This window comes from Natrix helvetica (assembly GCF_964273705.1).
Source record: "Natrix helvetica genome assembly, chromosome: Z".
Taxonomy (NCBI): Eukaryota; Metazoa; Chordata; class Lepidosauria; order Squamata; family Natricidae; genus Natrix; species Natrix helvetica.
The window spans coordinates 114337332-114481510 of NC_138554.1; the positions used below are offsets into that span (position 1 = coordinate 114337332).

General features: G+C 41.1%; 2 protein-coding genes across 2 annotated transcripts in view; both read right to left on the minus strand.

Moving 5' to 3' along the window:
* Nucleotides 1–10306: 10306 nt before the first annotated feature.
* On the minus strand, nucleotides 10307–74662 carry LOC309401602 (macrophage mannose receptor 1-like; the record flags this gene model as incomplete). Its single annotated transcript, XM_081970668.1, has 29 exons — nucleotides 10307–10533; nucleotides 12133–12171; nucleotides 15608–15808; nucleotides 29460–29570; nucleotides 30831–30983; nucleotides 31291–31456; nucleotides 32525–32754; nucleotides 34450–34552; nucleotides 36827–36972; nucleotides 41502–41616; nucleotides 43080–43222; nucleotides 44288–44388; nucleotides 46085–46152; nucleotides 47200–47369; nucleotides 55440–55534; nucleotides 56181–56528; nucleotides 60159–60280; nucleotides 64140–64339; nucleotides 64446–64594; nucleotides 65371–65486; nucleotides 65989–66102; nucleotides 67679–67836; nucleotides 69272–69454; nucleotides 70663–70802; nucleotides 71259–71376; nucleotides 72136–72300; nucleotides 73275–73448; nucleotides 73815–74216; nucleotides 74599–74662. The coding sequence occupies 29 exons, from the start codon at nucleotides 74660–74662 to the stop codon at nucleotides 10307–10309; spliced, it is 4521 nt and encodes a 1506-aa protein (XP_081826794.1).
* Nucleotides 74663–109921: 35259 nt separating this feature from the next.
* LOC309401937 (macrophage mannose receptor 1-like) overlaps nucleotides 109922–144179 on the minus strand; it is a 55150-nt gene continuing 20892 nt past the window's right edge. Inside the window, exons 11-30 of the mRNA XM_081971316.1 lie at nucleotides 144104–144179; nucleotides 143794–143993; nucleotides 140071–140192; nucleotides 139411–139489; nucleotides 134597–134738; nucleotides 133913–133951; nucleotides 132952–133121; nucleotides 132466–132533; nucleotides 130625–130725; nucleotides 129454–129596; nucleotides 126813–126927; nucleotides 124125–124270; nucleotides 122894–122996; nucleotides 121438–121667; nucleotides 116649–116814; nucleotides 116194–116346; nucleotides 114545–114655; nucleotides 112844–113035; nucleotides 111381–111419; nucleotides 109922–110255 (exon numbers count right to left, since the gene is read on the minus strand). The exon at nucleotides 144104–144179 is cut by the window's right edge and continues 73 nt beyond it. Coding sequence (XP_081827442.1) covers nucleotides 110029–110255; nucleotides 111381–111419; nucleotides 112844–113035; nucleotides 114545–114655; nucleotides 116194–116346; nucleotides 116649–116814; nucleotides 121438–121667; nucleotides 122894–122996; nucleotides 124125–124270; nucleotides 126813–126927; nucleotides 129454–129596; nucleotides 130625–130725; nucleotides 132466–132533; nucleotides 132952–133121; nucleotides 133913–133951; nucleotides 134597–134738; nucleotides 139411–139489; nucleotides 140071–140192; nucleotides 143794–143993; nucleotides 144104–144179 — 2622 coding nt within the window. The 3' untranslated portion in view covers nucleotides 109922–110028. The remainder of the gene's footprint in view (nucleotides 110256–111380; nucleotides 111420–112843; nucleotides 113036–114544; nucleotides 114656–116193; nucleotides 116347–116648; nucleotides 116815–121437; nucleotides 121668–122893; nucleotides 122997–124124; nucleotides 124271–126812; nucleotides 126928–129453; nucleotides 129597–130624; nucleotides 130726–132465; nucleotides 132534–132951; nucleotides 133122–133912; nucleotides 133952–134596; nucleotides 134739–139410; nucleotides 139490–140070; nucleotides 140193–143793; nucleotides 143994–144103) is intronic.

Genomic DNA, 144179 nt, shown 5'->3' on the forward strand with positions numbered 1-144179 from the left:
ACTGCCAGTTTGACACCCCTGTGCTAGGAGAAAATTTGCAAGGAAAGAATATATTCTTTAATTGGAAAATAACAGTTTGATTTCTACTGTTTATAATTAATTTCCATTTTGCTGAGATACTGAGGAATTATTATTTCTCCAGTTTTTCTTGTCAACAAATTGACATCTTAGTTTTGGAGAACTGAATGTATCAGGAGTCCTTGATGCAATACGAAATGTAGTGTTGCAACTATCAAAGTACTTTTCAAAGAGACTATTGCATGTACATTATTTGTCCAGTCCAGATGACCAAGGAGCATCTGCTACATATCCATTGTCTTTCAAGGTTTAATTCAAGGAGGCCAATGGCAAGTGTCCTGTGTGTGGACTCCCCTCCTTTGATGCAGGCTACCTTTCAACAAGGCTATCTCCCATTCTCTTGGCCTTCTAAAGATTGATAGAAGTTTGTGGTTTTCAAAAGGACTTTGGAAATTATGTGGCTATTTTAATCAGAAGGATTATTAAATGTTTTTCTAAAATAATTTGTTGTTTAAGACTGATACGCTGCTTAGAGTCACTATGGATCGAAGCAGTCAATATATTCTACAAGTAAATATATAGTGTACATCTACTTCTAACAAACTTGAAGCAACAGCTTTGGGAATTTGCAGTCCATGACTAGCTCCATGATCCTTTTTTTTTTTTTTTGCTGTTGCTATGTTTAACATTCAGTTTGAAGATGTTTTGAGAGACTCTGAAGGTTTGCTTGTGCTTTTGTTCATTATAGTACGCTAATAAAATATATTTATACATTAATAAAAATAATTTATTAAACTTACATGTCTCTCAGTTCTCAAGAACAAATATTCTTGGCCACTGTGACTTTTAGAGTTTTTTTATTTTCCTTTCTAAAACAGTTTTGTTGACAATTTTGATTACAGTAGTAAAAGCAAATACAAACTAAAATCAGAGAGAGAGAAATAGAAAGAGTAAAAAGTGCCAAGAAAGAAAAGGAAAAAAGTAAGATAATGGAAAAGAACAATATTTTAAAAATGACTTTCTATTTTCATTACAATAAGTATAAACAAAGTTAGTAACACTTCAGCCCTGTATAAGTTTACAAATCTCTTCTTCCTACAACCTATTCCTAATCTCTATGCATCTCTATAAATCATCAATATTTCCTGGTGTCGGCATAAACTCTGTAAAGGTTTGCTAGAGCTTTATGGATTAAAAAAAAATGGTCACACAAACCAACTTTATATTTCTTCCTTTGTCTCTAACACATTCAAAGATGACTTAAAGCCTTATTCAGGCTTAAACAACAAACAGCGCCTCCCACCTCCTTTGGGAGTCACAATTGTAACACTCCTGTGAATCCTGGAGTTAGTTTTGTGCTTCCAAAACAGATGAGATGGTAACACCCCACAAAGTATTTTTGATACATCTTTAGTTGGACAACTGTATAGGCCTAGATAATGAATGGATCAAACTTGTAGTTTTATTCTCTATGCCTAATTATTATCTGCGTTGAGAACCAGTCTTCAGTTTAAGATCAGATCTTTGCCTCAAACTTTGGTATCAAATCTTTGTCTCAACTTGGTCATGAGTGGTCATTCAAGATTGGAATGCCAAGGCATAGAAAATAAGAATTTTTTAATTATTGGAATATGATCTAACCAGAGGTGGGTTGCTTCTGGTTCGGCCCGGATAGGGCGAACCGGTAGTAGTGGCGGCAGTTGGCTCTACCCACCCGCCCGGACGCTTCTGTACATGCGTAGAAGTGTTGTGCGCGAGTGCGCGAGCGAACCTGTAGTAAAAAATTTGAAAACCCACCACTGGATCTAACCAATGAAAAACAAAAACATTGTCACAGTTTTGAAAATGAAATGAAATGTTGGTAAGTATACATGTATCAAATAAACAAAGATGATTCATGAGTTTAGCACAATGCTTTTTTTTTTTTTTTTTTTTGCAGCCTCACACTTCTGTTTGTTAAAAAGGACATGCAGCCATGAATAAGCCTGAATTTCTCTATTGGATATTTCTTATTTTATTATTTGTTTCTGAAACTCTTCTCTTTGCTGAGAATAAAAAGCATTCCCTATGTGCCATCAACCCAGCAAAATAGTTTTGCTTTATTTATTAGCAGCGTTGAAGATTATTTTTTTAACGATATCCCTCCATAACATGCAGCTTTTTGATAGACCCATGATTACTTTGCCAGTGCCACTGAGAAACCAGAGGACAAATCATTTTGTTGAACTTAGGATATGAGGTCTGAGCTTTCTTACTAAGCAATTATGATGAACAAAAGGGAAATTGCCCTCTTCAAATTTCCCACTATGTTATCAGTGCTGTGTGCATATATTTCATAATAGATCCATGGGGGTGCATTCCTCTGGATTTATTTGTCTGGAACAGTGTAGGGTTTCCTGCCTAAGCAGGGGGTTGGACTAGAAGACCTCCAAGGTCTTCTTACAACTCTGCTATTGTGTTGTATTATATTCCTTGCAACAGGATCTTATTTATTGGAGAAAAGAAAATGATGGTGAAGTATAGATTGAAAAGTTTGCCAACTCCAATGATGCTATTAAAAGAAAATCCAGTTCTTTCCAAGTCAGGACAAGAATGGAGATCATAGGCAGTTGCCTGAAGAAGAAATGAAGTTTATTTCTGACAGCAGGATACAGGCAGGATATCAGGTCAGCAATCCAAAGTCACCATCCTGAAAGATGGACCATCTTTCCCCAGAAGCCACTTATATAGGAAAATCTTGCCTTTGTTCTCTGAAGGTGCACCCTTTAGGAATGCTTAGAAGATGTCATCGAGCAATTCTCCAAAAGGGAGCACTCTGGAGCCAACTACTGAGCTATTGTTTCCCACTTATTTCCTGTTCAATTAATATTATACATAGAAGTCTCATGGAGGAAAGTATCTTTTGTTTATTTAATGGGTGAAATCTCTGGCAACCTGAAAGGAATATTTACCCAAATGGGCTGCCACTTTTGCCCAATTTTAGCCTCTTGGTCAAGTTTACTACCTTGTTACTTTTTTAAAAAAGCATAATTTGTCAGCTTTTGCCTAGAAAATGGTTATAAGGTTGAGATTGAAGAACAGGGAAAGATTGAATCGCAGGGGAGGTTTGAGTTCATTCCCACAATGCCAAAAAAAATAAAAATAAAACTCAGTTTTTAAAGAAGTCTGTGCAGAGCATAACATTGAATTGGTCAATATTTTTCAATCCAGACCATCCTGTAAGAATGTAATGCAAGTTTTCCATTTTCCTTGTTAATGCTTTTCTCCCTATATCTTTTCTCCCTAATTAAGAATGAAAAGGCATAATATTCAAATGGGATTTATCAACCTGATGAGCAACATGCATTCCTGATTTTTCCTACCGCATTTATACCTTTTCGTTTAGGGTGGGTTTTTTGGATGGGAGTATATGTGCCCCTTTTAAATTTAGAGTATTTGCCTCCTTTCAGAGGATCTTTTGATTGAGGAATCTTGCCATGCATTTAACATACTAAACAATCACAGAGACAGTATAACGGTGCAGTTAAAGCTATGCCTAATTTTATGTGTAATGCAGGTAAAAAACCATATGGAGCTTTAATTGCATTGCCACAGCCATCATGTTTATTTTTTTTCTACCATACTTTACAGATATCTCCTTAGCTTTTTCCCCCCTTATTTATTCCCATCTATTAATTGTGTGTCTCATTACCATTACCTGAAGGAAATATTGATTATTTTCTACTGATTGGAAATACCTACAGGTGCCTTATTGCTTGTGTGGGTTTGTTTTAATGTCTCTCAAGTAGGAAAACAAAAAAGAACAATCCTGATTTTTCTTTACTTTTTAATTGATTAAACCAAATGCTCTAAATTTTCAGTAAGTAATGTAAACTCAACTTATTTCCCCCATATCTTAATCGTTTCCCAATGAGCACTGTTTTCCTTACTGAGTAAAGGTTTAATGGCATATTATGCCTTCTGCCAAGCAAAATCAATGGGGAAGCCAGAGTCACTTAACAACCGTGCTACTAACTTAACACCTGCAGTGGTTCACTGAACAATTCTGACAAGAAGGTCATAAAGTGAGACAAAATTAACTTTCTTGCTTAGCTACAGAAATTTTGGCTCAATTGTGGTCATACCACAAGGACTACTTATACCTGATACAATATTGTGAATATTTGTTATTAGTGAACAATGCAGTGACTTTCAAGGTTCATATTGGATGTTCTCAAATGTCTATGTTTTTGGTTCTGATGGAAAGGTGGACTGACCAAACTTCAGTAAATAGAAGATAACTGGTAGCCTTTTAGCCCCTAGTTTTTCTGAATGGAGATCATATTATACATTCAAATGCAAGGGTTACTCTATCATATTAAACTAAACTAACCTTTGGCTATCCAAATAAATGATTTGTGTAGCTTCCACCATTTATAGCTTTATTTTTCTGGAACTCTGTTTATGGCTTCAATAAATTACAAACCAGTTGTCAGTCACAAGGTTATTTGTTGTGGAATGAAAGAAAGATGAAAGAAGAGCCTCTGATCTTGTCAGAGATTGTTGATACTCTTTCAACTCATTTTAATCTCTGATTTGTATCTTGAACATACATCAACAAACAAATACAGGCCGGTTGAAAATAAATAGGTTGAAAATAAATGCAGATTATTGTGTCAGCTAACAGGTAATCTAAATATTTTCATAATAAAACATCACCATTCAGCATCCATTTGGTTTAGTCAGGTAGTGCATCCCTTATTTTAAGCAACAAAAATTTATACTGGCTAGTTTCGTCATTTCCTCAAATTGGAATATGTTTCATTGTATTTAATATATTGTGATAACTGTCTATTGCAGGCTGTAAACTGTTGCTTAAGGCTCAAAAGTTTGTGCCAGGCAAAAAATGATGGTTTACCCAATATATTTAAATCATGCCTTTGCACAGATAATTTGATGATCATGAAGAACGCATATGTCCATTCAAGTCTTAGTTTTGAGTGCACACTGGTTAAAAAGAAATGATAGTGAATAAATCTGTTTGTTCCAGACAATAACATGTAGAAGCAGAGGAGGAATAGAAATGGAGTTGGTCCAGAAACAGTTTTTTTTTAAATTGTGGGACTAACAAAGAGGTGACATTTGCATAAATATACCATTTACAGCATCTGTTGAATGATCTTGCAATGCCTTTTTGTCACTACATTTAAGGAACAAAAACGAAATGCACAGGTACAGTATAGATGGTATCTTGCTCAATAGTAGTAACTGTGAAAGGGATCTTGGCGTCGTAGTGGACAACCATTTAAATATGAGCCAGCAGGGTGCAGCAGCTGCCAAAAAAGCCAACACAGTTCTAGGCTGCATAAACAGAGTGATAGAATCAAGATCACATGAAGTGTTAATACCACTTTATAATGCCTTGGTAAGGCCGTACTTGGATTACTGCATTCAGTTTTGGTCACCACGATGTAGAAAAGATGTTGAGACTCTAGAAAGAGTGCAGAGAAGAGCAACAAAGATGATTAGGGGACTGGAGGCTAAAACATATGAAGAACGGTTGCAGGAACTGGGTATGTCTAGTTTACTAGAAAGAAGGACTAGGAGAGACATGATAGCAGTGTTCCAACATCTCAGGGGTTGCCACAAAGAAGAGGGAGTCAAGCTATTCTCCAAGGCACCTGAGGGTATAACAAGAAGCAATGGGTAAAAACTAATCAAGGAGAGAAGCAACTTAGAACTGAGGAGAAATTTCCTGACAGAACAATTAATCAGTGGAACAGCTTGCCTCCAGAAGTTGTGAATGCCCCAACATTGGAAGTCTTTAAGAAGATATTGGATATCCATTTGTGTGAAATGGTATAGGGTTTCCTGCCTAGGCAAGGGGTTGGGCTAGAAGACCTCCAAGGTCCCTTCCAACTCTGCAATTGTATTGTATTGTATTATACTAGCCTCCCTCTCCCCAATGGCAATGGCCTTGGCCTGACCCTATCATGATTTATGCTGCCTTGAGTACTTTTCTTCTGCATCCAAAAGATAAGGGAAATGCAACAAGAGCAAGGGCAACATTGTGTTTCTATTGGAAACTCTTTCTATTACCCCAAGAAGAGCTAAATCCTGAGAAGACCACTCATAAAGAAAGGCTCAGATGTTGACTATCAGCAGAATGTCCTCTAACTTCAAACAGAAGTATTGGAAAATGATGATTTCATGCCATTATTTACTTAATTTATTTGTTTATTTATTTATATTTTGCCTTTATTATTTTTAAAAATAACTCAAGGCAGTGAACCTATCCAACACACTTTCCTCCTATTTTCCCCACACAACAACCCTATGAAGCAGAAGTGGGTTCCGGATCCCGTTGCAACCAGTACGGTGCAATAGGGCCGGGCATCCACCACATGCGTGTGCATAGCACACACATGTGTACTTACTACCCACGATGCTCTGTGATGGGTCCGCAACGCTCCAGCTGCTTGGCGGAGCATCGCGCAGGCTCCGTACGTTTCGTGCACATGCGCGTAAGCCCCGATTGGGTCAAATACAGGTAAGGAGGGTGGGCGAGCGGGCCCTCCAGAGCACCGTACTGGAACAGGGATGCCTGTACTGGGGCGTACCGGTTGTATCCCACCACTGCTGTGAGGTGAGTTGGGCTAAGTCTTAGAAAGCACTAGTTCCAAGACCAGAGTTTGTCTTCCCCAACAATCTGAAAATGTATGGAAATTTTGTGCATACTGAAAATAGGATTGAATGAACTGAAAATTGTAAAACAAAAAAAAACTAAATTGATTTATTTATCTATACAGAAAAGAGAGCTGTGTATCAAAAGAAGACATAACAATTTACACATTTGTTCTCCAGGTTTCTCTGCAATTGTACCATTACATTTCTTATCAGCAGTATATTAATGTGCCCAGTTTCCTGGCTATTCTTCATGCACTGTATTTTATTGTTCAATATCTACAGATTAATTACCAAGGAGTAGAAAGTACCTGGAAATTACTTTTTGACCTGTTTCTCTGTATCTAGATATACAATTGCATGTATAAATGGGCAGATTCAGTTCCCTTAGCACAGTGGTGGGCAACCTTTTTTTTCAACTGAGCCAAATCTCGCCAAAACCACGATTGAAATTTATTTTGAGAGCCACATTTTTAAAACCGAAAATACATAGGATGGTACACTGTTTTTAGTTTCAATAAACTCTGGCATTTGAAGCACGCAAGTCTTAAAGCTGTCAAGTTACAAGATCCTTGCACCCCTAACCCTTTAGAAAAAAAAAACCCAGGGGTCTTCAAACCTGACAGCTTGAAGACTTGTGGACTTCAACTCCCAGAATTCTGAGAATTGAAGTCCACCAAGGGCATCAATCATATTAGCCCAGGGATCTGCAAAATTGGCTCTTAAGACTGGTGGACTTCAATTCCCAGAATTCTGAGAATTGAAGTCCACCAGTCTTAAAACAGCCAACTTTGCAGACCCCTGTGTTAGCCCAAAGCCTGGTGCTGGGCCTTGCTCCCCCATTGGTGGAGCCCCAAGAAGCGAGGAGGGAGAAAAAGAGACGGAGGCCAAGGAGCTTCCCCCCCGCCCCCTCCCAGCAAAAATCTAACCGGGGAGCCGGACAGTAGCAAATTAGCCAATCATGCGAGGAAAGCGAGGTGTGACCGGGTGGGCAGCGAAACTCCAGGGCTCTCTGTTCTAATTCCCCATGAAAACTGTTGCCTCTGAAGCGTTTGCTCTACTGTTTGAACCTTTAAGCGTCCCTTTCCCTTTTTTCTTTTCAACCCACAATGATTAGGGAGGATCCTGAAGTCGGGCGGGGACGAGAAGCGAGGAGGCAGAAAAAGAAACGGAGGCTAAGGAGCTTTCCCCCCTCCCCCTCCCATTGTGGGTTGAAAAGAAAAAAGGAAAGGGACGCTTAAAGGTTCAAACAATAGAGCAAACGCTTCAGAGGCAACAGTTTTCACGGGGAATTAGAACAGAGAGCCCTGGAGTTTCGCTGCCCACCCGGTCACACCTCGCTTTCCTCGCATGATTGGCTAATTTGCTACTGCCCGGCTCCCCGGTTAGATTTTTGCTGGGAGGGAGAATCTCCTTGGCCTCCGTTTCTTTTTCTGCCTCCTCGCTTCTCATCCCCGCCTGACTTCAGGATCCTCCCTAATCATTGTGGGTCGAAAAGAAAAAAGGGAAAGGGGCGCTTGTTATGAAGTGCCCGAGAGGAGGGAGGGGAGCGGGCGCTTCAAAACAAGCGCCCCTTTCCCTTTTTTCTTTTCGATCCACAATGATTAGGGAGGATAATAATCCAGCACACAGAAGAGCCGCATTAAAATGTGTAAAGAGTCGCTTGTGGCTCACGAGCCGCGGCTTGCCGACCACTGCCTTAGCAGATACAATCCTTTTTGATAACTAAACTCATTCTTCTTCTTAGGAACAGCTACTCATTTCCATTTTAGCTTTATGAAAGAGGCTGCAAGCATGAACAGGTTGACCATGAATTCCCTGGCATATGCTTTGTCCAAATGATAACATCCAGGAAGGAATGTTACTTTGAATTGTTTGAGATTTGGTGTATATACAGGGGTGGATATAACATTCACGGTCCAGGACAAAAAAGGAGGAGCTGCTTCTCTTGAATAGTCTCTAAAAAAGGCAGTTACATACACCTGAGCAGTGTATGAAGGTCATGCAGATGGCCAGCAAGAAGATAAATGAGGACACTGCTGGCTGTGAAAATTGGTTTGATAGGGGCAACTAAAGGAATCATATCCGATTGAATGAACCATTTGCAATTCACTGTAGTAAAATATATTTAATAAAGAAACACATTTGCCACAGGAGTACAATTAATTTTCCAAGGGACCATATCAGAAACTAGAACTATTGTGGAGTGCTGAGCCAATAAGCTGAACTTAATTCTGCCACTGGCATCCAAGTGTTGGGAGATGAGGCAGCATGGAGCTTTGCCTCACCTCACTTCACCTCAGCCTGATTGCTGCTCTTCTGGTGCACGCACAAAAATGCTCCCACCAGTCCACTAAAGGAGTGAACTTGGCTTCTTCCCCCATTTCTATTTATGTTTTATATTCTAACTTCAGATTGACCAAACATGACACAGACAAGACAGTCAAAAGATCATCTGTGGCGCAAGGGCGATAAAATTAATGTATAAAAGAAAAACTACTGTTTTTCTTTTAAAAAAACTGACAAAAGGTAAGCTTAAATTTAAACTATCTACTGAAATTTAACTTTTCATAATGTGGATCTGGCCTAGTGGTGGGTTTCAAATTTTTTTAGAATCTCTTCTGTAGGTGTGGCCTGCTTTGTGGGAGTGGCTTGCCGGCCATGTGACCGGGTGAGAGTGGCTTGCCAGCCATGTGACTGAGTGGGAGTGGCTTGGCAGTCATGTGACTGGGTGGGCGTGGCCAACTTGTAAAATGTGGTGAAACTCACTTAACAACGCTTTTGTTTAGCAATCAAAACGTTGGCTCAGAAACTCTGGCATTTGAAGCATGCAAGTCTTAAAAACTGTCAAGTTACAAGACCCTTGCACCCCTAACCCTTTAGGAAAAAACCACCAGGGGTGTTCAAACTTGACAGCTTTAAGACTTGTGGACTTCAACTCCCAGAATTCCTCCTCCAGTCAGTTGGCTCAAGAACTCTAGCATTGAAGTGTGCAAATCTTAAAGCTGTCAAGTTACAAGACCCTTGCACCCCTAGCCCTTTAGAAAAAAAACCCCAGGGATGTTCAAACTTGACAACTTAAAGACTTTAAGGTTTAGATAGGACTCTTAGAGGCGGGCGGGGCGATTGGTGAGTTAGCCAAACAGTGAGCAGGGGGTGGGGCAAGCGTGGTGAGGACAGGTTGGGGGGGAGAGAGCTGGAACCGGTTCTAAATGGCACGGTAGATTTGTGGAACCTCTTCTATAGAAGTGGTTAGAACTGGCAGGAACCCATCCCTGGTCTGGCCTATGCCTGTTGTGATAGGATCTAGACTTTTTCAAATACTGCAAAGTAAAAAATTATAAACAGTGTAATCCAATACATTAAATTTTGAATGTATAGTATCCAATGGGATCTGTCAACAGTATTTCTTAATTTAATTATTTGTTCTGTATAAGAGATTATGAATCATTATGAAGAATAATAATGTTGTCACTTTACAAATCATTGTCAAATCCAGCAGAGACATGTGGTCTATTTCTTCTTTTGTAGAAAATATAGGATGCAAATCCTGTATCGTACCGATGCATATGAAGATAACTGGGATAACTTTCATCACAACTGTGCCATACACCAGTTATATTTGTTAATTTAGTTCTTTGTTGCCTTCAAGAGATTGTGAATCCTTATGAAGAATAACCACATTGTCACTATACAAAGAATGGTCAAATCCAGCAGAGACTTGTTGTGCTCTGTTTCTTCTTCTGTAGAAAATATAGGCTGCGATTCCTGCACCGATGATTATAAAGATAATTGGGATAACTATCATCATAGTTGTGCCATGTGTTGGTAGAGGTGTCACTCCTTTCTGCCCTAAAATACCAAAGAGAAGAAAAAGCACTGAATATATTATGATAAAACTATGATAAAGTGTGAGCTTAAATGGACTCCGGGGAATGGTAGAGGATAGGAAGGCCTGGAGGAACATGGTCCATGTGATCGCGAAGGGTTCGACATGACTTCGCAACTAACAACCACCACAAATGATAAATCTCTGATTTAAGTTTTTTTTCCCAGTGACAAAGAAGCCAAGAGAGATTGCATTCTAGCTAGAAATAGTCTAATAAAGGCAGAGCCAACAAGACAACTATCAGCCCCAAGAATCTGTGAACTGTAACTCAGTAAAAGGAAGTAAATTTAATACTTTTCCTGTCTATTACAGATTCCAAAGGAAATTGATATATGTTGACTGTGGAAGATAAGGACTGAATTGACAGTCTTTTGATGTAAAGCTCAGTGTTAGATATGTGCGTTATTCCATAGCAAAAACAATTGCACATTGCTATGGCTATCACTTCTTGCTAATTATTTCTTTGGGAACTAAAAATAATCATAATTAACCGAAAATAATAATAATTATTCAATCATATTAACTGAAGAAGGTGGACTTTCAAGACTTGGTTTCATAAATATGAGATCATCCAAATGATCATAGATAGCAGGAGAAGTTAGGAATACAGTTCTAGGCTTTGACACTGGGGAATAAAACTTCTTAGAGATTTAATTAGATTTTTATAATATCTCCAGCTGACTTTAAAAAAAATATCTTTTTTCTCTCTCTGTCTCTCTTTAATTTCTCTGCTGCAATAACACAGAACTGTCATTTAATTTTTTTTTACCAAATATAAAAAGGTAAGGTAATTTCATGATATATCCTTAAAAATATAATGGTGTTAACTCTCGAAATGACTCTAGCTGAAGCCATATTTTTCCTCTAATTTGTTTCTTAATTGCCATGCCATGACTTATGGCATGTAGAATGTTTTCCTCCAAAGCTCCAGACATAACAGTGATAAGGCTTGTGAAAACCAAGGCCAGCTGAATGTCCCGTAGCAATGACAAAAGGGAGTGCTGAGAAGTTCATCACCTGTTCGGTTAGTTAATGTGACCTGTGACCCAAGGCTGGTACGTAGTAACTATTCTTTAATTATGCCAAAGTGTGGGAATTATTCAGAGTTGAATTTACATTTGAACGTATGTGATGTATCCAATAAAATGGATCTTTGAGAAAAGCTACAGATTCAGAGTCCTGAATTGATTGGGGCCATTACTCGGAACCATGATAGATGGTTTTTCATTCACAGCTGTGATATTTGGCAGCAGCTACCAACATTTCAAGGTCTGAAGAATATAAAATGCAATAGGTAGCCATCACAATGATCTACATAGCTTCCACTCTATTAATATAGGAAATATTATGTAAAACATGACTATTGTAACAACTGACTGGAGATAAAATAAGTTTTCATAACAACACTGAATATATTTTGTCATCTAAATTTTTTAATCTACAAAATATATATATTCCGCTACATTTGACCTATATTAGAATTTTTAGTTCACAGATATGAAAATTTTATTACTAAATTTTAAAAATAACATTCTTACCTTTAAAAAAAATTACTTTCTTACCTGGTATTGCTGTAGACTTTAGAGTTGATTCTTCAATAACTAGAAAATAATCAAATATGGTTTCAGTATATAATTAATGTAGATGCTTTCTATATCATCAACCATGGTTTTCTCCTGGGGCAGCGTCAGGGGATGGGAGTGGGAGGCCTTGTGCTAACCTGGTTCATTCCTTTCTCTTCAACCGCTCTCAGTCAGTGTTGATAGGAGGGGAGAGATCCAGCCCTCACCCACTACTTTATGGGGTTCCACACGACTCAGGACTCTCTGCTCCTGTTCAACATTTATATGAAGCTGCTGGGCGAGATCATCTGTCACCATGGACTGAGATATCACCAATATGCTGATAATACTCAGCTGTATGTCTCGGCCCGTGGTGAATTAAGTGATGCCGTGTCCTCCCTCTCACAGTGCCTGGAGGCTGTTAGGGGCTGGATGGGGAGCAATGGGTTGAAACTAAAGCCTTGCAAGTTGGAGTGGCTCTGGGTTTGGGGTTCATTGGCTCAGGAGTATTTCCACATTTGGTCTTGGATAGGGTGGCACTACCCCAAACAGATCCTGGGGTTTTCCTGGACTCACGACTCCTGCTCAAAGAGCAGGTGGCAGTCGTGGCCAGGAGTGGCTTTGCACAACTGTGGGTTGTGCACCAGTTATGCCCTTTCGTAGACCAACAGTCCCTACTCACAGTCACTCATCCTAGTCGCTTTCCGTCTTGACTATTGCAACATGCTCTACACGGGGCTGCCCTTGAAGAGCATCCGGAAGCTCCAGTTGGTGCAAAATATAGCAGCCCACATGGTTTTGTGCAGACCCCGGTGTACACACATATCACCTGGTATGCACACATATCACCTCTCCTACGGGAGCTGGATTGGTTGCCGATTTGCTTCTGGGTGCAATTCAAGGTGCTGGTTGTCACCTTTAAAGCCCTTCATGGTTTGGAATCAGGTTATCTGAGGGACCGTCTGTTGCTGGTCACATCTACCTGGCCCATCAGAGCAGGGAGGAAGGGAATGTTGTGCGTCCCATCCCTGAGGGAGATATACCTGGTGAGATCCAGAAGAAGGTGGCTCCCTCTCTCTGAAATATCATTCCCCCAGATATTAGAATGGTCCCCACTCTATATACTCTTCTGGAAGGTGCTGAATACCTGGTTCTGCCAGCAGGCCTGGGGAACCCAGAGCGTGATGGATCCCATTAAATGGCTCATGTGATCAGCTGTCACCGGGACGGGGAGGGGGAGATGGGGAGTGATTTTGTTATACTGTACTATCTTAATTTATTTGATATTTTTTATTAGTTTTTATTGTTTTAAATGTGGTCCTATATTCTGTAAGCTGTCTTGAGTCGCCATGGGTGAATATACAGCAATACAAATTCAATAAACAAATAAAAAACAAATAAATAAATAAATGTGTTACTGCACACCCTTAATTTAACAACAAAGAAGGATATGCAAGGCAATTTTGAAAAATGAATTCTCTGAATCACAGCAGATTTTCATACTGAATGTTAGCAAATTTTATGAATTCAAAAGAGACAGCTATATACTTTAAGACAACATCTTAAAATTTCTTTCATATATATCTGAGTTTCATTAAAGTTTATATTGTTTGATAGGAATCTGAATTCATGGGATATTCATTACAGGAAATATTCTAAACCATGTTTAAAGTATCTATCAGGAATGAATTAAGACACAAAAAGTGACAGCAATATTTGAGTGTATAGACCAGCGATGGCGAACCTTTTTTGGCTCATGTGCCATAAGTGGGGGGAGCGCAGGGGGGTAGTGTGCTGTGCACTGCACCCATAATGCAATGTGTGACCCCCTCCAGTGCGCATGCGTGCACACAGGCCGACCCCCCATTTTTTGCATGCTTTTTTTGCCCTCCCCAAAGGCTTTATAGGAGCCTGGGGAGGGTGTAAACAGCCTTCCCCGCCCCCCGGAAGCCCTCCAGAGGCTTGAGGGACCTTCAGGATGCTTCCCTGAAGCCTCCGGAGCAGTCAAAATGAACCTCTGAGCAAACTGGAAGTCCGTTCCCAAACTTCCGGTTTGCCCATAGGGCTGTTTTTTTGCACTCCGGAGGCTTCAGGGGAGCTCATGAAGCCTCTGGAGGGCCTGCGGGGGGGAGGCTCTTTTGCCCTCCCCAGGTTCCTATAAAGGCTCTGGAGCCTGGGGAGGGCGAAAAATGGCTTTAAAAAAGGGTGAATTCAGCTGGCCATTGCGCACATGCGCGCTGGCAGCTGACAGGGCAGCGCCTCACGTGCCCTGACAAATGGCTCCTCATGCCACGCATGCCATAGGTTCGCCATCACTGGTATAGACAGAATAGGCAGCTAGAAATACAAAATTTCAGAAGTAATAACATTTACAAAGCAATGCAAACCCTCCTACATTAGTCATTTGCCTTAAATGTTATGAAACAAACATTGGTTGTTGACACTGTTTTTATTCGGTTCAGTGAATAATAGATTACTAATGCCATAAAACAGTTGATCTAATACTTAAGGAACAACAACTGATGGAAATGAATCTTTGTTTATTAAAACTATACTGCTAAGAATATATCAACAGCAATAGCATTTAGATTTATATACTTCAGAGTGCTTTACAGCCTTGTCTAAGTTGTTTACAGAGTAAGCATATTGCCCCCAACAATCTCATTCCTCATTTTACTGACTTCAGAATGTTGGAAGACTGAGTCAACCTTGAGCTGCTTAGACGTAGCAGCAGGCAGCAGAATTAGCCTGCAGTAGTACATTCTACCACACCATCAAGTATATTATACAGATCAGGGATGTCAAACTCATGTCGTCGTAGTGGCAGCATGTGATGTATCAGGACTTTTTCCCCCTTTGCTAAACTGGGCATGGTCAGCATGCAATGTATCTGCCCGCAGGCTGGGAGTTTGATAGCCCTGATATAGATAATAAACTTAATTATGTATATTAACATTTGTCATTCAATAACTGGAAGCAAAAATAAATATATTTTGTCATTGATTCTATTTTTTACTTTTATTATATTTCACCTAACACATTATTTGAAAAAGAAATAAACCTAGGATAAAAATGACAATTCAGACAGTTTGATAGAAAAGAAAAGGAAGGGGAAGGGAGAAAAAGAAAGATTATGTACTTACAGCATATAAATTATTATTAGTTGTCTAAAAAGACAAAGAGCACTGATAACAACAGCAAAAGACAGTATATATAGATCAGGATGAGGTCTTTAAAAATAGATAGATAGAAAAACCTGTCCATCAAGGAATTATAAACACAGAAAAACTTTGAATATTTTGGATATATTTAAAAGTGAGCAGATAATAAAATGGTAAGAATAATTCTAAGGAACACCTACCTAGGAAGAAAACAGAGGGGTTAGAATATTATAGGAAACCATATAATTTAATGTCTATTCACTGCACAAATCTCATTTTCAGTCTAATATTGTGATAATGATAATGACACTTACTTTTGTTTCTTTTACAAATAAATGGTCTCACTTCAAAATAATGGCAGTGCCCGGTGAACCATTTCCCAGAATCACTATTCATGTAAATGCACTTGTTAAGATCTGCATTGTCCTCTTCACTATCAGACTGTAGAGATTTTAATTCTGGTTCATTCCAGTTGACAAAAGCAACTTCATTGTTATCTTGCCATAACCATTCTCCTAATAAAACAAAAAACAGCATAATGATTAAAAAGGGAAATAACTGCACGGTGATGAAAAGGTATATGCTATGGAAATACATTAACACTCACATTGATGATTTTACCTAGTTGGGTGATGAAACATTTACAAGGAAACAACAAAGTTCAGAGAGCACCCTTGACTCTGCAGTTCAAACTTGAGCTATAGATACTGACTTCTATAAGAACCACTATGGGAATTAAATGTTTTATAAAGTACATATCATAGGTGGGTTTCTACCAGTTCACACCGGAACTGGCAGTGAAGCCTACGCAAAGTGAACCGGTACCAACGCTGGTAGGAACCCACCCCTGGCACACACAGGAGATCTTTGCAAATAGGAAGGCAAAACTCCACCAAGCAACAACTATTCCTTCTGCATGAATTCCTTTGGCACTATGGTCACCACTACATATTATACTTTATTCTCAATAGAGGTGGAGCAGTGATGGGTTTCAAATTTTTTTAGAACCTATTCTGTAGTTGTGGCCTGTTTTGTGGGAGTGGCTTGGTGGTCATGTGACCAGGCGGGAGTAGCTTGTTGATCATGTGACTGGGTGGGAGTAGCTTGGCAGTCATGAGATTGAGTGGGAGTGGCTTGGCAGTTATGTTTCTGGGTGGGAGTGGCCAAGTCGATGTCACTGAATTATTTGGCCCAAACAATGACCTTCAAAAGAAGATATAAAAAAGGAAATTTGTTATTTTGTGTACTTACTACTTAAATAAGAATAAAATAAGTACACAAAACAATAAAACAGCTACTTACAGAGGAAATATGGCTGTCTTTGCCGGTCTTCAACATTACTGATCACCTTACACTCATACTTCCAGCCCCTCTGCCTCTTCCCTCTTCCTGGATTCACTCAGACATTTTTAAAGCTCACAGCCTGTGCACAACACACACTTTTCCAGCAGACCCTGTGCCTCTTCCCTCTTCCTCAGCATACTCCCCACCCCACCCCAGCCACTCACCAGTTCTTTCTTCTTCTAGTTCTTCTTCTGAGAACTTTTTGGCAGCATGATGAGGATGGGCAGGGTGAGTGAAAGAGTGAAGGAGTGGAGGGAGCATTCTGGTACAGGGCCTCCTGACCAATGGGTACGGGAAGGCACGCTAAATTTCACCATCCAGTACAGCCATACCACTCTGTACCAATTGAAACCCACCCCTGAGGTGGAGATAGCATCCATGCATGGGTTGACATTGTCTGCCTTCAGATTGGACTGAGTTTGATTAAATATAGTTAAGACTCCCCCCCACCCCGTTGCTAGCCTTATCCAGCTTTTTGACTCAGTCCACTTCGAGGATGGTCATGTCATCATTAGCTTCTTGATAGGATTATTAATAATAGTGTAGGTAGAATAATTATTTACATTGATTTGTTTCTATACCTTGCCTGGATTGAGGAAGTAAGCCTGACATTGTTATAACTGTGAGCCAGACTAGAGTGGAAGGGCCTTGTGCCCATTGCTCGCCCTGAGGAAACTCTGATTGTCAGGTGACAAGGTGGATAGAGTGGAGCGCTCTTTGTCTGTGCCATTACATCGGCACAAACTCCTCCTCTATCCAGCTAACAAGATCGTTTCAACGATCTGTGATTGATTCTGCGATTGATTCTTGATTCTGTGATTGCAGGGGCTGCCCCATGAAGTTGAGACTTTGACAGCTTGCTGAGGGTGCCATGGCTGAGACTCGCATGCTGCTGCACTTTCTTTCAAGCTCAACTCTCGCCGCTAGCTCCCGGAGGCAGCAACAAAGAGAAATCACCTGGGCGGCTGGGTCTTTCGCCATTTGAGGAGCGTGCAATTTAAAACACAGCTGCGCCAATTCTAGCTCCAGCCCTTTGATCTCTTGTGGTCAGGCTTCATTGGCAGCGCTTGTGGAGAGTTTTGCAAAGCGCTGCGATCAGGATTATTATGATCAGTGGGAGCGCTTTAAGAGTGGCAGGTGAGAGACAGCCCTGGGCCCTGCACAAAAGTTTGACAGCTACACTGGCCATAAGGGAGAATAATCCCACAAAGCACAAAGTGACAGCGGGCATTAGAAAGGGCGCAAGATGCCATTTTGTTAGTCTAGCGATCACAAGATGGCTGAGCCGGTTGCTGTGGTGGATAATAAGGCCCTATCTACACCCTGAAGGATTAATGAGCCCTGGCATTATAATGGTGGAAGCCTCCACCTCCATGGCTGGGACTCATTCCAGGGGGCGAAAAAAGGCAGAAAAATGCTGGGCAGTCCAAATCTAAGAAAGCTTCAAAATCAGCCTCCAAGGCGGAGAAGGGGCAAGACAAGTCATCCAATAAGCAAGGCCCCATTGCGTCTTCACAGATCCCGTTCATTATCATCTAAAGGGGATCAAATCTCTCACATCAGCAACAGATCTTTCCAGCTATCCCTTATTGGGGTGGGGCAGGGCCCTTTTGTCCACTATTTGCCCACAAAGGCCTGTGGGAATCAGGCTCTGTTCTCCAAAGCAATATATTAGCAGAGCAGCATATAGGCTCTGGGAGTAATAGACCTTCACTCCTACAGCTGTGGGCCTTCACTCAGGCTTTCCAATGAACTCTCTAGCCTTGCTCAATATTCAAGACATTATTGCATTGGCTCATTAGCCAGGGCATGGCAGCTGGGTTGCCACAAAGGGCAGGAGCAGTTCTACCAGTGGTTCCTGTGGCCCCACCTGTGGTCCCTCCTACTGCAGTTCCCAGGTCTTCTACGTAGGGGGGCATATCACCATCTCATTCTCAGTGTAGCCAGTCCCCAGTGTCGGAGGAGGAAGAGCTCAAGGATGCAGAGTTCTCTGAGGACGAAGAGGCAGTGCCTGAAAAGGCCTCATTTTCAGATCTGTTCCAGCCAGCCCATTTCAAAACCCTGCTGACCAAGACCAAAGCTTCAGCCAGTTTCGGGACACAGATGCCACTTCCTGAACCTATTGCAGCTTCCGCTTCAGAGGATTCCTTTTTTGTGGAACAAATGGTGGAGATGGACACCGTTCCAGCTCCTAAGCTGTTCCTCAATGTAATGCAGAGGCAATGGCCGTCCCCAACATCAGCCCCTACACCTTCTTCTGTATACAAAAAATTCTACAATGTGACCAACAACCTGGGACAGTTCCTGCAGGCCCCAACGATCGATGCCCCGATGGCAGCCCTCTACACGGTGACTACTACGTTGGGTTTGCAAGAAGAGGTCCTCAAACCGGAGGACAAGAGAGTCAACCTCACGTTACAGTGTGGTCATCAGAAGGCAGCTTGGGCAGTGCATGCTTCAACAACAGCATCTCTCATCTTGCGGTCGTGTCTCTTCTGGCTTCAACAGCTACAGCAGAGGATCCTGGCAACGGATTTGAGGGCTCATCAGGATCTGAATAAGATAGTTGCTGCAGTCCAGTTTATAGCTGATGCGATGCTTAACGCCACGAGATTTGCGTCCAGGGCCATGGCTTCATTTGTCACATCACGCTGCTTGCTGTGGCTCTGCCAGTGGCAGGCGGACATGAAACAGAAAGGGGGGTCACTCTTTGGGGAGGCTTTAGAGCCATTATTAATAGAAAATAAGGACAAAAGAAAGATTTTGCCCTCAGTTTCCCCAAGAGGGAATTCTCATACAATACCTTTTGCCAGGAGCTAGCCATTTTGGCCCCAGGATTACAATGCCTCCTTTCAGGGCCATGAATATGGTTCCTTAGATTTCAGCTCACACCGGGGGGGGGGGGTATAATCAGAGACAGAGACAGCAGTCTTATAGATACCAGAGAGGCAACCAGGCCAAGAAGCCATTTAGGTGGGGCGGGAGATGTAACTTCCAAAAGTCTTAGGTCACACGAGGCCTCCAGACCCATCGGGGGGCATCTCACATTCTTTGCCAACTGATGGGATGAGATTACCTCTGATGATTGGATACGGCGTACCATTAGATCAGGTCTAGCTCTAGAATTCCTCTCCCCACCCCCAAGGTTCTTTATTCATTGCCTGGTGTCCCACAATCTGGACAGACAAGCCCTCATGAATTCGGCAATATAACACCTCCTGGACATCAGGGCTGTCCAGCTGGTTCTGGGTGACCAATTACATCAGGGTTTCTATTCTATTCTTTTTGTTATTCCCAAAGCCTCGGGGGGTTGGAGAGCAATTCTAGACCTGAAACGTCTCAACCGTCACTTAAAATATCACAGGTTTAAAATGCACTCTTTGCATTCTATTCTAGCAGGGGTGCAGGAATATGACCTCTTCACATCCATTGACTTGATGGAGGCTTACCTGCACATTCCTATTCTACCCAAACACTGCCAATATTTGAGGTTCTGTTACGGCGGTGGCACTATCGGTATAAGCCCTGCCATTTGGCCTTTTCTTCACCCCACAGGCATTCACCAAGGTGCTGGCAGCATTGGCAGCACATCTGAGGGCTTTGCCCATGTGTGTCCAATGCTACCTCGATGATATGTTGTTGCAATCCAGGTCACTATCTGGAGCGAGGCAGTGGTTTCTCTTAGCCTTTCAGAAGGCTCACAGGAACACAACACTGGTGAAGGTCACTGTCCCCATAGATGTCCTCCACTCCCTCCGCTGGTGGAGGTTGACGGCCATCACCAAGGGCTGCCACTTCAGGGTCATTCACAGAGTGATGGTTACCATGGACACCAGTTTATATAGCTGGGGAGCCCATCTGCAGGTGCAGATGGCCTAGGGACAGTGAGGCCAGGTGGACAGGACTCACAACATAAACAGATTGGAACTCAGAGCCATCTACCTGGCCCTCCAGAGGTTTCTCAGCACCATTGCCAGCCAACACGTGCTAGTCTTGATGGACAATGTGGCTGCCAAAGCCCACATGAACCGTCAAGGTGGCACAAAGTCCAAGACACTCATGAAGGAGGCCAAGGGATTGGCCTCTGGGCGGAGAGGCCCTTGGCTTCATTGACAGCAGAGCACATCTCGGAGAATGTTCAGGCCGGCTGGCTCAGTTGAACCAAGATGGACCATGCAGAATGGCACCTCCATCCTCATCTATTCCAACTGATCTTGGAGCACTTCGGCTCGCCAGTTATGGACCTGTTCACCACCCCAGGCAACACACAGCTCCCCCACTTCTATGTGAGGTTTTGGATGCAAGGGGCAGAGGGGATGGACGCTTTCAGGTGTCGATGTCTCCCTGGCCTTCTTTGTGTGTTTCCCCCGCTGATTTCTTGGGTGTTGCACAAGGTGATCACCGAAAGGGCAGAGGTATATGCTATGGAAGGTATATGCTATGGAGAGAAGGTGGCACAATCTGGATGTGCGACAGGCCCTTAAGATCTATATCAGCCACACTTCCGACTTTAGGAGTGTCAGGGGAAAAAAACACCCTGTTAGAGACCGATGGACCGTGGCTGATTCCCTTCAGCATATCTTTTGAGATATTGAGAAAAATAAATCTTTAAAAGTATTCTAATTAATAAACAAACTTTAATAATAAAATAAAACAGAAAATAACTAATTGGTTACATTTTGATAATGAAAAGCTTCGTTAGCCAAAGTTGGCTGCTGAACAAAGAAGAGAGGAATTTTGGAATGTGTTACGCGTGCGCAATAAATCACTTTCAGATAAGAACCTTTTTTTGTTTTATGACCTGCGCAATAAAGCTTTCTTAGTTTAACTCTTGAGTGTCAATTCAGGCAGTTCAGGCCTAGCAAACTTTTTAACATCGTGACACCCCTTCTTTTGCTAGTCTGGGCTGACGTCATCAAATCATCAATTAAGGCACATCTTCTTTCGCAGATACTCGTGTTGATTTGCGGCAAGTGGTTTGTTAAGCATGTCTGCAATCTGATCATGTGTAGAAACATATTGCAATTTAACAAAACCTTGCTTAACTAATTGCTTTGTGTTTTGATAACGAATGTCAATGTGTCTGGACCTAGAACCTGTAAAATGTGACTCAGAAATATAAACAACAGATACATTATCTTCCATCACGGTGATTGGTCGAATCGGACGTGTCCAGATATCTGTGATCAAAGCATCAAACCACGTTAGAGAATTACAAGCATCTGAAACACAAGCATATTCAGCTTCAGTAGATGAACATGAAACAAAACTCTGTTTTCTCACTTGCCAGTAAACAGGACAACCATTTAGGAACATCATGTAACCAGAAGTGCTTTTGCGTGACTTCTTGTCGCTCGCCCAGTCGGCGTCGGCAAAACAAATCAGCTTTGGTTGATCAGTGTGTGTTGGTTCTAGCAATAACTTCATGTGTTTAGTGTGTTTTAGGTATTTCAACAACTTCTTAATGCATGACCAATGAAATTGTGTTGCCTTACCTACTTGTCGTGATAAAAGATTAACACTAAGTGCGATGTCAGGTCTGGTCCAACTACTAATGTATAATAGTGAACCAATGACTGAACGATAGAGTGTTTGATCCTCGAACTCAGGACTTGGTTCATGTGTTAAGTTGTGAAAATCTGTTTGCATGGGTGTCTTTGTTGTGCTAGCATCTTTCATGTTGCAATGATGTAGAATGTGGTCAATTTTCTCCTCTTGTGAAAGACTAAACCCCTTCTGTGTCTTTTCAATTTGAACACCTAAATAAGTGCTAATGTGTCCTAAAGATTTTAGTGTGAAGTATCTCTGCAAACTTTTAGCAAAAATCTCACTCATTTTCTTATTTGGACCAATATAAACAATATCATCAACATAAACAAGAATTATCTCATATGCATTGTTAGATCTTTTTGTGAACACGCATTCATCAGTTTCGGACTTAATAAAGCCCATTGAATTTAGTTTGTCAGTAAGACATAAATACCACATTAAACCTGACTGTTTCAGACCATAAAGACTTTTGTTCAGGAACCAGGTATCCCCTTCTTGCTTTCGGAATCCTGGAGGGCTTCTCACGTAGATCTCTTCATCTAGGTCTGCATGTAGATAAGCTGTGTCCACATCAAATTGGAAAGCTTCTAAACCAAGAATAGTTGCAGTGGTTAAAGCAATTTTTACACTTTCAGTTCTGACTGTTGGTGAGTAAGTGTTTGTGTAGTCCTCAGGATAACGTTGAGCGAAACCCTGAGCTACCAGTCTGGCTTTGTATAAAGACTCACCATTCGGTTTCTTCTTGATTCTGTAGACCCATCGGGTGCCAATGACTTTCTTGTTTGCTGGAGGTTTTGCAGGTGTGAATACATTAAGTTTCTTTAAACTGTCCATTTCATCCTGCATTGCATCATACCATTTGTCTTGTTCTGAATCAGGAAGCTGTTTGATTTGTGTGAATGTCTCTGGAGGAAGAGTAACGTTGCAAATCAAAGGTACTGGTGATTTTGTCAGTTGCCATGAATAACGTTGTGGAGGGATTCCTTTTGTGGCCCTCTTGGAGCGTCTAGGAACATCAGTCCAGTCTTCTTCTTCTTCTTCATCATCATCCTCGTCCTCACGTTCGTCGCTAGCATCAGCATCCGCGGCTTGAGAAGACGGAACATCAGGTTGTGAAGAACTGGTAGAAGGAATATCTGCCTGCGAATTGTCATCAGGCTGCGTGGCATCTGGAACACCATCTCTAGGAAAATAAACTTCAGGATCATTGGAATGAATCCTGGACCAGTCAATGTCTTCCTCAAAATTAGCAGATTGTGAAATGACAATCACATGTTTAGTATCAATGAATTTGTACCATTTTGAATTATCATCAATACCCATAAATCTCAGTCTCTTTGCTACTGCACCTCCCTTTCTTCTTTGACTTAAGGGAGTGTTCACCATAGCATATGAACCAAAAATATGGAGGTTCTTGAGATTAGGCTTGTAGCCATATAGCATGTAGAAAGGAGTTTGATTGATTACACTGCTCCAAGTACGGTTGACAATGTAATTTGCATATTTGATTGCTTCACCCCAGTATGCGTTACTGAGATTGGCATCTTCTAGAAGACAACGCATCATGGTTTGTAGAACCCCTTGTCTTCTTTCTACGACTCCGTTATGAGCCGGTGTATATGGAGCAGATGTCTGATGAAGAATTCCATTCTTACGCATCCAGTCCTGGAAACGCTGAGACATGAATTCTGCACCACGGTCACTCTGGATTCTGGCGATGCGAACTTGGTATTGTGTAGAAACAAACGCTGCAAAGTCTTTAAAGATCTGAAAGGTCTCAGATTTCTCTCTCATAGGATATACAAATCCATATCTAGAATGATTATCTACAATTGTTAAAAAATACTTTCTGCCACCAAGTGTTGGTGGGAAAGGACCCACTATGTCAGTGTGTACCAAATCAAAAATGCGTGTTGACCGGCGTGTAGCGTGTTTGGGAATTGCAGCCGCCTTGGATTTAGCCTTTTTGCAAACCGCACAATCCAAAAACACCTTACACCCCTTTAGATCCAAACCTTTTGCGAACTCCGGCATCTTTCTAAGAACACGGAAACTGGCATGCCCCAATCTTCTGTGCCACTTGTGAATACACCTGGAATGCAAAGGTTTACCAGTTAGTGAATTCTCAACATTAACAGTTTCATGAGGACCCTCAGGCTTACTTTGAGCAATCTGTTTCTGTTTTCTTTGTTTGTTGGCTTTAGGAGCCTTTGGCACAGTAACGCTTTCTCTCTCTGGGACAACTCTCTCTGGGTTTGCGTTGTGCCTTTTTGGAGTTTGCATACTTGCCTGTGCTTGCCCTTTAGGCTTTGGCTTTAAGTAATAAACACCACCAATCAGCATGGTTTCAGCAACAATATCACCATCTTTAACTAAGTAACTTGCTTTTTCGAGGTGGTGAACCTGGAACTTTAACTCTCTAGACAAGTGACTTTGACTAAGCAAATTACTGGTTGCTGAAGGTATGTAATAAACATCAGGGATGTGTGTATCGAGCTCTTCAATGTAAACAGTTCCTTTTCCCATAACCTTGCAAGTGTGGTTGGTGAAGGAATACAGTTCTCGATACTCGGGCTCTGGTTCGCCCATTTCTGTGAAAAGTTCCCTTCTGTGGGTAACGTGCACAGCTGCTCCACTATCTAAAGTCCACAAAAGACGTCTGTCGAACTTTGGATCAGGTTGTGGAACGTTGGTTATGGCCAGTGTTGCAAGTGGAGCTTGTGGATCACGCCTTGGACCACGACGACCTTGTCTTCCGCCTCTACCTCTGCCTCTGGAATCTGTTCCTCTGGGCTGGTACGTGGCGGGAGCTGGAACTCGTTGGGGACAATCCCGGGTGTCATGTCCCACACGGTTGCAGGTGTAGCATTTTGGCATCCTTGGAGCGTAGCCTCTTCCTCGGAAGGGACGTCTGGCTGGAGCCTTCGGTGCTGGAGGCCGTTGCAGATGTGGGGTAGCTAACCTGATAGCTTCGTCTTCCACTAAAAGTCTGCAAACGTGGTTAACTGTGCGTTGAGCAATAGGCACGTAGTTAATCTTTGCAACAGCATCTTTCCATTCATAATTCAATGAGTTAATGATGATGCTAATCATTTGGATATCATCGATTACATGGCCATTTTGTCTCAATTCACTTCTCATTCTTTTCAGTTTGGTCAAATGTCCACCAATTCGTTCACCAGGTTTCAACTTCGAACCATGGAACTCAGACATGAGCAAACATGAGGATTCAATTGAAACGGGCCTGTAGCAATCTTCCAAAATAGCCCATATTTCTTGGGCAGTTGCATCAGGTGGAAAGATACCTTGGATCTCAATTTCCATTGACATGAGTAAAGTCGTGATAGCTCTGTTTTCAAGGTTTCTTATTGCAGGTGTCCAGGGTTGACGGGGAGGATCAAAAACCATGGAATGTGTGCCTTCTCTTCGAAGCAAGAGCGCAATTTCACTGACCCAGGCTTTATAATTCTCTCCTGACTCCTTTAATTTGGACTCACCAGTCAAGGGGGTGACTGTGAATACCTGCTGAGGAACAATTTGTTGCTCTGGTTGCAAATCTGGTTGTTGAACCAGGGGATGCTGGGGTTGCATCATTGGCCTTTGCGTGGCAACATCAAATTGGCTTCCTCGAATTCGCCTCTGGCTTTGCCTTATTCCATCTAGGGAGAATTCCACACCGCCAGGAGGTGTTGAAGACTTAACCTTTGGAGACAAAGTTTTGGCTTCTAAAGGACTCATAGACATATCTCTGAAAATCTGGTCCAATTGCTTAATCTTTTGCTGTAATAATTTTTTTCCGCCAGCAGATGGCAGTGCAGCTTCACTTCTTGGCTGCCTCTCCTTTCTATACGTATGCGGGAGTTCAGTTGACTCAAAGGGACCACGTGACCTCGGTGACGTGTACATGTCTCTTTGTTCTAATTGACCAATGAACTCTGTGGGGTGTGTCTTAGGCTGTTGTTTTGAAGAAGACAAGATGGCGTCCTCAGACATTTTGGGAGTGGGGGAGCTTCTTCTACTTCGCCTTATCTCTTCAAAACACACTCTCGCCTCCTTAGCATATTTTTCAAACAGTTCTATTTGATCTAGATAGCTTTGCATTTCTTGCTCATCTGGGGAGATGTTATAAAATTTGCTTTCTGCGTGGGAGGATTTTAACTCTGCCGGCAGTTGCCATTCATCAATCGTTTGATAATCTGCGAGGGTCTGGGAATGGAGTGGCTCTGGCAGAGTGGGAAGTTTTGGCTTGGCCCCCAAAAATTCATAATCTCCTGGAGATATTTTAGAAGGAGGAACCACTGACCTCGTTTCGTGGATGTCGCGTCCTGTAGCTCCTTCTCCCATATTTGGCTCGGCACCTGAAGGAATTTGTTGTTCCTGAAGCACGTTTTGATCTTGCTTCTCTGTGTCCGAGGGAGCCTCTTTGTCAGAGGAAGCTGATCCATCTGTGCTCGCCCCATCTTTCTTTTTCTTTTTTTTCTTTTTCTCCGACATTGCTAATTAGGCTTAGTCGGTTATCTTTAGATAGCATGAAGGGAAAATACAGCCATAAATTGTAACCATCTCAGCTGGTATCATCAAAAAGCCAAAACTCTGCTACCAAGTTGTCAGCCAAACCTCTGCTACCAAGTTGTCAGGGGAAAAAAACACCCTGTTAGAGACCGATGGACCGTGGCTGATTCCCTTCAGCATATCTTTTGAGATATTGAGAAAAATAAATCTTTAAAAGTATTCTAATTAATAAACAAACTTTAATAATAAAATAAAACAGAAAATAACTAATTGGTTACATTTTGATAATGAAAAGCTTCGTTAGCCAAAGTTGGCTGCTGAACAAAGAAGAGAGGAATTTTGGAATGTGTTACGCGTGCGCAATAAATCACTTTCAGATAAGAACCTTTTTTTGTTTTATGACCTGCGCAATAAAGCTTTCTTAGTTTAACTCTTGAGTGTCAATTCAGGCAGTTCAGGCCTAGCAAACTTTTTAACATCGTGACAAGGAGGTCAGAAACACTTTTTGTATCATTCCAGCCAATGACACTAGACCGGAAGGTGTTTGCCTCAACCATTGGCAGGTGGCTTCGCATCTGCATAGCTGTATAGCATACAATTTACAACATGAGCTGGTGCTTAGAGACATAACTGCGCACTCTATTAGAAGTGCGGCTACTTCGGCAGCCTGGGCAACCCAAGCCTCTCTAGATGAGATCTGCAGGCCGGCCACCTAGGTTTCACCATCCCCATTCATTACCAACTATAAATTAGATAAATTTGCATCTGCAGAGGCGGCATTTGGCTGCAGGGTCTTACAAGCATTTCATTTGGCAACACCTGTTTCAGATCAGTCTGGATCTCTCCTGTAGGGACAATAGGCTTGGGTATATCCCATGCATGAATGCTATCTCCACCTCTATTGAGAAAGGGCATTGATATTTACCTGATACGCCTCTTCTAATAGGGTGGAGATAGCATCCATCACCTCCCTACTATACAACTGATCTGCATTACGAACTGTTCTGAAATACCCTTGGTATCATGGGTTTATGCACCTCAAGGAGGGTTATGGTTCAAGTTCTTTATTGTCGTGTTGTGGTTTGATAAGACTTAATTGCTGATGAGTTATTGTTTACTAAAGTTAATGTTTGATGACACGCTGAATCTGTCTAAGTTCTTCTTCGCCGAAAAGCTGGGTAAGGCTAGCAACAGGGGGCATGTCTTAACTATATTTAATCAGACTCAGTCCAATCCAAAGGCAGACAATGTCAACCCATGGATGGATGTGGTCTCCACCCTATTAGAAGAGGCGTATCAGGTAAGTACCAACACCCTTTTTACTCAAAATACAAGCCTCCAATGAACTGCACAGTTGGATGGAAAATAGCTCAAACAAATGGCTGAAAAATGATACGTTTAATGACCATGGTTGCTCACCTCAGATTGAACAAATAGTAGCACAACATAGATAACCTCAAAAGGCAACCGGAACAAACCATGACCCCAGAACACACAAAAATGCTGACAACCGCCATTTGATAGAGTTGTTCTAGTTCTATTTGAGGCTTTTGTATTTTGTGATTTTCTCCAGTTCTTTCCCTTCTTCTCTCTTTTGCTGTCTCCAGGTACTGCCACATCCACTATTGAAGCTTTAAAGTAATAATTGTTAAGACAGCTATTATGTGTCAAGTGCTTATCTGCTTACATTCTAAGAACATTCAAAAGTGTCTTAGAGCACTTTAACTTCTTCATTTTTTATCTATTTGTAGTCCCACCAGCTTGAAAATTGCTTGAAAGTGGTATTTCTTGCAAATCTTCCAATGCAGCATTGTTGCTCCTTTGTCATGCCATTGTTTGTATAGTCAGTCTGTTTGATCTTCTTGTAACAGTTAATTAGATGGTCCATTGCTTTTTTAGCTTCTTTGCAGAGGCAGCATTTTCTCTCTGTTGCTGTCTTCTCAATTCTGGCTTTGTATGAATGTGTCCTTAAGGCTTGGTCTTGTGCAGACAGAATTGGCCCCTCAATATCTTTCTTCAACTTTCCTACACTCAGCCATTGCCAGTCTTGTTGTTATCTACTTTGCCTGCTATTTTTTTATATATTGGACCTGCAATACTTTGCCTTTTCATGCCTCTTTAATGTTCTTCACTTTGTTTTTCTTGTATGCTATTTAGGTCTTTCCAGGACTCAGTTAAGCCTTTGTGGCATATTAGTTTCATTCTTCCTCACTTTAGATATTCTTCCAATGCCCTTTTTTCTTCTTCAGCTGTCCGGTGTACTCGAAACATTTAATGCCCACCTATTTTCTTCAATAAATAAAGTCTGTCCACATTGTTACATGAATTAAGGGCAAGATTCACTGTCCTTTTAATGGTCTTCCTATTTATGACTTCCAGTTCAGCTTGAGTTCAGTTCACTATTCCAGATGTATACAGTATCTAATGACTAGAATTCCCCAGGTGTTAATTGCCTTGATGGTATTTCTTCCATTGAGTCTCAACATTAAGATGTCGTTCACTCTCTTTTTTGTCCAGGATGATGACTGATCTGGTATGAGTTTCTATAAATCACATTTCCCATTTTGTTTTTGGGAGAGACACTCTTTGTCCAGCATCTCTGATGAGATCTGTCTGTTATGATTGAACATCTGGCATACCGCTCATCTTCCCCAGAGCTCACAAGTCCCATAACCATGTCAAGATAGTGTTTCAATGGGGGGTTATTATTACTATTTTATTATTACTATCTATATAGATACATAAGAATTATATAATTACCATCCATATTTTTGAACAAGCCTATCCAAAAATCTGCATATTCAAGTTTTCCCATTTGTTCCTGTAAAAATTGTAATTCATCTGAGTCTTCAACTGAAGTCAAGGCACCACCTATGAAACATAAGATAAATAAAAAAAGCTCATCAACAGGTTCTATTCCCATGCCACCAAAAGAGGGCCAATCCACAAACCATGGTCAATAATTTATTGTCCAGCACAAGCAATAATTTTTATTTTGAATATCTAAAAGAAGCAAATAGTCTTCTTTCAAAAACCAATTAGTTCTGTATTGTTTAATATGTTTATGATGAAAGCCATGGCAGTTTATTCTTTGGGTATAATGATGCAAAAAGTAAAACCTGGTAATTTAAGCAAACATTCTGCAAGAAAAGTATTTTGCACAATGCAATGGAATCAAGAGACCCTGGTGCTCTCTGAGCTTGGTTGTTTTCTTGCATATGTTCATTACCCAAACTTGGTAACATCATCAATGCAGCATTGATGATGCTATCTGATTTGGGTAACAAAACATGTAAAAAAAGTAATCAAGCTTACAATTATTCTCCTTTATTGGAAAGACAAATTTATTTTGTTCTAAATTCTCCACAGTATTTGAAAAGCCCCACCAAAATATTTAAAAAAATCAGGAAAACTAGCAAGTCTTCCAAAAAAGCTGATATTTCAAAATATTTTCTATTTTTAAGGTGCTTAAAAATAAAAGCTTCCAAAAATTACAATTATTGTTTTCCGATATCATATAAATGATTTTCTTCTATAAAAGAAAATATATTATAATAAATTCATTATTACATAAAATTATGATGTAATTTGATGAGTTTGTATGTCATTAGCTATAGAAACAGAATAAAATGATGGCAAAAAATAAATGACAAGTACTCAGGCACATTCTGTATTTTTATCAAAGTATCTCTCTTGATTCACTCCTGAAGCTGAACAGCATTTGCCCAAAGGATCAGCACAAATGCATCATAAAATCATAGGGATGGAAGGGACTTTAGAGGTCTTCTAGCCCAGCCCCCTGCCCAAGGCAGGAGTCCTTATTTCATCCAGACAAATGAATGTCTACACTTTCCTTGAAACCCTTCAGTAAAGGAGCACCCAAAATTTGGGTAGACAAATGATTCCATTGATTAATTGTTCTCACTGTGAGGAAATTTCTCCTTAGATCTAGGTCAGCTATCTCTTTAATGAGCTTTCACCCATTGCTTTGTATCCTACTCTTGTTGTTAACCCTCTGGAATGCTGTCCTATCTGCCACTGTGCAACTGGCAAGCCATAATGTACACACTAGCAATTTCCCTAAGCATGGAATAATATTGCTATTATTATGTAGCTGAAAATGGTACTAACCTATCTGAGTACACATCAGGACAGCTGCTGGCCAAGATCTCTTTGAAACATAAACTTTATAGCAATGACCTCTAAAAGGTATCCAAGATATATGGTTGTTTTTAGAGGTTTGGCATTTTCCTGGCAACTGTGGAATCTCAGTTGGCACTACACCTGTTATGAAACAAATATGTTTTTCTTTATTAAATAAAATGCATATGTTTTAATAATGTGTTACTAAGAAAATGATTAATAATAGTAATAATAATAATAAGCAGTATAGTGAAAAAACAGAGCAAGATATAAAATAAATGTGTCATTTTCTGTTTGAAACTTTAATAACCACCTGCTTTTGAAAATTTATCTTATCTTTTTGTTGATATGAGCCACTTTTTAGTAATTAGGTACTAACTGAAAATTAGTGCAATTCACAAACTCTATTAAAATAGACATATTATTTATGTCTATATATTTTTCTTACCATAATATCTCTCGCAAACAGAGAAGTATTTTTCACTGCAATTTGCTGTTTTCCAATAACCATCAGTGTCTAGGTAGACACAGGCTACCTTATGCAATGGTTCTCCGGCAGCCCAGTTAGTGTACACTAGCCTCCAGTTACTAATCCACTTGTACCTAGCATCACTCTGAAAACCAAAATGCATAAGGGAATAATTACAGGAAGTGCAATGAAAAAGTATTATTGATTTAATTTCACTATAGCCAGTCCTCACTTAATAACTCTAAGAATTAACACAGTTGTGGAAGCAGAGGCTTTCATGAAAAAACACACTTCTCTCTTAGGTGACGTGGGGGATGTTACACAAGAAACAAAGCAGGGAGGGGCTGAGGCTCTGCCAGTGGACAACTAGAAGACTCAGGTCACAAAAGTGAATTGAAACACTATTTCAAATGTTGTTACAATGTACTTTCAAGGAAGTGACAAAAGTAAAATGATTGAAACATACTGACGATTTTTTGTTAAACCTAAAACTGCTAATATCTATGTAAATGTTCATAGCTTTTTATTTTTCCTTTTTGTAAAAGTTGCGGGACCCGGGGGGGGGGGGGCTTCTCCCTCCCCCCACATGATGTAGCTGTCAAAATGTTCCATAACCTCTTAACCCCTTTTTCCTTGTAAAACTTTTAAAATCAATAAAAAATTTAAAATAAATAAATAAATAAAAAACTCTTAAGTGGGACAGGGATTTACATTGCTAAGCAAAGCACCCATTTAGTGAAACATGGTGTGACAACGTCATTTAGTTCTGTTAGTCTTGGTTGTAGTGATTAGGAGAGGACCACCCAGAACTGCTTAAAGTGGAAACAATATAAATCAATTACAGAAATAAATCAATTCTACCAAAGCATTTAGTCTTCAAGGTCCATTTAGGAAATGGTCACATATATGTCAAGTCAGGTGCCTAATTTAGTGATCTTGGCACTTACAACAGTGATAAAGGAGTATCTTTATGACTAATCTTTGCATTTACAACCTTAAGATCATAATAATCAAAGTTGCAGTTTCACTTAGTGATCTTTCTGTTTAAGTCACCAATCCCAAATATAGTTGCTAAACAGGGACCACCTGTATCCACAACACCTTCTAGTCTCACAAACTCCTTTCCTTGAGTTCCTTATCTATGTGACAATTTTTTCAAGTATACAATTTTAAATATGGGGCTTCATTGTGAACGTATAGATTCTGTTCTTACCTCTTTGCTGCTTAGTCCAATCCACACAGGCTTCTTATATTTGAGCACTTGCAGCCATATGAATGATTCTGCATAGGGGTCTACAATGGTGGCAAGTTTTGCATTTTCAGATTCACATTTCTTCCTTGCTTCTTCCCAGGTCATCTTGGGACCAACCATAGAATAGCTGCTATTTCCATAACTGATATAGTGAGATGCTGGAACTGTTGGTTCAGAGTAAGGTTCAGGACCTATTTTTTTTAAAAAAAATCAGTCAAGATCACATACAGTTCTGCTATTTTTTTTAAATTCTGAAAACCCTTAATATTTAATTTCTATCTTTTCTTAAAATATCATCTCAGTTCCATAGTATGAGAACATTTAATACTAAAAAATCAAAAGCACATTAAACAAATAGAGTGAGTTACTTTAAGGAGAACGTCTTGAGGCATAATATTAAATATATATGTTTGATTAGTTCAATATGTGAATTCATGAACTAAGGATATCCTCTGAACACTAGTACAGATATAAACTTAATCATTCAGCCTATAACTTTCAGTCTAGATATTAGTTTAAAAAACAATTTGGTTGACTTCTTGTTTCATTAAATCTCTAGTACAGGAGAAGGAGAGTGCTTTTTTGGAAATAGTTTAGGCCTTTGGGCTAAATAACTGATTCAATGCTACTAAAAGCCTTTACATTGGGCTTCAGGTATTTGGTATCACAATTATATTTATTAGTTCACTATATTTAAATACTTCCTGAAGCTGATGATTCTGTGATTTAAGTTTACAATTTCTATACATTTTTTACAATGTATTTTCTTGGTTAGCATATCTGTCTTGTTGCCGTCTTACTTGGCTCAAACATGTTTGTGTCCCGTCCCCCAGGTTTTTCTTTTTATATATATAATTTGTATTAAAACTTTTTAAAAAGCTAAAAACTAGTACAAAGTAATATAAAATAAGGGAGAGAAAAAAATAAAAAGAAAGTAATTAAAGAAAAATAAAAAGTTCAAGAAATGAAAAATAGTTGAATAAAAATAGGAAGAAAAGAAAGACAATATATAAACAAATGGCTTCCAATAATCAGAAGTTATAACTACAAACATATATAGTATGTTTAACTTCTATGTCTCTTTCAAGATGCATCATATTACTCTTCTTTCTAGAATCTATGCCTTCTAATCATCAATATCAAAGATCACTAATTTGCTTTTTTTGAATTCTGATATTAATCTGTAGAAGATAATCTAAATTAAATGTTTAATTTAATTTCAGTGAGAACAATATTGATAGATACTTTTTACAAGACACCTGCATAATATGCAAGAAAGAGAAATGAAGAAAGAAGGTAGAAGACTAACTACTGTATATGGGCCATCCTTCCATGCATCAAAAATATTTGGAAGATGTAGAACTGCAGTTTACAAAATTTAAAGTGGGCATCACACACTGCCTAGATACGAGGAGAAATCATGCTTTCCAAATAGCTGGGAGACACTTCTAATGTAATCAACTGGATTCCATGCATGGTTTACCACTGTGACTATTTAGGACAGATGAAGGGGAAGCTAACCACCTGATTGCAAAAATACAAGCAAAAGGTCAGATGGGGAAATCTGAACTCATGGTAGCCTCACACCTGAACGAGGACATTTAATTTTTCAGCTACTAAGATTGTTAGCCGAGCAGATAAAAAGATAGCCAGGGAAATGATTGAAGCTGGGAAATGGGTCCCTTGTCAGTCAACAGGAATGCTGATTTACCACCAGCTTATTAGGTCCATTGGAGCTGAGCATGTGGCAGCACAAGGAAACCACAGTCAATAGCTGGCATCAACATACCAATCAACCAATAGGAAGCCACATCCAACCAGACACCACATCTGGATCCTACAAATTTCTGAAACTGAATTATTTTCCAAGACTTCTATAAACTTACCAGTGTTCTTTTGGCAGATGTAGCTCCGCTTAGAAGAACAGGATCCAACTCTCCAATCTCCTGCAAACCTTTCAGGCTTTCTCAGCATAAAAACGCAATCACCCTACAATATTTATGCATAGCAAGAAAGCCAAATGCAGTCACTGGTATCATGATTGGAACAATCTTTCTGGAACCCCTCCTTTATAATCTCAAAAGAGGAAAAAAATTGTATGTGTGGTTTTTTTGTTCCTTGTAACTATATAAGATGATCCCCATCTGAGTATCTGTCATTTGTCATAATGTCCTATAGCGTCTAGCACAGAAGCATCCTAAAGCATATTCAATAGAAGCATTTGAGCCTCCATCATCAAAGGAAGATGCTGCCACTGCCTATAGTATAGAACTGGAAGGGGGGAAAGGAAGTTTCTAACAGCTGCCTTTAATGAATCTTTATAGTCGGGGTACTTCATGAAAATAATGGATTGTGCAGAATGGATGCTATTTTAGGCAAAGGAACCATTTAGGTACCCATCTCTTCCCAAAAGTTCCAGTGTACATGTACAGAGCCACTTTAGCATGTTTCTTTGGCAAAGCCATCAAAAGTGATACGTAAACATACACAATCATGGAGACAAACTGGAGAAGCCTTCAAAGATGCCACACTGATCCTTCTAGGCCCTAAGATGGGAAATGAGTTCTTTGCTCGTGTCATCAAAGCTTTGCCCTTTGGGATACTGTGCTCGGCTCATTGCATACATCAAAGGTAAGCAGCCATGAGAATCAAATCACTTCTGTGAATTTGAAGGCTGTAACTAGCTTTATGTATCGGGCATTCTAAACCCGGCAGGGTCCTTTCTTCTCCATACTTATTTTAATTTTACATATTTATATATTTTAATTCTATAGATTTTTTTATTTTTAAATTTCATTTTATTGGATTTTTTCTTTTCTTTAAAGGAGTGTTGGTAATAGTAAAATTCTCCAAAACATAATATGGAATGGCATATGTTTCATTCATTAGTAGAGAGACAGGAGTAAGATTGAATTCCTTTTGGCATTATATCACCGTCTATTGACAAGGAGAAAGCACAGCAGACTTTTCTTATTTAAAAGAGAAAAGATCTGAGTTATCATATACATCGTCAAGGGTTGGTCTCAAGAACCTCTTACTTTACATTTTAAGGTATGCCTGATGCCTTTGAAAATCCTATAGAAGATTTCAGATGGGATGCTCCTAAGCTACACATTCTGCCTCCTTTGCCTAAGACAAGCTAAACACTTGGGTAAACAGAAGTTTAGTGTACACAGATGCAGGACAGTTGGGCCGGAGGGAGTTAACTCTGAAACTACATACACTATTCTTCCAGTGAAACTCTTATACCATTGGAAATATGAATAAAAAATAGAAAGAAAAACTGTCCTAGAGACTTTTGAGAGCAACTTTGCACTTCAACCACCTAGTTTAATTAGTGTGTTTTGATGCTTAGATCATATTCTGAGCTCAAATGTTTCAAATTACTTTTTTCCCCATAAGGGTTTTTTTATAAGCTCTTCACAATCATAATTCTTGTTCTAGACTCTGTTTCTTCATTTATTCATTCATTAAATATATATGGCCAGTCATCACACAAAAAAGGGAGTCTTCTCTCTATCATCTATCTATCTATCTATCTATCTATCTATCTATCTATCTATCATCTATCTATCTATCTATCTATCTATCTATCTATCTATCTATCTATCTAGTGTGTGTGTGTGTGTGTTGTATTTGTGCTGATAAATAAATGGAGACTAGTATAGATCTATTTCAAGCTATTTAGCTCTCATCAGCTAGCCATACCCTTACTGGGATTAGAACCTGGGCTGTATTACATATTAGGCAGATGTATTAGCCATTAAGCCACAGGCTCTCCTCCTCTCCTCCTAATATGTAATACAGCCCAGGTTCTAATCCCAGTAAGGGTATGGCTAGCTGATGAGAGCTAAATAGCTTGAAATAGATCTATACTAGCCTCCCTTTATTTATTTATCAGCACAAATACAACACAAACATAGCAAAGGCAACATTAAAAATAAAAATATGATTTTCTGCCTGGATGGTCTTCTGTAATGAGCCGAAGGACAGAAAGGGGTAGTAGTGAGCTCCCTCCCATATTTGTGCATACCAGGGGTTGTAATACAAATAAATAAATACACACACACACACACACACACACACACACACACACACACACACACACACACACACACACACACATACATACATATATATATATATATATATATATATATATATATATATATATATATATATTCTGTATCATTGCAGGAATTCAGCAGCAAGGAGATTTGTGGATAAATAGAGCAGGAAAAATCCCCAACAATTTGGACTTACATTGGTTGAACGAGGTGACCCTTTAGCCCAGTTTGTAAAATACACTCCACTCCCATCAGTCCAGAGGAAATGTGCATGCCTATTCTTGTCAGTGAATCCAATCCAAGTATCACCAGCAGCACTTTTTAAATTTACTGTGAGAAAAGCTGGGGAAAATGCAGATATATTTTACAATAAAGTATTTGGCAGACCCGTTATTTATTATATTTTGTTCCATCCTTTTTAGTACAGCCTTTATTGTCATTGCACAAAATAAATACAATGAAATTAGTTAAACTTTTTAAAGGTTACTTTGATTACCGTATTTTTCAGAGTATAAGATGCACCAGAGTATAAGACGCACCAAGGTTTTGAAGAGGCAATTTTTTTAAAAAAGTAGGTAGATAGATAGAGGGATAGAGAGGGAGAGAAAGAGAGAGAAATACAGTAGGTAGGTAGGGAGAGAGAGAGAGAGAGAGAGAGAGAGAGAGAGAGAGAGAGAGAGAGAGAGAGAGAGAGAGTAGTTAGGTAGATAGGTAGGTAGATAAAAGAATGTATATATAGAGAGAAAAATAGAGATAAAGAGATAGAGAAATACGGTAGGTAGGTAGGTAGAGGGATAGAGAGAAAGAAATAGAAAGAGATAGAGATAAATTCAGTAGATAGGTAGGGAGAGAGAGAGTAGGTAGGTACGTAGGTAGATGAAAGGGGGGAGAGAGAAATACAGTAGATAAGTAGGGAGAAAGAGAGAGTAGATAGGTTGGTAGATGGAGAGAGGGATAGAGAAAAAAAAAGAGAGAGAAATACAGTAGGTAGGTAGGGAGATAGAGAGAAAAGGTAGATAGGTAGATGTTTCCAGGTGTATTTATCCATGTGCTGGAGAAGGAAATCACTGACAATCTGCAGCACCTAAGACTTTGATTCTGCGGGCACAGCACTTGATCAATGTAATTCTCATCAATCAGTTAAAGAGCTTTCCAAAAGGAAAAAAAAAAGTTTTTGCACTCTGCAAACCTCCCCAAAATGGCCCGTTTTTCATGAAAATGAGCCCATTTTTTTTAAAAGGCATGAATAGCATGGGGGGGGCTTGCAGAGTGCTCCTGGGGGTGGGGGCCCAAAAACGAGCAAAAAATGGCAGAATTTTGGAAAAACGGGACCATTTTTTGTCAAAATAATTGCATGCATAGCCTTATGGAGGCTTATAGAGTGCTGCTGGAGATGGGGGGGGGGGCAAAAATGGGCCTTTTATGCTCTTCTGCTCTCCACAGCCCCCAAGAGCTCTCTGAAAGCCTCCATAAGGGTATGCATGGCCATTTTGGTGAAGGGGGCGGTGCTTCGGGGGCAAAAAATGCTGTATTCGGTGTATAAGACGCACCCAGATTTTCAGCCTCTTTTTTTGAGGAAAAAAGGTGCATCTTATACTCCAAAAATATGATATATCAGATTTTAAAAAGTGCTTCATTGTACCAGATCAAACTCTCCTCATATACAATGCTTATGACAGCCATCATTTCTACGTTCCTATTTTAAGAACCTTCTAGGCACAATTCGGAAGGATGACAAGAAAAATGCAAGGATACAATTTTGTCTTTTGCTTTAAACTGCTGCCAAGAATTGAGTTATCCAAATTGTAGATACTGGTTCAGTAGGTGTGGCTTGGTAGCCATGGCAGGGGAAGGATACTGTACAATCTCCATTCCCTCCCTACTCCAGGGGAAGGTTACAGCAAAATCTCCATTCCCTCCTGATCAGCTGGGATTTAGGAGACAGAGAGTAGATGGGGGCAGGGCAGTGGTTCTAAATTTTTTTTAGAACATATTCTGTAGATGTGGCCTGTTTTGTGGGAATGGCTCGGCAGTCATGTAACTGGGTAGAAGTGGCTTGGCGGTCGTGTGACAGGGTGGGTGTGGCCAAGTTGGAAAATGCGGTGAAACTCACTTAACAACGCTCTTGCTTAGAAACCAAAATTTTGGGCTCAATTGTGATCATAAGTTTCCTTCCTTCCTTCCTTCCTTCCTTCTTGTGTCTCTCCCCCCCACTTATTTTCTTTCTTTCTCTTCCTTCCTTCTTTCCTTCTTGTGTCTCTCTCTCCTCCTTATTTTCCTTCCTTCCTTCCTTCCTTCCTTCCTTCCTTCCTTCCTTCCTTCTTGTGTCTCTCCCCCCCCACTTAGTTTCTTTCTTTCTCTTCCTTCCTTCTTTCCTTCTTGTGTCTCTCTCTCCTCCTTATTTTTTTTCCTTCCTTCCTTCCTTCCTTCCTTCCTTCCTTCCTTCCTTCTTATCTCTCTCTCTGCAACTGTCTTTTCTTTTTCTTTCTCATTCTTTCTTTCCCTCTCTCTGTCATACATCCACATACACACACCATTTCCCTTATGTCTGCCACTCACAGCTCTCAAAGAGAAGGAAGGACTCCTGCCTTGGGAAGGGGTTGGACTAGATTACCTCCATGTTCCCTTGCATCCCTCTATGTTCTTTGTCCCATTTAGTCACAAACAGCCCCATTCACTTTAAAGTTGGTCAGCAAACTCCACTCACCCTGCACACACCCTGGTCCCACCTAAGGAGGCGAGCTGTGGGGCTCGGAAAATGGGGGATTCTGTGGCTCCACATTCTTCCCTGCCTCAGTTCTGTGGGTGAGAGGTGCTGCTGCTGAGGTGGCAAGGCAGTGGCAGCGGCGGGTGGTGGTGGTGCTGTCTTCCGAACAGCACAACCCACAGCTAGGCAGGAGCAGGAGCTTCCTCCGCCAGCTGCTCCACGCCGCCATCACTTGCTACCACTCAGGCCGGAGGCTGGGCATGCAGAGGGAGTGTGGCAGCAGCGCTTTGGTGGGTGCTGAGGAAATGAATGAATGAAGGAGGCTGCAGGCTCATTTGCCCCCGGCTATGCGACCTCCTTTTGTTCTCTCCTGCCCGAACCAGTGAATGAGGCAGACGGAGAATGAAAGGAGATTGTGTAGCCAAGGCAAATGAGCCTGCAGCTCCTTCCTTCACAGTTCACACATTTGGGCAATTGGGGCAGGGGCTTTCTCGCATGCCTTTGGAGAAAGAAAGAAGGCATGCAAGAACCCCCCCCCCCACTGCCCGAACATGTGAATGAAAGAGGCTGCAGGCTCATTTGCTCCCGGCTACGCGATCTCCTTTCATTCTCTGCTGCCTGAACGAGTGGTGGATGAGGCAGATAGAGAATGAAAGGAGATCGCGTAACTGAAGCAAATGAGCCTGCAGCCTCCTTCCTTCCCAGTTCACACATTCAGGCAATGGGGTGAGACACTTTCCCGCACGCTTTTGGAGAAAGAAAGAAGGAGCCCCATCTGCCTCTCAGAGGTGGGGTGATTGGTGAGCTAGCCAATCAGTGAGCGGCAGTTGGGGAAAGCATGGTGTGGATGGGTGGGGTGAGTGAGCAAGGGGGGGCAGGCAGGAGGAAGCGTTCCGGTACTGTCCCACCGGACAAACAGGTTCTAAAAGGTACAGTAAATTTGACGAACCCCTTCTAGTGTACCAGTGCGAACCGGGAGCAACCCACCCCTGGGGTGGGGCCAATCAGAGGTGGTATTTACTGGTTCTCTGAACTACTCAAAATTTCCACTACCGATTCTCCAAAACTGTTCAGAACATGCTGAATACCACCTCTGCCACAGGGTCAACCTGCTTTTCAAGCAGGGGCTATGAATCTAGGTGGATTCTACACCCCTCAAGTTCTGTACTAATTTTGAATGAGAAAGTGTAATCTCATGCAACACCAATGATGAAAATGTCCATGACCAAGATGAACCTGTACAAAGGTCCCCTGGCCAAATGTCAAACTGAATGAGGAAGTGTAGCTAAACAGTCGTAATTACTTAATCATATCAGGATTGACCTGAAGTCTGCTACTCCCCAGCCAGGCTCAAACAGCCTTGAACATTGATCAGTACATCAATCACTTTGCCCATCTAGAGAAAGATTGAAATATAAAAGTGGCTATGATGATACTGAAGCCTGAACCAATGAATGAGCTCACCTCACCATATAACCCATATCAGAGGTGATTTGCTGCCAGTTCAGCCTGGTTCAATCAAACCAGTAGTGGTGGTGGCAGGAGGCTCTGCTTACCTGCCTGAATGCTTCTGCGCATGCGCAGAAGTGTTGCCCATATGCATGAGTGCACACACCAGCAAACCAATAGTAAACCGATTAGCAACCCACCACTTCTATATAAGTTTCTGTTTATATCTTTCAGATAACTATAGGGGTGGTGAAGGTTCTTAGTCAATATAACCTTTAAATATAATGAGTAAAACATAAGATATGTGCTGCTTGTAAAAATACACATTTTATTAAATTCTGCTTTGAAAATAATCCAGCTACACACTTGTAACTGCTGTAACTATTGCTTAACTCATATAATATTGACAAATCACAGTTTTTATATTATTATAAAATTACTTCGGCTTCTTATTGCCCTTATATTATCAGCACGGCAACCTTTGAGTTAGGAATGGGCTAAAAATGTGCATGGGGCCATAGAGAAGGAGCATATCCTAAGAATTGTGGCAACATTTTCATATCTTTCAGGTCCTTCCAAGTGGCAAAACTTACATAAACTGAAGCTTAGGAAAGAAGATTGGGCATAATAATTTCTAAAAAAGTTACTTAAGAAAAGATTCCTGGATTTTAAAAGAAATGTTAATAGTCAATATGATTTAGAGAAGTGATTGTACCTTGAACAGCTTTGTTTGGTATACTAGCCAGGTTTCCTCCTAGGTTTCTGCAGTGATCACGTGCATCACTCCAGTTTTTCTTCTCCTCTTCTTTGAAGCCAAATATTTGAAAGCACTAGAAGAATAAAAATCAGTAGTGGCATTCAGCCGGTTATATCCGGTTCTTGTGATCCAGTAGCGGTGGCTGCGGGAGGCTCTGCCCACCTACTCAGATGTCATCATGTCCTGTTTTTGACACTCTGCACATGCAGGGAATGAGGTGCGCATCTGCGGCCGGTGCATAGAACAGGGCACTGACACTGGTGCGCTCAAGAAACAGAGCGGATGGAGGTTGGAAAAAAAATTTGCTGCAAGAAGCCTGCATCAGCCATCTCTTTTTTGGTGCAAGAAGCATCCAGCTGCACCAAAAAAAGAGGAGGCAACTGCAGGCATCTTGTGGCAAGGGGGACTAGATGCAGGCTGGTGAAGAGCCCAGCAGCGACAGCTCAGCCCTAGCTTGCCTTCCCTGGCAGCCAGTTGTGGGAGGAAGGTAAACCCAAAGAAAGAGATGGTCGTGGGGGAGGAAGTGGGGATAAGTTCAGGGCCTCTGAAGGAGGGGAAACAGTACTGGCAAAGGGAGAGCGGGAGACCTTTGACAGATTAGGCCAGGCTCCGGCAGAAAATAGGTAGGTAGAAATTCAATTTTTCCCCTACTGGGTTCTGTGGGCGTGGCTTGGTAGGAGAGTCATGTGACAGAGTGGGCTTGGAGGTGAGTAATGTTGAGTTAGCCAAGCCCACTCAGTCACTGAACCCTCCACCAAGCCACAGCCACAGAACAGGTAAGTGAAAAAAATTGAGTGTCACCACTGTTTGCAACACTCCATGGATACATGAACAGGATTTGTGTGGGGTTTTTTTTGGGGGGGGGGGTGTTGTTGTTTTTTGCTGGAAACTGATGTTTGCTTCTAGTTACTGGCAAAAAAAATGCTCATTGTAGAAAATGAGTTCACTTAACAATCATGGATTTCACTTAATAACTGCTGCATTTGCTTTACTACTGCCACATTTGCTTAATGACTGCTGCAAAAAAGTTATAAAATCAGGTTGGTCACATACTGACCCACTTAATGACTGGCATGACTTATGACCATAATTTTGGGCTTAGTTATGATTTTAAGTTGAGAACTACAGGCAAAAAATGTCAACAAAAAGTATAGGGAAATAGAATGTGAAAATATACTTTAAATTATATTTAGATTTTATGGAGCAGAGCAAAAATGGCATTTATCTAAAATGCTAAATCTATTTCTAAAAAAACATGGCTCTTTTACTATTGGCAGAATTTATATTTTTCATTGTTTTATTGTTGCAGGTATTTCTATTTTGTGGCACAGTTATTCTGTTCAAATATTGTACCTAATACAATAGATGTAATGAAGGACATGAAGAATCTCTTGTTGAACTACCTGTGTTCATTGAGAAGTCTAAAAAGACCATTGGCTACCTATGGCAATCTCTATGTATTAGCATGGACATTGCTACAGGATGTCTCAACAGTGATGCTACCTCATTTTTTTTTACAATTGCTATATCAGTTACCTTGTCATTAAACCAAAGCCAGTCTTCACTGCACCCTTTTGGTGTTGCAGGTAATGTGGGTGCTGCAGTTGTACGGACAGAGCTATTGTGTCTCTCGCAGATGAAGCTTTTCTGATCACTACAATTTATATCGTGCCATAAACCTGGTGAAAGAGGTTATATTGCCAAGATTAATTTATTCTTAGAATAAATAGCAACAGATCATATATGTGTTGCAACTGAAATAATGATGAGAATAATGCAAAGTGCAATAGTACTACTGAAATCCTACAGTATTTGTGAAAGTGTAAAAGTAGTCCTCACTTACCGGCCACTCGTTCAGTAACCATCAAAAATTATAATGGCACTGAAAAAGAAAAGTTAGGGCTGAACTTTAAAGTTGCAGACATTGCCACATCTCAACAGTCACATGACTGTGATTCAGGGACAGGGCAGTTGGCTCACATTTAAGACTATTGCAGTGTCCCGTGATTGTCATTTATGACATAAATGATTGTCATTTATGACCTTCACAGCCAAATGATTGTCATTTATGACCTTCACAGCCAATATTCAACAAGCAAACTTAATGGGAGAGGCGACAGATAACTGCAAGTTATGGCCACATGACGTTGTGTTTAATGACTGCAGGTGACTTACTTAATGAACACAGATGAAATTGTCATGGTAAGTAGGCACAATCATGTGTCTTTCATTTTATGATGTGTCACTTAGCAATGGAACTGCTCAACCCAATTGTGGGAGGTTAGTGAGGACTACTGTATTTTTGTAGCCTGAATGTCAATAATTCCAAAACATGGTCCCAAAGAAGAGATAGGTGACTACCTACGTAGTTATTTTGGAATAACTTCACCATTGGCAAGACTATTGTGGGTTTATGAGTATTGCAAATTGGTATTTCCTGTGAATATATAATGCAGTAATTAAGTTATGTAGTGTATGGATGAAACCTTAAATTCTTGATTTGAAAATAATATGCTTATATGCTTGCTTAGAAAATGATGTTGTAACACTTTATGCCAATGTAAATATTTACATCATAATGTAAAACAAGTTAATTAGAGTAACAAAATAATGTATTTTTGAATATTTTAATGATGGAATCTATAATAATGTGTGCCAGTTAGCCCAAATTAAACAATGCTGCGCCTTATCCTGAACATGAACATACAGATCACTGCTGAAAACTTAAAGTTTATTTTACTTGCCTGTTTCATAATGCATAATTACACAGTGTTCATCTTCATTGTCAAAGTTAGGTTCACTGGGGGCCCAGGCTTCATATGTCACTGGAGTTCCATCCATCCAACTGAAGAAAAATGTTTCACAGTCACCTATGATGCTCTGAGCTCAAAACAACTGCTGGAAGCTCAAGAAGGGCTGTTTCAAGGCTAGGACACTTTGAATTTGAAATGTTTTGCAATCTTCCATTATTCAATCTCTTTATTATTTAAAGACATTATAACTCCACTAAATGGACTATACAAACAATGTAAAACAAAATAAAAGAATAACAACAAAAAACCAAGCAAAGCAAAATGGTATAGCACACTTACAACTATTGACAAATTACAGGTAGTTCTTGAGTTATGAGACAATTGGAATTATCATTGCTGTCACTAAGCAATGCAGCTGTAAAGTGTAGCATCCTGTGATTTAATCGCTTAGCAATGGCAATCCAGGTGGTCCCATTTGTGATCATAAACCTAAAATAGATGAGTTATTAAGCAGGAAACAGAGGCAGTCACAAGTTAGGAGCATGAGAATACTGCAGGCGATTTGGGGAGCCCTTGGAGGACATCTTTAAAGCGCTCCATGGCATAGGACCTAGGTATCTGCAGGATCGCATCCTACCACACACGTCCCTGCGACCTATCCGCTCACACAGAGAGGGGCTCCTCCTGGTGCCGTCTGCTAGGCAATGCCAGCGGGCGACACCTAGGAGTAGATCCTTCTCTGTGATGGGCCCAACCCTCTGGAATGACCTCCCCCCAGACATTCGAACTACCACCGACCTCCGTTCCTTCCGGCAAAAGTTAAAGACTCACCTATTTCAATCAGCTGGCCTGGCACTTTCTTAGTTTTACCTCCCGGGGATTTATTCATTTTAATTGGGTTTGGGGTTTTAATAAGCTTTTAATGTATTATATTTATTATTCTATATACAGTCTTACAACCTCCTTCACCTACGTATTTAATTATTTAACTGTTTTATGTATGTATTTTATAACGCATTTTAATGACTGTACACCGCCCCGAGTCCCTTTCGGGACAGGGGGCGGTCTATAAATATGAGTAATAAATAAATAAATAAATGCTTGAATTGGGCTGGTTGGCTGGCATGAACTCAGGGAGTCTGGGGAAAGTGGGCTGGGATGCATGCACAAGCATAGAAAGGCCAGGAAAAGAGAGCACAACATGCATGCATGCATGCATATCTTCATGTCTGCATCACAGAGGCATGGAGAGCAAGTGTATGACTGCAGGGAGATTGGGAAAGATTGGGAATTCACTATGATTAGTTTAGATGCAAATAATTACAATGTAAAGAAAAGTGTTTTTTCTGCATAGTTTATGCAACCATTTTCACAAGGTTGAAATGCCACATGACAACATCCATTGTTACACAGAGTTAGATGTATGTGCTTGGATTTTTTTTTATTATAAAATCTCTAATGGTATCTCGGGAGATTCACAGCCTGCCTACCTACACATTCCTTGGTGAACCGCTTCCTTGCTGGGTGGCTTTTGGTAAAAACTGAAGAAGTATGTATCTTAAGAAACTGAGAAATAAATCGGTTCCAAAGTGAAAGCATTTAAAATAGAGTTGTTTTCCCTTTCAGTAAATTTTGTTAAAGAAAAACCAGCCAAAATCTTTTTTTTCCAGCAAAATTGGCTGTCTTATTTATATTTATTACAATTTATTATCAAAAATAATTTAAAAACAGAATTCCATTACATGCTACAGAATTTGTGAATTAGTTTAATGTATTTTATTCACCTACCCGAATTTTTTGTCAAAACTCAAAATTAAACCAATATAGGAATTATAATGAATTCCATAGGTGACAGCCTAAAATGTAAAATAAAGAATTAGGAATAAAAATAATTATGTACAGCTTTAATATAAAGTAATGAGATAGTATACCAATAAATCTGATTCAGTTATTCTATAAAAACTCACAACCAATAATCCAATATAGGATAGACTCTTTCCTAGTATGTTTGTGTTTTATCAAACATAATGTATAATTAAAAATATTATTTGGAAATTATGTTGAATAGAAACAACAAACACAAAATCAATGACATAACTTTGAAATGTTATGCTCTACTTTTTAACAATATGGTGTTCTTTGAAAATTCATGTGAGAAAAAAAAACGTTATTAACTTATTGTGTCTTTAAATAATTTGTTTCCAATTAAGTTGGCCATACTAAAGTTCCAGTAATATTAATTTAATGGTCAGCATGTTGTATAGTAGATATATAATAATGCAACATGAAATGTAGAAAAGAATTTTTTAAAACTTTTGGTTCTTAATTAATTTACACACACATATACACAGAGAGAAAGAGATATGCACACACACTCATGGATTATACGCACATACACACACACACATTGTGAATTGTCCTAAAAATGTTCCAGATAAAAGAAACAGACATTGTGATCTCCGGAACTCTTAAAAATATTTAAATCGATTAACATTGTATAAGGCAGTTATCTATTTAATGAATTTTACACTCTGACGATGTTAGCAGTGGCTAATGAAAGCTAAGTGAGAAATATATATTTAAAACTCCGGAGAGGGCAAAAATTAGGCCTACCGGAAGTCTGGAAATGGGCCCATTTCTGGACTCCAGAGGGCCTCCAGAGGCCAGGGAGGTGGTTTTCGCCCGCCTGGAAGCTCCGGGAAAGCCTCCGGAGCCTGAGGTGGGCAAAAACACCCCCCCCCATGGTGCAGGCGACCATGTAGGCCACGCGTCAATGGTCTCGCCCACACAGCAACCAGGCAGCAAGCCGGTTGCTAACATTTTTCAATCCCATCCCTGTACCCACATATATACTTTATAAAGCTTGTTATTTTGCATGGGTAATTATTACATATATTTCTTACATATTTCCACAAAAATATTTTTTCTTCTTTACTCTCAATGATGGTAAGATCACCACCATGTTGTTTGCAGAACTTCCTGGCTTTTTCTGCAGGCATTGTTGTATTACTGAAATAATATTCATTGTTTCCATATTCAATCCAGCCATCTTCAATTCTTCTAAAAGAATTTTCTGCAAAAGAAGAAAATGATTTATATGACTAGGATCCCTTTGCATGCATGCCACAAGATCACAAAGCAAACAGAGCTACTTGAAGATTACGTGCTGCCCTTTGGGGCAAAGCTCTTCCTTCCAAGATCTTCTGAATAGGTACAAGCACACCCAAAAGACACATCCAGGTTATAGATGGCAAACTGACCTCAACTGCGTGCTTCCAATAACTGGAAGAGGCTTCTACGCAAATTTACGGAATATCCAAAAATATCTTCTGGGTATTAGATATGCTGGGATGAGACATAGGACAAAGCAGCGTAAAGGGAAGCAATGAGGAGGCCATTTTAATTTGCTTTCAGAACTAGAGGGAGAGAGAAATGGGTGGTTGTCTTAGGCAACTGCTTAATTCGCTAGATTCAATTAAATAACTATCAAATACAACCACTTCATCAAAGCTTTACATATTTGGGGATGTTTTTTAAACATGATCAATGATTTCTTATGGATATGAAAAGTACCCTAAATTTTAGTAACTCCTCTTTGGTTATATTTCTATGTATGCTTGGTGTTAGATCTGGGCAACGAGAGACAGACTGCGGACACGAAGTGACTTAACAGCTCATTTATTAATAATAGTAGTGATCCAGCTTGCTCTGTGGTCGGAGGGTTCCCCTTTTATAGGAATCGGGTACGCCCCTCGACCAATCAGAATGATACCTGTTTCCTGCTGTAGTAGCGGACCAGAGGGGAGACTTATCACGATATATGCTAATATCTAACACCCCTCCCCTCCTAGATGGAACGTTGCGGTAGGTAACATAGTCTTTTAGGTATGTGGGTGTTTGTCTTGCTCGGGAGGAACGTCGTAGTTCGGGTTGGTTCGAAGTGGTTGCAGGATCGGGTGCGGGTTGGTTCGAGACAGTTGCAGGATCGGGTGCTTTTCCTGTTTCACGTTCGGGAGGTTTTGTGCCTTCGTTGCTAGGGCGTTCAGGAATCTGCTCGGCTGCGTTGTCTGGGGTTTGCTCTGCTTCGTGCGTGTTTTCTTGTTCCACGCTTGGTTCGCCGGTGTCGTCGTTTCCTATGATGGGGCTCTCGCGTGGCTGACTTTCTGTAGGCAGGAAACTCTCGTCTTCGTTTCGAAGGTCAGAGTGTGCTAGGCGACCCCGAAGTTGATCGATGTGCCTTTTCCAGTTCCGCCCATCTTCTAGTTCCAGCAGATACGATCGTGGACCCGTGATGCCAATGACCTTTGCCGGCATCCACAATGTTCCCCCTGCATAGTTGTGGGCGTATACTGAATCCCCTATTCTGAAAGACCAAATTTTACTTGTGGAGTCTGAGGGAGCTGTGGCAGAGTAATTTGGGTGAAGACGGTCCAGGTGAGACCGTAGACGGCGGCCCATGAGTAGTTCAGCGGGGCTCCTACCCGTCGTTGCGCTTGGGGTAATGTGCTGAATTAGGAGGTAATGGTCAATGCGTGTTTGCCAATCACCTGGACCCATCCTAGCGAGGGCCTCTTTTGCGAATCGCACCATTCTCTCCGCCTGTCCGTTTGATGCCGGATGGAATGGCGCGACGAGGGCATGCCGAATTCCCTGACCTGCTAAAAACATTTCGAATTGCATGGCCGTGAATTGGGGCCCGTTATCGGAGACTAGGAGGTCGGGCAGGCCATGAGTGGCGAAAAGTCGCCGTAGAACCTTAATGACTGCCTCTGCCGTGGTTGAAGTCATTAGGACTACATCTAGCCATTTTGAGTATGCATCCACAACTATAAGGAAAGTCTGACCTTGGAATGGCCCTGCGAAATCGATGTGTATTCGCGACCAGGGTGCTTTAGGTTTCTCCCATTCTGTGGCGGGCGCTTCCGGGGGTGCTGGTCTCGATTCCTGGCATGGGTCGCAAGTGGCCACCCACTCCTCTATTTCTTTGTCCATGTTTGGCCACCAAACGTAACTTCTTGCTAACGCCTTCATTCTAACAATCCCCGGATGACCCACATGTAAAGCATCTAATACATTCCTACGTAAAACATACGGAATAACAACTCGATCCCCCCACAACAAACAACCCTGTAGCACTGAGAGTTTGTCCCGTTTTGACCAAAACATTTTGAATTCCGGGCCCACGTTTCCCTTCGGCCATCCCCTCCAAACTCAAGTTTGAACTTGCTTTATTAAACTGTCCTTAGAGGAGAACCTTGCAACGTCGTATGAAGAAACCGGTCCAGAGTCCAAACAGTCAATGAGCAATACCGGTACTTCTGGAGTGGGGTCTGGCAGAATGTCGGGTAATGGGCAACGGCTGAGTGCATCTGCGTGCCCGAGAGTGGAGCCCGGTCGATGAATTAACTTGTAGGAGTACGCAGCCAGGAAAACAGTCCACCTGGTCATGCGTGGAGAAAGGGAGACCGGAGTGGGGCGGTTTCCCGCCAAAAGTCCCAACAGCGGTTTGTGATCTGTGATTAGTTCAAAATCGCGGCCGTAGAGGTATTCGTGGAACGTTTTACTCCAGCTACGGCAGCCAGCGCTTCCCTGTCCATTTGGCTGTAATTCCTTTCGGCCGATGAAAGAGTTCTGGAGTAGAAGGCGATGGGTGCTTCTTTTCTGTCGGGCATCCTGTGGCTGAGGACTGCTCCAACTCCGAAGGGTGATGCGTCGCAGGTCAATACCAGCGGTAGGGTCTGGCTGTATTGGACAAGCAGTGAGTCAGTGGTGAGCAGGCGCTTTACCCCGGCGAAAGCTGCAGCTTCGGATCGTCCCCATTTCCATGGTGCGTTCCTCTGGAGTAGACGGTGTAGTGGCTCAGCAACGGTCGCCTTCTGTCTCAGAAAAACGCTGTAGAAATTAAGTAATCCGAGGAAGGCCTGCAACTCGGTCTGATTTCGTGGTGTGGGGGCGTCCTGGATCGCCTTGATTTTCTTTGAAGTGGGGTGTATTCCCTGACCATCGATTCTATAGCCCAGGAATTCTACTCTAGGCACGTTAATTTGGCATTTTTCCTTTTTAAGGTGGAGACCCTTTTCTCTGATTCTGGCCAAAACAGATCTGACTCTTTTATTTAATTGCTCCTCGTTTGCAGCGGACACCAAGATGTTGTCAAAATAGGGGACGACTCCCGGTATCCCTTGCAAAAGTCGTTCCATGATGCTCTGGAACAATCCTGGGGCAATGCTCACACCAAATTGTAGCCGGTTGCATTTGAATGCTCCTCTATGCGTCACTATAGTCTGGGCCTCCGCTGTGGCGCTATCAACTGGCAGTTGCTGGTAAGCTTGTGCCATGTCTAACTTAGCAAAAACCTTTCCCGGCCCCAACGAGTGCAATAAGTGCTGTACTACGGGCACAGGATATGCGCTTTGTTGTAGCGCGACATTAATTGTGCATTTATAGTCCGCGCAGATGCGGACTGATCCGTCTGGTTTGACTGGGGTCACGATAGGTGTTTCCCAGCGCGCGTGATCTACCGGCTCAAGGATCCCTTGTTCCACTAACTTATCTATTTCCTTATCTATTTTTGGGCGGAGTGCAAAAGGCACTCGTCTCGGTTTAAGTCGGATTGGCGCCACTTTGGGGTCTAAATTGAATGATATTGGTTTACCCACATACTTACCAAGACCGGGGCTGAACACATCCTCGAACTCCTTAAAAATCTGTTCAGCGCTGCTGTTTCTCACGGCGTTGATTCCGGTGACTTCTAACCCCAGGGCTTCAAACCAATCAAGCCCCAGAAGGTTCTGCAATGGCGCGCTGGCGATGGTCACGGGCAGCTGGGCTTCGATGTCCTTGAAACGGATGTGGAATGTGCCTTGGCCCACGATGGGGACTTGGTTCCCCTGGTAGTCGCGTAGCAGGACGTCTGGAGCACGTAGTTGGCTCTTTCTGAGGCTAGGGATAGCCTGTTTCATGGATGCCCATGAAATAATCGTCAGGGTTGATCCTGTGTCAACTTCTAGCTCGCAGGGTGAGCCCTCCAAAAGGACTGTGACTCTCAGCCTTTTTGGCCGCTTAGGGCGGACCTGATGTATTGTGGTGAGATACATTCGCAACTCCTCTCTCTGGGTCAACTCTATCTCATCGTCAACATCCTGAAAATACTCTCGTTGAGCGTCTTGATAGAACGCTCTTTCAGCTCTTTGTGTGTATTCTCTCTGGGGATACGCTCGCTCAACTCCATGTGAGTAATCTCTCTGGGGATACGCTCGTTCAGCTCTTTGGAAATTTTCTCTCTGGGTAAACACTTGTGGATTTCTCTCTGGGCGCCCTTTTTGATTTCGCCAAGCCCCTGGGTTGGGCTTCTGTTGGCGGTATATGGGTGGCTGCCGTGAGGCAGGGACTCCGCTCCGGCACACTCGTGCGATGTGCCCAAGTTTGTTGCAGTGCGAACAAACAACGTTCCTGAACCTACAAGTAGACCTGGGGTGATTCCCTCCGCAACTTGCGCAGGGCGGCAAACGGAATCCGGGTCTCCCCCCAGGCCTCAAGTGACTGCTCTGCATCAGGTGACTGTCCTCGAACTCGGGATTCTCGTAGTCGGGGCTTGTGTCCTCGTAGTGTACTCTGGTTTGTCTTGGTGCTGGCTGGTTTACGTTGGCCCCTCGTTGTATGGTCACCGATGATTTCTCCGCTGACTCTGACGCTCTTGCTTCGTTTAGCGCTGTCTGTAGGGTTAAATTCGGGTTTGCCAACAGCTTCTTTTGTAAAGAAATGTCTCTTAACCCACAGATGAGCTGCTCTAAGATGTGCTCGTCCAGATCCCTGTACTCGCAGTGAGTTGCTGCTTTTCGTAGGGCTGCAACATATTGATTAATGGATTCTCCCGCCTTCTGGTTCCTCATGTTGAATTCCTTGCGGCAGACATGGCGGGAAGGTTTTGGCGCGTAATGAGTTTGCAGGGTCTGTTGCAAGGTCGTCCACGATACTGCCTGTATTGGAGTAGGCGCGGTGAGGTCTCTGGCCGTATTGAAGACTTCCTTTCCGCAGTAGCCGAGGAAGATGTTTTTCTTCCTCGCATCGGTGATCCCCGTGTATTCGTTCGCTTCGAGGAAACACTCGAAACGAATCATGAAAACTTCCCATTCGTCGTTTGCTGGGTCGAAAGGAGCGGGGGGAGCATGCATCGCCATCTTCTCTGTTTGAATTTGCCGCGCTGCGGTGATCTGAGATGGCTGCCGGAATTTCTGCCGAATTCCTGGGCTGGATCAAATCCGGAGATTCTGGAGGTAGCGTTCTTCGTCCTATCTGTCTCTCAATCCCACCCTCGTCGCCAATGTTAGATCTGGGCAACGAGAGACAGACTGCGGACACGAAGTGACTTAACAGCTCATTTATTAATAGTAGTAGTGATCCAGCTTGCTCTGTGGTCGGAGGGTTCCCCTTTTATAGGAATCGGGTACGCCCCTCGACCAATCAGAATGATACCTGTTTCCTGCTGTAGTAGCGGACCAGAGGGGAGACTTATCACGATATATGCTAATATCTAACACTTGGGAAGCCTCTACTTAATTAATGCCTATGAAGAGAACTGTGACACCTTAAGTGACTTCCTTTCACCTAAGAAAAATCACAATGTCTGCAGTTTTACACTATGCAGAGTCAATGTCTGGCTTTCTTCAGTGCTCTGAGAAATTGGTTTGCTTACAAACTCAACCATTACACATCACATTTTAGGAATTCTCCTTTATGTCATACAGCCAAATTTAGCTCAAAGCAGTCTGATTCAAATCAAACTAAAATAGTTTTTAGTAAATATTGCATACAACATTTTGACATTAAATTGTTCAACATACCAAAGTTGTTGCTTGCTTCTGGATTTAAGGGTGTACCTGCAAAATTAAATATTTTAATTATAAGGAATTCAAGCCTAACCTTATCAGAATTCTTCATGTTGCAAAAGGCAATTCTCAAAAACTGAAATGTTGTATTGGCTTAATGTATTTCTATATTTATACGTAAATAAAACCATAGAAAATTGAATCCCGGTTTCCTCTAACCTGCAAATGGCCACCACTTGTTGTTTAAGAGATCCATGAAGACCTGGCTCTTTACTCAGCCTTTGGCAAAAAAATTCCTCACTCCATTGCCCTTGCCATATTTTATCTTTACTCTTTTATTCAAATCTCTTTGTTTGATGGTTGTGAGCCTCAAGGCAGCATACAGGTTTCATGAATTATTTAGATGGTGGTGGTGATTATCATTATGAAAAAAAAGCTGTTGGCATAAATAATGCCTTCTTTGTAAATTTATGCAGAGATTTATATTTGAAATTGTACCATGTTATTTAATTAGTCATACAGTAAATAGAAATTTAAAATCTGCAGATTTAAAAGGGACTTGTATTTAAGACTCTCAGATTCTTCCCCCAAAAGAAATAAAGAACTTACAGTTCACATGATGGTGTGTCTTTATTTTGGGTTAGGAATTTGAGAGTCTTGTTTTACAGTTGAGAAATATACTAATAAACTACTTGAGAATGAAAAGAATACTACCTTTTGTAATTTGACAAATCCAACTAAACAACCCATGACATGGAAAAGGTGACCAGAATCCAGTTTCTCCCCATATTACTTTGCATCTTTCATCATATTCATTTTCTGAAATCCAATGAGATGGTTCATATAGGTATACCTATAATAAAAATCAAAATGGATTTACAAATCTACTTTCTAAAAGCCACCAGTTTTAACATGTAGGAAAAACCAAGTGCATCATAATGACCTTTTAATGATTTGTGTTTGCATGTTTGATGGGCTGTTAGCAAAATTTTGCCAATGTGGTTTTGAGTATTGAAATTGAAGGAGTGGAAGCTCAAATCAATCACCTTTCAGCAGCTGAGATGTAAAGTTGTGTATCTCTCACTAATGATACTTAACCCTTTGCCATTAGGTTACATTCTCAACCAGTTTCAGCTAGATGCTAAATAAAAGTGAGAAGAATATCAGGCCCTTCAAGAATCCTAATTCCAATACATCCTCCTGGATGGCAATAGAGTGTTCCTTATTCTCAATCTTTGGATATGATCCAGAAAGATGCAATGGTTGATGGTTATTAAAAGCCACTTAGAAATCAAATAATATCAACAGGATTGCAACTCCCCATAATGGTCTTACCAAAAATCAACTCTAAATATGACTAATGTATCTCAGTTCCACTCATAGACCTAAAGCTATATTAAAATAGTTCCATGTAATTTATTTATTCCAGAACACTTTATACGGTAGCCAGAAATGTTACAGATACATTAATAATTTTGTAATATTTTTGGATCAAGCTATACTTCTGAAAGAATAGACACAAGGCATGTGGCATCTGTCATCAAATAAGAATGCATCCTTCACACACTCCGTCACTGAATCCTCTTTACCTTCCTGTCACTTGTCTTTTAACTTGCACATTGATACAGGTTTTTCTGTTAGCAGGGAGAAGGAACAAGATGAGTGTAATCCAGTACTTAGAAAAGATATTTGTGCAGTTCACTCCTTCCTTCTCAAAGTGGATCCAACTTCCTTTCATTGGTCCTCTTTCTGGGTCACTACCATAATGATATGTTTCCATCTATCTTCTTGGTCTCTCTATATCTCTTTTACTCAACAATTGCTTTGGAGATTTTTAGCCTGTTCTCCAAGTTCTCAGACATCAGGCGGGTTGCTCCTGGTTAGGACCGGTTGGGGAGAACCAGTAGTGGTAATTGGGTGTGGGTCATTGAACTGATAGTGATGGTCATGCCCCATAACTGGTATACTCGGATGCTCACCCTGCCTCACCTTTGTCACCTGCAATCACACAACTGCCTCCTCCTGCCTACACACAGATAAGCAGCATTCACGCTAGCCTAGCCCCCCTCCCACTGGCCAGCATCTCCTGAAGCTGTCGCTGTTGCAGCCCGGCAAGCTACACATGCTGGAGAGGGTGGCAGCGGGAGGAGAGGGCAGTAGTGATGGGAGGGAAAGGTTAGCATGCTCCCAGCCACACCATACGATACATCCATCTGCCAGCTCAGTGCAGATGGATCAGCTGCAGCCCGAATGAGCCGAGGAAGTGTGGAGAGCTCTGCATGTTGCAGAGGGGGGGGGGCAGCCTTTGCCTGTACCTCTGTGCTGGCCAGTGTCTTCCACAGCCACGATAGGCATGGGGGCAGCCCGCCAAGCTGGGCACCCTAAAATGGCATGGAAGTGCAGGCAAAGGCTGGGAGGGGGATGCAACATGCAGGGCGGGCTCCCTGCAGCCTCAGCTCATCTGGGCTGCAGTTGAATCCACTGCCCTGAGCCGGAAGAGGCAACAAAGGACATGGCTAACCTTGCCCTTCCCAAGTGCCAGACTCCACCATTGCCAACACCCCTTCCCAGCTCGCCCCCAGCTGGGTCCTAAGCTAGGAGGCAGTGGCCAGTTCCCCCTGCCCTCCGGATTACCAGCATGAATGAATAAAGCACTTTCATCTCTGGTCGGCCGGCAAGAATGAAGAGCTGCCATTGCCACCATCTTTATGCATGTGCCTGCCTTGGACTTGCATGTTTAAAGATGGTAGCAGCTTGCTGCTCCCGCCCAGTGCTGCCACACTCCCGGTGGTCGCCTGCTTACCTAGGGGGTCTGTGGGGGCTGAGAAGCAAACCAGGTGGGCCCACTTGCATGCCATGAGACAGCTGCAGGAGGCTGATCAGAGGGGAGGAAGGAAACAGCCTTTCAGGCAGTCCCACCCAGCATCCCCAGCCCAGGACCTCTTTGGAGGCAACAGACCCAACAGAGGCAAGCACTCCTCTCGGTGAGGCAGCCATGCTCACTCACTCCTGATCCAAAGCCTCACAGCGGCCCCACCCAGCCAAGCATGACTCACCTGTGCTGGGAAACACCTGGCAGCACCAGCGGGTCTCCCTGGTGATGGTTGGTCAGTTGTGATGCCATCTTTTCCAGCCCAGGCGCATCCTCCTCCAGCTGCGGGCCACTTTGGGAGCCCCAAGGGCTCGCAACCGACTGTCTCCTCCAGTCCAGGCGGAGCTGGAGGCCTTGGAGCTCACAGAGCAGCTCATGTGCATATGGTGCTCGGCTGAAAAAGGTTGCGCCCAGGATGTAGGAGATGGTCAGTTGTGAGGCCTCGGGGCTCCTGGAGCAGCCCATGTGCAAAGGGTGCTCAGCTGGAGGAGGTTCTGCCCAGGCTGGAGGAGGCAGTGCAGCAACTGACTGCCTGTCATCAGGGAGACCCGCCAACGTCGTTTCAGGAGCCCCAAAGTTTTAGACTGCTGGCATGTTTTTTGGCTGGAAAAGGGGCAGAGAGAAACATTTCCGGGTGCCAAGGTACGCAACAGGGGGTAAAAATGTGTACCTCTTGGACTTTGCCTGTATGTGCTGCCTCTAAAGTAAAAAAAAAAAAATGAGGCGAGGAGACAGAAAAAGGCGATCTGTCAGGGCAAACCAAGCAGCAGCTACTCTGGGGGGATGTGCGCCATTTGGTGCTTTTGTTTCCCCTCCATTGTACTTCAGGAAAGAGAACAGGGGAAAGTCTAAAGCCCTGCAGATGCTGTGATGGCAAGTTTGTGGGAGAGGGGGAAAGAAGAAGAAAGCGTGACCGCAACAAAAGGTGGGGAGGAAGGGGCAGTTGTGATGTTGGCAGTCAGGGCTGCTACATGGTCTCAAACCCTTTCCTGTGCCAGGGAAGTGGATGTCTCTGTCTTCTATAAGGCTTGTACACACGCGCACACATGCACACACACACACACACACGCACACGAGAGAAGGGGGAGAAAGAGAGAGATGCGAAACAGAGAGAGAGGGAGAAATAGATAAGAGAGAGAAGGAAGGGAGAGAAAGAGAGATGAGAAACAGAGAGAGGGAGAGAGAAAGAGAAAGTTGAAAGACAGAGAGAGAGAGGGAGAAAGAGATGAGAAAGAGAGGGAGAAGGGCAAAGAAAGAGATGAGGGAGAGAGAGAGAGAGAGAGAGAGAGAGAGAGAGACCTGTTTAAGTGAACCTTGTGGTCGTTAAGTGAACCTTGTGGTCATTAAGTGAACACCATGGTTATTGAACAAGACCATTTTCCCAAATGGGCATTTTTAACCAGAAACCAGAAGGAAGTGTTTGAAACTAGCAAAAAACATAGAAAACATCAGTCATATGACTGTGTAGGATGTTGTAACTGGTCATAAGTGTGTGTGTGTGCGCGCGCATGCGCGCACGCTTGGCTGTCAAAACTCCAAAACAGGTCAAGTAGCTCTGGGGAGGTCAGTCGTAAATTATAGCACTTACTAAGCAATCGGCCATTAAGCAAAGGTTACTTGTATTTGGTTTGCCTTAAGGGTTCAGAACTGTATAGAATCTGTATGAAAGGAAGGAAGGAAGGAATGAAAGAAGGAAGAAGGAAGGAAGAAGGAAGGAACGAGAAAGTGGGAGGGAAAAGTGAATGACACAAGATGGATGGATAGATAGATGCATGAAAAGAGATAGAAAGGAAGGGAGAGAGAGAGAGAAAAAAACGTAGAGGAAGGAAGGACCACAAACCCTGGCACTAGAGGTGGGTTCAGAAGATGCTTTGAAACAGCACATCTGTTTCACGGCTGGAAGGGATCTCGGAGGTCATCTATTCCAACCTTCTGCTCCAGCAGAAGATCCTTACAGAATCATAGAATAGCAGGGTTAGAAAGGACCTTGGAGGCCATCTAGTCCAACCCCCTGCTCCAGTAGGAAACCTTATATTGTCTGGATTATTTTGACGCCTCTAACAGAGAGGAAAATTGCCAGAAAGGAGGAGGAGTTTACTAGGACAAGGCTGCCAACAGAGGAAGGCAGAGGTAGTCCTTGACTTATGACCACAATTGAGCTCAACATTTTGATTGCTAAGCTAGAGCATTGTTAAATGAGTTTCACCACATTTTACTGAATCCATGACATCTCCTGACCCTAACAGTCATGTGCAGGCCAGGGAAGAACATCTGAAGGCATGTGTAATGTTCTAATGTACAGAAGTTATAGTTAAATGTGTGGCAGAAAGTGGACTCTGTGTGTGTTTTTCCAAATGCAGTAAGTGAGGTTGAGTGTGTATAATTTTAGTAGAGATGTGTGTGTGTGTGTGTGTGTACCTACACATAAAGTATTTATACTAGATAATGTATCTTTTTTGTGCCTATAAACACTCTATACTATGTTATATGTATGTACACATATGACATATATACATAAGATTAAATAGTATATTTTGGATGTTCAGAACTAGTAAATAAATAGACAAAGAAATTGTATCACGTTGAGGCCTTTGAGGCAAGTTGAGGCGAGACATCACTCATCCCTTGACGTGAGTGATGTCAAGTTGGCCATGCTCACCCAGTCACATAACCAACCAGCCACATGACCATGAAGCCACACTCACCCAGTTACATGACCAACAAGCCACACCTATCATCACATGACCAACAAGCTACGCCCACCAAACAAGCCACGCCCACAGAACCGATAGTAAAAAAAATTGAAACCCACCCCGATCATAATAATACTTGGTCAACCATGATGCCCTCTGATTTTGTTGCTCTTCAGATATCTAAAACTATCTTCTTCATCTGGCAATAGCATCATGAGTATCAAATAGCTCCAATGGGACCAACAGCAATAACAGTGGTATTCACAAACATAACGCATAAACTGCATTATAAGGTATTCCACCTTATCATCCCCCAATTGCAGCTTTATGATCATAAAAAACTACATGTCACATTGGATTCAAGGTTCTAGCCCTAGGTCTAAGCCCCTAAACACTAGTGATTACTTAGGAAAAGGACAACTCAACTTTTCTAGCTGGACATCCTCTCAGTAAAAATAGATAAAGGAAAAATTAGTAGAATGTGAAATGAAAGATTTCATGTAACTTGTTGGCTTTTATAAGAACAATGAAATCAATTGTTTTTTCAATAGCACTCTGAAGTAAATCCATAGAAATCGTCAAAATAAGCTGAATCAGATCAAATATCAACATCATATTATATTAAGATTTTAAATAGTTGGTTTAACTTAGTTTAACAGTTGAATATTATTATATGTCTATGAAACTTCACTACAAAATATTGATAATACATCATTAAGTATTAAAAATACCAGCAATTTCACTTAATATTGTGTTATAAGGCATGCATGTTGATCATTTACTTACAAGAGATCCATCAATCCAAGTGAATTTTGCGCTGTTCAAGTTTAAATCAGTCCAGCCTTCTGATTCTGATCTAAAATGTAATAATTAGCAAATACGTTAAATATGTTTCAAGCACGTGTCTTGTTTAAATATAATGCTGCAATTTTCTTTCTTTCTTTTTGTTTTCTTTTTCATATACAGAACATAAGCATATCCGCAAATCAATAATCCCTGAAATATACTCTTAAATATGGCATATGCCACTATGACTGCAATATGAAAACTACTCAAGTGGGAATAGGTTCTGATGACTACAATGGAATTTATTTAAGTAGTCATGTACAAGCCTAGTTACCTTATTGAGATGATGATAATGATGATAATGATTATGATTGAATCTACATTTATGATCATTCATGAGTATTACTATTGTAAGCACTGGAGGACTTTTTAAATATATAAATGATGATGTCTTATCCAATGGCTTATTAACATAAAATGAAGTATTGGATATACGATTCTAAGCAGAAATCTCTGAAAGAAAACTCAACTACATGCAGAATACTTTTGAATGAATAGATGTAGGTTTATGAAATTTACACTAGTTATATATTCTGTGATAATGAATTCAGTCCTCCAATAAACCCTTTGCCAGGAGTGTTTCTGCTTTGAAATCTAAGAAATAAGCTGTCTATTATACTCACAGTTGGTTTAATAAGTGTTCCTCTGGCTTATTATTAAAAGAAGCCAGGTCTCCTCCAATTGATTTACAAAAGTCATATGCCTCATACCAAGATTTTCTTTCAGCTTTCTTCTTTATATAAGCCTAAATGGGTATAAATATATTTTATTACATCACTATTAACTAAGTTGTTTGTTTCCCTTATAGCTATTATTTAATAATCATTTCAAATAACCCTCCAACTTTCATATTTGATACTTTCACTTTTCACCAGTATTTAAATTAATCTTTCTAACCCCATTGATGTTAAAAGAAAATGGGAGAAGTTAAAGGATTTTTTCCCCTGCTGCCATAACTAGAGCTTTGTAAATTATATGTATAGGAACATCTGCTGGTTTTTCTGAGAAAAGGCCAAGATATTTTCCCCTTCCCCATAGATGAAAATGATGGTGATGATGACAACTTTATTCCTGAACTCCTTTTGACTACCAAACATTTACCAGCCCCTTGGATATTTGGGGATGGATATTGACCACTTTTGGAAACCCTGCCCTAAATCAATTTTTGATTAGTAAAGCTATATGACTGAAGATCAGATAGTCAGGCCAACTGACTACCTAATTAAGCTATTTCCTTATGACTACTCCTTAAGCGTATTATGTCAAAGCTCTTCCTTCCTTTATTACAATTCAGTTAAAATTCAAGGCAATTCCTATAGGTCACTTTCAAACTAGTCTAAAAGAGAATCAGACAGCAGGATAGTAGTTAAGGCAGTGATGACTAACCTTTTTCCCATTGTGTGCCAAAGTGCAGGAGGGTTGTGCTTGGGTGTGCCACACCCACAATGCTATGCGTGCAACCCTAATCCTTCCCTAAAGTCTCCAGAGGGCGAAAAACAGCCCAAGGGCAAACTGGGAGTCAATTCCAGGTTGCCTCTAGGACCATTTTTCCCGCTCCAGAGGCTTCAGGGAAGGCTGAAGGCCTGAAGGCTCCGGAGGGCAAAAAACACCCGTACGGGTAAACCAGAAGTCCGTTCCCAATCTTCCGGTTTGTGCATTGGGTTGTTTTTCACCCTCTGGAAGCTTCAGGGAATCCTCCGGAGGGCAAAAAACAGCTGAAAAAGAAGACCGAAGTCAGCTGGCCAGCCCACATATGCGTGCTGGAGCTGACAGGGCAACACCTCGCGTGCCCTTACAAATGGCTCCACGTGCCACCTGTGGCATGCGTGCCATAGGTTCACCATCTCGGAATTAAGGTATCAGGTTAGAAAGAAGGAGACATTGAGTCTTGGTCTTGCCTTAGGCAAAAAACCAGCTGGGAAACTTTGGGCCTGTCACTCCCTCTCAGCCATAGGAAGCAGGCAATGGCAAGCCATTTTAAAAAATTCTCCAAAGACTGCAGAGATTGTCCAGGCAGTTTCAAGAATCAGACATGATAGAATGGAATAAAAAAAACCCTGTGTTATAACAAAACTATGCAAATGTAATTGTGAAGAGTTAAAAATGTATGAAACAGGACTGCTTCTTGGAAGAATCAAAGACGACTGAAAGAAAAGTGCCAACTTCTAACCATTCTATTAGAGCCATATATGTCTTATGCCAGTTCAATAATGATAGTTGTCATCTTGTTTGAACTGCTTAGAGCAGAATTTCTTGGGGCCCAATATCCCAAGAAAATGAATGAAGAGTTCAGAGAGAGGGTCAAAGATATGCTGGCTGCAAAAGAATAACAGTTGGAAGGGACTTTGGAAGTCTTCTAATCCAACCTCCTACACAAGCAGAAGATTCTATACTATTTTGGACAAATGGCTACCCAATTTCCTCTTAAAAGAGATTGGGTAGCCATTCGTGGAGCACCCACAACTTCTGAAGACAACCTATTCCACTGGTTAATTAAGTTTTTCCTTACTTCCAGATTGCTTCTTTCCTTGATTAGTTTCCATCCATTACTTCTTGTCCTGCCTTTTGCTACTTTGGAAAGTAGTGGCAATTCTTTGTAGCAGCTCTTCAAATATTAGAACATTGCTATCATGTCACCCCAGTCCTCATTTTCTCTAGATTAGAAATACCAGTGGTGGGTTTCAAAATTTTTTAGAACCTATTCTGTAGGTGTGGCCTGTTTTGTGTGAGTAGCTCAGCAGTCATGTGATTGGGTGGGAGTGGCTTTGGCAATCATGTGACTGGGTAGGGAGTGGCTTGGCAGTCATGTGACTGGGTGGGCACGGCCAACTTGATGTCACTCACCAGGAGGTGTCATGGATTGGATAAAATGTGGTGAAGCTCATTTAACAACGCTCTTGCTCAGCAACCAAAATTTTGGGCTTAATTGTAGTCATAAGTCAAGGACTATCTCTACCTTCGTCTGCATGGCAGCCTTGTCCTAGTAAACTCCTTCTCCTTTCTGGCAATTTTCCTCTCTGTTAGAAGGACCAAAATAATCCATATAATGTAAGGTTTCCTGTTGCAGCAGGGGGTTTGACTAGATGACCTCCAACTAATCTTCCAGCCCTAAATTGCTGTGCTGTTTTTCTTTCTTTCTGCTAACAAAGAAACCTAACTGAGGCTCATTCCACATTCCTACCAGATAGTGATAATGAGATAATGACCCTAGAGAAAGTTTGGCTTTATTCACAAGCAGGGAATCAGCCAAACCCTTTTATAAACACAAAGCCCATAATGCACAAAGCCCAAAACTTTATTTTATACCTGTACATTTTGTTTTTCATTTTTAACTGTAAAACCTTACTTTTATCTACATTGAATTCATTTTGTTAGATAGGGTCCAGTGTTCAAGTCTGTCAAGATCCTTCTGGATCTTAAGCCTATCTTTTGGAGTATTGGCTATTTCTGACAGCTTGGTGCCATCTGCAAATTTGATGAATTCCCCTTCTATCCCTACATCTAAATTGTTTATGAAGACATTGAAGAGTACTGGGCCTAAGAAAAATCCCCATGATATTCCACTGCTTTCTTCCTTTCATGCAGGTGTAGTTCCATTAAGAACTCCACATTGAATGAAGTATTTTCAGCCAATATGAATCCATCTGGTAGCGATGGATGTTTCTATCTTACTAAGTAGGTTGTCATCTATTTTATCAAATGTCTTACTGAAATCCAAGTATACTATATCCACTGCATTTCTCTGGTTCACAAATATAGTTACTTTGTTAAAGAATGAAATAAGATTTGTTTAGCATGATCTGTTTTTGATAGCAAGACAGAAACCACGTTGGCTTCTGGTTATAACTTTGCTTGCTTCTTAGGTATTTGTAGATCCTTTGCTCAATTATCTTTTCCAGGATCTTCCCAGGTATTAATGTCTGGCTGATTGGTCTGTAGTTTTCTGGATCTACCTTCTTCCTTTTTTGAAGATGGGAACCATATCAGTTCTTCTCCAGTCCTCCAGGATCTTTGAAAGATATGGTTTAATGGTTCCAAGATCATATCTGCTAGCTCCTTCAGAACTCCGAGATTAATCCATCTGGTTTTGGTAATTTGAACTCATCTAGAGTCGACAGGTGTTCTCTTACAATTTTCTTCCCTATATGAATTTGTATTACTATTCTGTTGTTTAAGATTCTGTTTTGGTAGATTGTGCTATTTTCCCCCCTTTTGTGTGAAAACAGATGCAAATAATGAATTAAGCAAGTCTGCTTTCTACATACACTCATCATTTCCTTGCTATCTTCTCTCATTAGTGGACTGATTGATTCCTTGACCTTACATGATGAAAAAAAAACTTTTAAAATTATTTTTGACATTTGTTGCAAGTCGTATTCCAGAATATTGGAAACTGGAACATGATCAGTTTCCAGCATTTCCTATGATGTCTTTCTTGGTCTTCCAATTACTGTATTGGCTTTTCAGAGGAAGATTAATCATAGCTGAAGGGCACCAAATTCCCTCTGAAAGGGGATGGAGAGCAAACTTTGATGCCAGCCCCTGTTGCAGTGTCTGCTTCTTATCTGGCCTCACCTGGTTGAGCAAGAAAATGGCTGACCTACCTTGAAGCAGACATTCCTTGTTAGACTTGAAGTCCATCCTTCAGGACATGGGGGAGGGGGTGTTGGTCCTGGGATTGGAGGAGGTGTCACCCCTTCAGCCAAATGCTTGCAAAGGAACGTGGCCGTCTCCTCACAATTGACAACATCCCACAGTCCAGCAGCATCTCCCGTTCTCATGGCAACACAGCCATGATTTGGGCCTGGCAGAATGGAAGACCGGAGTCAGATTTAATGCATCTCCATAGACAAGCTAAACAGGATAAATGTTTTCTGGCCAGGATGTATTTGCTGTGATAGATTCCATACCAGGCATTTTTGCACTCCAGTGAGTGAACTGAATGGGGTCTCCATTGGTCCAGTTGAAAGTCCCTGGATTCACTACATCCGAAAGGCCGATCCAGAAATATTTTTCAGGACGGTGTCCAATTTGTGTAGTTAGGAAGGCCTGCTCAAATCTGTGGTAAAAATAATTCAAATCAGGATGGTCTCTGATTTTCTCCATTTTCAGATTCTGCAGAGGATTAATCATAGAGCCAATTTATACTTTCACTAGTCAATCCACTTCAAAGGATTGCTGTGTGGAAAATAGGAGGCAGGAGGATTCAGTACATTTGTATATGTGCCTGGGGTAAACTATCCCAGTATGGCCAATGTAAGGCCTGCCCAATCCTTGCTACAAATAAAAAAAGTCACCTGTGGCAGATCTGTAGACTTAGATTGACCAGCTAATTGCTAGTTGCAGTTATATCATAACATTCTCCCAACCTTTGGCAGTTTTAAGATTTTGGACTACAACTCCCAGAATTCCCCAGATGTCTCTCTGAGGTATTCTGGGAGTTGAAGTCTACATATCTTAGGGTTGCTGAACTTGTGAATCATTATAGTAGTGGTCCCCATCAGTGGTGGGTTGCCAATTTTTTTACTATCATTTCAGGCACACTCCCACAAGCTCTTGCTCAACGCTTCTGCAAATGCACAGAAGCGTCCTGAAGGGGGGCAGAGCCGCCCGCTGCCGCTACATCCAGTTTGCCAGATCCACGCTAAACTGGAAGCAACCCATCTGAGATCCCCATACTTTTTTTATCACACACCCTTATCAAAAGAAGAATTAACCACGTAACTCAACTAAACTATGTTTATTTATTTATAAATCATATCTGTACTATTTACTAATATAGCATTTCTATCTAGGACACTGTAAAGACATTTTGTCCCTTTCACCATATTTTACCTATTCTCCACAGAGATCAGAAATCCTTGTTTAGATTCACAAGATGTCTTTGCTTCTGAAAATGTTCCAGGTGTCCCTCCAATTAAGTAACAATAGAAACCATACCTTTTCCAGCCCTGTTGACATAGCAAACATACACATACCGAACAATATTAGCCTGGATTTATTGGTTTATTTTTCACATTTATATCCTGCCTGAATCCAAAGATTCTTGGATTAACTAAATTATCTCGATGAAAGTATAATTTTTAATTTTTTAATGTTTATATTTTATATGATAATCTCACTATTCTACACTTTGAAACTAGAATAAGAGTTAAAATCTCACTATTCTACCTTTTGAACCAAGAATAGAAAAGATGCTGTATTTTTTTTTTGGCTCAGCCATTACTTCAGTTAGTTTTTTTTTCTTTTTCACTATATTGTAAAGATGAATAACTTTTCTTCTTATAATTTTGCAGAGGAAAATCTATCTATGGTTGCTAAGAGTCAACACCAATGTTAGGAGTGGCAGGGAATGTTAATCTCAAGGCAATACTAACTTTCTGGTTGATATCTCCAAAATTTCATGTGAAAATGAATAGATCAAGATCAAGAGCTACAAAATATTAGGCTTACTTTCTGGCACTTTGGATCAGCAACTTCATCTGTTCCAGGAAGAAATTCTGAAGGTTCTTTTTTACAGATGTACCCTAATTCCTCTTCACAGAAATAATCCGCCATGTATCCATTCTGAGGATGGAAGGATGAATAAACCTCACTGAAAAGGAATTCATTATTTTTATCCCTTCCTATTTTTGTTATGATTTATATTATTTTTGGGTTTTTTTTACGAGCTGGACTACTGCACAATGTTTGTTAAAAGTTGCAGTTGTCTAAAATCTTGAATGTTTGTTCAGCAGCAGGGGTAGGTTCCGGCTTCTTCTGCCAGCTCGCTCTGGGATGCGCTTCACACATGCATGCACAATAGTAAAAAAAATGCTTCTGCACATACTCAGAAGCAAAAAACCAAGATGGTGACGCCTATGGTGCTGCCGCTAGAACTGATAGTTACTACCTACTCGACAGTTTTAATACCGATAATTACTACCTACTTGACTGACCAGTCCGAACTGGTAGGAACTCACCTCTGTTCAGTAGCCCTTAGAATCTTTTCTAATTATATATAGAGGAAGATAACAATAGGCTTTATTTGAGGATCAAGATTTTCCCTCAGGACAATGTTCATCAGTGTGACTAACCCTGCTTACTTTACACAATTAATCGATTTATTAGTATCTTCCCTATGCCCCCAAAGTATTAAGTGATGTCCTTACAAAACAAATTAATAAAATTAGCTCAGTACTAACAGCAACCTAACAAGCAATTAAAAGCAATACAAGACCAACGCATTTAAAATTATGCTCTGAGATGAGTTCCAGAAATATACATCCATGATTATTTGAAGTATTAAGGTAAAAGTGTCAGATATATTATTGTAGAACAATCAGACTTTACATTAACCCACTAATCAAATAAAAAAAGCCTCTAACTAACCTTTCTTTTAAAAGCTCTCAAAATGGGAATATTATAGTATTTCTTAAAATGTATAAGACTCACAGAATCATAATTTTCTGCCAGCCCACACTGAAAAATAATACAATATTAAAGCCCATCCACAATTGTGAAACATGGTAGCAGCAGCAAATGTAATTTATAATATTGTAAATAACAGTAACTCATACAAGCAAAAGTTCTTTAGGAATTCTCCATAATTTTTAAATTTGAATTTGAATTTTATTGAATTTATAGACCGCCCCCTCTCCCCGAAGGGACTCGGGGCGGTGTACAGACAGCAGTTAAAAGACCATATACAAAATAGAAAATCTTAAATACCCCTAAAAACAGATTAAATATAAAGCTGTACAATAATAATAAAAATTAAAAAGCAACCTAAAAAGCCTACCCCCAAAAATTTAAAAAACAGGCCAGAAAGATTAGAAATTAAAGCTACGGTTAGGCCAGGCCAGCTAAGTGGAACAGGTGGGTCTTAAGTTTCTTGCGGAAGGAGCGGAGATCGGTGGTTGTTCTGATGTCGGGTGGGGGGGAGATCATTCCAGAGGGTCGGGCCCATCACAGAGAAGGCCCTACTGTGGAAAATGTGGAAAAGATTGTGGAAAGGAAAAAGTTTAAGAAACATGTGTAGAATAAATTATGTTATGGAATAATAGATTGTATCAGATAAATTTCTAGACATAAATTTGATCCAGGAGAGAACTGAAGAGGGAAAAAAAATCTCCACCAGACAATTAAGGTTTTTTTTTGTTACCTTCCCAGTCATGATGACACAGTCTTCCTGCACGTTGCTTACAAGTGTGGGTTCTCCTTTCTGCCATTTGATGAATCTCACTGTAGTACCATCACTCCACTCAAAATAGGAAGGAGTTTTCTGGTCATTTAGTCCTATCCACAAATTATCAGTTGATTCTAAAAAGATAAATCCATGTTATTCATTTGATCTCAAGTTTAATGAATGAAGTCCAGAGGTTGTATATAATCCTCCAGCCCGTAGAACTTTTGCTATGTTGGTCAGGATATAATCTGGATGTATGCAGCAGGATGTACTAATCTGCTATGAATGTATGCATGTATGGATGTATGCTCCCTGCCGGTTCCTCTTTTTATGTGCCTCCTGAAAGGTAGCCGCTAGTGGCCCAAAGACGGCCGCAGCCCCACACCATGGAAAATAGGCACGCCCGAACCCCACACAATTACAGCTCCAGAGACTCTCGAAGGGAAGCCTCTGCACAAGCCCAGGTGAGTGAGAACAAGTTCCCGCCATTACAAAGGCTCTGGGATGAGGGATGGAATCTTCACCATGGGACAGTAAAGCCCTGTCTTCCAGAGGCAATGGGGTATCTGGGTCCCTCACCCTCAGGTGACCTAGATGGTGCCTTCCCAATAAGAAATTGTTTACATTGTTGGTTTAGGACTGGGAAGAAAATGAAAATGATGGTTTATGCCGCCTTGAGCTTCAGGAATAAAGCTGGGATTAAAAAAGAAAGAAAAAGTAGCATTGTGACCAGCTCCACCATCTGTGGATCATGGGACCGGTGGGCCTGCCATGCCTTGGAGGGCACTAGATTGGACAAGACGTTGTTTAGTTCTAGTGTGGCGAGAGCGCAGGGCCAAAGCCCCTCTCCCAACTGGCCCTTTCTCCCTCTGAGGGCAGGACCCAGCTGCCCTATTGCCTCTGGCAGTCAGGGCTTTACTGACCCGCAACGAAGATTCTGTCCCTCATCCTGGAGTCTTTGTAATGGCAGAAACTTGTTCTCATTTGCCCTGGCTTGTGCAGAGGCTTCCCTCTGAGAGTCTCTGGGGCTGTATTTATGTGGGGTATGTGTGCGCCTATGTTTTCGACAGCGTGGGGCCGCAGCTGTGTTTTGGGCTACTAGCGTCTACCTTTCAGAAAGTGCAAAAAAGAGGAACCGGGTGGGGAGAGAGTGGGAACAAAGCTGCTGGCCCAAACTGCAGGGCCGATGGCAGGGAGCTGGCAAGCCTCTGTGCGGCCAGTGATGACTCCAGAACCCATCCACAAGGGTGGAAAGATGAGGAATGCAAGGGGGACCAGGGGGGCCTCGTCCTTCTGAAGAGGACCTGCCAAAGAGGGCCTGAAGTGGGCAGATGTGGTGACATCGGTATTGGGATGTTCCGTGGAGCCTCCCAGGGAAAAACACCGCTGCCAGTTACTTTTAAGTGGGGATCACTTCTTTGGCTGTTGGACAAGCCCACGTGGCGCACTCTGCATCCTTCTCTTGTTTCCACCTTGTTTCCTATGGGGGGGGAATCAATGTGTTTTTTCTGACATCCATGTACCCACAATGTATATGAAACAAGAAATAAGCCTTCTAGATATACTTACCATAGCCAAGCTGAGAAAAAACAAAGCTGTGTTCCTCAATGTCATGTATGCTTAGTAAATGTCCACCATCCTTTTGGCAGGAGTCTGAGGCATCTTTCCATGTTTTGCGATCTCTCTTCAGACGGTAACAATGCTTTGCATATCCAACCCAGCCATCTGGACATTTAATTGGTTTAAGATCATCTAAAAAACAACAACAACATATGTACACCATCAAGAACTGGGAGTGGAGGTAGGGAGAATAGCTTGATCTTGAATTATGATGTAACTAATTCAATAAATAGAATTTAGTAGAAGCAAATCTGATAATTCATATTAATGATGTCCATTGTGATGAGAATATTTGCTAGAAGTGTTATCAAGACTTATTGGAATCTAATCTGATTTTTGAAGTTAGTTTTTCATGGATCAGGCAGATACTTTTTATGCTCTATACAATGTTTTTTTTTGCAGTGCATGCTAATTGGCATGACTATTTTTTTTAACCAGACTGTTGCTTTCCTTCAAAACTTTCATCTTAATTCATAGAAATTTACAGTGAATAAACTTTCTTGAAAATAAATTTGGCAGAAAATCTAAAACTGCACCAGTGAGTAGAGAAATGTATATATAATTAGTAGAGGTAGTCATTGATTTACGACCATGGTTGTTAGGCCAGATTTTGCTATCATGGCACAAATCATTGTTTGTGATTGCAGAACATAGCTACTGATCCTAAAAGAAAGCTAGTTGCCAAGTCCTTGAAATGTAGTTACATGAACTCAGGAATGCAGATGAGGGATGAGATACATTTTATGATGGCTTGAGATGTTTTATATCACCTGGGTTCCGGGTCAGTCTTAATTTTGAATTATTGTTAAGTAACTTGTCATAAGATGAGGATCTGCAGTTTAAAATCTTTCCTATGCATTTAGTTCTGCAAATCCTCAGGATTTAACTCATCTAAGATGCATGCTACATTTCATATTTAAAATTTCTGAAATAAAACTGATGTTAAACTTTTTTTTAATTCCCTCTGAATCTTGGATAATCAGAATAATGATGAGAAAAAAGCCCTTATGCAAGTCATAGGTCAGCACACACGCATGCAGCTTGTTTTGTGTGAGAGGCAGGCCAGTGCACACCCACAATAGTCCCCACTGGCCCTTCACTCATGATTGGTACGTGTGCACACTCTCCAATCAGCCGTTTACATGGCCCCATTTCAAATAGGCCATGGCTCAGAGGTGGCCTGAAGCCCAAGGGTTGGGGACCCCTGCTCTAGATAGATTACTCTGGGACCAAAACCCTCACTAGAAAAAGAATGCAAAAACGTAATCTGGGTCATGAATGCTATTCATATCAGTGAAAGAATATTTATTCAATTAACTTAATTTCCAGTTTAAATCTACCTGAAGAAGGTCCAGTTGCCTGTACTGAAGAGTTCATTCTTTTACAGATGTATCCACATTTCTGTTCACACAGATTATTTGCCCATTTGCCATTACCACTCTGCAATAATCCACAGTTTTTTCCTGTTTCTGAAGAAGGGCTACCTGTAAGAGACAGTGAACCAGATTATCCTATCACTATTTGATGTCCAAGACGATAACATTTTTATCTGTAAACAAATTAAATTGTTTTCCAATTAAGTATTAGAGCAGTGTAGAGCTTGAAAGTGTGCTTCATTCAACAAAGCTTCAATGCGTGCAGTGCAAGACAGTCAGCCAAAATCGTATTCTCTTTCAATGAACTGAATTGTAGTGGCTGCCTACTTTCAGTCAGTGACCCTTTTGATCAGATCAAAGGGGCCAGCCAGATCAAGTCTGTATGTGAGGCTGAACAATTTTTGAGAGACAAGGCACAACTTCCATCTCAACTGTAATGAGTGACAGGAGTTAGGTGGCACATCAGTGGGGAATGGCGCCATCTTGCACATGACTATAATCTTAAATCTTTACAGTTCTCTTTATAAAATATCACTGCCTTTATAATTGTACATATTTACTCACCTGAAGCCCAGTTTAAATATCTTAAAGGTTGGTGATTACTCCACTGCCATCCACTGTCAAAATCTGGATTATTCAAGCCTATCCAATAGTTGGCATCAAAGCTATTTGTTAATCCTATTTGAGAAAGAAAATTCACATAATGAACAATTCTGTACCTGTGAGACTGAAGAAAAAATAGACAGACAGATACAGTGCATTTTAATCTGAACTAGAAGTATCATCCAGGGAACTCTTGGAAGTTTGGCACTCAAGATAATTAACCACCAATAGACACATAGAGATAAACCACATTTACACACCATTCAATTAAAAAGTTAAAAAGGAAATGAAACAAAACAAAACAAAAATAAGAATATATCCTCTTCAGGCACCAACACCAAGATAAGTAGAGATTAACACCAAACAATTAAATAGAAAACAACACCCTAATCCAGGAATTATTAAGGAGAAAACCACATTCCTACCTACACTGGTAAGGCAAATTACTATGATAAACAGGGAGCAAACATCATACTAGTTAGGTAATGAAACATCTATAAGCAAACAACTCAGAGAGCACGAAGAACTCAACAGTTCGACCTGAACTACAGATACTTTCTTCTATTAATATTTAAAATAAATGGCAAATCAATCAGATAAAATTTCATCTTTGGAATCAAAATTTAGTTGATGTCAAAAAAATTTGTCCTTGGAAGTGGATTATTCAAGATTGTTGAGACTGTTTCAAAGCAACAAATATTTTTGAGAAGATAATTTCTCTGGAGTAAAAATGACAGTACATATGAAACTTTTTTTAATTGCTTACTACAATTGACAAAATATTAGCAGGAATGCCTTTAGGAGCCTTTTAAGAAATGTTTTGTTATGTGATACCTGTCAAATATGCTTGTTCATATAGTTCATTGATGCTTAATAATTCTGAATTTTGTTGCCAACAACTTTTTCTTGCCTGATCCCATGTTAGAGCTGAAAGGGGATTGATCTGGTACAAATCTCCTGTCCAGTGATTTTTGACCCAGAAAAAGTTATCTTTTTCATCTGTAAATGTCATAAAAATAGAGTTATATGATTATATAGTTGTAGTGCTGTATTGGAAATTGTTATGGAATTGGAAAATTCTGAGTGGATTGAAACAAGAAACTGGATAAGAAGAAATGTCAACATATCATTATCAGTGATAATCATGATTTGATCAAGTTTTGTGCCACAAATATAAAAGAATAATTAAATGCAACAGAGTAATTGCTAAATTGTAATATGTATATATATATTTCAGAGCAGAAAAGATTGCAAGATGAATTCTGAAGGAACTGGCTGCAACGAGGCTAGATGGATCTTGGCCTTGAAAAGAATAGCAGTAAATTGACAGTTTATTTTTTCAGGAAAGATTCTCTTAAATAAAAAGGGCAAAACCAAACATATATACTGTACACTTAAGTGTACAGTAAATTACAGTAATTACACATTTACCTGAAGAGATAATACCTTTAAAAATGATTAACTAATTTCATACATTTTGTTAATTTAGAAAGGTTCCAGTTGATATTAATTCTACACACGTTTCTCAATTTACTTCTATCCCATCAGAAAAATTATTTTGGAGCATTTTTATAAATAAACTCAAGGCAAAGTGATTCTGATGACAGGGACTTCCATAAACTAATGCTGATGTAGAAATGCTGTCATTAAGTTATGATTCCCTGGGAAAGGTAAAAAGCGTTTTCTACTTGCACGGGGTGAAACAGTCTATTCTAAAAGGCTTCTTTTTAAACATAGATATCTATGAGAGCCAGTTTGGTGTAGTGCTTAAAACATCAGGTTAGAAAGAAGAGATTGCCAGTTCAAATCCCACCTTAGCCATGAAAACCAGCAGAGTGACTTTGGGCCAGTTACTTTATTCAGCCCAATAAACCTGTTGTTGTAGAAAAAGTAGAAAGAGGAAGCTACTTTGTGTTGCTTGTAAAAATAATAAAGGTGTGGCAGAAATAATACTTTACCAAATAATACTTTACCTTTTACTGGACAATATCCAGTTAAAGAGTCTTTGTCCACATCTGGAGTTGTTCCACACCAAAACCGTTTGTGTTCATCATCATCAACTATGCATTTAGCATACCATTTATTCATATACTTAAAAGGAAACACACAAGGTGCTCCCAAGGAATTGCCTTCTATAGTGAATAGAGCTATTTAAAAAATCAAACATATCCATGTTAGATTGAGAAGTACTGAATTGAGAGTAGAAGTGCTATTCAAAAATATCTCAGCATTTAGTTCTGAGGAATGTGTATTATTTGTGTACAATACATGTAACCATGATTACTTCAATAAGGGAACAATTTTCAGAATTTATATCTTAGAATACATGCCATTTTTTTTCAGATAACGTAAAAGACAACAACTCTACTATGTTAAAGGTAATAATATAAATTGAAATTATGCCTTTGCTATCCAATTTATTCCAATATTCAGAAAAAGAAATTCAGAGAGAGAGAGAAAAAAGAATTCAGGTAAGAAAATTCAACAAGAACGATTAATATTCTGATATTTACCTTCATACTTCTGGGCACACAAGCTCTTCTTTGTTCCATAGATCTTCCAAACACTTTTTGTGGAGGTGTTTTTGGATAATATAACCCCATTCTCATGTTCATTTGTGGGATTTAAAAACAGATCTTGTTTTGCAAGGGCAAATAGAGTGTCATTTCTGCATTCCCATTTCTGTAATTCAATGGTTTTGTTGCACGGTGACAGTGTAACTGGAGCCATGTTTGATTTTGAAGGTACACTCAGGCATAACTTCACTGCCATATTCAATAACTGATGATCGGATACCCACTTAAAATTTTGCCACTCATTAAACTTGTTGCAGATGTCGAAGGTGAAGGAACGAGATTTTTGAAGTTTTAGGCAGAGATTAAGATTTTCATTGTGCATCATAAAAGTGTCACTGTCTATAAAATTAACCAAATAATAATAGTAATAATAAATGCTGCACATGCATGTATATATATAATATTTACATTTAGCACTTTCTATTATTTATTTTAGTATAATAGACGTAGATAAAATATTTCTAAAATATATAAAATACTTTATGATGTTAACTTCTGAAAGATTATTTAAAGGCAATCAGTAATTACAGAGAGTGCATCCATATATAATGGTTTGGAAAATAACAGATAATAACTGAAAAACTGTGATTTTAACTGAATAAAAATAAATTAAACAATTGATATTTACACAATTGATTTAAATGCATTTATAAACAATTTAAGTAATTATACTTAAGTAATTACTTAAGTGTACAGTAAATTACAGTAATTACACATTTACCTGATATTTGAAAAACTGGCTGAATGAGAAATAAAAGATTTAGAAACAAAAATAATGTAGGCATTATAAACAATAAAACATTCCCAAAAACTATCCAGAAATTAAAAACCAACTGGGGTAGCTTCTTTTGAGGAACTTCTTTATATATAAGCAAAGAACAAATTTTTACTCCTGCCTTCAATCTTACGAAATGTTACTTTAACAAGGAACTTACTTTAATAAGGAAGACTATAAATAGTATTTGGCTTCTGTGAAAAAGACCTATTAACATAGAAGTTTTTTCAGGAATTTACAGTTAACCATTATACATACATACTGTATATGTATATTAAATATTCCATTTGAGAATAGGAAACAGTATACATGAAATGAAATACTATTTATTTAGTCAGTGACCAGTGACCATCAAATCTGAAAATACAGGACACAAAAGTAAATAAAATGATGAAATAAAATATTAGCATAACAAGGAATCTCTGTTATCAAAATATGTAACACATTACTACAATGATATATTAATTACCATTGCAAGTATAAGTCTAAAATATTACAGTCTTTATGAGTTAAAATACATATCACCTAAATGAAATTAAAAAATACATATCACCTAAAATGAAATAGATAACAAGTAATAAACCTGAAATGTTGAATAAAGTGTTTCTCATACAATTATCCACAAACAAATGAAATAATCAAGAAGACATTATAAATCCTTATTTGACTTACTTTTTAGCGATGATTTCTTTGCTAAGTATTTTCTTTATTATCCCAGACCTGTATTATGTACTGTTGTTACCTCATTCAACAACCAAATTTCTATAACTCAAACGTACATTCATTTCTCACTTTCAGATATTTCTTCGTGACATGCTGAAAAGCAAACCTGGTTTTTCTACCCCTGCATGGCATAAAGGTATTTTACACTTTCCAAATTTCATTCATTTAATTATGTTCCTTTTCCAAGTAACTTATAGATAAATTTATTTATTTAAGCTATGGGATACAGTGACAGAGAAATTACAATTCTAGACAGAATGACAGTCAAAATTGCTAGTTCATTCTGTTCAGCATTTGCATGCCTATCATGGATACACCACAGGTGGCAAGCTAGCTTACACCAGTTGATTAGTGGCTCCTCTGGACTCCTCAACTGGTCTTGCCTTGCCTTACTTCACTTCATGTTGCCTTGCTTCGCATCCAGCCAAGTCCAGCACTGGCTTCTACTTTCTCATGAATGCAGCTAGGTTCTCAAAGTGGTACCCATTTATCTACTTGCAATATTAGATTTTTTTGTTTTAAAGAATTTTATTGATTTTTAAAATTTATGGGAAAAGGATAGGTGGATGTACAAAATTTTTTTGGCAACTCCATCGTGCTAGAGGTAGAAATCTCTCCAATTCTCACAACTTTTACAGAAAGGAAAAAACAATAGATAAAAGATAAGCAGAAACAGCATCTTATTATACATTGTATCAACCATGTGTTCAATCATCTCTTTTGCCACTTTCTAATATATCAACAATTAGAATGATATTCCAGATATATTTATTTTTGTGACCTGAGTCTTTCCAATATTGTTCCCTCCCCCCTGTCCCCAGGCAGAGCTGCAGCCCCTCCCTCCTTCATGTCTTGTGTATTATCGCCTTTTTCACTACCTCTTATATTTTCGTCCTCTATGAGGGCACTCTGTTTTTTAATGAAAGCCTCTGCCTCCACAACTGTGTTAATTCTAATTCTGTTTCCCTCCCAGAAGATCAACTTTCCTTCTGGCAATAACCATCTAAACCAAATTCCTTTATTATATAATTTCTTTGATAAGGAGGAATACTTCCTCCTCTTATTTCTTATTCATTTGGAATTTGCTTAAGAATGGCAATTTCTTTATCTTTATATTTTAGTGGTCCCCCCCTTTGAGCCCCTAGAATCTCATCCCTCGTGGTCTTCCTAAGAAATTTAACATGTACTTCCCTTGGAACATTATGTGTTCTGGCATATGCTGAATTAATCCTGTAAACCAGATCCATATCCCACCACAACTGTTCTTTATCTCTTTTAATATATTCTGCTAAAATTGTACTCATGATATCCTTAAGATCTTCATCTTCTGTCTCCGGTAGGTTCTGGAATCTGAGAAAAAAGGACATTCTTTCAAGTTCTATCTTTGCCATAAAATTTTCCAATTCTATATTCCCCTTCTGGACTGTCTTAACCTCCTCCCCCAGCCCGACTAAATTAGGTGAACTCCTCACAAAAAAAGACAACCCCCCCCATTCCATTATTTTAAAAATATTAAACCAAGATATAATATATATATTTAGAAGAAACTTATATTAAAGAGTTCTGATAAAAAGTATTTAGTAAATATAATTCTGAGCTTGGAATATATTTCTGTCAATCACAAAAAAGATCAATGGAGTAATTTTGTATATAAATTCCCAGTTACAATCAAATGTATTATTCACAGAGGATCAAGGTAGATATGTAATTGTGTAAAATGAATTACAAGGAATAAAATCTTTGGTAGTTGGTTTATATGTCCCACACCAAGAAAAAACCAAAATTTTAAAATATGTGTTTGAACAGCTATTATCCTTTTATTTTCAGTATTAGTATATACTTGGAAATTGTATAACTAGTAACAACTGGCAAGATCTACTGATAAGGAATTAAAGATAAGTAATTGAAACTGTCCCAAACCTTTTTTGAATATTTTGAAGATTTGATTGATGCATGCTGATGTAAAAATTGACTTTTTTTTCTGAGACATAAATCCTTTTCTAGAATTAATATGACAAGGATTGCTAAAAATTTGGTTCACAAGACAAATAAAACTAATATTCTTCCAAAATCTTTTTCAGACAATAATCCAATGATGGTATACCTTAAATTCAGATCTCAGTCCTTTAAATGGAAATTAATTAAGACCACAACTTATTAAAGAATGTAAGCAAGTATTCCATGTTTTGTGTTAGTAACATGCAGACAATTGGAGTTATGAGTCATTCTGTGGAGAGTTGGTTGTAACAAGATGGCTGCAGTGAGATGACCACAGTAAGTTGGCCCATTCTACTTACAAGATTCTAAAGGAAGAGAATAGTCTTGGTTTGCCAGACCTAAGATTTTATTATGATGCCTGTTGCTTGGCATGGTTAAATAATAATTTTAGTAACCTTAAGGTTATTACATCTTGAAGGTTCTGATTTGAGATTTGGGTAGCATGCCTATTGATAGTAAAGTAAAATAAAAGTTAACCCCTAGTTTCAAGAATAATATTATTAGGCAGCTAGGAAAGTAGCTGATAAAGTACCACTATGATTATTGCCACAGAAGACCACATAGAAAAGGGATCTGGTTTGAACCTGAATCACATATTGTGATTTATTAATATTTGAATATTTGAATAATAAAAAAGAGAACCTTTCTCTGGGCACTTGCGCTGTTGCCAGCTGCTCTTCTGGTTTCCGACACACACATGTGTGCCATCGGACGGCCAGCTGGTCTTCACATGGGCAGGAGTGCTGAACACTGGAAAAGCAACTACACGGCGCGCCTGTGTGCACCGGCCAGCTGGTCTTCAGGAGTGCATGCACAGCAGGAGCTACTCTTCTGGGTTACCAGCGTGTGCATGCGCACCAGCCATTTCTGACATGCATGCATGCATGCACAAAGATCAGATGTCTGGCATACATACATATGCTGGAAACCAGAAGACCAACTGGACAGTGTGTGCATGTGCAGCAGGCAGCTGTTCTTATGGTTTCTGGCTCGTGTACCAATGGTGGGTTACAGGCAGTACACCCTGGCACAGGCATACCGGAGACAGCCTGGAACACGGGATACCGTTCCAGTACAGTGCTCCATAGGGCCCATCCGCCATCCGAGCTCCTTCCCGGTCTTTTAAGTCTTCTGCACTTCTGCGCACCGGCATGGCATGTACAGTGCCTGAGTGATGCTCTGCTGAGCAGCTGGAGCATCTCAGAAGCTTGCAGAGTGCTAAGATGCATGCGCGCACTGTGCGTGTCCATGTGGATGCTGCCGGGATCCAGAACCCAACACTGGAGTGTACGTTTTGGTTTTGGCACTCAGTGTCAAAACTGTTCGCCAATACTGTCCTATACCATTTTAGACTAGTGGTTATCCAGTCTCTTCTGAAAAATCTATAGTGATGAAGCACCCACAACTTCTGAAGGCAAGACATTCCACTGGTTAATTGTTCTCACTGTTAGGAAATTTCTCCTTAATTCCTGGTTGCCTCTATCCTTGATTAGTTTCCATCCATTGTTTTTTGAATAAATATAATATTGGGTTTAAAAATCATATTAGATAAAATCATATTGGGTAAATATGATAATGATAATGCAAAAAAATATTTAGAGTGCAAATACAAATAGGTATTATCAACAAATTGATAGGAAAACAGTTTGATGCAAGAATTGTTGATATTAAGTATGGGAAAGAAAAGGAGATGCTGAAGAATTAATTTTAATATTGAAATGACTGAACTGGTAGAGATAGACAAATCAATTGCATTGATTAGAGACAATAAATTAGATTCGATTGGAAACAGTTTATGGACTTTCTGTGCATTAAATATAATAACTAATGTTAATAGAGGGATTTGAAGATTAGCTTTATGCTTGGGATTACCTGCTAAGTGTTATTTTAATATATATAGTAAACAGAGGGTGATTTGATGGACTGATAAATAAATGGATTTCCAAATCGATGACATTTTTTGTGAAACATAGTATTTTTATTACATATAGATGGGAAAGTTCCTAATTAGTTGCAGACCTAATATGTGAGGAGGGAGAACATACCAGATATTTTGGATGTATTTTTCAACATTCAACCAGGGTGACAATTTATATTTAATGTTAATGTTAATGATACATTTATATTTGTCATTTGTTATTTTTGTAGACATTTTTTATTGTTATTGTCAGCATTTGATATCTTTTACTTCCTTTTTCTCCCCTCCTCCCCAATTTGGATTTTAACTTTGAAGATAAATAAAAAAGAAAGAATAAAAGTTCTTGGTCAGCACTTGCTGTAATTAAGACAAGCCAAAGGCACAGTTCTCTACTTCAGCACAATGTTACTCAATGTCAGCAATTTTCACATGTGTGAACTTTAACTTCCAACATTTATCAGCCAGACATTTAAGAACTCCTCAGACTAGATTGATATGAATCAGTTCCTCAAAAGAAATCAGAACTGTTTTTAAATAGATGATTAAGAACTTCAGAAATTATGGAATTATAACAACTTTTTCATCATGTTTATCTGCCAGGACAATAGGAATAAAGCTTTGGATAATTCTGGCAGCAGCTATGGGATCAATCTGAACTGTGATTGGAGATGAATTATCTTTGTTTCTCTATTGGGCTAGCCCTTTAATAGTCTGAAGTAGATTCACAGATCCACTTGACTCTGATTCTAGAGCAAGGAGTTGATGCTCCTGAGAGCTTGCATGGGAAGGTGAAGAATTGGAAAAGTGAAGGGAGGGATTCCCCCCTGCCATGGAGCTGTGTGCTGGGGATATTGGTCAATCTGCCGGCAAAAGTGAGAGGGGCTAGGGATTAAATTGGCAGCATGATTGAAGCTGGGCCCAATTTAGGGGAGACTGCAGGTTTAGTTTGGTCAGGCAAATTATTCTTCCCCCTTCCTCACTATCAAAGTGGATCTTGGGCACTATGCTGCAATGGAGACATGAGCAAAAGAATGGCCAGCACGATAGAAGGAGGAACAGCAGAGAAAGAGAGAAGGAGGCCTCCTCCTTCCCTCGTATTGGCTGTTTCATTGCCTGTTTCTCCATTCCAGCACTAAAAAGAGTTCAATCAATCTATTCCAATTTCGTGAGATTTTTTTCGTGAGAAATTAGAATTGATTGATTGAACTTTTGTTTTTAGTCCCAAAACTTTTGTTGCCCTGCACATAATGGCAAGAAGTGTGATGCAGCTGGAAATCAGGTAGACAAAGAAATGCTTGGGGGAAGCAAGGGCATCTGAGCGGTGGTAGGTGGGGTAAGGTGTTCTGCCTACAAAACTCTCGTCTTTGACAGCTGATGCCAAAACGCAGAAAAGAGCTTCTGGGAAGAAACCAGTTGGCCCAAAAGTTGGGAACAGCTTTCTTTCCCCTCCCCACCGCTTCCCATCTGCAGCCCAAAATTGCACAGAAAAAGAGGAACAGGTAGCTAAGTGAGGGGCAGGAAGCCATGCCATACCTGGTGAGGGGGAATAGAAGAGAGGGCAAGAAAAGCTCCATCTCACTCCATGAAAGGCAGTGGCAGCTCGACCGCTTCTCTTCCCTGCCCTCTCTGGCACTGGAAGCCAACTGTCAGATGCATGCCCAGTCACCCATTCATCCCCCCTCTCTTTCTCTCTCTGTGTTTCTGGACTCACCCAGTGCCATTACACAGGCTGGGAAGGGTGCACCTGCAATGGGGTGTTGGGCGGTGGCAGAAGTGGCTGGTGTGCTTGGCAAACTGCTCAATGAACTCATGCAGGGGGACATAGACCGTACCCATATGGCAAACATGGGCAAGAAAGGCAGCCTCACTTGGGTTCAGGAATGGGTTCTGCTTTGGGGACATCTGCAGGGGGGGAGGAAGGGCTCTGGGTTGGACCTGTGGAGAGAGGGAGGTCTGCCACCCTCGCCCTACTGCTGCACCCACCTGCAGGCTGTCACCCACAAAGAGGTTGTACAGGTAGTCATGCAGCACCATCAGCAGCTCATGGATCATGATGCCGCATGGGAATTGGATCTGAGCCCCTCTTCACAGGTGCCTCCTTAGGGCAGAGCTGGCCCCAGGCACTAGATTGGCCTTCTGTGAAGCCCTCGTCTGCTGAGAAACCCAGCCTCACTCGCTGCCCACTGATGCTCCTGGACTCCTAGTGATGATTGGGGTCCTTCAGGCATGTAGCCCCAGCCCTTCCTTCAGGCGCATTAGAGCTTCCAGTGTTTTGCCTGCACAGATGTCACTTGCTTGGAGAGGCCAGGGGGCCAGTTAGAGGAGCAACAAGATGCCAAAATGGCCTCAGAAGAGGCCAAACGAAGCAAGCAATGGCTGGGAGGGGAAGTGTAAGTCACGAGGCAAGACTGGGCATAGTGATTCAGCCAGTTCACTGAACTGCATAGAAAGTTAACTACCGGTTCGGCTGAACTGGTGCAAACTGGCTGAATCCCACCACTGCTGTGTTGTAGTCTTCTAGTTCTCTATTTATTACTTCATATCCTAAGTGGGCAATGTTGGATATACAGTAAATAGACCACTACAACAACGGAGACCATGATCTCATCAGGGGCCATATATAAGCTTTGTAGTTGTGTCGAAAATTTAGATGATATGATCATGGTGTTCGAGGACGGAGTTAGGAAGCTTAAGGATTGTTACAGTCATTTACTAGGTTGTAGGTAGGCATATCTACAATATGTCCGGGGGGTGTCTATTTTGTATATCTTGGGGAGTCCATAAAATCTTGTAGGGCAGCATCTGTTCCTCTCCTTTTCCTCCATTCCTTTTCATTTATACAATTATTTTGTTTAAGTTGGTGGAGATAAGCATTCAATTGTGTGACCATTGTTGTCATAAATATTATTCACAGAATATATGTACTCATAAGCACTATCCACATAAATACTATGCACATAACAGTCCAATGCGCACATATGTGAGCATGCACGTGCACTCACACACACACAGAGAAATTCTCTGAAGATGGGCTCCAGCACAAGTCCAAAAGTTTGGAAGACTAAATCTCTGGTTCCTGTGATGGACTGAGATTGGATCCTGCAGCATTATCCTGGACATATATATATGTGCTTTCATTCATGTCTTTACATTTCTAAAACCTCTAATAAATTTTAACCACAATTACTAGTAATAGGCTAATAATTTTCAGTCATTTTTTTCTTATTTGTTAATTATGTATGTGTAACCAGTATTTCCCCTTTCTATGGTTTCACTCTTGAGATTTTGATGATAAAGCACTGATTCAGCAAAGAGAAAAGCTCGAACCTACTGTTCTGCCTAAGGGAAACAAAATGACTCTCACCAAGAAATTTCATGTTGTTATAAGATATTTTTATTGCTGAAATATAGAAATATAGTTTATAGAATATAATATTTATGAGAAACTGGAACACCAAACCTGAAAAAAACCAAATGGTTGCTTATTATAGCCATAAAAAGTAGATTCTCTCAAGATTAGCTCCATTCCTGATGAAAAAAGCATCAGTTTCATCAAAGCTTCCCTGGAACAATAGTTTATAGCAGTGATTTGCATTAATGAGGTGCAATTTTACTTAGCTTTTTTCAGGAATAGCCAATATCAATTAAATCAATTAGGTGACATCTTGTAACTTTGAAGGCATTGAAGTATGCTTTTGCACTTTTATTGTAGTTTCATATTTTGATAGATTATATTTTGGTTTACTACGTGTACAAATAGTTCTTGACTTACGACCATAATTGAGGCCAATTGGAGCACTGTTACTTCCAAGTTCATCTCTATCCTCTCTTGATGCCATATTACAGCATCCACATTTGGCTCCCTCCCACTCGTGCTTTGGGATCTGTAGCCATCCCAGTCAGTGTCTTCATTCCTTGGGATTAAAAGAAGTTGAATCTAGGGAAATTAATGTCAGATGCAAACAACCAGCCCCACATGGGTAGAGTTCAAACTAGCTACTTTATTGTTCTCTGCCTATTACACAGGAAACTCTCCAGAATGGTAGCTCTCATCTGGCAGCAACCGATAAGTGTCTAAGACAGGGGTGTCAAACTCAATTTCATTGACGGCTGCATCAGAGTTGTGTTTGAACTTGGAGGGTCAGAGGGAGGGCATGGCCACGGTGGGGTGGCCATAGTGGGGGTGGTTGGAAGTGGGCGAGGCCATGGCGACATGGGATGGAACTCATGTTCGGAGCATCTGTGGTTGTCAAGTGTGAATGCAGGACTTCCCTGAAACCCTCCCTCATTCTCATTATAATCTCCTTCCTTCCTTCCTTCCTTCCTTCCTTCCTTCCTTCCTTCCTTCCTTCCTTCCTTTTCTTCTTTTTCCTTCCCTCTTCATTCTTTTGACTTCTTCCTTCCCTGGCTCCCAGACCTTGAGTTTGACACTCCTGCTCTAAGGCATTCAGGGGTGGGTCACGGACCTACCTTGTGGCATTGAGAGCGGCCAAACATAGACATTGTGCCGCTCTTATTGCGTCTGCGGATAACCGCCCTGCCGCCCTGTTTAGGGTGACCCGCTCCCTCCTATCACAGGGGGCGCGGGTGGCGCCCTTGCAGGTAGAGCAGAGGAGTTTGGGGAATATCTGCAGGACAAAGTCGCTCAGATCCGGAGCGGATGGGCCCCCTCCAGTGGCCCGGATGAGCCGTCAACAGTGAGTCTTGTAAGACCACTCTGGGAGGAGTTTGACTCTGTTGCCCCCGAGGATTTGGACAGGTTACGTGGACGGCTGCGGCCCACCACATGTTTAATGGACTCGTGTCCCTCCTGGCTGGTACTGGCATCCTGGGAGGTGACACGAGGCTGGCTTCTGGGCCTGGTGAACGCTTCATTGGGTGAGGGATCCTTACCAACTGCCTTGAAAGAGGCGGTGGTGAGGCCCTTACTCAAGAGGCCTTCACTGGACCCAATGGAGCTGGCTAATTATCGTCCAGTCTCCAATCTTCCCTTTTTAGCGAAGGTTGTTGAGAATGTGGTGGCGCAGCAATTTCCACGACACCTTGACGAATCCGAATATCTAGACCCACGCCAGTCCGGCTTCCGACCCAGACACAGCACAGAGACAGCCTTGGTCGTGCTGGTTGATGATCTCTGGAGGGCCAGAGATAGAGGTTGCTCCTCTATCCTGGTCCTATTAGATCTCTCAGCGGCTTTTGATACCATCGACCATGGTATCCTATTGCGCCGGCTGGAGGGGATGGGAGTCGGAGGCACCGTTTTACGGTGGTTCGGCTCCTACCTCTCCGACCGGTCGCAATGTGTGTTGACGGGGGGGGCAGAGGTCGACCCTGAGGTCACTCACTTGTGGGGTGCCGCAGGGATCGGTCCTCTCACCCCTCCTGTTCAACGCATATGTGAAGCCGCTGGGGGAGGTCATCCGTGGTTTTGGGGTTGAATACCATCTGTACGCTGATGATACTCAGCTGTACGTTTCAACCCCAAACCACCCCAGTGAGGCTGTCGAAGTGATGTCCTGGTGTTTGGAAGCCGTCGGGGTCTGGATGGGGGACAACAGACTCAAACTCAACCCCTCCAAGACTGAGTGGCTGTGGCTACCGGCACCTCGGTTCAGTCAGCTAATTCCAGCGCTGGCCATAGGGGGCGAGCAGCTGCCCCCTGTGGAACGGGCGCGCAATTTGGGCATCCTCCTAGATGCCCGGCTGTCAATGGATGACCATGTGGCAGCCGTGGCAAGGGGGGCGTTCCACCAGGTTCGCCTGGTGCGCCAATTGCGCCCCCTCCTGGACCGAGATGCCCTACGCATGGTCACTCATGCACTGGTGACGTCTCGCCTGGACTACTGTAATGCTCTCTACATGGGGCTTCCCTTGGGACGCGCCCGAAGACTGCAGCTAGTCCAGAACGCAGCCGCGCGGGCGGTCATGGGGAGTACTAGGTACTCCCATGTGACACCGCTCCTGCGCGAGCTGCACTGGCTGCCTGTGGTCTTTCGGGTGCGTTTCAAGGTTTTGACCACCATCTTTAAAGCGCTCCATGGCATAGGGCCCAGTTACCTGCGGGATCGCGTCCTCCCACATACATCCCAGCGGCCAATTCGCTCTCACAGGGAGGGGCTTCTCCTGGTGCCGTCCGCTAGGCAATGCCAGCGGGCGACGCCAAGGAGTAGGGCCTTCTCTGTGATGGGCCCAACCCTCTGGAATGACCTCCCCCCCGACATTAGAACCACCACCGACTTCCGCTCCTTCCGGCAGAAACTAAAGACTCACCTGTTTCGACTGGCTGGCCTGGCATAATTTCAACGTCTATCTCCTGGCATTTATATTTTTACTGGTTTTTAAGGGTATTATTCTGTAGACTTAATTTTATTGGGTATTGGGATTTTAATGTCTGTTTATTTTAATTATTTATTAGCAATACAGCCCTGCACATCTTTTATCCTCCTCTTATCCATCCATCTATTTTATATTTGTATATATATATTGTCCATTTAGTAATTTTAATTGTTTTAATTTTGTTCTTTGACATGGACTGTACACCGCCCCGAGTCCCTTTCGGGAGAGGGGGCGGTCTATAAGCACTAATAAATTCAATTCAATTCAAAAAATTCAATTCAAAGTCACACCTAGCCCTCTTGTGCTTACATGTGAGTCCAGGCTGATTCCTCACTTGAGCCCTCTTCTCAGCCAAGATGGTTGCACTCCAACTGCCTACCATTCATCAACAAGAAATTCTCTGGATTTATTGAACAAGGGAGAAAAATATGGTTTAAGTTTCTACAGCAATGTTTCTTAACCTTGACAACTTTAAGTTGTGTGGACTTTCCACAGCAACTCTCAGAATTCCCCAGCCAAACTAAAATAATTATAAAATAAGAAATGAGGGTGAAGGTTCATTCTCCAAGTTTATGAGTTGATGTCCAAACATTTCATTACCAGACTACGGTAGGTAGCATCTTTGATGGAGTATAGGGGATGTTGTTGTCAGTGTTCTTCTGTTTATAATGTGTGGATGTGTCAAGTGAGGGTCTCTTGATGGGTCAGCTGTGAATCATCAATGAGTCTTCTGATGGGTCTTGTGATAAGGAGATTACATCAGGTCAATTACATTTCAGACATGAAATGCTAGGGGGGGGTGTTAATCTATGTTACAAAACCATACTAAGCATATTTTGCTAATATTCTGATTGGAATCATAAATATAAGTTTTTTTGAGCGTCTGATTAGAAAATTATTAATTTCCAATGGTGAGTTATGATTTACTATTCAGTAAATTCAAACAAGAAGCTTATAAATAAAATTTGCTGTAGATGCCTTTCTTTTAGATCCATGTAACTATGAAAAGAGTTGCTTGAATGGAATGACTTTAATAGAATATATTCCGTTTTTATGGTATGTTAATTGTCTTGTATCTTCTATGTATATTGAGGAAGTGAAAGAGGAAGAGAGGAGAAGAAAAGTCATTGCTAGCAATTTTACCCCTTAAAATAAATTCCCTATTTATATTAGGTAAGCAAAACTAAGCCCTCCCCTCCTCACTGCTTTGTTCTTTGAGATTTTGCAAGAGGGAAGTATTATTTCCAAAGGTCTATTGAATTCAATGAGAATAATACTGCAGTGTTGTAAATAATGTTATTTCAGTGACAACATCACTATACAAATAATGCAAATTTATACAGGTATCATAATTTGCCTTAATAACTTTTGTAAGCAGCAGGTTCTCATTTTAGCTTCATAACAAATCTACAAATACAAACCATGTCTCATTTCATAAATCAGAAATGGGAACTTACCCAAAGGATTAGGAGTACTAAAATTTGGAGAAGTTTTAACAAAGCTTCATTCAAAGCAGCTTTGCAACATATTCTCAAAATGGACCACTGCTCATCTGCAGATTTTCATGCCAAACAGTACTTTTAAGGAAAGTGATTTTTTTTACCATAAGCCTTATACAATGGAATGAATGAAAATAAAATGCAGCTGATCCAGTTATAGAACTATTACAGTATAATATAGATCAGTGACTTCAAGGTCATCAAGAACAACCAGATATTCATGATTCAGAAAAATAGAAGGAAAAAGCTAGAATTGAAAATCTGCAATAAATATTTACATATACAGTAGGTCTTCATGTCTATTGGCTGTGTTTGTAATCTTTTGTACACATATAGCTCCATTTTGGTCAACATTAAAGAGCCAAAGCTTGCCTGATAAGATATCCCTATGCTAGAGATTTGAATGAGGTTTTGTTTGGAAAGCTAAAATTCACAACCTTGACAGTTGTGAAACCAGATACCCAGGAGCAAAATATTAATTGCAACTGTTCTTATTGTTATACATAAACAAATATTTTGATTTCAACATAATCTCCATAAATGCAGAATGCATCATTATTCAGTACATGGAATGGTTCCTCAAAATGGATGCCAATGGTGAAGTCATCAGGAATCAGATCATGACAAGAACAACTGAGATTTGGAGGATAGTTCTGGGGATGGAAAGGTGAAGTGATCATATCTTTGTTTGCATGCAAAGCACCTCCACAACCTGAATATAAGGAACGAAAGTTTATTAAGCAAGGAACAATTTAATTCTATTTAATTTACCACCGAATTCTATATAAAATGTTTTTGCTCTCAACTAATGATGCAAGTGTGTATCCATCTCCAAAGACAAGTTTACCATCATTGCCTGAGCCAGGAAACTCTATGTCCAAAGTCCAGAGGTTGAACTCTCCTGTTGAGTCTTGTATTCTGATAAGCCTTGCACAATCTGCAAATTGCTCTGAGAGTCAGTCTAATAAAAACAGGAAAAAGAGGGTTTCAACAGCTGTTAGGAGTCCTCCAGAGGTACCCACCACCAAGTCAGGAGGAAGAAAAGACTTCCAATTTTAAAGATACACAATGTGCTTCTCTTCTTCAGAGAAATGGGAAAACTTTGCTGAGATAATAGCAGACTGGTTGGAAGAAGCAATGGAAGAAACTAGAGAAAATATTTTAAGTGAGACCGATGAAATATTTAAAGTACACACCAGATATGCAATGAGAAATAATTTACCCAGAGAGGTAGATGTAAGATTTATCAAGAAAGCAATAAGAACAGAGATTCTGCAGAGAGTAAGGTATAATCCAATAAAGTACAAAGGGAGAGAAATAGTGGTATTGAAACAGATTGCAAGAAGAGTCATAGATTTGAGAAAACAGTATCAATTTTTGACAAAATGCCTTATTAAAAAAGGAGTGAACTTCAGATGGTTAATACTGAAAGGAATATTGGTGAATTGGCAGGAGCAAAGACATAGATTGGATTCAGTAGAGAAAGTGGAATTATTTTATGACCAATTCTTGGACCAACCTATTAACAAATAAACCATGGAAGAAAAATAAAAATAAAAACAATAAATATAAATGGATTAAATTTGGCAATAAAAATGAAAAGACAATTTTCTAAATTGGACAAACTAAAAATAGACATAATATATCTAGAAGAAGTGCGCATTCAAAAACAAAACAAAAATGTTGGAACTTTCAAAATTGGGAGAACTATAATACTGTGTTGACACACAAAAGTAAATAGGCATAGCATTATATATCAAAAAGACAATAGAATCTAAACAAATTTTTGTTGATCAAGAAGGAAGAATCATAATGGTAGAAATAATATTGAACAATAAACAAATCTTTTTGGTGGCAATATGTGCACCAAATAACAACCAAGAAGACTTTTACAGAAGATTACATAGGAAAATAATAGAGTACAAGAATACATATATGATTGGTGACTTCAATACAATAACTGATGCAGATCTGGACTATAAAACCACAAAGAAAATAAGAAACCTAGGAAAACCCTTCCAAAAGCTTTTTTTTTTTTTTGCAATGGTTGAGGAATTAAGTCTTCAAGATACTTGGAGAGAAAGATATCTGAAGGAAAATAGATACACATTTTATTCAGATGGACATATGTCATGGTCCAGACATACATCCCTCCGGCCGATTTGCTCACACAGAGAAGGCCCTTCCCCTAGGCATCGTCCGCTGGCACAGCCTAATGGACGGCACCCGGAAGAGTCCCTCTCTGTGTGAGCAAATCGGCCGGAGGGATGTATGGGGCAGGATACGATCCCGCAAATAACAAATACAATTGAGATATGAAAAAGATCCAAAGCTATATGATTTTTACTTGGAATTGACAGAACTGGATGAAATACTCACAGGAACATAAAAGCGAATTAATTTTAAAAATGTATAATTATTTATTATGTATTAAATTAGAAGAAGAGCAGGCAAAAGAAACAATGATAGCATGGACCAAAATTTTTGGATATACGATAGAACTTGATAAGTGGCAGCAATTAAGGGAAAGGAATTTTAAATTAACAATGGCAACAGCATATAAAGAGAACCTGTATATTTTTTTTTAATAGATAGCATATGCCACCGGAAAGATTGGCAAAAATGTTTAAAGATAAATCATTTAAAGATAAGTGTTGGAAATGCTACCAGACACCGGAGTTGTATTATCATATGTGGTGGACATGGGCAGAAGTGAGAAAGTATTGGGCAAAAATCTGCATGTGGTTGGAGAAGACAACACAACAACATTGTCAGCCCTGTAACCATATTCCTTTTGGATCTTTGGCCTGCAACACTTTCTATTATTCTACTATGCCATTTCTATTGTGGGAAAATGGGAGGGGGGATGGTACAGAGTTAAATGCTATGTAGCCAAAATAAAATTCCTTTCTAGAATCCAAGGTCATCCTTTGTCTCTACACCTCTGTACCTGACCAGAACTGGATGGGTGGAACTGCCAGCATGGCAGTGGAAGATTGGACCATGTGATGGACTTATGGGTGTGGGGGCAAGATCATAAATTTTCAAATTTTCAATTAAGCTATACTTAATGTTGTGAAAAAAATTTTTTTTCTTCTTTTCTCTCTTTTTATATATGTTAATTTTTTACTATGAAACAGACTACTTACTTATACGATATAAGAATAATAATGTACTTAATGCATAAGAGTGAGATGATTTAAATTATTAGGTATGATTGTAGGTGGTGACTATTTTATAATATAAAATGGAATAATGATGATGTAATGAATAATGGATATAAATATAGATTGAAATACTTAATGACCACATGGATTTATAATTAATAATGGAAAATTATATTTGGAGTTGTGATGATTGGAAATTCTATGGTTAACGGAAAGTAAAAATGTGTAATATGAATTAATGGGAATTTTTTGACTTAATCTTTATTCTTATTTTTTAGAGATTGGTGATATAATTTTATAAAGACTTATTGTTACCTAGTAGATAATTATGGATGTAAGGAAACAAGGGTTGTCACAAATGAAACAATATTAATGGTAACTTGAACACACAATGCTCAATGAAACATTTAACTATGTTTAATGGATAATCAGTGACTTTTTTCTTAATTGTAAAAACCGTTGCACAAAAACTTGTAACCAAACGACATGCTTGATGAAATTGTGTTTCTTTTTTTTCCTCCTTGCTCTTGTTCTATATGTGTTGTTTTGTCTTTTTTAAAGAAAAATAAAAAAAAAATTCAACTGGGTGGGGAAAACTGGGAAGCTTTCAGATTCAGTTTTTCCCAGATGTGCCAACATGGCTCTTTTAATAAATCAGAACTTTGAGCAATACTTTGCCTTGGACTCTGATTTAATTTTGGATGCTATTTGGAACCCTGACATTAACCTGAATTTCCCTTAAAATGCTTCACCAGCTACCTCAAAAATGGGGGCGCTGATTGGGGTTCTGAGCCTCAGCACTGACCTGAGGTTGAGCAGTGCAAAGCCTCAGTGAAGATGGAGGAGGAGAAGAAAGCCCCGGGGAAAGCAACAGATGACTGATCGCCTATCTACGTTGAGACCATCAACCTGCCTTTCAAAGCTGTGGTAGAGGGGGCAGAGACCGTAGAGAGAGAAGACCAGCTGGGAGCAGGCAAAGAGCCGACCCCTAGGCCTCCCTCACAATCGTAACTAGCTCTGCAAGATGAAGCCTTGGGATTTATTGCATCTAGGGAGTTGCTGTTGGAGCCACAGGGGTGTGTGAGGGCAGCCTTGACCCATGTCTGGAGGAGACCAAAGCAAATGCCAAATGGCTGCTTTGATGACTGGGGATCCCAGCCACCCTCATGCAGCCACCCTCACGCAGCCTCTGACCAGCTTCCCAGACCAATTCGGACAGCTGAACGTGAATCCTTGCCTTAGCTCTGGACTACTCAGGTAGACCATGGCCCAGCCCATATTCACCTTCCCTGGTAGAGACTTTGCAACAAACTGGAATGGAGATTTATGCTCCTTTCATACAGTAACAAGCGAGCTAGGCCCTCAACCAGGATGGGGAAGTCAATCTAGCCAGCAGCAGGGGGATGGTGAATTTCTCCCCCTAACCAGCCACCGATGTTTGGGCTGAAACCTGCAAATCAAGCACTACTGGGGTGGGCTTTCTTCCTGGGCCATGGATGGGTGCAATACAGTGATGGGTTTCAAAAAATTTTAGAACCTCTTCTCTAGGTGTGGCCTGTTTTGTGGGAGTGGCTTGGTGGTCATGTGACTGGGTGGGAGTGGCTTGGCAGTCATGTGACTGGGTGGGAGTGGCTTTGGTCATGTGACATGGGCACGGCCAACTTGGAAAATGTGGTAAAACTCACTTAACGATGCTCTTGCTTAGCAACCAAAATTTTGGGCTCAATTTTGGTCATAAGTTCTCTTTCTTTCTTTCTTTCTTTCTTTCTTTCTTTCTTTCTTTCTTTTTCTTTCTTCCTTTCTTTCTCTTTCCTTCTTTTTCTCTCTCTCTCTCTTTCTCTTTCTATCTTTCTCTCGCTTTTTCTTTCACTCTCCCTCCATTCCTTCCTTCCTTTCTTGTGTGTATCTCTCCCACTTTCTTTCTTTCTCTCTTCCCTCCCTCCCTCCTTCCTTCCTTCCTTCCTTCCTTCCTTCTTTCTTTCTTTCTTTCTTTCTTTCTTTCTTTCTTTCTTTCTTTCTTTCTTTCTTTCTTTCTTTCTTTCTAAATCACTCTAAGGCAATGTTTTTCAAACTTGGTGACTTTAAGTCCTGTGGACTTCAACTCCCAGAATGGCTGGGGGATTCTGGGAGTTGAAATCCACAGGACTTAAAGTCAGCAAGGTTGAGAAACAGTACTCTAAGGTTTGATGAAAGCAGTCACAAGTTTAGGGTGAAATAAGTCTTTCTCCAAAACTTGAACCAGGAGTTCAACAAAAACCTCTAGGTCAGCATCAAGCTCAGGTTTTGACTTTTATCCAGAGTCCACCAGCTTGAAAAGTTTGGGACAGACCAGATCTCTCCAGCTTAGATTTCCCAAATAGCCCTGGCAATCAGGAAAACATGGATGTGTGCCACCTCTGAACCCTCAGCCACCCTTGATACTACAAGGAGACTTATTGATGCTCAACTATCATGGGCTTTGGGAGAGTGGCCACCATAAGGGAAGAAGGAAAGCAAGGCTAGGAGGCATCAGAAAGCTAGGATGAGCGATGTCTATGGGGATTCTTGGTCATCCAGGATAATCCAAAGATGCTTTTTTTCCCAAGAGGCAGCTGGACTTTCTGCTTTTTCTTTGAAGAATTCTCACTTCTCCTACAAGAAGCTTCTTCAGCTCCTCCAGAAGCTTCCTCAGTGCTGAAAAAGCTTCCTGGAGGAGAAACAAAACATCTTCAAAGAAAAACCAGTTGCCTCTTGGAGGAAAAAAAACACCTTTGGGAGAAACAGATGAGGGCACCTGGCCCTAGCCTGTGACCTAATGTATGGGCATCCATCCCAAGGAAGGACTCAACCCAGCTTCAAAAAGGGCCCATTCCCCCCCCCGCCCACCTCCACCGCCAGCCAATCTGCAAAAACATGGAGGTGGGTAGGGGGAGAACGTGCATTCAAGACCAGTCATGCCCAAGTCCCCCCAATGTAGTGCCCGGACACACCGGGGGGGGGGGGTTAGGTGGGTGGGAAAGGGATAAAAGCTGTGAGTATGGCACCCCCCTCCCCAACAAAAATCATCTCGGGCGGTTTCTTCAACCTTCGGCTGCGCTGTGCTTTTTAAAAGAAACCCCCCAACAAGCCGCAAGATCTGGAGAGACGGGCGGTTGGTCTCTTATGGGGCAAATCCCCAGAACCAGGTTGCCTGGAGCCTGAAGCGGTCTGTGTGGGGCTGCGGAGGCTGCAAAGTGTGGCACAAGGGGGCAGAAGCCCCCGAACCCAGCGGGGAGCGTAAGCAAAGAAGGAGGTGGAGAGCTGGGTGGGGGGAAGGGGGAAACTACTGCTACTGCTTGAGCTGCATTGCCCCGCTGGGTTCGGGGACTTCTACCCCCCCTCATCCTGTGCTTTGCTACCATTGGAGCAAGAGATCCGTGCAGGGCTCTGGTAGCTGCAAAGCACGGCATGAGGGGCAGAAGTCTCCGAACCCAGCGGGGCAATGCAGCTCCAGCAGTAGCAGTAGTTTTCCCCTTCCTCTACCCAGCTCTCCACCTCCTTTTTGCTTAGGCTCCCCACTGGCTCTGAGGCTGCAGGCACCCAGGAAAGGGAGAGGGAAACGCTGGCCATCTGCCCCCCCCTCCCAAAGCAACCTCGCAAGTTTTCCAGATCCTCTGAAGAGGCTTTTTTTAAAAGAAACCCTCGAAAAAGCTGCAAGATCTGGTGAGACGAGTGGGCAGTCTTTTGGGGGGAGGGAATCCTCAGAACCAGGTTGCCAGCACCCTGAAGAGGTCCATGTGGGCCTCCGGCAGCTGCAAAGTGTGGTACGAGGGGTAGAAGTCTCCGAACCCAGGGGCAATGCAGCTCCAGCAGTTTCCCCCTTTTTCCACCCAGCTCACTCGCCTTTCACCCGGAGGCTCTGCCAGCAGGCCCCCGGCCATTTCACCTCCTAACAGAAGCTCGGGAGATATGTGCAAATGGCTGCAACTCGAGGCTCCCGAGGAGGATGCTGGACACCAGGAGTGGCGGTGTCATGCTCTGCTGCTCCTTCTGCTCCTTCTGGTAATGCAGACTTCTTGGAGAGAATTAAGTTGCAGGCACAGTGGCGCACAGATTCCACAGCTGCGGTTTCCCTTGAAATTTGTTGTCCTGGAAACCCAAAGGGGACATTCTCCCAGCAGAGTCTCAGGCACTCCCACCCTTAGCCAGGAGGGGCCAAACTGCACCCAGCCATTCTTACTCCCCCCGGCTAAGGGTGGGAGCACCTGAGATGCCGCTGGGAGAATGTCCCCTTCAGGTTGCCGGGACAGCAAATTTCAAGGAAAAACACAGCTGCTGGAATCGGTGCACCACCGAGAGTTCTCTGGTCTGGCTGCACCCTAGCTTTTCTGAGCATGGGGAGATGGACGGTGGAAACTACCGTCCATCTCACCATGCAAGTCCTTTGCTAGCAGGTAGGTCCTAGGTTGCCTGCCACCACCAAAGGACCTCCCCGGAGTTGCTTTTCTGAGCAGGGGGAAAAGGACGGCGCAAACTACCATCCATCTCCCTGTGCTCAGAAAAGGAAGCCCGTGCAAGTCCTTTGCTAGCAGGAAGGTTCTAGGATGCCTGCCACCACCAAAGAACCTCCCCGGACTTGCTTTCCTGAGCAGGGGAGACGGACGGTGCAAACTACCATCCGTCTCCCCGTGCTCAGAAAAGGAAACCCGGGTAAGTCCTTTGCTAGCAGGCAGGTTCTAGGATGCCTGCCACCACCAAAGGACCTCCCTGGAGTTGCTTTTGTGAGCACAGGTAGAGGGACGGTAGTTTGCATGGTGCGGCCAGTGCCTAGGAGGTCTCCACTCTGACACCTGTGCTTTCTGGTGGCCAGGCATCTTAGGCAAGTCTGGAGCACTTGCAAAGGCCTTGCGAAGTCCCCGAACTTGTCAAAGATGCCGGCCGTGGCGTGTAAGCTCCCGCCGCTGTCCCCACTCACATGCCCGTGCTTGCTGATGGCCCTGCGGCCCTGCGCTATAAGCGAGCCCTGGATCCTTGCAAGGCTGCAAAAGGTCAACCGACCCACTTATAGTGCAGGGCTATGGCAGGCCACTCCAGATGGCCTGCTGCCCCCCCGCCCCATGCTTAGTTGCAGCTTACTTACCTCGTGGGAGTCGGCAGGCAGTAATAGAGAGCCAAACAGGAAAAAAGGTAAGTGGGTTTAGATAGGGTTCTTAGAGGTGGGTGGGGCGATTGGTGAATCAGCCAATCAGTGAGCGGTGGGCAGGGCTAGGATAGTGCAGACGGGTGGGGGGAGTGAGTGAGTGACAGGGCCAGGGCAGGCATTCCGGAACTTACTTCCAGGTCCACCAGTTGAACCTCTTTTAACCGGTTTGGTAGATTTGATGAACCGGTTCTACCAAACCAGTGCGAACCGATAGGAACCCACCTTTTGCACAATACCAATGGAAGCCTACCCTCCTCAGCAGAAGGCAACATTTCAGATAATTGGTCCGGGGCAACCCCAGGAACTGAACCCTCAACCAGTTCCAGCCCCAGCTGCAATGCCCCAACAGGGAAAACCAGAAGACCTGGGAACAACAGCTGAAGATCTGGAAACAGCAGCTGAGCTGCCCTCTTTCTCGCCCCCACCCACACTGGCACAAAACCAGTATCAGACGCAGGGCTCTGTCCCCCTTCACAAAACAGGAGAGGAAACCTTGGGAAGCTCGGAGGGGGGGGAGCTCCCCTTTCCAAAGATGATTTCCTGTCAATAGCATGACAGGGAAAAATGCTGAAGGGACAGCTCCTCCAGGAACCCCAGCTAGTAGAGAGGAAAATGAAGCTGCCTGGGAAAAGACAAGCTGTTAAATTTGCCAGACAAGCCTCAGACAGACAAAACCTTTTCCCAGGGATCAATGGAGGCCCATCCAAAAGGCCCTTGCCAAACCCAGATGAAGGAAGTAGTGGGGATGATGACTCAATGGTAAGCACACCCATCCACCCCTTTGCCATCAAAGCTAAACTCATAGTGCCTGAGATGGGAGTAGAAATGGAAATTGAGGCAATTGTGGACACCGGCTGCACCCAATGCTTAATCAGCATGTGGAACAGCTAGGCCTATGCACAAGACCCCTAGGCAATCCCATTCAGTTTGAGCAGGTGAATGTGATGCTAATTGGAGGGGCCCAGCCAAACTAATTACCAACTTGGTTTAGTTGTCGATGGGGTGCCATTATGAACTCCTCAGATCCAACGTAGCTCCAAAGATGCATGAATCAATTATCTTGGGGCTTGCATGGTTGGACAAGTGGACACCTACCAAAAAAGTGGGAGGATGGCGTTTGGAAATTAATCATAAACTTTGGGCCGTTACCACCTGTGAAGCCAGAGGGCCACCCGGGGACTATTGAACCCAATAAAGCAGACCACCCAGAGCCTGCAGCCCCTGCAACAGACACAAGACCCCCAGACATCCAGCAAGTGCCAAAAGAACCTGGCAGGAGTCTTCAGTGAGGAAGATTGTAACTATCTCCCCCCTTCATTGGTCCACTGATTGTGCAATAGAGTTCATACCTGGGGCTACCCTACCAAAGCCGAAAATATACTCCATGACTCCTAAAAAGGTGGTAGAATTAAGAAAGTACATTGACATCAATTTGAAGTGGGGCTTTATTGAACCAGCTAAGTCAGAAGTAGCGGCCCTTATGTTCTTCAAAGAAGAAAGACAGCAGGATTCATCTCTGCATTGATTTGCACAGGATAAATGCCATATGCTTAAAGAATACCTACCTCCTCTCCCTTATGAAGGATATGTTGAACCACTTGGCTAAAGGCAAGGTGTTCACCAAACAGGACTTGAGAGAGGTATATTACTGCATACGTATCAGGGAGGGAAATGAATGGAAGGCTGTCTTTAACAGCCTCCTTGGCAGTTTCCAATTCAAAGTTATGCCATTTGGGCTACAAGGGGCCCCTGCAGTCTTCATGCAGTACATAAATGCAGTGCTACATGAGTACCTATACCGGGGGATGCTCGTTTATCTTGTGACATCCTCATTTTTTCTGAGACCCTAGAACAGCATGTGAAGCTGGTATGACAGGTCCTGATAAAATGCCAAGGTATGTGTAAAATTGTCTTAGTGTGAATTTCACAAAACCTCACTAGATTACCTTGGCTCTCACATATCCAGCAAAGGGATAGAGATGGATCCAGGAAAAGTGAAAGCTGTGTTAGACTGGAAACCTCCTCCATGTGGGGGATAAGGTTTTCTTGTCTACCAAATACATAAAGTTAGGAGATGACTTCCGGTCCCCGAAGACGACGGACGTTCACGTCCACTGCTTGTCTCTCCGGCGGGCTCCTTTTAGGAGCACAGGGTGCCTTGGAGGGCCCCCCTGCCGTAGGGTGGCTTGTTGGAGCCCCCAGGATCAGTGGCAACCATGGGGGGGTCTCCAGCTTTGCCCCAGGAGCCGGGGAGCGTGGGGTGTGCATGGCATTGCTGTGTGCCTTCGCCGAACGGACTCTGGAAGGAAAGAACTAATCAGAAGTCACACCTGAAGCATGGGAGGTGAGAAGTTTACCTCAATCTCTTTTAATCTCATCTAATTGATGAACAGCAAAGAATCCAGAAGCAGTACATTTGAGACATCCCTTGTTTAAGGAGATGTTTGTTTGCATCATCTGTGTTACTATTTTGATAAATCAGAACTTTGTAATTACTGTTTCCATGGCAGCCATATATGGATGGGAAAACTTTCTCTGATAAGCCAGTTTGCACAAGTGACCATAAAATATTTTTAAAATCCTAAACTGGTCCCCTAACCAAGAAGAATATACTAGGAATATTTTCATATAAAAGAAAAATGCCTAGAGATACATTTAAAAAATATATGTTCCTGACCTGCCTGAAAATAAGATTACTATGTCCCATTTCTTCTGAGGGAGATATTTTCCATGGAAAGGGAAACTGGGAGCATTTTTCTTCTCTTTCTGATCATATATGTTGGATGGGAAAATAAGTCATTAATAACTTCATACTACACAGGAAAAGCATCCAGTGAATGGCAAGGCAACAGATGAAGACCTTACTTATCTTGAGCAAGTATTCCTTTCCATGTATTTGAGGGGCTGCCACAAAGAAGAGGGTGTTAATATATTTTTCAAAGCACCACAGAACAGGACAAGAAACAATGGATGGAAACTAATGAAGAAGAGAGGCATCCTGGAATTAAGGAGAAACTTCCTAACAGTGAGGACAATTAATCAGTCGAACAGTTTGCCTTCAGATGTTACTGGAGGTTTTAAAAAAAAGACTGGATAGCCACTTGTCTGAAATAGTGTAAGGTCTCCTGTTTGAGTAGGAGGTTTACTTGAAGAATTCCAAGGCCCCTTCCAGCTCTATTCTGAATTGAAAAATGTAGGGAAAAAAGTAAGTGTCCATAGCTTATGTCTATATTAGCAAAGAAAAGAGAATAATTTGCTTTAATTGGTAATTCAGCATAGAGCTGTGGTGGTGCAGTGGTTAGAATACAGTACTGCAGAAAAAAGGGGCTGACGTTGCAACGGCATGACATGTGATCTTGGTGCTCCGATATCACAGTCGATATTTCTGGCCCTGGACAGTCCATTCGGACCTAAACTGTCCCATAGAGATGGTGATTGAGAAGGGCACCTCCTGCTGATCTCAGGGACACTGCAAAGTCCTTGAAAGATCCAGGAATAACCTTTTTTTTCCAGCAACAGAAACACAGCTAATGAAGCTGCTGAAGTTGGGACAGCTCCGGAACGGGAAGAAAGCGAAACGAGAAAGTGTGTCGAATTGGTGAGGAAATTTTATTATTAGAAAAAGAGACTACCCCCCCCCCAAAAAAAATTAAGTTAAATTAAAATTGAAGATAGAAAACTGTAAGCGGCGAAATTAATCTACATTAAACTGTGTAAAGTGTGTTATCCTATTTCTATTTTTTTTTCATGGATGGAATTTTTGCAAAGGCTCCCTATTTTTTAAACTGAATGGATTAATTTTTTCTTCTTCTTTTTTCACTTTTGCTTACACCCATGGATTAAATTTTTTCCTTCTTTTTTATATAATGTTTGATTGGATGGATTGGATTGTTTTTGATCTCCATTTAGGGTTTTTCTTTCTTTCTTTCTTAAGATTGGAATATAAAGAACATAATAAGGAGGATTATAAAGAGGGTTGTAGCAACAGGAGGAAAGGCAGTTACACTGCCACTTAGAGGCTGGAGGCTGGATACATTGTTTTTTCTTCTTTCTCTTTGATCACTTGAGAAAGGGGAGATAGATGGATTGGAACTTACCCCAGACTTCAGAGCACAGAAGAAGAAAAGAAAAGAAAAATTGATGGAGATAAGGAGAGAAATCTTGACAGAAGCATCAGTGATAACCAAAGATAAGATGATGGAAAGAGCAGGTGCTGGGTTTCGAGCTTTTAGGAGATACGAAAGGAACAACATGTTGCGAAGAGAAGTTCATACAAGATTTATTAAGAAAGTAACTAGAATATTAATGCTACAAATGGCAAGAGATATAAGACTGCACTATTACTGGAAAGATATAGGTTGATGCAATGAAAATGTATAATAAAAACTAAGCTAAATTTAGTTTACTAGTAGTATGTATAAAATGAAGTGACAATAGCGATAGTTAAATAATGATTAATAATGATAACAATACATATAGATATATTAGTTTGAAAATATGAAATTTTATAAAAACAACACACAGAGAATATGAGATGAGGTTTAAAAGCTTATCTAGAATATGTTATAAAGATGTATTGTGATTGGATGATTTAATAGAAGGTTATCATATAATCCTATTCTAGATTTTGAATATTATATATAAAAGGATGTAAAAACAAGTATAGTCAAATTAAAGTTGAGATATAATAATTGTGATATACATGAATATATGTGAATTTAAAATATGTGATTTGATATGAAAAGCAGGTGATGACTATGGAAGAGATGCATGGAAATATGTAGCCAACTGACACACTTTCTACAATTTGTAATGGAAGATGGCTTTTTTATTTTTATGTTTTATGCAACAACAGCTCTTTATTTATAGACAAGTATGTACAATCCAGCAACTGTGAGGTCTGACAGCTCTCCTTTCATAGGGAGCTGTCAGACCTCTCAACCAATCAGATTCAGCCTAGGCTCCTGCCTAAATGGAGGACTGGAGTGGACATCTGGTTGTGAGTCTCTGGGCGTGAAATGGGGCCCAGGGAGTCAGTTGGGTCTCTTGATAGTATACCTGGCTCCCCGCCATACATCAACGGCCCTGCCCGGACTCCTTGAGCTGATCGCGGAGATGGCGGTTGAGACCCCCAAGTTATTAGTGATGGGGGATTTCAATCTGCCATCGACGGAAGAGGCATCCGAGGCAGCCCGGGAATTCATGGCTTCCATGACAGCCATGGATCTGACTCAAGTAGTTCAGGACCCCACACACGAAAGAGGCCACATACTGGATCTTGTGTTTGTCTCCGACCAGTGGACGAGTGATCTGGGAAGAGGGAATTTAGTCATCACGCCCCTATCATGGTCAGATCACTCACTTCTCCAACTGGACTTCCCTGGCGCTACCCCCCGCCGCGGGGAGGCGGAACCAGCTGGTCCCAGATGGTTCCGCCCCAGGTGTCTGATGGAACCAGATAGGTTCCAGGCGGAGCTTGGGCCACCTCCTGCAGACCTGTCCCGCTCCCGGGCAGAGGACCTGGTAGCCGCGTGGAACAGTGCGGCCGCCGGGGCCTTGGACCGGGTTGCGCCTTTGCGGCCTCTCCGATGGCAACGATCGACTCGGGCTCCCTGGTTTAACGGGGAGCTAAGGGCAATGAAACGCCACAGGAGACGCCTAGAGAACAAGTGGAGATTCTCCCGCTCCGAATCCGATCAAACACAGGTAAGAGCCTACTTAAGGACCTACCTTGTGGCAATAAGGGTGGCCAAACGTCAATATTGTGCCACCCTTATAGCGTCCGCAGAGAACCGCCCTGCCGCCCTGTTTCGGGTGACCCTCTCCCTGCTGTCGCAGGGACAACGGGACCCCCCATTGCAGGGCAGGGCAGAGGAGTTTGGGGAATACCTGCAGGATAAAATTGATCAGATCCGGAGGGGGTGGACCCACTCCAGTGCTCCAGGGGGGGCGTCCGAGGCTAGTCTTGAGATTCCACGCTGGGAGGAGTTTGACCCTGTTGTCACCGAAGATTTGGACAGGTTGCGCGGGCGACTGCGAGCCACCACATGTTTATTGGACCCGTGCCCCTCTTGGTTGGTACTGGCTTCCTGGGAGGGTTCACGAGGCTGGCTACTGGGACTGGTGAACGCTTCGTTGGGTGAGGGCCTTTTACCAACCACCTTGAAAGAGGCGGTGGTGAGACCCCTGCTCAAGAAGCCTTCTCTGGCCCAATGGAGCTAGCAAATTATCGTCCTGTCTCCAACCTTCCTTTTTTAGCAAAGGTTGTTGAGAGTGTGGTGGCTCAGCAGTTCCCGCATCACCTGGAGGAAGATGATTAACTAGACCCGCGCCAGTCCAGCTTCCGACCCGGTCACAGCACGGAGACGGCCTTGGTCGCGTTTGTGGATGATCTCTGGAGGGCAAAGGATGGGGGTTGTTCCTCCATCCTTGTCCTATTAGACCTCTCCGCGGCTTTCGATACCATCGACCATGGTATCCTATTGTGCCGTCTGGAGGGGTTGGGGATCGGGGGCACCGTATTGCGGTGGTTCCGCTCCTACCTCTCTGGCCGGACGCAATGTGTGTTGACAGGGGAGCAGAGGTCGACCCCGAGGCCCCTCACTTGTGGGGTCCCACAGGGGTCGATCCTCTCGCCTCTCCTGTTCAACACATATATGAAACCGCTGGGCGAGATCATCCGTGGTTTTGGGGTGAGATATCATCTGTACGCTGATGACACTCAGCTGTATATTTCCACCCCAAACCACCCCAACGAGGCTGTTGAAGTGATGTCCCGTTGTCTGGAAGCCGTGCGGGTCTGGATGGGTGACAACAGGCTCAAGCTCAACCCCTCCAAGACAGAGTGGCTGTGGCTTCCGGCACCCCGGTACAACCAGCACATTCCATCGCTGGCCATCAGGGATGAACAATTAGCCCCGGTGGAACGGGCATGCAATTTGGGCGTCCTCCTTGATGCCCGGCTGGCTATGGAAGATCATGTGGCAGCCGTGGCAAGGGGGACGTTCCACCAGGTTCGCCTGGTGCGCCAATTGCGACCCCTTTTGGACCGGGAGGCCCTCCACACAGTCACTCACGCGCTGGTGACGTCTCGCCTGGACTACTGTAATGCTCTCTACATGGGCCTCCCCTTGAGGTGCACCCGGAGATTGCAGTTGGTCCAGAATGCAGCCGCGCGGGTAATTATGGGGAGATCGAGGTTCTCCCATATAACACTGCTCCTGCGCGAGCTGCACTGGCTTCCTGTGGCCTACCGGGTGCGCTTCAAGGTGTTAGTTACCATCTTCAAAGCGCATAGGGCCTAGTTACCTGCGGGATCGTGTCCTGCCCCATACATCCCTGCAACCCATTCGCTCACTCAGAGAGGGTCTCGTCCGGGTGCCGTCCTCTAGAGATTGTCAGAGGGCGGTGCCCAGGAGTAGGTCCTTCTCTGTGGCGGGCCCTACCCTTTGGAACGACCTCCCCCCAGACATTAGAACAACAACAGATCTCCGCTCCTTCCGCAGTAAACTGAAGACCCACCTGTTTTGGCTAGCCGGCCTGGCATAATTCGACAACTTTTCCACCCCTAGGTCATTTTTAATTGTCAATTTTAGTTTTTAAACTATTAATGTTATTGGGGTTTTAACCTTTTTCAGTATTGTAATTATTTATTTATTTTTTACCTCCTCTGTATGACACTGTGCTGACTGTTGCTTGTGTACATCGCCCCGAGTCCCTGTGGGGAGAGGGGGCGACTAATAAGTTTAAATAAATAAATAAATAAATAAATAAATAAACAAACAAACAAACAAACCACTGTAGCTTGGTTTGGGCCTCCGCTGTGGTGCCATCTACAGGCAACTGCTGGTAGGTCTGCACCATATCTAATTTCGCAAAAAATTTTCCTGGCCCTAGCGAATGTAGTAGGTGCTGTACAATGGGCACAGGGTAGGCGCTTTGTTGCAGCACGATGTTTATTGTGCATTTATAGTCCGCGCAGATGCGGACTGACCCATCTGGCTTGACCGGGGTCACTATTGGGGTCTCCCAGTGAGCATGGTCGACTGGTTCTAGGATCCCCTGGCTCACCAGCTTGTCAATTTCCCTATCGATTTTAGGGCGGAGGGCAAAAGGCACTCTCCTGGGTTTAAGCCTGATGGGTGTGATGTTGGGGTCCAAATTAAAAGAAATTGGTGTCCCCACATACTTACAGAGGCCGGAGATGAAGACGTCCTCGAACTCCTTAAATATTGCCTCGGCGCTGCTATTCCTGATGGCGTTGATGCCGGTGACTTCCAAACCCAGGACTTCAAACCAGTCTAGCCCCAGGAGGCTCTGTAGTGGTGCGCTGGCCATGGTCACAGGAAGCTGGGTTGTGATGTTCTTAAATTGGACCCGGAAGGTGCCCTGGCCCACGATGGGGACTCGGTTCCCCTGGTAATCACACAGCATGATGTCTGGCGTGTGAAGCTGGTGCTTCTTGAGGCTAGGGATAGCTTTTTTAAGGGTCGACCAGGAGATGATTGCTAATGACGATCCCATATCGACTTCTAGCTCACAAGGAGGACCGTGAGCTTCAGCTTTTGGGGCCGCCGTGTGCGGACTTGGCCTATCGTCGTGAGATAGGTTCTAAATGGTTCTCTCTGGGTGTACTCTCTCTGGGTATACTCTCTCTGGGCTGTCTCCCTTGGTTCTCTCTCTGGGCGCCCTTTGTATTTTTGCCAGGCCCCTGGGGTGGGCCTCTGTTGGCGGTGTGTTTGAGGTTGCCAAGTGGTGGCAAGGACTTCGCTCCGGCACACTTTTGTAATGTGCCCCTTCTTATCGCAACGCTGGCAGGTTGCGCCCCGGAATCTGCAGGTAGACCGGGGATGGTTCCCTCCGCAGCTTGCGCAGGGCAGCAAACGGGAGTCGAATTTTCATGCCGGCTTCGTGCAGCTGCTGCGCATGCTGTCATCGCACTCACTGTCATCTGTCTCCTGGTCTGCGCCCTTGTGGTGGACGCGCGCCTGTTTAGTGGTGGTCTGGGGCCCATTGTGCTGGCACTGTAGCATTTCCATGGACCTGTCAGCTGACTCCGATGCCCTGGCCTCATCGAGTGCGATCTGCAGTGTTAAATTTGATTTCGCCAGCAGACGTTTCTGCAGAGAAATGTCCCGCACTCCGCAGATCAGACGGTCCAGGATCTGGTCATCTAGGTTTCGGAAGTCACAATATGTGGCAGCCTTCCATAGGGCTGTGACGTATTGATTGATGGATTCCTCTTCCTTCTGGTTCCGCATGTAAAATTTATGCTGGCGGACATGTCGGGAAGGCTTGGGCACGTAGTGCGTCTGTAGGGTCTGCTGTAAGGCCATCCATGTTACTGCCTGGATCAGAGTTGGCTCCGACAGGTCTTTTGCCATTTCGAAAACCTCCCGGCCGCAGTAGCCCAGGAACAAGTTTTTCTTTCGGCAGTCCGGTACTCCCATGAGGTCATTTGCCTCGAGGAAACACTCGAACCTCAGCATGTAGGATTCCCAATGTTCGGCCACTGGGTCGTACGGAGTTGGCAGAGCGTGTATGGCCATTTTGTTTTGCGGTTTGAATTTGCCGCTTTAAAATGGCCGCTCAAAGCCGCACCGATGCTCTGGTCTGGATTACTTGCTGGATTGTCTGGTTGTTCGTTCTTCGTCCTATCTGCCTCTCGATCCCACCTTCGTCGCCAGTGTTAGATCAGGGCAATGAGACGACAGACTCGAGACTGAAGGCAACAACAGCTCTTTATTTATAGACAAGTATGTACAATCCAGCAACTGTGAGGTCTGACAACTCTCCTTTTATAGGGAGCTGTCAGACCTCTCAACCAATCAGATTCAACCTAGGCTCCCGCCTAAATGGAGGACTGGAGTGGAAACCACTGTAGCTTGTGTGGATATCTAACAATACTATTTCTAAACACTAGAAAGGGAATAGTAAATTGATCCCTAATTTTTATTTATTTATTTTTATAGATTTAAAACCATTCATTTAATGAATGTTTGAAGTTACAATAGTACTGAAAAGAAGTGACTTACAACCAGTCCTCCCATTTACAACTCTTGCAATGTCCACTTGGTCCTCTGATCAAAATTCAGTGCTTGGAAACCAACATGCATATATTGGCTGTAGCATCATATGGTCATGTGATCATCATTTGCAATCTTCCCAGCATCTTTCAACAAGAAAAGTCAATAGCGGAAGCTGGATTTGCTCAATGATAATGTGATTCACATAGCAACTGCAATGATCTGCTTAACAACCATGGCAAAAAAAGTTGTAAGATTGGACACAACTCACTCAGTAACCTCCTTGCTTAACAATGGAAATTCTGGTCCCAGTTGTGGCCATAACTCTAGGACCTTCTATATTATATTAAATTACTGCTATTCCTGGAAACATGGAAAAGCAATATGACTTGGCCAGTAATGAATTAAGTGCCATCAAGTCAGGTTCAGCTCCTGATGAATAGGTGGATAAATATTTGCTAACTCAATGTATTTATTTATTTTTATTTATTTATTAAATTTGTTTGCTGCCTATCTCACTGTGAGGATAGTTTTTAATAGTACTTTACAAATCTTCCCCCCAAAACTTCCAGTAATGGTTTTGAATGTGTCCACCCACCTCAATCTTGGTCTTGGTCCTCTTCTTGTTCCTGATGCTTACAAAACATGATTTTTTTTCTTAGTCTACTATCCATTTAGATCACATACCCAAATGGGTATGTTTCTGTTTGTTGATCATTGTATTGGCCTGATACTTTCAAATTTGTCTGTCAATAAAGAAGTCAGTAGGGAAGTTTGCAAGTGTCAGTAGGGAGTTGCTCTGTAAGTCCCTGGGCCTTCCTGTATCCATGCCATGCCATCTATCATCTGGTCTTCTCTTGCACTGCACTGCCTGTCTAAGGGCTTCCTGTTGGCCTTGTGAGGCAAACCAAACAAGATACCTTTCTACATTCCAACCAAACTTTCTACATTCAATTCTGCAGTTCTCCCTACATCCCCTGCCCAAGAAACTAGAGAAATTATCTTCTGAGCCACTTGTTCCACTGACGACCTTATTTTACCAATCCCTTGGCAGTATCTCTTCCAAATTTCTCAAGCTCATTCCCGCACAGCATTACACTTCCTGTACACATGCAGATAGGGTTTGTAAAGCCTCTCCACCACCCTTGCTAATTCATACATGATCTGCACCAGACCTCAGAGGTTGTCCCTCTCATTTCATAATGTACCCCACGTTACTCTTATGTCAAGATTTAGAAAATTTTCCAGCTGATATTTACAAAGAAAGGGATAAATAGTTTCAGTGACCTGTAGCTTATTCTATTTGGATTACTGTATTGTGCTCTATCTCATACGAAATTGAAAACTATTCTTCAGATTTAAATTGGTAGAGAATCTGGTTGCAGAAAAATAATTATGTTCAGACACTGTAAAAATTGCATTACCTCCACTTACTCTTCTGGGCCCCATTCAAGGAACAGAATAAACATTGATATGGAAAGATCCTCTATATCTATGTTTGCACGTGAAGGCCTTTTCAAGTGCCCATGGGCAAGTGAAAGGTAGCAAGCAAAAATGAGTGAAAGGAATTGACACTATCCTATCACAAATACCTTGTTTCTGATGTTCAGGACCAAGACATTTTTTTTTTGGCCAAATTTTTAAAATTCTGCATGGCATGGTGGCATTATTTATTTATGATTTCTAAATTTCATTATCATCTTGTTTTAATTTTAATTTTCTCTGCGTCCAGCCAGATATCTTTCTGATGAAGGCAATTTAGAAATAGCATAAAATACAATAACGGACTTCTCTTGATCTTATATTCACAATAAATACTCTATTAGCACTATCTAATCCTCCTTCATCTATAACATCCATTTTTTCAGTTTACAAATTGGTAAAAGGGGAATATCTGGTGTGGGAACAATGATGTGTTTTCTAGTTGTATTTCCTTCTAATGTATTTGGGAAATTATGAAAAAATATTACAGGTAATCCTCACTTAACTAACCACAAGTTTAACAAATGTTTGAAATTGCAAGAGTGTTGAATGAAGGGTACTTATTCATTAGTCTTCTAAGTTCATTAGATTGCAATTTGGGCATTCAGCAACCAATTTGCAATTAACAATAGTAGCAACATCCTGCCTGCCCCCGTGTGATTGCCATTTGTGACCTTCCTTGCCACTTTTCCACACCTTTCTAAACTTTTGCACATCTTGTTCTGGGCCTCCCATGACATCCTGTATCACCTGCATCAGCCTTGAGTTCTTTAGTTGGGACTCACTGTTTAATGATTTGTGCATCTTGGTATTAGAGGGAGTCGCCTCTAGACTAGGCAGGTTATGAAAGGAAGGCAGGAAGGAAGGAGGGAAGGAAGGAGGGAAGGTTGGAAGAAACTGAGACTATCTGGATTGCCATTGCTAAGGGTTGTTGTCTTGAAATCAGGTTTTAAAACTGCATTGCTTAGCAATGGTAGTTCCAGTCCCAAATGGCATCGTAATCTGACTATTACCTGTAATTATCTGTGAAACTATCATCTATCATGTAAACTTTCATAATGTGTGAAATATTTTGTCTTTAAAAATAGTTTTCAATGCCATTATATATAAAATAAATTAAAGGGAAGAAAAATGTGTGTGTTTTTTTTAAAAAAACTTGATGGATAACTGTCATGGTTGACTTGCTACACAGCCCCGCTCACAACCAGATTACAGTAATGGGAAAGGGGGAGGGGATGCATTGGAATGTAAGAGAGGCTTGGAAGAGAAATTTGGAATACAAATGTGCTGACTGGAAGCCTCAGATAGACCCAACAACCCATGGTCACTGGCTGGGAACATGTGAGGCATAAAAACTAGTCCCAAAACAAAGCAAGTATAAATGATTGGTGGACAATGGGAAGTCAAGAAAGAGGTAGGTTTTCCTGTGCTGTTTGCACACAAAATAGTTAAAACTGACTTTTCTACTTCTATGGAATCCTCGGTAAAATTATACTCTTGGTAAAAAAAAAAAAAATGTCCCAGGAGTTTCTTTTGCTGTCTAATCCAATGGTACGGTTGACAATTTGCTTGATACAAGACTAAATAATTTGGGTCCTCATAAATGACTAAGGATGCTGCTGAATAATTATTCACAGTAGATCCAGTTAACACATTGGCTGGTGAAAGATGCTTTCTAGTTTAGTAACATAGATTTGCATTGCTGGCTTGAATTAAATATTATACTAAAATACAGTTAAACATGCAGTTTTATTTATAATAATAATAATAATTAATAATAATTTATTAGATTTCTAGACCGCCCCCTCTAGACCGCCCCCTTATATTGGTCTTTATTATTTTTTATAAATAACAAGATGGGAAACATTTCCAATACACCTTCCTCCTCCATTTTCTACACAACAGCAACCCTGTGGGCTGAGAAAAAGGGCCTGGCACAAAGTCACCCAGGCGGTTTTCATATCTAAGACAGCACTAGAACTCACAGTTTCCTGATTTCTAGCCCTTGTCTTGTAAAGGGTAATAATTTGAAAACAACTTTTGAAGGGAAAGATTTGGTGTCTACACACAGAGATTTAGATTTACTTCCTTTGTTTTTTCTTCACTAGTCATTTTATTTCTTTCATCAAAACCTGGATTTCTAAGTGTCTAATCAGCATTTGCAAAACTATTTCCTACCTGCTATTTGTGGTTTCAGCCAGCTTTAAACTGAAGCTTTATATATTCAGTTCAAAAAGAAGATATTTTTCTTTTTCATTGTTTCATTCTTTGCTTCTATTGGGCAAAAAGCCTTAGGAACTTGATCACTTTACGGTAGCAATCCTGTGTACCAGGCAGAAGACATTTCCTAAGCCACATCTTTGTGCAAATGCACCAGCCAAAAGTCCTGGGCAGGGAAGTCAAGTGCCGGCATCAGCCCACAAGCTCCTGGGGTATCAGGACTCCACCACCCAGCCCAGTCCTGCTTCTCCAAGGGGGTGGCCAACCACACTTACTTACTCCTTACTCCCTTCTACTGCTGTGCTCTCTCTACTTGGCCAGGTTGCTATCATGGTTGTGGGAGGGCAAAATGCATTGGTTATAGAGAGACCCAATCTTTCTCCATTCGAGGAGACCCAGCTTTGTAAGCAAAGCATCCTCAGAGATAGGATGCGAGATCACCTGGACAGGACAGGAGGAAGGGGCAAGGGAGGGCAAGAGAGCAGCAGAGCTGCAGTAGCCAAGTTCTAAAGCAGACCATCCCTCTTTCTCATTCCAATCTCCTTTCCTTCCCTCCCTCCCTCCCTCCCTCCCTCCCTCCCTCCCTCCCAGTATAATAAAGAAACAATTCTTTTTTTTAAAAAAACCCTTCAATTTGAAAGTACACTAAACAGAATATATATTTAACTCAATAACTATAATAAGTTTAATAGTTTCATATCATGGATCTGGCCAATACATGTTGTTAACAGAGTCTAATTTTTTCCATATATTTGAAAGTATTAATTTATGAACAGTGTAATTCAAAACCTTGAATTTTTAAACGTATTGTATCCAATGGGCCTTATCCACAGCAAGATGCTGTTTGTTAATTTAGTTCTTTGTTGCCTTCAAGAGATTGTGAATCCTTTTGAAGAATAACCACATTGTCACTATACAAAGAATTGTCAAATCCAGAAGAGACTTGTTGTGGTCTGTTTTTTCTTCTATAGAAAATATAGCCTGCGATTCCTGCACTGATGACTATGAGGATAATTGAGATAACTACCACCGCAGCTGTGCCATGTGTCAATAGAGGTGCCACTCCTTTCGTCACTAAAACACCAGAGAGAAGAAAAGGCACTGAATACAGTTATATTATGATAAAAATCTGACTTAAAAAAAAAGAATGAGAAAGAAGTCAAGAGATATTGCATCTTATCTTGTAGTGTAATAAAGGCAGAGTTAACAAGAATCAACTACCAATCCCAGGAATTTGTGAACTGTAACTCAGTAAAAGGAAATAACTGTAATGCATTGTTTTTTCCCCATTCATTACAGATCCCAAAGAAAATTGATATATGTTGCCTGTGGAAAATAAGGACTAAATTGACAGTCTTTTGATATAAATCTTGATGTTAGAAATGTGATTTCTTCCACAGCAAAACTAATTGCAAATTACTATGGCTATCATTTATTGCTAATTCTTTATTTGGGAACTGAAAATAATCATAATTAACTGAAAAATAATCATAAATATTCAGATACACTAACTGAAGAAGGAAGACTTTCAAGACTTGGCATAAATATCATCCAAGTAATCTCATCTATGGCAAGTGAAATTATGAATACAATTCTGGACTTTGACAGTGTGGGAAACAAAAATCTTTAGACATTTAATGAGATGTTATATTATATTTTGCTGGCTTATTTTTTATCTTTTTCCCATCTTCTCTCTCTTTCTCTTTCTATTTTGCAACAAAACATGTTAGAGAGCTGTCATTTTATTTTATTTTTTCTAATGTATAATGGTAATTGAATGATATACTATATCTCTAAAAATATAGTGGCTTATGATTGACAGGTATGATATTTGCGAAGCATCTGCCAAAATCTCAAAGTTGTCTAGAATAATATTATTTCTGATCCATTCTGAGAAGAAAAGAAAAGAAAATGGCAATAGGCAGCCACCTCAAGGATCTTCATGGCTTCCATTCTATTAATATAGGAAAATTACGTGAAACAAAATTTAACTATTGTTATTTACCAATTTAGTAGAGATAAAGTAAGTCTTCACCACAATGCTGAATTCATGCTGTTGTCATCTAAATCTTTTAATCTACAAAAATGTATTCATCTATATTTGAGCTACGTATTAGAATTTTCAGCTCACAACTTTGGAAAATATATTACTGAACTTCAAAAATAACATTCTTACTCCTTTTAAAATTAGTTTCTTACCTGATATTTTTGTAGCATTTACAGCTGATTCCTCAATAACTAGAAAATAATCAAATATATTTTCAGTATGTAACTACTGTATATGTATTACTTCATACCACTAAGATAACAATGGAGAAGGATTTGCAAGGCAAATTTAAAAAAAATAAATTCTCTGAATCAGTAGCATATTTTTATAGTGAACCTTTATGATTCTTGAAGAAAGAATTATACACAATAGGATAATGTCAGGGTTTTTTTCCTGAAATATTTGGGTTTCCATTAACAGTTGATATTGTTTGATATGAATCTGAGTTCATGGAATATTCAATAGCTTAATGAAACTTTCATGACTATTTGAAACATCTTTCAGATTAAAAATGAAGCTAATATTTTAGTCTATAGGTAGAATAGATAAAGAGAAATACAAAATGTCAGAATTACAGATACCAAGCAATCCAAAGACTCTTATTTTCAACATTTGCCTAAAATGTTATGAAATAAACTTTGGGTAGCATCATCCTTGGCTATTGGTAATCATTTTATTAATTCTTTGTCCTGTGAGTACAGGATTAATTTTATTAATGCTATAAAACAGATGACATAATAATTAAGGGGCAGCAAATGATGCAAAAGAAATTTGTTCATTAAACTTTTATCAATTGATCAAATTATAATTATCTATTTTAAAATATTGCATTCAATCACTGGTAGCAGAAATTAATATATGTTTCAATTGATTCTACTTTCATTCCTACTATTTTATTTCAGACATATTATTTCAAACAGAAATTAAATAAGGAGAAAAATGATAAGATGAAAGGGAAAGAGGGAGGGAGGGGGGAGGAAGGAAGGAAGAAAGGAAGAAAAGAAAGTGTGATATATTTTATAGTAGATAAATTATAACTAACAGTCTAGAAAAGTAAGAAAAGATATAAGAAAAAATAATAAGAACAAAAGGTAATAACAACAGATCAAGAAGAGATCTCTTAAAATACGTCAGTTAGAAAAACCTGCTCATGAAGAAATTAGAAACAAAGGAAAACTTTTCAAATATCCTTGGATATGTTTAAAAAGTGAGCAGATAATGATGTAGTAAGAATAATTCCAAGGAACGCCACTTAGGCAGACAAAGAGAAACTGCAGAATTTAGGGAAGTAATTTAATGCAGAGGTCCCCACCATTGGGCTATGGCCAACTACCGGGCCTTGAGCCATTCAGAACCAAGCCACAGAAGTGTTGGAGGAGCATGTACACCCAAATGCGCCTAAATGCATCCCTGCTTGTGTGAGCGAATGTCGGGCAGAAAGGGAGTTATGTGCACGCACACACTTGCCTTCCACTCATAAGGAACCAACTATTCTCTTTCCCTTCTGGCCAGTCTGCAAAACCAGAAAGGTTGGGGAACTCTGACTTAATGTCTATTTGGTATGCAAATAATGTTTTCAATATAATATCATGGTAATGATAATAATAAGGCTTACTTTTGTTTGTTTTACAAATATATGATCTTGATGTATAAGATCCACAGTGGCCTTCGAACCATAGTCCAGATTTACTATTCACAAAAATGCAACTGTTACTTAAGATTTCTCTTCTATCATTTTGTTCGTGATCATCCGGTTTATTCCAGTTGACAAAAGCAATGTTACTATTATCTTGCCATAGCCATTCTCCTAAAGTGAAAAATAAATATATAGCATAATGATTAAAAAGAAAAAGAACTGCCCTGTGAAGAAAAGATATATCCAATAGCTTCCCTCCGCCTAAAATTCCTGTAAACTCTAAAAAATTGGCCACCCATAGACACATGGACATAAACAACATCTACATACTGTGCAAAAGAGACAGTCGACAAGCCAAAAAGGTAACAACAACATGAAAACCCCTCCCACCAGCAATCAATGCCTAGATGAGCATAGCTTAACACCAAGATTAATAGCAAGATTAACACCATACCAATAGTCAGGAAGTAAATAATACCCCTAAAAGGGAACTGCCAAATAAGCTAATAGTTAACACCCCAACCCAAACCCCTCAAGACCAGCCCCACCAATGCCAATAGGACAAGCCATTAGAATATAAATTGAGAGCAAACTAGCACTGATTATGTTACCTATTTTGGGTAAAATGAAAGGTCTGCAAGAAAACAACCAACTTTTCTCGTTTCAACTCTGAACTACAGCCTCTGTCATATTATTTCTGTTTCTGAATGTTGTTCTTTCCAGAACTGGGCATTCTTTTTAGATATCTTCTCTTGGGTTTAATTAGTGATATCAGATCATTATTTCTTTGCTTTACAAAGGGTAAATGAATTTTATCAGGTAATCCTGCAGCAGTTGACTCAGGTTGCTGAATCTGAGTCCTGTAGTCCATTTACAATAATACAATAATACAATAATAATAATACAATAATACAATAGTAGAGTTGGAAGGGACCTTGGAGGTCTTCTAGTCCAACCCCCTGCCTAGGCAGGAAACCCTATACCGTTCCAGACAAATGGCTATCCAACATCTTCTTAAAGACTTCCAGTGTTGGGGCATTCACAACTCCTGGAGGCAAGCTGTTCCACTGATTAATTGTTCTAACCGTCAGGAAATTTCTCCTCAGTTCTAAGTTGCTTCTCTCCTTGATTAGTTTCCATCCATTGCTTCTTGTTCTACCCTCAGGTGCCTTGGAGAATAGCTTGACTCCCTCTTCTTTGTGGCAACCCCTGAGATATTGGAACACTGCTATCATGTCTCCCCTAGTCCTTCTTTCTCTTAAGCTAGACATACCTAGTTCCTGCAACCGTTCTTCATATGTTTTAGTCTCCAGTCCCCTAATCATCTTTGTTGCTCTTCTCTGCACTCTTTCTAGAGTCTCCACATCTTTTTTACATCGTGGCGACCAGAACTTTGTCATGAGATATCCAGGAACTTTACAATTAAATATGTAATGGTCCTTGTTTTTGTCCAGGGTGATGACTGATCTGGTATGGGTTTCTGTAAATCACATCTCTCCATATTGTTTATGGGAGAGACACTCATCTCTGATGAGATCTATCTATTATGATTGAACATCTGGCATACCTTTCATCTTCTCCAGAATAAACAAACCCCACAACTATGTCAAGGTAGTGTTTCATTGAGGGATGATGATAATGACGATTAGCTACATAGTTAAATATTAGTTAAATAATTACCTTGCTGATTTGTGTATAAGCCTATCCAAAATTCCCTACATCCAAGTATTTCCATTTCTTCCTTTAAAAAGTGTAATTCATCTGAGTCTTTGATTGAAGTTAAGGCACCACCTATGAAACATGAGATGATCAAATAAGCTTATCCTTTGAGCATAATGATACAGAAGTTAAACCTGACAATTTAAGCAAACGTTTTGCAAAAATAGTATTCTACACAATGTACAGAAAAACAAACTTCTGTTCTAAATCTTTCAAAATGTTTGAGAGGCCCCATCCCAAACAGAAAGAAAAAAGAAAAAGAAAATGATCAAGTCTTCCATAGTAGCTTATATTTCAAAATATTCTATATTTATAAGATGCTTTAAAAAGTGTTAGAATTATTGCTTTTCAGTATCATATATGTAGTCCTGGAAACCCTATACCGTTCCAGACAAATGGCTTCTTTAAAAAAAGACAGTCCTTCTTTAAAAAAAGACATTGAAATAAATTCATTCTTATATCATGTGCAATTTGGAGAGCACGTGTCATTATCTACAGAAAGAAAACAAAATTATGGCAAACAATAAAAGATAAATACCCAGGCACACTCTATGTTTTGATGACCAAAGTATTTCTCTTGATTCACTCCCTGAAGGTGAACAGTAGTTGTTTAAAGCCTCAGCACAGATGTGTCATAGAATCAAAAAATAAAAGTGCTGGAATGGACTTAGAAATCTCCAGGTCCAACCTCCTGCCCAAAGCAGAATCCTTATTCCATTCTGGACAAATAAATGTATAATCTTTTCTCTTCCAGCAATGGAGCACTTAAACTTTGGGAGGCAAGCTATTCTAATTATTAATTATTCTTGCTGCTATCCTTAACAAACTTACACTCATTGCTTCGGGTCCTAACTTTAGGTCCTTTGAAGAATAAGTCAACTCCCTCATCTCTGAGACTGCCCAACAAGTACTGGAAGACAGCTATCATGTCTTCCCTAATCTTTCTTTTTGTTGGACTAGAATAGACATACCCCTTAACTGTCCTCAAGGTTAATGTTAACATTTAAGGTTAAAGTTAAGGTTACATCAAGATCTTCCCGAGCTCAGCTGAGTATATGAGAACACACTCAGAAGATAATTCTACCAGGGCTGCTACTAAAATAAAGCTGCTGCCTCTTTGATTTCAGAACTGTCAAGTGCAAATGTTTTCTAGGCATGACATATTGAAGACCCTTAAGCAACCATACCAAGAGTCAATTGACTACATCTGCTATGTGGCTTCAAGGAATGTATCCCTACCTTAAATAAATTACTTTCTAGTACCATGCAATTCAAAGTAAGTTTCTGTGGGTGAAATACAGAGCTTTTCATCCCACCAGAGGATTTTGCTCAGGGAAACCTTCCTTTTATTAATTATTTTTAGTATATGTGAAAAATAGAAAGGTATTTATTTATCTTTGTATTATACCCATTCTATATGGTATCTTCCTACATTCTCAGTCTGTTCTTTCAAGAGCTTCATATGGAATATAATATGATAAAAATTGGGGTTGCTGGCTGAATTTTGACACAGATTTGTTATTCAAATCATTGTAAATATAGACACTAGCAAGATTTCCCTAAGTATGAAAAATTGCTGTTATTATTGTGTAGCTCAAAATGATACTAACCTAACTGAGTACACCTCAAGGCTGCTCGTGGCCAAGATTCTTCATAAATGTAAAATTTGTAGCAATGATCCCCAAAAGGAATCCAAGATTCACGTTTGTTTTTGGAAGTTTGGCATTTTCCTGCTGATTGTGGCCTCTCAGTTGGTACTATACCTGTTATCAAACAAATAGGTTTTCACTATGAATAAAATCCATACTTAGTAACTATCCACTAAGAAAAATATTAGCAATGTTAATTAAAAGTTGTAACATTAATAAATAAGCAATAATTACAATGAAATAATGCAGTAAAGTATAACATAAATTTGTCATTTTCTAATAAAAAAGTATTAGGTATATACTGTTTTTAAAAATTTAGCTTATCACTTTGTTCATACATGCCACTTTTTACTAATTTGTCACTAACTGAAATTAAAATATAAACTCTATTAAAATAGACATATTAATTTACTTACCATTATATTTCTCACAAACAGAGGAGTGTTTTTCACTGTAATTTCCTGTTTTCCAATAACCATCAATATCTAAGTAGACAAAGGCTTTGTTATGCCTTGGTTCTTCAGCAGCCCAGTTAGTGTATGCTAGCCTCCTGTCACTTACCCATTTGTACCCAGAATCAATCTAAAACCAAAATGCATAAGGGAATAATTACAGGAAGTGCAAGGAAAAGTATTATTCATTTAATTTCAGTTTAAACTAGCCCTAAAATGATAACTGTAACTGGGACAGGAATTTGACATTATTAAGCAAAGCACTCATTAGGTTAAAATCATGTGAAGTATTAGTACCACTTTATAAAGTCTTGATAAGATCACACTTGGAATATTGCACACAGTTTTGGTCACCGCAATATTTAAAAAAATGTTGAGTTCTAGAAAGAGTGCAGAGAAGAGTAACAAAGATGATTAGGGGACTGGAGGCTAAAACATATGAAGAAGGTTTTCAGGAATTGAGTATGTCTTGTCCAGTGAAAAAAAGGACTAGCAGTAATATGATAGTAGTGTTCCAATATTTGAGCGCCTGCTGCAAAAAAGAGGGGGAATCAAGCTATTTGCCAAAGCACCTGAAAGAAGGACAAGAAATAATATATGGAAACTAATCAAGGAGAGAAGCAATCTAGAAATAAGGAAATATTTTCTGACAGTTGGAATAATTAATCAGTGGAACTTTCCTCCAGAAGTTTTGGATGTTCCATTGCTGAAAGTTTTTAAGAAGAGCTGGACAGCCATTTATCTGAAATGGTACAGAGTCTCCTGTTAGAAGAAGGTTGGACAAGAAGATCCGTATCCATGTGAAGACATCACTTAGCAGCAGCCTAATCCTAGTTGTGATCATTAGCGAGATTGCATCATTGTTAGGTAGCAACCTCATATTTTTCCTACACTGGCACACACACCTCTGCTTCTACTCCTCACACATACTCTCCCCACCACCACATTCTGCCATTTTGACTACCCTGCACTCAACCATTGTGCCATTACCTACCCCTGCCCAGATCAGCTTCACAGAAGGCCAGCACCTGCCCCAGCCAGATGGACTTTGTCAGCAGCAGAATGAAGGAAAGGAAAGGTCAGCTGGGATAATGAAGAGTGGCAGAGGTAGATGTGGGCAGGGATGCAGTCCAGGGACAAAAGGGCAGGGAGCGATACATAGGCAGGGAGAAGATGAAGCACTTTCTGTCATCAGAAAAGAGGTCAGGCTGCCAAGAACATGAATTTTGATTATGTGACCATGGGGATATTGCAATGGACATAACTTTGAGGACCAGCCATAACTACCATTGAGCACTATCATAACTTCAAATGGTCACTGAGTGAATGGTTGTTAAGTGAAAACTATCTGTACCCCTTTTTCATTGCCAACTGGACTTCATGTGCTCTTCCTTAACTGTGAGAAAAAGCCATCCAGAACTGCCTAAAATAGAAGTCATATAAATATTTTACAGAAATAAATCAATTATGTGAAAGTATTTAGTCTTCAGGATCCATTTAGAAAACTGTCACATATATGTTGGAGTCTCATTTAGTGACCATGGACACTTACAGCACAGATGAAAAAGGAACTTCATTAGTCAGCTGTACATTTCTACCCCGAACCACCCCAACGATGCCGTCGAAGTGATGTCCCGGTGTCTAGAAGCCGTGCGGATCTGGATGGGAGGTAACAGACTCAGGCTCAACCCATCCAAGATGGAGTGGCTGTGGCTACCAGCACCCCAGTTCAACCAGCTATGTCCATCACTGGCCATTGGGGGCGAACAGCTGGCCCCCATGGATCGGGTTCGCAATTTGGGCGTCCTCCTAGATGCCCGGCTATCAATGGACAACCATGTGACAGCCGTGGCAAGGGGGGCGTTTCACCAGGTTCGCCTGGTGCGCCAATTGCGTCCTCTATTGGACCGGGATGCCCTCCACACAGTCACCCATGCACTTGTGACGTCTCAGTTGGACTACTGTAATGCTCTCTACATGGGGCTCCCCCTGAGATGCACTCAAAGGCTGCAGCTAGTTCAGAATGCGGCCGCGCGGGTTGTTGCGGGAGTCTCGAGGTACTCCCATGTAACACCTCTCCTGCGTGGGCTACACTGGCTACCTGTGGCTTTCGGGTGCATTTCAAGGTACTGGTTATCATCTTTAAAGCGCTCCATGGCACAGGACCAAGGTACTTGCGGGATCGTATCCTGCCCCATACATCCCTGCGACCGATCCGCTCTCACAGGGAGGGGCTCCTCCGGGTGCTGTCCACGAGGCAGTGCCAGCGGGCGACGCCCAGGAGTAGGGCCTTCTCTGTGATGGGCTAGCATTCTGAACTAGCTGCAGCCTTCGATTGCATCTCAGGGGGAGCCCCATGTAGAGAGCATTACAGTAGTCCAGCCAAGACGTCACAAGTGCATGGGTGACTGTGTGGAGGGCATCCCGGTCCAATAGGAGACGCAATTGGCGCACCAGGCGAACCTGGTGAAACGCCCCCCTTGCCACGGCCGTCACATGGTCATCCATTGACAGCCGGGCATCTAGGAGGACGCCCAAATTGCGAACCCAATCCATGGGGGCCATCTGTTCACCCCCAATGGCCAGTGATGGACATAGCTGGTTGAACCGGGGTGCTGGTAGCCACAGCCACTCCATCTTGGATGGGTTGAGCCTGAGTCTGTTACCTCCCATCCAGATCCGCACGGCTTCTAGACACCGGGACATTACTTCAACGGCATCATTGGGGTGGTTCGGGGTAGAAATGTACAGCTGGCTGTCGTCAGTGTACAGATGGTAATCTACCCCGAATCCACGGATGATCTCGCCCAGTGGCTTCATATATATGTTGAATAGGAGAGGTGAGAGGACCGACCCTTGTGGCACCCCACAAGTGAGCGGCCCCGAGGTCAACCTCTGCCCCCCTGTCAATACAAATTGCGCTCGGCCAGAGAGGTAGGAGGAGAACCACTGCAAAACGGTGCCCCTCACCCCCAGCCCCTCCAGACGATGTAATAGGATACCATGGTCGATGGTATCAAAAGCCGCCGAGAGGTCTAATAGGACCAGGATGGAGGAACAGCCCCCATCTCTGGCCCTCCAGAGATCATCCACCAACGCGACCAAAGCCGTCTCCGTGCTGTGGCCGGGCCGGAAACCGGACTGGCACGGGTCTAGATAATCCATTTCTTCCAGGTGGCGTGGGAACTGTTGTGCCACCACACTCTCTACAACCTTCGCCAAAAAGCAAAGGTTGGAGACGGGACGATAATTAGACAATATAGCTGGGTCCAGGGAAGGCTCCTTGAGTAGGGGCCTCACCACCGCCTCTTTTAAGACGGCCGGCAAGAACCCCTCTCTAAGAGAAGCGTTGACTAGTTCCTGGAGCCAGCCTCGTGTAACCTCCCAGGATGCTAGTATAAGCCAGGAGGGACACGGGTTCAGTAAACATGTGGTGGCTCGCAGTCGCCCACGCAACCTGTCCATATCATCGGAAGTAACAGAGTCAAACTCCTCCCAGCCTAATCCCTCAAGACCCACCTCTGACGTCTCTTCTGGACCACTAAAGGGGACCCACTCGCTGCGAATCTGAGCGATTTTGTTCTGCAGATATTCCCCAAACTCCTCTGCTCTACCCTGTAAAGGGGCTTCCCGCGGCCTCTGAAAAAGGAGGGAGCGGGTCACCCTAAACAGGGCGGCAGGGTGGTTATCTGCGGACGCAATAAGAATGGCACAATACTGACGTTTGGCCACTCTCAATGCCACAAGGTAACTCCGTAAATGGGCTCTCACCTGTGATCGGTCAGATTCGGAGCGTGACGATCTCCATCTGCTCTCTAGGCATCTCTTGTGGCGCTTCATCACCCTCAGCTCCTCGGTGAACCAAGGGGCCTGGGTGGATCGCTGCCGCGAGAGAGGCCGCAAAGGCGCAACCCGGTCCAAGGCCCCAGCGGCCGCACTATTCCATGCAGCCACTAGGTCCTCCATCCAGGCGCGGGTCAGGGCTACAGGACATGGCCCAAGCTCTGTCTGGAACCTATCAGGCTCCATCAGGCACCTGGGGTGGAACCATCTAGGACATTCCGGTTCCGCCTCCCCGCGATGGGGGGTATCGGATGGAAAGTCAAGCCGGAGAAGTGAGTGATCTGACCATGACAAGGGTGCAACGACTAAATCTCCTACTCCCAGATGACTCCTCCACTGGCCAGAGATAAAAATAAGGTCCAGTGTGTGACTTCCCTCGTGAGTGGGGCCCTGAACTACTTGGGTCAGGTCCATGGCTGTCATGGAAGCCATGAACTCCCGAGCTACCTTGGATGTTTCCCCTACTGATGGCAAGTTAAAGTCCCCCATGACCAAAAGTCTGGGGGTCTCAACCGCCATCTTGGAGATCACCTCGAGGAGCTCGGGCAGGGCCGCTGATGCATAGCGAGGAGCCAAGTATACAATCAGCAAGCCCAAATGCCTCCCTGGGCCCCACTTCACACACAGGGACTCACACCTGGTTATCTGTGGCACAGTGGACTCTCTCGGCTCAAGACCTTCCCTTATAATGACCGCTACCCCACCACCCCTGCCCTGGGCCCGTGACTGATGGAATGCGCGGTAGCCTGGCGGGCACATTTCCACGAGGGGGAGACCTCCCTCTTGACCCAGCCAGGTCTCCGTTATCCCCGCCAGGTCCGGCTCCCCCTCTAAGACCAAGTCATGAATGAGGGGGGCTTTATTAGCGGCGGACCTGGCATTGCATAGATTGTATAGATTCTGTTCTTACCTCTTTGCTGCTTAGTCCAATCCATACAGGCTCCTTATATTTGAGCACTTGCAGCCATATGAATGATTCTGCATAGGGGTCTACAATGGTGGCAAGTTTTGCATTTTCAGATTCACATTTCTTCTTTGCTTCTTCCCAGGTCATCTTGGGACTAACCATAGAATAGCTGCTATTTCCATAACCGATATAGTGAGATGCTGGAACTGTTGGTTCAGAGTAAGGTTCAGGACCTATTTTTTTTAAAAAAAAATCAGTCAAGATCACATACAGTTCTGCTATTTTTTAAAAAATTCTGAAAACCCTTAATATTTAATTTCTATCTTTTCTTAAAATATCCTCTCAGTTCCATATCATGAGAATGTTCATTACTAAAAAACCAAGATCACATTAAACAAATTGGTACAGTGAATCACTTTAAAGAGGCCTTGAGTTATAATATAAATCTTTAGTTATATATATCTTAGTATATCTTTAGTTATCCCAAATATGTGAACTTATAAACATAGGGCATCTGTTGAATACCTTTGGCCAATTAACTGATTCAACGATACTAAAAGCCTTTATATTGGGCTTCAGATAGTTGGCATCATGATTGTATTTGTTAGTTCACTTTATTTAAATACTTCCAGAAATTGATGGTACTGTGATTTAAATTTACAATTTCTATACATTCCTTCACAATGTATTTTCTTAGTTATCAATATCTGACTTGTTGCAATCTTATTTGGCTCAAACATGTTTATTCACCCAGGTTTTTCTTTTTATATATTCAATTTTTATTAAAACTTTTTAAATAGATGATAAAATCTAACGCAAACTAACATAATGTAGAGAAGAAAAAAATAGAAGTAATCAAGCAAAAGTAAAAATTCAAGAAAAGAAAAGAAAAGTTGAAGAAAAATAGGAAAGAAAGAAAGATTCCAATGTTCTTCATAGCAGCTATAACGAGATATATCGATGTAGTTATATGCTTAACCTCTCCAACTATCCTAAGTTGCATCATATTGATCTTCTTCCTAGAATCTGTTTAATTAGATTCTAATTGATTCTAATTGATCATGTATGATCAGAATCATAGCTCACAAAGTCACTTTTTTCAAATTCTGATAATGACCTGTAGAAGATAATCTAAATCAGAGTTCCCCAATGTTTGCAGACTGGTGAGGGGATGGTTCGTGCAAGCATCACCAAGCATGCAAGCATGAGCTCCATTTGTGTGACCACTATGCATGCACGCCTGCTGCTCATACAAATGGAGCACGCATGCCCTCATTCACCTGCTGCTCACACAAGTGAGATTGCGAACACATGAGCACACGCTCACCACCATTTCCATGGCCCAGTTGCAAACCCCACACAGCCAACTAGTGAGCCACGGACTACAGGTTGGAAACCCCTGATATAAATTACATGTCCTTATTCTCTGAAATATTTCCCAAGATTTCTACAAACTTACCAGTATTTTTTTGGCAGATGTAGGACATATTAGAAGAACAGTATCCAACTCTCCAATATCCTGCAAGCCTTTCAGGTTTTGTCATCATAAAAACGCAGTTACCCTATAATGTATTTGCATAGTAAGAAAGCCAAATACAGTCACTGGTATCATGATTGGAACAGTTTTTTTTCTCGAACCCTCCTTAATAATATCAAAAGAAAATAAATGTGTTTTTCTGTTTCTGGTAACTATAGAAGATGATTGCCATGTCAGTATCTGTCATGTGTCATGATGTCCTATGGAGTCTAGCACAGAAGCATCCTGAAGCACATACCACAGAAGCCTATTGAATCTCCATCATTGGATGAAATCTTTTCTTCAAAGGAAGATGCTGCCACTGATTATGGTATAGAATGGAGGGGATAGAAGGAAGTCAGTGGTCTCTAACAATAGCTTCAATGAATCTTTATAGCCTGGGTACTTCAGGAATGTTAATGGCTAACATGCTAAGATTGTTCAGAATATGTGCTGTCTCAGGCAAAGGAACCATTTAGACAGCCATCTCTTCCCCAAAGTCCCATTCAGAGCCACTATGTTTCTTTGGCAAATCCTTCAAGAGAGGTATACGCACAAACACAATCATGGAGACAAACTGGAGAAGCCTTCAAAGATGCCACACTGGACCTCTTAGGCACCAAGGTAGAAATGGAGTTTTTTGCTCGTGTCACCAAGCTTTGCCCTTTGGGATAGTGTGCTCAGCTCATTGCATACATCAAAGCTAAGCAGCCATGAGAATCAAATCACTTATGTGAATTTGAAGGCATACGCACAAACACAATCATGGAGACAAACTGGAGAAGCCTTCAAAGATGCCACACTGAACCTGCTAGGCACCAAGATGTTGGCAATAGTAAAATTCTCCAAAATATAATATTCATGGGATATTTTTCATTCATAAAAAGAGCAACACAAGTAATAACTGATTTTTTTTCCAGTATTATATCACCCTCTGTTGATGAGGAGAAAGTACAGCAGTCTTTTCTTATTTAATAGACCGAAAAATCTGAAATATCACCCATTTTATTCATTTATGCATTCATTCATTAAATTTATATGGCCAGCCATTATCACAAAAAAGGGACTTCTTTCCATATAAATTTTGTATCATTGTAGGAATTCAACATCAAGGAGATTAACAACACATTTGTGGGGAAATAGAACAGGAAAAATCCCAACAAATTGGACTTACATGGTATGAACGAGGTGACCCTTTAGCCCAATTTGTAAAATAGACTCCACTCCCATCAGTCCACAGGAAACGTCCCCTCCAATTCTTGTCAGTCAATCCAGTCCAAATAGTACCACTAACACTTTGTAATTGCACTGTGAGAAAAGCTGAGGGGAGAGGAATACAGATATATTTTACAATAAAGTATTGTCAGGCTCGTGACCAATTACATGTTGTTCCAACTTTTGATTATATTAGATTTTAAAGACTACCTCAGTATACCAGACCAAACTCTGCTCACATACAATATTTATGACAGCCTTTTCTATGTTCCCATCTTAAGAACATTCCTGGTGATCATCTATAAAGCCTTTCATGGCATAGTGCTCCTATATCCAATTGTTTCTGCCTGCCAGGTATATTCTGACAAGAGGATTCGTTGCTTTAGTATACTAGAAGGTACCAAAACCACAGAACAGAATAAAAAGAGGAGGGCAGAAGAATACATGCACAATTTAAATTGCTGCCATAAATTGAGTTATCCAGATTGTAGCTTCCATGTCGTGTTTCTGACATTTTAGTAGCCAAAAACCAAGCAATTTTCCTCTCTGTTTGAGGCACCAAAATAATCCAGACAATGTAAGGTTTTCTGCTGCAGCAGGGGGTTGGACTAGATGACTTCTGAGTAGCCTTCTATTCCTAAATTGCTGTGCTGTGCTGTGCTGTGCTGTGCTGTGCTGTGCTTTCTTTCTTTCTTTCTTTCTTTCTTTCTTTCTTTCTTTCTTTCTTTCTTTCTTTCTTTCTTTCTTTCTTTCTTTCTTTCTTTTTCTCCCTTCCCTCTGTGGGAAGCAAATCCCCCCCACCCCGAAATAACTGCTGAATGTCACTTTGCAAACCTCCTTCCGAGCAGCTTTTCAATTTAAAGCAGGACTCAAAAGTTTGCAGCTTTAAGACTTGTGGATTTCAACTCTCAGAATTCCACAGCCAGGCACGCTCAGTTCCAATTTAAAGCAACAGCATTTGTTTTTCTCCTTTGCTGAATCTCCTGGCTGAAAAGTGAGTCTCCTTCTTTTTTTTCCTTTTTTTTCTTTCTTTTTCTTTCTTTTTCTTTCTTTTTCTTTCTCCCTTCCCTCCCTCCCTCCCTTTCTCGTTCTCTCTCTCTTACTTTTTAAAGGTCCCCCCCCCCTTGCTTGAACCGGCAGGGGAAAAAAATGAAGCTTTTGACGGGAGCATGGCCAAGGTTCGGGGGCATGGCCAAGCCACTATTACCACTGGTCCTATCTGGTATACCATATTTTCACTCCCTGTTGTGGTGTACCAGACCGGGCAGAACCCACCTCTGGTCTGAAGGGGTCTGGCCTGAGTGTTGGCAGTAGCTCTGGCAAGCTTCTGCTCCAGAGCATGTGGGGGAGGGGGGCTGAAATACAGAGGGCAAACTTCTTCGATCCCACAGGATGACAACATTTAATAAAAGGGACCAAGAGTGAATGTACTTGGCAAGCAGAAACCATTGGATCCTGGCAATTCCACAGACAGCCAAGCCCCATGCCATGATAGGCTTTATAGATCACCAATCACTTAAACCACACCTGGCAGCTGACTGGTAATCTACCTAAAAATGTCTTTGATCAAGTGGGGCCAAATAGCTAAACAGTTCTAACTGCTTAGTCATATCAGTATTGAACTGAAAACAAAATCTGCTTTGAAACAATCCAGTTACACATTTGTAACTGCTTTAAATTGATACTTAACTCATATATTATTGCCGATGCACACTTTTTATATTATTGCGAAATTACTTTGGGTTTTTATTGCCTTTATATTTTCAGCATGGCAACCTTTGAATTAGGAATGGAGTAAGAATGGGCAGGGGACCATAGAGAAGGAGCATATTCTAAGAATTGTGACAACATTTTCATATCAACATTTGAAAAGCATCTAGAAGTTCCAGTTGGTTCAGAATGCAGCAACTCACATTGTTTTTGGGATGCCTTAGTGTGCACATGTGTTACCTATCCTGTGGGAACTTCATTGGTTGCTGATTTGCTTCTGGGTGCAATTCAACCTTCTGGTTATCACCCTTAAAGCTCTTCATTGCTTGGAACCAGGTTATCTGAGAGACTGTCTCTTGCCAATCACATCCATCCAATCCACTAGAGCGGGAGGCAAGGAATGTTGCAGATCCCAACCCATAAGGAGATACATCTGATGAGACCCAGAAGAAGGGCCTTCTACGTGGTGGCTCCTTCCCTCTGGAACATCATCTCTCCTAGAACTCTTTCTTAAGGTCCTGAATATGTGATTTTGCTGGAAAACCCAGAGTGGAATGGAGCTCGTTAGATGGCTGATTTGAGTGTGTGTTGTCACTGAGGGTGGGTGGGTGGGGTTTTTATTTTATTTTATTATTACTTTATTATTTTCATTTTTTTCTACATTGTGTTTTTATTGTCTATAAACTACTTAGAGTAACTGAGAGCAAATAGGCAACTACATAAATTTAAATAAGAAAGTAAACAGGTAAGTAAGTAAATAAGCAAGTAAACAATAAACAAACAAACAAATATATTTTGCCTTTTTCCAAGTGGCAAAAGATTATATATACTGGAGGTTAGGAAAGAAGATTGGGCATAGAAATTCTTATCATTAAAGTAAGAGATGGATTTTAAAAGAAATATTAATAGTCAATATGGTTTAGAGAAGTGATTGTACCTTGAACAGCTTTGCTTGGTATACTAGCCAGGTTTCCTCCTAGGTTTCTGCAGTGATCACGTGCATCACTCCAGTTTTTCTTCTCCTCTTCTACAAAGCCAAATATTTGGAAGCACTAGAAAGATAAGAAGGGATTAAATAATCCCTTGGTTAATTGATTAATCAATAAATAAATAAATAAATCAAGGGAGAATTAATTAAACAAAAGAATAGAAACAACCAACATATAATCATCAATCATGACATAATATCATAACTTTTTAGTTATGTAGAACTTATTAAGTAATTATCTATTAATAAAATTAAACTGTCCACTTTCTTTTGGAAAGAATATAAGCAATAATAAAAGTTATCATCTTTGTCTTGGTTATATGCATCCTTATCTATTCTTTGTGATGTAATAGACTTCTTAATATTTTTATATTAATTATAGTTAGACAGCCAAGTTTGTACTTGCCATCTTAGTTCTTATTATACCCAGGAGAGAGGGACTAATAAAAAAAAGAAAGTGCCCAAGTCTTTCAAAATCTTGGTGGCTGCTTCGGAGATACCATTCAAGGAAGCAAGACTTTTCAAATGACCTTGCTTATGGATATGTACCCCAACACTGTAAGTTACAGTGAGACCTTGACATATAATCTGTTGCTTAGTCACTGTTCAAAGTTATGAGAGATCCACAAAAAGGTAATCATGACTTAATGTTTCGATAGCTGTCTCCCTCCCATAGTCATGTGATCACATTTTGGGCATTTGGCAATGAGCTCACACTTATAGACATTTACAGTGTTCCACAGTCACAAGGCCAAAATGTATTACTTTTTTTTTTTTTTTTGCTGAAAACTGAATGTTGCTGGATGTTTATTTCTGTTTTCCATGAAAAAATTACCCATTGCAGACAGTGGGTTCATTTAATGACAATGGCATTTGCTTAATGGTAGCTGCATTCACTTTACAACTGTCACATTTACTAAACAATTGCTGCATTTAAAAAGTTGTAAAAGGAAGTTGGTCACATGATAACCTGCTTAATGTTCAGCATGACTCATGACAGTAGTTCGTTGTTCAATTATAATTGTAGGATGAGGACTACGGATAATAACTTAATATATTACTATTATTATTGTTATTGTTGTTGTTGTTATTATATTATATTATATTAAGTAATATAATAAATATTAATAAAGGGAAAACATTTAAAATTCCATTTACATCTATGGAAAAAAAGTAAAAATGGCATTTACATCAAATGTTAAATCTATTTCTAAGAAACAAGGCTATTTTTGTACTGGTGATATTCATATTTTTCACTTTTCCTGTTAAGGATATTTCTGTTTTGTGGCTAGTAGTGGGTTTCAAAGTTTTTTAGAACCTCCTCTGTAGGTGTGACCTACTTTGTCGGGGTGTGACCTGCTTGCCAGCCATGTGACTGGGTGGGAGTGGTTTGCCAGTCATGTGACTGAGTGTGAGTGGCTTGGCAGTCATGTGACTGGGTGGGCGTGGCCAACTTGTAAAATGTGGTGAAACTCACTTAACAATGCTCTTGCTTAGCAACCAAAATATTGGCTCAGAAACTTGGCATTTGAAGCACGCAAGTCTTAAAGCTGTCAAGTTACAAGACCCTTGCACCCCTAACCTTTTAGAAAAAAATACCCCAGGGGTGTACAAACTTGACAGCTTTAAGACTTGTGGACTTCAGCTCCCAGAATTTCTCCTCCAGTCATGTTGGCTCAGGAACTCTGGCATTGAAGTATGCAAGTCTTAAAGCTGTCAAGTTACAAGACCCTTGCACCCCTAACCCTTTAGGAAAAAACCCCAAGGGATGTTCAAACTTGACAGCTTTAAGACTTTAAGGTTTAGATAGGATTCTTAGAGGCAGGCAGGGTGATTGGTGAGCCAGCCAATCAGTGAGCGGTGGCCGGGGCAAGCGTGGTGCGGAAGGGGGAGGAGGGAGCTGGAACTGGTTCTAAACAGCACAGTAGATTTGTGGTACCTCTTCTAGAGAAGAGGTTAGAACTGGCAGGAACCCACCCCTGTTTGTGGCATAATTACTCTGTTCAAATATTGTACCTAATACAATAGATGTAATATAGGACATGACGCTATCTTTCCCTGAATTACTTGTGTTCACTGAGCAGTCTAAAAAGACCACTGGCTACCTGTGACAAAATTCATGTATTTTGCATGCATACAGGTAGTCCTCGACTTGCAACAGTTCATTTAAAGTCTGTTCAAAGTTATAACAGTACTGAAAAATGACAATTTTTCATGCTTATGACCATTGCAGCATTCCCATAGTAACAAAATTTATATTTGGATGCTTGGCAACCGACTCATATTTATGATGATTCAAGTGTCCCAGGGCCAATGATCTCCTTTTGTGACCTTTTGACAAGTAAATACAATGGGGAAACCAGATTCACTTAACAATTGTGTTACTAATTTAAGAACTGCAGTGATTCGCTTAACAAATGTGGCAAGAGAAGTTGTAAAATGGGGCAAAACTCACTTTAGCAAATTTTTCACTTAGCAACATAAATTTCGGTCACAATTTTGGTCGTAAGTTGAGGACCACCTGTATTGTCTCTAGGATATTTGTATAAGGATCATTTCTCAATATATTTACAATTGCTATATCAGTTACCTTGTCATTAAACCAAAGCCAACCTTCACTGCACCCTTTTGGAGTTGCAGGTAATGTGGGCGCTGGAGTTGAACGGACAGAGCTATTGTGTCTCTCGCAGATGAAGCTTTTCTCAGCACCACAGTTTATATCATTCCATTCACCTAGTCAAAGAAATTACATTGTCACCTCGGAAGATTAAATTATTCTTAAATAGCAACAGCTCATAGACTGTATATGTTGTAATGGAAATAATGAGGATGAGAACAATAATGGGAAGTGCAACTGTACATACTGGAATGCTACAGTATTTGTGAAACAATGGAAGCAGTTCTCCCTTATTGATCACTCATTCAACAACTATTTAAAATTGCAATGGCATTAAAAAAGATTTAGGACTAGTCCTCAAAGTGGCAGCCATTACCACATCTCTATGGTCACATGATTATGATGCAGGATCATGGCAGTTGACATATGTTTAAGACTGTTTCAGTTACCCATGGTCACTTGATTGTCATTTATGACCTTCACAACCAGCGATCAACAGGCAAAATCAATGGAAAAAGATGGCAGAAACCTGCAAGTCACGCACATGACATCATGCTTAATGACTGCAGGTAATTTCACGGACAAGTGCAGCTGGACCTATGATGGTAAATCAGGTGCAGTCATGAGTGTTTCATCTTATGATTGTATGATTTAGTGATGGAGTTGTCAGTTCCAGGTGTGGTGAGTAAGTGAGGATTACTTGTTTCTTATTTTTGTAGTCTGTATGTTAATAATTCCAAAAATATGGTTCTATAGAAGATAGGTGATTGTCTATCTCTTTTGGAATACAATTGCCTTAATCTCTGACTATTAACAAGACTATTTGGGGTTTATGAGAATTGCAAATTAGAAATTGGTTTTCCCTGGGCTAGTATAATACATTAACTAAGTAAAGTAAGATTGGATTTATGGATAAAACTTTAAATTCTTGGTTTGAGAATATGCTACAATATTATTAAGTATTTTGTTAATGTACTTATATCATAAATGTAAAACATACTAATTAGAGTTATAAAATAATGGTTTTCCAATAATAGGTTCTATGATAATGTGTGCCAGTTAATCCAAATTAAACAATACTGTGCCTTATCCTGAACTTATGCATACAGAGAACTGTTAAAAACATGAAGTTTTTATTACTTGCCTGAATCATAATACATAACTACACAGTTTTCATCATCATTTGCAAAGTTGGGTTCACCGGGGGACCAGGCGTCATATGTCACTGGAGTTCCATCCATCCATCTGAAGAAAAATATTTGACAGTCACCTATGATGCATGAATTTATTAAACTTACTTTTTTTGTATTACTTTTTTTTGTATTTTTTCTTTTGCCAAAGAGATAGCAGGATGAGGAGTGGGGGGGATGATGTAGCTGTTGAAATATCATCTGTAAAATATTGGCCTGAAGCTGTTTCTAACCATTCTAAGTTTTGGAAAAGTCTGTCTCAATCCTGAAACTTCAAAATCCAAGCAAAACCATTTCCAAATCACAACATTTATAAAATGGTTTGTACAATGGATAAAACATTCCTGTTGAGGTCCAAATAGTGCTCTGAACGCACAACAACAAAAGCTGAAGAAGTAGGGGTTGCGAGGCTAGGAAAATTAGAATTGCAAATGGTTTATACACTTCCATTATTTAATACAATGGTATAAACCATTATAATGGTGTAAACCATTATTTAATGTCTACATTATTTAAGACAAAATAATCCCACCAAGTCGACATTGCAAAACAAAAGTAACTGAAATAATGCAAGCAATCCATGATATTTCTTGAGTTTGGCTGATCACATGACTAAAGGATGCTACAACGAGTCATACACTGCTTGCCTGCTGCTTTCCAAATTTTACTCATGCAATCATGGCCAGAACTTTGAGGACCAGTTGAGAGTCCCTTCACTCAGTGCCACTATAATTTTAAACAATCATTGAATGAAGGGTCGAAATTATAAAAGCATACTAGATTGTCAATTATCTAGATTCTGGGACTCTAATACAAGTAGGCCTTAACTTACAACAATCCATTTAGTGGCAATTCAAAGTTATAGCAGCACTGTTAAAAGTTATTTATGACCATTTTTCACACTTATGACCACTGCACCATCCCTATGATTACATGGTCAGAATTCAGATGCTTGATAACTGACTCATATTTAGGACAGTTGAAGTCTCCTGGTGTCAGGTGAGATCACCTTTTGTAACTTTCTGATGAGTAAAGTCAACAGAGAAGTCATATTCACTTAATAATCATGTTACTAACTTAACAACAGCAGTGATTTATTAACAACTGAGTAAAGGTAAGTGGTAAAATGAGGCAAAATTCACTTAACAACTGTCTCGTTTAGCAACATAAATTTTGGGTTCAATTGTGATTGTAACCTAATAATGTTCAAAAGGTTGAAATATCACATGGCAACATTCACTGTTGCATAGAGTTAAATGTCTGTGCTTGGGTTTTTATTATCAAATTTCTAATGGTATCTTGGGGGCTTGAAAAAGATTCGCAGCATGCCTACTTTTACATTCCTTGGTGAACCACTTCCTCTCTGGTTCAAAGATGGTTATTAGTAAAAACTGAAGAAGCACTTATCTTAAGAAATGGAGTGATAAATTGTGTTCCAAAATGAAAGCAATGCAATGAAAGCTGAATTTTAATATATATATATATATATATATATATATATATATATATATATATATATATATATATATATATATATATATATATATATATATATATATATATATATATATATATATATATATATATATATATATATATATATATATAGTTTTCCCTTTCATTGAATCTTGTTTTTAAAAAAAGGCCTGTCAAAATCTTGACAAGGGTTTTGACAAGACCTTAATAAGATCTTTATTTATGCTTATTCAAGTTTATTATTAAAAATAATTTTAAAACAGAATTACATTGCACACTGCTGCATTTTGTTAATGTTTTATGTACGTTGTTTACTTACCCGAACTTTTTGTCAAGGCCCAAAGTTAAACCAATGTAAGGACTATAATAATTTTTATAATGGAAGATCTAATACATAAAAGAAAGAATAGGAAATAAAAATAATTATTTACTGCTTTAATATAAAGTAATGGCGATTTGCAAATCATCTTGAATGGAAGGAACTAAATATAAAATAAATGACACAATTTTGAAATAGGTTCTGCTTTTTAATATTATAGTACTTTTGAAAATTCATTTGAGTAAAACGGTACCATCTAAATTATTGGTTTTTTTAAAAAATAATTTGTTTCTAACTAAGTTGACTGCATTAAACTTCCATTGATGTTAATGGGTCTCATCTTAATATACATTTTATCCAAGAGTTAACAACTTCTTCAGTTTCTGAAAACTTCTGGCTATCACATCACACACACATGTATTACACACACACACATTTTCTGAACCCTCTTATTTTGAATAAGTAATTTTTGCATATATTTCTTACATATTTCCACAAAAATAAATTTTCTCCTTTACTCTCAATGGTGGTAAGATCACCATGATGTGTTTTGCAAAACATCCGGGCTTTTTCTGCAGGCATTATTGCATCACTGAAATAATACTCATTGTTTTCATATTGAATCCAGCCATCTTCAATTCTTATAAAAGAATGTTCTGCAAAAGATGATGTAGAAGAAATGATTTATATGTCTAGGATCCCTTTCCATGCATTCCACAAAATCATAAAGCAAACGGAACCACTTGAAGATTATGTGCTATCCTTTGGGGCAAAGCTCTTCCTTCCACCCAAAAGACTCATTCCTGTAATAGCTGGCAAATTGACAATTTCAATAACTGGAAGTGGCTTCTACACAAATGTTCCAAAATACCCCAGTCTTTTCTGGGACAAAGCAATATAAAGCGAAGCAATGAGGAGGCCATTTTAATTTGCTTACAGAACTAGCTGGAGAGAGAAATGAGTTGTTGCCTTAGGCAACTGCTTAGCTCACTTGATTCAATCAAATCACTATCAAATACAACCATTTCATCAAATTTTTGTATATTTGGTAATGTTTTCTAAACATGTCTGATGATTTCTTATGGATATGAAAAGTGCCCTAATTTTGAGTAACTCCTCTTTGGTTATATTTCTATGTATGCTTGGGAAACCCCTACTCAATTAATGCCTATGAAGAGAAAAACGACACCTTCCTATCACTTAGGGAAAATGTCTGTAGTTTTCACATCACGCAGAGCCAATATCTGGCTTTCTTCAGTGCTCTGAGAAATCGGTCTGCTTACAAACTCAGCTGTCATGCATCACATTTTAGGAATGTTTCTTTATGTTACGCAGCCAAATTTAGCTCAAAGCAATCTGATTCAAATCAAACTAAAATACAATGCACAGCCATAGTTTTTAGTAAACATTGCGTACAAAATTTTTGACATTAAATTGTTCAACGTACCAAAGTCGTTGACTGGTTGGTTTGTTGGTATGGCTAAACCTGAAAAATTAAATATTTTAATTACAAGAAATTCAAGCCAATCTTATCACATTACTCCATTTTGCAAAAGGCAATCCACAAAAACTGAAATGTTGTACTAGCTTAATGTATTTCTATATTTACAAGGAAATAAAATCATAGAAATCTAGATCCCAGTTTTGCCCAAAATCCAAATGGTCCCCATTTTTGAAAGAGCTATAAAACCCTGGTTCTTCACTTATGCCCTTGGCAAGAAAGAATAAAATTCCTTACTTCATTGTACTTGCCATCTTTTATCTTTTTATTGGTTTTACTGTAATTTCTTTGATTCTTATGAGCCCAGAGCCATTGAAAGTCAGACAGTGTATAGGTTAATAAATTATTAATATTATTACTATTTTTTTAAAAAAATTGGCATCAATAATGCCATCAATGTACTACATTCTTGAGCATCATTTAGATATATTTGACATTGTAATGTGTTACTTAAGTTGTATATACAAATATAAAATCTGCAGTAAAAGTGAATTGTATTTAAGACCCTCAAATTTCTCTCCCAAAAGAAAGGGGACCATCACATAAATGCTAAAAGAACCATAAATGCTTTAAAAAAAGTTGTGCAATGAATACATTCTCTAGTGTCTGTACTAATAAACTGCATATTACCTCTTGCAATTTGACAGATCCAATATTGTAAAAACCTGCATCTCTTTGAAGACCAATATAGAGTATTTCCCCATATTGATTTGCATCTTTCATCATTTTCACTTTCTGAATAATACCAAGTTGACACTGGTTCATAGTTTACCTACAGTAAAATTAAAATATATTTACATATTTATTGTCTAAAGCCATACATTTTAATATTCAGAAAAAGAAACAAATGTACCATAATTGCCTTTTAATAATGTCCACATGTTTGATGGGCTATTAGCAAAATTCTTCCAATGTGGTTCTGAGTACTGAAATTGAAGAAGTGGCAGCTGGCATGTACTTTTCATATTAGCCTGATTCACTAATCCAGTGTACTTATATACAACTTCACATATTTTAACACAAAATATGGTGTAACTCTAAAAGAGGAACTAGCTATAGTTGTAACTTTTATAAGATATCTGTATGGCTTTGTTCTTATGTTGTTCCTGGGATAGGATCAATGGTGGGATTCAACCAGTTCGCACCTATTCAGGTGAACTATTTGTTAAATTTCTGAGCAGTTCTGAAAACCAGTTGTTGGAAGAAATCTTCCAACAGACTTGGTTTTTTCCACTTTACATGGCTAATCCTGTCAGGAAGGCAGGAAGGAAATATTCTGGTGTTGTTTCCAGCCTAATCCTTATCTTTATTGCCCTATTTATAGAAACTGCCTTATTACATTGTAACAGGTAATGGTTCTTGGCACTACGACCAGATTTTCTGTCTCTTCTCCAGAAGTTTTTTCCCCCCTTTGTTGGTTGTTTCCTTCTTAAAAGGAAAGGGTTGTTTTAAGCTTTTTATATTGCTTTAGTGGTTTCTGGCACTGTCCTTTTGGGGTATACTTCCAAGAGGTAAGAGGCAAGTTTGGCACTCTATCTGTTTTTTTTTAAGCTACCTATCTGGGGACATATTATCTTTCCTTAAATTTGTATGATTTCTTTAGGATATCTTGTGAGGTGAGTGAGAACAGCTGGTATCTTTAAGTTGTGCAAATGGATCTAAGGATTGCTTCTTCTGGGTGTGAAAGAGTGCTTTGTAAGTTCACTGAGTACAGGAGTCTCTTGTCTATGGGGATTCTTCAGTCATCAAGGTCATGGCTATCCCAAAGCTGCTTTTTTCAAAAGGCAACTGGACTTTCTTGGTTTCCAGAAAATCCAGTTGCCTCTTGGAAAAGCACCTTTAGGACAGGAGTCTCTTATATTGCTTTGGAATGGCTAAGGCTAACATTGCTCACTGATAGTAAGATTTAAAAAGCGGGTGGAGGTAGGGGTGTGGACCCCCCAGTTCATTTTAGTTTTCTCTCATGACGGTAACATGGCACCAAGCTTGAAGTTTATTTAAGGCACATATTGATTTTATTGTGATCCTGACAAGCTTGGGAAGCTTGAACCTGAGTCCCCTATATAATTTGTTAATTTGTCTCTTTAGCTTGGCATTTTGTAGCCCAAATATGCTCACCCACTTTCTGGTGAACTTAAATGACATCTCTGCTAGAGGGTTTCACTTTATGAGCAAGAGTTGGCTGCTGACAGTTATCATTGCATTTTAACTATTTCAATTTCTCAAGGTGCTCTGCAACCCTGCCTGATTTGTAACTCTGGCTTGCACATATTTCTAATCTAATGATTGGTATTTAGGGCAGCGTTTTGCAATCGAAGAAGCTTTTTATATTTTTGTACAGGTAATCCTTGACTTACAACAGTTCATTTGGTGACAATTCAAAGTTACAATGGCACTGAAAAAAGTGACTTATGACTGTTTTTCACATTCATGACCGTAGCAGTATCACCACAGTCATGAGAGGCCGGGTGAGGTGAAGCACCTCTCGACATGAGTGATGTCAAATTGGCCACACCCACCAAGTCACATGACCATCCAGCCACACCTACCCAGCTGGTAATTAGGGCAGAGAACCAGGTGTTAAATTATTTAAATCCCAACACTGGATAGGATGCTTATGAAATGTTGTTGGTTCATCTTGAAGGTCAAGGAGACAAAGGGTTTGATTGATTGACAGGAATCAATAGGGGAAGCATCTATATAGTCTTTAAAAGCAACCCCATGTACAGCACATGTCAGCAGTCCAAATAAGAAAGCAAGATAAGTGTGACTGTGGATGGTATCTCACATTCTAAGAAAGGCTGTAAATGGCACAATAGATGAAGTTGTGCAAAAGTCCTTCCTCATCATAATTGCAGCATACCTCGAGGGAGCATGTTGCCATCTATAATTAGAGATGGAATCTCCCTGCAGTCAGTTGGCTTCTGAATTCCAAACTGCCTCAACTTGCTGGGATTAAGATCTCTAAGGTTTTATTTAAATATTCTCAATTTTAACTGGTTTTATGTTTATTTTTTTACCATTTTGTAAGTCACTCAGAATAGCCTTATGGGCATAAGGAGTGCATATAAATTAAATAAATTAATAAATTAGAATATTTATCCCCTCCAGAACCTAGCAAACTCCAGACATAAAGAAAAGGGGCTCAAATGAATCACCTGTTCATTCAATGGAGATATAAGGTTATATATCCCTCATTGATCATATTTAACTTTGTGTCAATGGATCATACTACTGACCAGTTTTAGGTAGATGCTAAATAAAAGTGGGAAGGGTATTAGGCTCTGAGACAAACCATAATCCATGGTTTAGAAATTAACAGCCATGCCAATTGAAATCCCTCCTTCAGAAAGAAGGATCATGACAATAGAGTGTTCCTCTTTCCCAGTTCACTGAGCTAATCCAGAAAGATACCATGGTTGATAGCAATGAAAAGCCACTGAGAAGTCAAGTAATATCAACAAAGGTGCAACCCTCCATCATGACCTTGCCAAAAATCAACTATAAGTATGACTTGTGTGTCTCCACTTCCAAACTTAAAGATATGGTTCCATGTAATTAACTTCTTCCAGAGTTCTTTACACCACAGCAAGGAAATATCTAAAGAAAGTTGGATATAGGTCAGTGATGGCGAACCTATGGCATGCGTGCCACAGGTGGCATGCGGAGCCATTTGTCAGAGCACGTGAGGGCTGCCCTGTTAGCTGGCCAGCGTGCTGATTTCACCCTTTTTTAAAACCATTTTTCGCCCTCCCCAGGCTCCAAGGCTTTATAGGAGCCTGGGGAGGGCGAAAAGAGCCTCCCCCGCCATGACCGGAGGCCCTCCGGAGGCTTCATGAGCTTCCTTGAAGCCTCCGGAGCGCAAAGAACCAGCCCTACGGGCAAACCGGAAGTTCGGGAACAAACTTCCTGTTTGCTCGGAGGGTCGTTTTGACTGCTTCGGAGGCTTCAGGGAAGCCTCCTGAAGGTCCCTGAAGCCTTCGGAGTGCTCAAAACGACGCTGCGAGCAAACCGGAAGTGACTTCCTGCTTGCTCAGAGAGTCGTTTTGACTGCTCCTGGGGCTTCAGGGAAGCCTCCTGAAGGTCCCTGAAGCCTTCGGAGTGCTCAAAACAACCCTCCGAGCAAACCGGAAGTGACTTCCGGTTTGCTCGGAGGGTCATTTTGACTACTTCGGAGGCTTCAGGGAAGCTTCCTGAAGGTCCCTGAAGCCTCCGGAGGGCTTCCAGGGGGGGGGAGGCTGTTTTCACCCTTCCCATGTTCCTATAAAGCCTCTGGAGCCTGGGGAGGGCAAAAAAAGCATGGAAAAATGGGGGGGGGTCACGCCTGTAGTGCACGCATGAGCAATGGGTCCCGCATTGCATTATGGGTACGGCATGCCAAAAAAGGTTTGCCATCACTGATATAGGTCAATAATTATCTAATATTCTCGGAAGAAACTATTCTTCTGAAAAGGTAGAACACACTTCTTCAAGACATATATACTGGTCCATCATCCAAGAATGCATTCATTGCTCCTCCTACACTAAATCTTTGTCACTTTTCTGTCACTTTTCCTTTGTCTTCCATAGTGATACAGATGTTTCTGTTAGCAGGGAAAATGAGTGAAATCCAGTACTTAGAAATGTTGCTTGTTCAGTTCACTCCTTCCTTCCCAAAGGGGATGTTCCTTGCATTGGTCCTCTTTCTAGGTCACCACCACAATGATTAATTTCCACCTATCTCCTCCATTTCTGTAGATCTCTTTTACTCTTCAATTGCTTTGGAGGTTTTCAGCCTTTTTTCCAGGGGCTCAGATATCATGGTCAGCCACCATGCCGTCTGCTTTTGGTAGGTGCAATGAAAATTATCTTCTTAATCTGGCAATAGCATCATCAGTATCAAATGGCTCCAATGGGCCCAAAAGCAGCAACAGATATATTCATAAATATAACGCATAAACTGCCATGATGTCCTGTATTCCACCTTATCATCCCCCAATTGCACTTTTATGATCATTGGGAATACATGACATATTGGACATTCAGCTCAAAGTTGTAGGCATTTCAAAATACTCAAAATTAAATTTAGGAAAAGGGCCACTCAGATATTCTTAATTAACTGGAGGTCCTCTCACATCAGCAAAAATGGATGCTAATTTTTTTTTTAGCAGAATGTGAAATGAAAGATTTCAAGTCGTTTATAAGTTCTATAAGAACAAATCAAACTTTTTCAAGAGTAGCCTGAAGTAAGTCCATATAAACTGTCAAAATAATCTGAATAAAGTCAAATAGCAACATTGTGTTTATATTAAGACTGTAATATTTCACTTAACAGTTAACTAGACTACTGTTATATGTATGAAACTATCTACAAAAATATTACTAATACCTGTACTCCATTAAATATTAAGAATACCAGTAATTCCAGTTAGCATCTGTATTTTGCGCGTTACTTATATACTTACAGGAGACCCGTCAGTCCAAGTGTATCCTGGGCTGGAATCCACAATTCTTAAACCAATCCAGCTGTTTTGATATTGTAGTCTAAAATGCAATAATCAGCAAATACATTAAAATATAATTTATGGACGTCTTATTTAATACACTGATTTTTTTCTGTGTTTTTCCCCACATGCAGAACATAAGCATGTCAGCAAATGAACAACCCCAAGAAATATCCAAGATCTCAAATATGGCATATGCCTTTACAGATGAAATATATCCATTTGAATGGGAATAGATTCTGATGACTGCTATAGAATTTAAGTACTCATGTATAGGATAATACTAAAAGGCTTGTTACTTTGATGATAATTATAACTGAATCTCTATTTTTGAACATTCATTATTATTTCTCTTGTAACCATTTAAGGAGGTTTTACTTTAAAAAGATAAATAGTTATGGTGAACTTAGCTACTGATTATTGACATAAATTGGATCTCTAATTCTGAAGGCCCTGAGAGAAAACTCAAATATATGCGAAGTACTTCAGAACAAATATATGTAGGATTATGAGGTTTACACTATTTATATATTCTATGATGATGAATTCAGTGCTCCAATAAACCCTTTGCCAGGAGTTTCTGCCTTGACATATAAAAAAAATTAAGTTTATTATACTCACAGTTTGTTTAGTGAATCAAACTCTTCTTTATTATGAAAAGAAGCCAGGTCTCCTCCAATTGATTTACAAAAGTCATATGCCTCAAACCAAGTTTTCTTTTCAGTTTTCTTCTCTGTATATGCCTAAATGCATATAAACACATCTAATTACAAATAAGCATTAACACTGCAGTTGTCTACTTCCCTTCTTAGCTCATATTTGATTATCTTTTCAATTAACTATCCAAATTTTCGTGTTTGATATTCATTTTTTACATTTTTCTAACCAATCGAATACCTATTGATCATTATCATCATCATCTTTTAATAGCCCCATAATCCCTTGTGGGGTGGAGTCTGGGGCAACTGAATGGAGCTGAGTGGCCGGATGCCCTTTCTGTCGCCAATGCGGAGTTATGCTCAGCAGATACATTCTCATTCTGCCCAGAGAGAGAAATATCTGCCTCTACCTAAGATCAAACTCACGGCCTCCTGATTGTGAGGTGAGAGCTCCACTTTTAGGCCATTGCACCAGGAGTGGGTTGCTGCCGGCGTTACTGCCAGTTAGCAACCCGCACACAGCCTGCATGCAACCTGCACACTCACTTTGCTCATGCGTGCAATGTAAATTGTTCTGCATGTGCAGAACAATTTATAGTGAAATTCGCACGCAGTCACTAAAATCCAAAATGGTGGCAGCCAAGCAGCAGTGAGGAAAACGGTTTTGGGGCGTGGCAGGCCTGGGTCACTGCCAGTTCTCCGACCCAGGCCTGAATTCTCCTACCGGTTCGCCTGAACTAGGCTGAACTAGCAACCCACCTCTGCACTACACCACTCCTAATTGAATACCTATTGATGTTAAAAAGAAGTTAAAGAGAGAGTAGTTGTTGTTTTTTTCTTTTTTGCTACTGCCATAAATAGATCTATGCAAACTGGATGTAAAAGAACACTTGCTGAATTTTCTACAAGAATTTTCTATTATCCCGGTTGCTCCCCCCTGCTTATGGACATGATAGACTGGATTAGCGGGGGAGTGGCTGAGGCGGCTGGTATGGGCATTGATGCCAGTGGAAGATGGCTTTGGTAGTTGGCGTGGGCATGGTTGGAGTGGGGGGGGTTCCTATTTTTTGGCCCCCTGCTATCATCGCCATTGCCTGGGCCACCATACTGTGCCATTTGGCCCTTCCCCTTGTGACACTGTGGACTGGGTTAACAGAGTGCGGGAGATATGAGTGCGGCTGACATGGACGGAGCTCAGTTGTTGGAGTTGTTGGAGCAGCTGTCGCTGCCGCCGCTGTCCTCACCACCGCCATTATTGGCCGCTTCACCAATCCACAATTTATCATCTGCTGCGATTTTGATATCTGACCGTTACCCTTATATATTGTCTTCAATATCAACCATGGCTATGATGGACATAAGCCTCCCGCTACGCCCCTTGAACACTGTCAGCTGCCTCCTGGTGGATATGTCATCTCCCCATTCCTTCTCCCTGTGATGTCACTCTGTTTTGGTTGATGCCACAGTCTCCCCTATATTATACTGCAATAGAACTTTAATCCCTTCGGGAACTCCCCCTTTCCCGGGGATGGCCTTCTTGCTTATGAAGATGCTTCGTTAATGTCGGAACTTGGGATCCCGAGAAGTGGCATGTGAAGAAGAGGCTCCTTAGGGATTTTTTACAGGGGCTTTTAAACCAAATTTTAAGGGGGTGGGTGGGTTGATTTGGATGGCTCAGACAGGCTCAGGGGAGAGTCTGCCAGGGCACAAGCCAGAGCTAACTAATGGGCACGGGTTGGGAGGGCTAGGAAGGGTTGGGATTCCGGGGGAGACATTTAGCCATTCCATTGGGGGGTTCACCATCTCTACTGTTTGTGGGAGAGGCAGATATGGTGGGGGCCGAGGGCCAAATGATGTTCGGAGGACACAGATTTGCCATTTAAGAGCGATCACGCGCTCCAACCCTCATCGCCCCTCTTGCACCCTGGGTGTTCAGGATTACAGGACCCGGGTCTCCGGCTGGTATCGCTTAACGCCAGGTCCATGGTACATAAGGCTACCCTCATTTACGACCCTATACAAGAGAGGAGAGCAGAACGGGCATGCATTACGGAGACCTGGTTGGGCCATGAGGGGGGTGTTCCCCTCATTGAATTATGCCCACCAGCTTCCAGGTGTTTCACCAGCCGAGAGCCGAGGGCAGGGGCGGGTGGTGGTGGTGGTGGTTATTAGGGAAAGTCTTGGACCTCAGGAGGTCACTGTGCCTCAGATAGGCGGGTATGAGTCCCTTTTTGTGAAGTGGGGCCTTGGAGTCCAGGTGAGCCTCTTTGTTACGTACCTGTCTCCCTGCTATGTTTCATCGGCCCTGCCAGAGCTGCTAAATATGTTAGCCGGATTGGCGGTTGATTTGTCCAGGTTTATGGTCCTGGGGGATTTCAATCTGCTTTCCATTGGCGAGACATCCGAGTCAGCTCGGGAGTTCATGGTTTCCATGATGGCTATGGACCTAACTCAGTTAATTTGAGATCCCACTCATAATGGGGAACACACACTCGACCTGATTTTCGTCTCTGGACAGCGGATGAATGATCTAGATTTAGGGGATATTTCTATCCAGCCATGGTCATGGTCGCATCATTTCCTCCTTAGGCTTAACTTCCATACTGCCACCCCTCACCGCAGGGAGGCGGAACCGATTAGATGGTTCTGCCCCAGGCGCTTGATGGACCCTGAAAGGTTCCTGATGGAGCTTGGGACTTTTTTTGAATTCCTTGCTCACAGTTCAACTGAAGCTCTAGCAGATACCTGGGATAGGGCAGCCACTTGGGCCTTGGACCGCATTGTGCCTTTGCGGCCTCTGGCCCAGTGCCGATCCTGGGTAGCTCCCTGGTTTACCAAGGAGCTCCAAGGGATGAAATTCTGGAAAAGATGCCTAGAGAGTGATTGGAGGGCCAGCCGGTCCGAATCTGACCAAACACTAGTAAGAATTTATATTAAATCCTACTTAGTGACGACAAAAACGGCAAAACAGCAACATTTTTCTACTCTTATCGCTTCTGCAGATAACTGCCCAGCCGCCCTGTTTAGGGTAACCTGTTCCTTACTTAATCAAGGAACTGGGGAGGACCCCTTGCAGGGTAGGGCTGAGGAATTTGTTCAGTATCTGCAGGATAAAATCACTCAGATTCGGACAGGCTTGGACTCTGACTGGGTAGATTCGGGCGAGTTGACAGGGATGAATCTTGTGGAAACTCTCTGGGATGAGTTTCACCTTGTGACTCCTGAGGGCAGGGACAGGATTATGGGAGACTCAGTGCTGCCACTTGTGTGCTGGACCCGTGTCCCTCTTGGTTAGTTTCGGCATCCCAGGAGGTGACACGAGGCTGGCTCCAGGCGATTACCAATGCTTCATTGAGAGAGGGGTTCTTTCCAACAGCCTTGAAGGAGGTGGTGGTGAGGCCCCTCCTAAAGAAGCCTTCCCTGGACCCAGCCTCTTTAGCCAACAATTATCTGGTCTCCAACCTTCACTTTGTAGCGAAGATTGTTGAGAGCGTGGTAGCACGTCAGCTTCCCCAGTACCTGGATGAAGCTGCCTATCTCGATCTCACCTTGAAACAGATATTCCTTGTTGGACTTGCAGTCCATCCCCCAGGACATTTGGCAAGGGGTGTTGGTCCCGGGATTGGAGGAGATGTCACCCCTTCAGCCAATTGCTTGCAAAGGATTCCAAAATGGGTTGACCCACCTTGAAGCAGACATTCCTTGTTGGACTTGCGGTCCATCCTTCAGGACATGGGGGTGGGGATGTTGTTTTCGGGATTGGAGGAGGTGTCATCCCTTCGGCCAATTGTTTGCAAAGAAAGGCGGCCCTCTCCTCGCAATTGACAACATCCCACAGTCCAGCAGCATCTCCCGATCTCATGGCAACGCAGCCAAGATTTCGGCCTGGCAGAATGGAAGACCAGAGCCAGTTAAATTTAATGCATCTCCATAGACAAGCTAAAAAGGATGAAAGCTTTCCTGCCAGACTGTATTTGCTCTGACAGACTCCATACCAGGCATTTTTGCATTCCAGTGAGTGAACTGAATGGGGTCTCCATTGGTCCAATTGAAAGTCCCTGGATTCGCTAC